Source organism: Brachionichthys hirsutus, chromosome 18 (genome assembly GCF_040956055.1).
Source record: "Brachionichthys hirsutus isolate HB-005 chromosome 18, CSIRO-AGI_Bhir_v1, whole genome shotgun sequence".
Classification (NCBI taxonomy): Eukaryota; Metazoa; Chordata; class Actinopteri; order Lophiiformes; family Brachionichthyidae; genus Brachionichthys; species Brachionichthys hirsutus.
The window spans coordinates 37,501-151,520 of record NC_090914.1 but is presented as its reverse complement, the minus strand read 5'-3'; the positions used below and the strand labels follow the sequence as shown (position 1 = coordinate 151,520).

Sequence of the window (114,020 nt, the reverse complement as noted above, 5' to 3'; positions counted from 1 at the left end):
GAATGTTAGAGGTTTGCGTCCCGCTTTCAGTCTCACCTCCACCTGCTTTTCTGTATTCAGCAAATTATTCCTGCTTCTGGAAAGAAAAGGGTTGAGTGCAAAAACAATTCAAAAGGGGAAGCATTGATTTATCAGTCTTCCGATCGACTCCCACACCAACGCGGGAGAGCTCTGCCGTTCCAACGTTACATGATGCCTGTTCTACTTTCACACAAGATGTACAACTCGTCTCCTCATACTTGATGAGGAACTTTGAGGACGGCTGGTGTCGTCGTCATGGTAACCTACTCTACTGAGGCTGTATTCGGCGTGTGTGTGTGCAAACCCCAACACACACCTACTCCCGCAGTGAGCACCAGATCAGCCACGTCGTCACCTGACCAGTCTGGACTATCTTTGTAAGTCACTAAAAGGCAGAACCCGGCTAGAGACGGGTTTGCCTTCCGATAAACGACTGATCTAAACTCGCTTCCTCCCAGGCCTGCCACACGGCAGCCAGCATTGTTTCTAATAAATGACCCTGTTCAGTCTCCTGCTCAGAACAGGAATGGACACAAATAGTTTATTATGTAAAAATCAAATGACAGTAAGGTGAGTTTGAATATGAATGTAAATGTCGCTAACTAGTCTTTGGCTTCTGGATAAATATCAAACACGTTTACATCACACATTCTGGCTTTCAATTTTGTTCGGGGGAATGATGAACATAAAGTTTGGATTTCTTTACTGTGACAATGAATATTTGTATAGCACGCGTAAACTGACAAACACGTTGTGGCGTTTATGAACTAATCTCTATATTTAGCTGCAGCCACCATTTCAAGATTTATCAGCCAGTCCAAGAAGACTGCAGAGTAAAAAGAACTTTACGTACAGCAGAATGATGGATGTACAAATCTAAGAACGGATCATGACATTCCACCGGGCAAAGACGAGTGAAATGAAACGTGACGCTGCAGGTGGGATTACACAGAACCAAACAGCAGCAGGAAAAGCCCAGTCAGTCCAGAGGAGTGAAAGAATGGCAAATAAAGGTTCCTCGTAGATCCTGAGCGTTTGAAAGAAAGCAAGCCTTTAAAAGTTGTTGTGGTAAAATGCGTTGAGCCGTTACCTCGTGAACCCCCCTCCCTCTCGGGGGTTGTGTGATCAGGTAACAACTTTGTGGTCTTTTATTTTTGTCTTAAGCCTTATAGGAACAGAATTAGCTGTTGAATGTGGCTGCCTTTTCCTTCTCCACCTTCTCTTTGGCTTTCTCCTTCTCGATCAGCTTCTCCTCTTTCTGCAGCATCGCCATGATGTCAGCCACCTGGGAGGTGGAGATGTCCACGTCCTCCTTGTCGATGAGCTCCACCACCTGAGGTAGGTAAAGACACAATCAGCTAAAGCCCTTACGATCACAACACGGAAAGAACCGAAGCGTGCGCTCCGCTTGTGGCCACAGATCGGTAGGGTTGTAAGGCTCACGCTAAGAAGCATCCACTGAGATGATCAAATATGGATTAGACAACTAAAGCAAACACAATGTCTAACAATACTCATCCTTATTGGTCTAAAGATCCCACCTTGATGACGTCGTCGATGTCGATCTTCCCATCCCTGTTGTCGTCGAGCGCCTCGGCGATGCTCTGCAGCTTGTGCTCTGGAATGTTCTGGATGTGCCGCATGATGCCGATCAGCTCGTCGATGCTGATCAGGTTCTCCCTGAAGGCGTAGGACAGACTGCATACAGGAAACGGTATAAAACTCAAAGTAGTGGACCGACATGCTGCGTTCAGCCTCTCCTGAGCTCCCCAGATTATTGTCTGCTGACAGCAAGCCGAGATTTGGTCAAACATTAAGTCGCATCGCTCTGACTTTAGGATTAATTGGGTCACATTGCTCTGACTTTAGGATTAATTGGGTCACATTGCTCTGACTTTAGGATTAATTGGGTCACATTGCTCTGTGACTGGATTAATTGGGTCTTAAATGGCAGAGCTTGATGTTTGTCCTTCTCTATGTTGACACTGGAATTTCTCCTGAGATTTTGGTGAGCTGGGATTTGGCGGTTGAATTCTGGGTGCTGTCCAGTGAGTCACCACAGAAAGCAGAGGGGGGGGGTCAGAAAGAACGTTCAGCTCTTACCCAACAGGCGGGCTGGTCCCACTATCCATCTGTCCATCCAGGATGACCTTGTCCTTCTCCAGCTCCACTATGATCTTGTCGATACGACCAATCATACGGTTTACTCTCTTTGACAGACGCTGGCTAGCCTTCGACTCCTCTAATGCCTTCTCCTGGCCCGTCTTTGAAAGCTCCTTCTTAATTTCCTCCAGATCCTGGAAAACACACATGAATACAAAATAAAACAGGATTTGAATGGCAGTAATTGGCTTTGTTCTAAATGTGTGTTCTTCTGCAACGCGTCATCCAACACAGACCTTCCTCATCGTTGCTTTTTGGTTTAGGGAAGGGAATGAACCAAACACCGGTCCAGTCGTTTGGGGTACCGGTCGTCGCCGTGACTACAGAGTTCCACTATTTTCACTGATTTTCACATTTCTTTTGACACGCTAATCAAACGGCAGTAGATTTGTTTGTCTGTTTTACCATGAAAACGAGAAAGGTCATTAAGACGGGCACCTCGTTGTATTCCTGGACGTCATCCTTCAGTTCTTCAAGCTCCTCTTTCTCCAGAGTCAATAGCTTCTTCTGCTCCTTCAGCTTTGTGCACGCATCACTCAGCAGGTCGATCTCCTCCTTGGTAATCTCCTCACCCTGCAACACAAACGTGTGATTAAAAAGATGATTTAGCATCAACGAATAGTAAATGGAGCTCTGGGAGAAGTGCCTGAACAAAGGAAAGGATGGATGCTGTGAATAACCCAAAGACAGGTGACCAGGTGAGGAAGAGAGCCGTGTGGAACTACGAAGGCTGTTAGTTATGTTGGGAAAGATTCCGACTGGTCAGCCTGAAAGGATTCACGCAGAAAAGGGAAGGATGTGGGTCAAACCAAAAGTGCATATTATACGTAGCATTTCTATCATTCAGAGCAGGACTTTTCCTCTCAAGTGAGGAAATGGTTTGTCCAATACATTTCTTTAATTCTACAAAAATAGATGACAACATTTCACATGTGGTGAAACATCCTCCGCTAAATATGTCAACATTCATCTCAAGCCTTATATCTGAAGGTTATTTCTGTTCATTCATATTATCATGCTCTCTGAAGTCATTGTACAAATGCCAAAATGATATGCAAGTGCTGTTTAACCCTCATGCGAGTCCGCTAAGAGGAGGATGCTGTGTGTGCAGAGGTCAAAGGTTATGGCTGTAGGGGTCATTTGGGAGGAGACATCATTAAACCTAACCTGGAAGCGTAGGAATTTCTGCCACTGTCCAAACTGCGCGGCACAGAAGCGGTCAAATTACAAGTAGGCCAAAGGTGAACGATGAACAAGAACACACAAGAATGTTGTCTGTTAGCACTCCGTGTTATTTCAGATGTTAAATTGTGAACCACACCAGGGAAGCCTGGTCTCGTGGGGTATTCTGACAGGCTTTAGTTACCTTGACTCCGTCTACGACAGGCGCAGCATCCCTCAGAGTCTCCGGATAAGAAGCCGCTTCAGCTTTAGCTAGCGCCGCCTTACACTCCAGCTCTTCCTCCTGCAGCGGAGCAAAGCGCACGAACAGACGGAGTTCTGTTCAAGGAACTGAAAGATACTCTGGACCGATAAAAAATGCTAACAGCTGTTACCCTTGCAGCTTTCTCCGCAGCGTCCGCCAACCTCTCCATCTCTCGTTCCTTGTTGTCCTGGCATATGGCTGCCTCCTCCTGCAGCGTGGTCTCCACCTTGGTCTTATTATCCACTTTGGAGAGCTCCATCTCGGCCACCATCATCTGAGCCTCTTTTGTCTGGAGAGAAGGGAGCGAGAACAGATGGCTCCGCAGCTTTTCTCATTTGAAATGTCCAACGTCGTCACATACCACCATCTCAGGCAGCGTCTGCAGGGTGGTCTTCAGCTGGTCGGCGGGGGACAGCGTGTCGGGGAGGTACATGGCTCTGGACAGCAGCAGCAGGGACGTGGGGATCTGCTGGTTGAGATGCAGCTCCAACCACTACAACGGCAGAAGACCAATATGAGACCAAACAATAGAAGAACACTCCTCAGGGCGAAGCGTTGAAGTTTAGGCGTCACTCTATAGGTGCTGACATGAAAACGGTTTGCAGATGAGCATGAAATGATCTGGTGTCGGATAGAGGTTCTTCACGTTGCCCCCGTTTAGCGCTATTCTTGCTGAATGCACAAAATATTTTGGTTCTCCAGTACGGCTACATATCATTTGAATCATGTTCCTAAAGCCTTCATCTGAGAGAAATGCCTCTCGCTGAGAGTCTAAGTTCAACGTGTAACCATGGAAGCAGGAAAAACACCCATTAATAGCAAAAGGCACCATTTCAGTACTTGGTTACCGAGAGAAAACAACTGAACCGGATCTGAGTTATACAAATGTGAGGGACAGGTGATCGGGGTAAATCTGAAAAATGTTGGAAGCCTTCAGGACAACGCTGAGCCGGAGATCGACCTTGAACGTGTGCTCCTCTCCTCCTGCTGCTGTTACCTGACTGAGTTGCTCCCTCAGTCTTTCTTCTGTGACTCCCATAGATCTCATCCCTCTGACTCGACAGGCTGCCTGCACCTCGTTCACGCTGAGACTCGCCACTCCTTCCTCAGCGATCAGCTGAGGTTCATTTACACGCAGGGTTAGAGAGCAATGAGGGAAATGTCATTTCATAACTTCATATTTTACGGCAACCATAAAACAAATCTTGACTGTTCTGTTTCGATCAGCGCCTTTGTAGATACAAGTTCAAGAGAGCATCGACTAGAGGTTCAGACCTTGTCATCTGCTCGGATGGCCCTCAGCTTCATGATGAGCTGGAAGCGGAGGAAGTTGTTTGTTCCAATGGACTGGAGCTCCAGGAGACGGCAGAGAGCCACCAGCTGAGGCCGGGTCAGGTTGTCCAGAGTCAGCTCATCCTCAAAAAGTTTAGAAAACTTCAAGATCTGCTCGTTGCTGGGACGTTCCCCAGAGTCTCGGATCTGTGGAGATCAGAAATTTAAGACCTATGAGATCCTTCTGGATGAAGCAGGTATGCTAAAATCTGGAACACAAGAGGCCTTGTTAACATTTTAATCTTTTGTTTCACAGAGTTATGCCCATGTTTCCTCAAGGACATAATAATAATAGATTTGATTTATATGGCACTTTATACTTGGCAGCCAAGTCCCACATGAAATATTGACTCTATTTTGTTTACTCTTGTATGTGTTTTCCACCACCAGGGGGCAGTAACGGGAAGGTTTCCGGTCATTTCATGACACCAACCTTCTGGAAGAAAGTGGAAAACTCTTCTGTCACGTTGCCCTGCGCTGCTTTGTTGCGCAGAGCGATTTCCTCAATGGTGTCCTGTAAGAACTTTGCCATCTCCAGTTTGACTCTCAACTCCGTTTTTAACCGTTCCTCCTAAAATGGAATTACAAACAACTATTAAACATGTGACGCAGAAGGGCTATTTGTCTATAATATCAATTGGTAAAGATTTACAGCACATCATGTAAGCATATTATTAAAAGCAATGTGTATCATGTGCATTTCACACGTTGAGGATATTTGTACAGAGATTCACTAATACATTCTGTGTTTTACAATGATCAAATTGGTGCTCTTATTCCAAAGAAAATTGAAAAACAAACAAAATGCTTTTTTTTTTAATGCAAGAACATTTATATTGCATAATTAGAAGCTCTGACAAAAGTGCAGAACAATGTGTGGATCTTATTATGCTGTGCATCAGACTGTAATTAGGATTAACCCCAGCGCGGGTGAGATAACAGCCAGTAACTTCACCGGGATGCTGGGTCAAAGTTCAAGCCACAGGAGGATTCACATTTCATTCTGATCCTCAGATCAGTTTGGGAGTAATTCTAATTTTGCAAAAACACACTAGAACCTTTAACATGCACTGAGTGATATCTGATTAGCTTCAGCTTGATCAATCGAAGAAGTCACAGCCGTAGCCTTCAGTGCATCTAAAACCATATCATGCAGTCTGTAATCTCAACGCCTGCAATCACCTTCTTTGATTGTGTCTCAAAGGTCGACGGCAGCATGTTGGGGAACAGCTTCAGAGCTACGGGAAGCAGGAACTCCATGAAAGGGACAATGATGAACACCAGGAAGGGAAGAAGTCTGAAGACGTCGGCACACGTTCTCAGGAACTACGGAAACAGTTTGGAAAAAGATGGAATCAGGACTGTCGACTGCGGAATCTGGAAAATACACAATGGCGAAGAACAACAAAGACTCTTTTAAAAGCGGCAAACGGAATTTGGAAAAACTGTGATCTATGTTCACGTTTATATGGGAGCCTGCTTGTGAAGTTCCATTCATACCCAACGGGCTGCAGTTCCCGTGGGCCACCAGCAGGGAGCAGCCCGATGTTCAAATACAGCTGGTATAAATAAAAACTTGTTTCGTTGTTAAACCAAACGCCATTGATTGAACTTGGCCACCATTTTGCGCTGGCGACGACGCCGGTTGATATCCCGTCTCTCGCCCTTAGAAACGCTGGGGTGACCTTGAAAATGAATTGTTTTTATATATAGACACGTATATTGCGTACGTAATAAACGCATGCTTCTGCATTCAGAAAGCCCGTCGTGACTACGAGTCGTCGTTAAATGAGAACGTTGTTGTGAACTGAGCCGGAGACTTTACGGATCCACAGCGACTTTGTCTTTGTTAGAAACGACGAGCGTCGTGTCACATTTATGATTTGGGTCAGAACAAAATGAGCTCCCCCTCCGTGAACGAGCAGCCGGAACTGGAGCACTCAAAACCAGAACAAACACGGGAGAGGGCGGGACTTCCCCTTCTACGTTGTCCAATCGACAGGCACGCAACGCTGCTCCGAAAGTTCGTTTCGTGAAGAAATCAGTGTGAACGCAGACCTTTCAACTAATTATAAATGCAGGAATTTGCTCCCAAAGGAACCGAGTCCTCTTGGTGCAGTGGGAAAGCACCCTTAATGAAGCGTCTGTTGAGAAAACACTCAGAGTGCAGCCAGTTTCCATAATTAATCCTATTAACATTGGGAAGCCGTGGACATTAAGGCACAAGCCGTTTGGGCCGTTGCTCTGAAATCCATTTCAGTCACCTCTGACCTCGAGATTCAAGCAGGCTACCTGCTCCACAAACAACGGGAAGATTTGTGGAGGGATTTTGAACCCGTCTTTAGAAAACTTGTATTTGGAATTCTGTGTTAATTTGAGCTGAAATCTTTAGACCTCACCTGTCTCCTCTCACGGCGGGATAGGGTGTGTCCGTTCAGCACCCCCCACAGCATTCGACCTGCAATGGTGGTGTCGATCCACAGCAGCCGGAAGCCGTGGTAGTAGTGCTTGATTTCATCTAGAACCCACTGCCTGAGGGTCCTCCTCACGGGCTCTGCATCCAGAGTCGGGCTGTACACCGGCCCTCCTTCCTCCAGCTTCTTCTTCTTGTCCTTTAATGAACGCAGCGACTTCTCCACCTTGGAGTCATCCCATCTTCTCCTCGAGGTGTGTATCCACCGAACACCAGGGATACCACGTCGTTCTGCTATTGCCCATTTGGCACCTGTTGTGATTGCAGGGTAGGGTGAAGGCGAGGACCCCCACATTAAAGCACAAGAGGGCCGCTGAGATTCCAGAGCCTGGCAGGGGCCCAAATAGCCATCGGACAAGGGGAGGGAGGGCGAGGACGGGGACCACCTGCGGAGCCCATCGTGTCTAAGGAGACAACAGGATGGAGAGTTTCAGACACCTCGTCCTCAGAAACTGGCTTCATTTTAAATGCTTGGTTGAAAATTCTTTAACATCTTCTCACAATGTTTCAGGACTTGTGACAATGATTCAACATTCTACTGCCTTACTTAAAATGTTTATACTATCCAACTCATTTTTAGAACATTTTGTTGGGTTACTTTGGACTGGAGAGCCTGAGCGCCGTGCACGTGAAACAAAGACCGTCTTGTATTTTCCCTGAAAAGAAGAATAAGAAAAGAATGAGCAGCTGTGTTAAGATAATAAGACAATAGATGGGGAGGGACACAAACAGTCTGTGACGATTAACTGAATAGAAAACTCAACATGTTCTGTTTGCAGCACCTAAAATGTCAGAATGGGTTGCCATCTTTGTCCTTCATATTACCATTAAGTGAGTCTTCTAGTTTTGGACCCTTGGTTGGACAAAAGCAACTTTCCCTTTGGGCTTCGGCTAACTGAGATTGGTTGACATTAGAGACACTCAATGATAAATAAACTACTTTGTCTCTATATGAGGTTTTTAAAGTTGGCTTTTAGTTTTTTGATCAATCGATCATTGTTGTGTTTTGATGTAATACCAGTAGATTAATCTATAATAAAGGTGTTCCAGGTAAGTTCCCCGGGGGAAGACCTAGGACACGCTGGAGACACTAGGTGGAGGAAGTTTACCCTAACCCTAACCAATCATCTCAGGGCACAGGACCTAACCACACCCTCCCACTCGCTCTCACATGGCCTGCTGCTGTGAATCCAACCAGGCCTGAACACGGCAGCCTGTGGCGGACAGCCAGGAGGTTGTGGAGTTCACTCGCTTCACTGGAATAATGTCACCTTTGTTGCTCAACAGCAAGTAACTGTTGAACAGCAGGAAGAACCTAGAAACACTAGTTCACCTGGCCTGACAAAACTCACCTGGGCTGTGTAAGCCACTCCACTCTGCCGAAGCATTTCCTCCGGGCTTTTGTCTCCTCAAACAATAAACTAGATTAAACTGCCAAACAACTTGGATAATCATTTATACTCAAGTAATAATGTTGTATTCACAAAGTACCCTAGAAGATTTAATTAAAGCATTAAAGCATTTCAAATCTAGCGATCCATGTAGGTAACGGTGAGACAGACTGCAGCACATTGGCATGCACATTTTTAGTAGTAGTCCTAATAACAATGTTAGTAACATCGTTATTCCTGCGGTTCAGCATTCCCAAATGCAGGTTCTGAACAGTAGACATAATTATACTGTAAAACAGTGTATTTCCCTCAGGGCGCCGAAATCATCATCCCCAAGACAAATATGTTGCCTTGTATTTTATTTAAATAAGGAAATGTTCTAGTTGCTAGATAAAAAAAACAAAAAAACATTCCCATCTGTACATTGACATTCTAACGGGCATCTTCTCAGACTACCATAGAGGGTGGAGCCAAACAGGACCACTTGCCTTTGTAAAGACTCTTCTAGATGTTGCTAGCTTCATCTCATCGCCATTAATAAACAGATATATTACGTTACACAACCGCATCACACCATACCTTTTCTCAAGTCGCTCCTCAGCGACCTGGACGTTTTCATCAGAGGTGCCCGAGACCTCGTAAACAGGACGAACGCCATGCGGAACGCTACCCTCCGTTCGGAATACGTAAGCTACTAGCAAGCTAGCGGGCTGGCTAGCCACCATATATTACAGAACTCGAGACGAAAGGAACAGAAACGCCGTTTACGTATAAAATAAATCCTTGTATCCTTGTATCAAGTTAGAACGCACGTATTACTGCACGTCATGAGACGCAGCTCCCCACACATGTCCTTCCATTTCCTCCCCTTCCCTTCGAGGATGACAGCGACTCTGGGCAAGCTCCCGACTGACGTCACGACGCATTGCGTGTCCGCGACGATCTTCCGTTCTATTCATAGAATAAAAGCATCTATTTCCGAGTTGGTATCCTCTGAGCCTTGTATTCAAAGCAACACGCTCATGGTCTTACTTAAAAGTCTGGAGAATATATATATATTTATAAATACTCATTGATTCATTTTTTTTAATTCAGAAATCCGGGATCGACTGTAGTTTATCCCAGCAGTCTACGGGTGAGAGACAATCCGCCAGTTCATCGCAGGGCATAGACAGACAATCATTCACTCACACTCACAATTTATTTCGTGTAACCAATTCACCTGAATTGCATGTTTTTGGTGGTGGGAGGAAGCCGGAGAACCAGGAAGGAACCCACGCAGACAGGGGAACCATGCAAACTATAGACCAGGGGTCCCCAAACTTCTTCCTGTGAGGGCCACATCACTTTTTCCTTCTCTGATGGAGGGCCGGGGCCAGTTTGGAGGAAAAGTGTGATGATGGCTGGGGGGGGGGGGGGCTAAACATTTAGGGGCCGAATGCGGAGGCAGGCTGTAGTTTAGGCTTCATCTCACCATCACAACTACACACAGTGACATGAACGGAGTGTCACACACACAACGCCTCTCACACCCAAACTCAGTCTCTCTCCAGCAGAGGGGAAGAACGACCGGATCAATCAGCTGATCCAATAAGAACGACCGGATCAATCAGCTGATCCAATAAGAACGCTGGATCAATCAGCTGATCCAATAAGAACGCTGGATCAATCAGCTGATCCAATAAGAACGCCGGATCAATCAGCTGATCCAATAAGAACGCTGTATCAATCAGCTGATCCAATAAGAACGCTGGATCAATCAGCTGATCCAATAAGAACGCCAGATCAATCAGCTGATCCAATAAGAACGACTGGATCAATCAGCTGATCCAATAAGAACGACCGGATCAATCAGCTGATCCAATAAGAACGACCGGATCAATCAGCTGATCCAATAAGAACGACCGGATCAATCAGCTGATCCAATAAGAACGACCGGATCAATCAGCTGATCCAATAAGAACGACCGGATCAATCAGCTGATCCAATGCAGCTGCAGAGGAGCAAACAACAAAGCTCAGATTCTGGTGAAGAACCTGAACGCTGCACGCCTCGGTTTGAACCCAGGACCTCCTAGCAGGGAGTCAAGTGCACTACCCACTGCACCACCTAGAGGTTACCCCGTCAGACGTTAGGATCAATAGACAGTAGCATTGATTACTTTAGACCAGAGGCACTGGTTTAGAATCCAGTACGACGTCACCTGGTCTGAGACACGCCCACTCCACGTAACACAAAAGGAAAAAGCACAACACAACAACACAACAACATAGCAACACAACAACACAGCAACACAGAACAACAGAACAACACAACAACACAACAACACACAACAACACAGCAACACAGCAACACAGAACAACACAACACAGAACAACACAACAACACAACAACACAACAACACAGAACAACACAACAACACAGCAACACAGCAACACAACAACACAGAACAACACAACAACACAACAACACAACACAACAACACAACAACACAACAACACAGAACAACACAACAACACACAACAACACAGCAACACAGAACAACACAACAACACAACAACACAGAACAACAACACAACAACACAACAACACAACAACACAACAACACAGAACAACACAACAACACAACACAACAACACAACACAACAACACAACAACACAGAACAACACAACAACATAACAACACAGCAACACAACAACACAGAACAACACAACAACACAACAACACAACAACACAGAACAACACAACAACACAGAACAACACAACACAACAACACAACAACATAGCAACACAGCAACACAGCAACACAGAACAACACAACAACACAACACAACACAGCAACACAGCAACACAGAACAACACAACACAGAACAACACAACAACACAACAACACAGAACAACACAACACAGAACAACACAACAACACAACAACACAACAACACAGAACAACACAACAACACAACAACACAGCAACACAACAACACAGAACAACACAACAACACAACACAACAACACAACAACACAGAACAACACAACAACACACAACAACACAGCAACACAGAACAACACAACAACACAACAACACAGAACAACAACACAACAACACAACAACACAGAACAACACAACAACACAACACAACAACACAACAACACAACAACACAGCAACACAACAACACAGAACAACAACACAACAACACAACAACACAACAACACAGAACAACACAACAACACAACACAACAACACAACAACACAACAACACAGCAACACAACAACACAGAACAACACAACAACACAACAACACAGAACAACACAACAACACAACAACACAACAACACAGCAACACAACAACACAGAACAACACAACAACACAACAACACAACACAACAACACAACAACATAACAACACAGAACAACACAGCAACACAGAACAACACAGAACAACACAACAACACAACAACACAACAACACAGCACAACACAACAACACAGCAACACAACAACACAACAACACAGCAACACAACAACACAGCAACACAACAACACAACACAACAACACAGAACAACACAACAACACAGCAACACAGCAACACAGAACAACACAACAACACAGAACAACACAACAACACAGAACAACACAACAACACAACAACACAGCAACACAGCAACACAACAACACAGAACAACACAACACAGAACAACACAACAACACAGAACAACAACACAACAACACAACAACACAGAACAACACAACAACACAACAACACAGCAACACAGCAACACAGCAACACAACAACACAACAACACAACAACACAACAACACAACACAACAACACAACAACACAACAACACAGAACAACACAACAACACACAACAACACAGCAACACAGAACAACACAACAACACAACAACACAGAACAACAACACAACAACACAACAACACAACAACACAACAACACAGAACAACACAACAACACAACAACACAACAACACAGCAACACAACAACACAGAACAACACAACAACACAACAACACAGAACAACACAACAACACAACAACACAGCAACACAGCAACACAGAACAACACAACAACACAACAACACAACAACACAACAACACAGAACAACACAACAACACAACAACACAACAACACAACAACACAGCACAACACAACAACACAGCAACACAACAACACAACAACACAGCAACACAACAACACAGCAACACAACAACACAACACAACAACACAACAACACAGAACAACACAACAACACAGCAACACAGCAACACAGAACAACACAACAACACAGAACAACACAACAACACAGAACAACACAACAACACAGAACAACACAACAACACAGAACAACACAACAACACAACAACACAACAACACAGAACAACACAACAACACAGAACAACACAACAACACAGAACAACACAACAACACAACAACACAGAACAACACAACAACACAACAACACAGCACAACACAACAACACAGCAACACAACAACACAACAACACAGCAACACAACAACACAACACAACAACACAACAACACAGAACAACACAACAACACAGAACAACACAACAACACAGCAACACAGCAACACAGAACACAGCAACACAGAACAACACAACAACACAGAACAACACAACAACACAGAACAACACAACAACACAGAACAACACGACAACACAACAACACAACACAACAACACAACAACACAGAACAACACAACAACACAGAACAACACAACAACACAACAACACAACAACACAACACAACACAGAACAACACAACAACACAGAACAACACAACAACACAACAACACAACAACACAGCAACACAACAACACAACAACACAACACAACAACACAACAACACAGAACAACACAACAACACAACACAACACAGAACAACACAACAACACAGAACAACACAACAACACAACAACACAGCAACACAGCAACACAACAACACAACAACACAACACAACAACACAACAACACAGAACAACACAACAACACAGAACAACACAACAACACAACAACACAGCAACACAGCAACACAACAACACAACAACACGCTGTGGTCTGAGATATCAACTTATTATTTGGCAGGTACGACTTTAGTAATACCTCGAGTCTCCTCACCTGTACGGTGGCGTGGTCGGTAGGGTTACCGACTCACAGCCGGAGGGACTGGGTTCGCATCCAGCTGTGGGGGTGGGGGTGGCGCGGGGGCGGCGGGGTAGGCCTAGGGCCTTACCTGGGCGAATGGAGTGGTCCACTGGTCCACTCCATTGCGCCCAGGTGTGCCCCGGGCCCGCCCTGTTGCCCCTGCTCCACCTCATTCCACCAGGGCCATTTTGCCCCCCTGCCAACTACGGCAGGAAACTTGCCCTTTTATCATATTTCAGTCGATCTCAACGCCGAATATCGACCTCCATTCAATACGAGGTAATAAATACTGCATACTGTCTTAAATTGACTCGTCATACGTTACTTTATGAACAGTAAAAAGGATACACAAGTGTCAGAAACCGACAATATATTGCATCATCTCAAGAACAGATAAATATATGTAATCAATACAAACGATGAAAACTAGAACCAGATTATTATTAGGTTGTACTACGCAACCTAATAATAAATAATAAATAATAAAGGCGTTCTATTCTGTTCTGAAAGCGTTGCGGAAAGATGCCGAACAGACTCAGCTACTTCCGACGCTTGTTTTTTTGAAAGGACTGCTTGGAGCGTCGCGCTGCTCCCGACCAATCAGAAGTGAGTATTTTTCGCGCTGGTCTGCATGAGAGTTTGAGTTCCTCCAAGCTTTTGGTTGGACTCGAATGAAATGCTTCGTTTTACGGGATGAATGAGGACATTATTTCCGTTTAATCTCAGGGAGGACAACCCACCGGTAACTATAATGAAATTATCAACCATGGGGATGTTAGCCGGCGCTACACTTCCACTTCGGGTCGGCCATTCATTTTAGCAAGGAAGAACCTGCTAGTTAGCAAGGTAGTTAGCTAGCTAGCGTCGATTGTGCTATTCGACCTGCTATGAACGGCTAATTAGCTTTAGCTCTAGCGAGGGGTAGCTTTAGAGTTGTAATGACGGCTATAAATTAGGTGTATCAATCGTGAAACGGTAATTCGTTTAAATGAGCTACGACGGTCCCCTAAAGTATTTGTTACTTTGAGTGCGTTTGGAAGGTATGCTAACATACGTTCATCGCATTTAGCTTTTCTGGCGGCGGCTTGGTCTACGTGCTGGAATGAGCTCGAATGGCTGACTGGAGGGATTACGGCGATGCAGCCGCACCGCACGTCATTGGGTCGGATCCACAGGGTTCCCACAGCGGGGCTTGTTTCAGGTTGTAGTCGGTGCCCGTCTCGTGTAAGACATGGCAGTCACTGCCGGCCGGGGTTGGTGAATTCAGCTGCGTTAGCGTGCTGCGCCGCAGGCGGCCCGTCCGTCCATCCATGACTGCTGTTAGCTTTTAGCCCAAACGGCGGTGTGACCCGTCACCGTGACAGTTTGCATTCATTCCCACTTGGCGACTGCTTTTATCTCCGCGCTTTTTCTCTCCGGTGATTACGCGGCACTGTTCGTGCATGCGGCGGCGCGTTCGGCCAGCCTCCTGCTTTTCCACACAGTGCTGCTAGCTGCTAGCCGCGGCTAACCTGTCTTTTGGCTGGAATCCAGAATGGGGTTGACTTGGCCTCGTTCACGTCACTTGTGATCGACTGATTAGTAATTAATTGAGGCATTACTTTTCACATAAACGTGTAAAACATCCCGTGGCGGGTGCAGTTCTCTCTGTCGCCTCCGGGCTCTGTTCATGCCTCGCTGCAGCTAGTGAGTGCCATTTTGTGAAATGTGTGACGTTCTGGTCAGTGTTCCCGTCTCTGAATGGCATTTTGTGAATTGTCAGGATTCAGACCTCGATATAAATGCTCTGCTGGAACCTGTGGATGACATTCTGTGTTCCCTGCCCCGTAGCTCTGTGATCCTGGAGGGGGCCACATGGAATGGACAGCCTTCAATGCCTGAGCCAGCCAACCCGATCAGCATGAAGCAGCCGCCAGACTCACACGGCCGACGTAAAGGTGGAGGCGGCGTGAGCGAAGCTGCTGTCGAGCTGACTGCCGCACTACAAGATGGTGTCCTGCAGAAGATGGCGGGCCACAGCCACGAGAGGCTGAAAGACCTCACGTCCCGAGTGCTGAATGGGGACCAGGACGCGCTGCCGAAGCTTTGTGCTCCGGAGCCTCCGACTCTTAAGGGTGCTCCTCGTACTGAACCCGAGCTGAACGCCACGATACCCCAGGGGGTGTTTGAGCCGTGCTGCGCCAATGGGGGCAGTTCGGCAGCTGCTACTGAAGATGCCTCATCTGTGTCTGAGAAGCTGCAGGATGTGAAGAAGAGGAGAGGAAGATCTCCCAAAGCGAAACCTCGACCCAATCTCTGCTCCCCCGAGGCTGGAGCTGGAGCAGCTAACGAGGTTGTGCTTTTATTACCTACTTTAGTATCAAAGGGCTTAATGCTTTTTAACATCAAAATGACACACAATTCTAAAAGCTTGTCATTAAAGCAAACATTTAAAATGGACATTTTATGTTTGGAGTTAAGCATAAAATGGAGACTCGGTGAGACAGACAGCATCTCAAGCATTCTGGGTTCCTCGTGTCCATTAAAGGTCCCGTATTCTGAATGTTTCTACGCTACGATGGAGGCTTTGGGTCGGCACCAGCCCCAAACGGCTAAATGTACCCTCCAGTCATCACCTGCAGCATCCGTTTGCTGTTTTGTCCCAGATATTTCCACGTTAACTTGTGGAAACGGGCAGAATATTTGTCTTTAGCGGTTTCCTCTCTCCTCCAGTCGGACCTCATCGAGATGGCAGAAGAAGCTCCTGGCAAGTCTCCTCTGCCGATCACCTTTTCTGTTGGGGAGTTGGTTTGGACCAAGGTGTCGGGGTTCCCCTGGTGGCCTTGCATGGTGACCACGGACCCAGAATGCAACAGTCACTTCAAACAGAAACCGAAGGGTGAGATCCAGTCACTGCAAGGACAAACGTGCTTTGAGAGATGTCGTGTCAGGAAGAGTGACTTTAAGAGTTATAACCTATGTATAGCTATGTAATGTATGTACACCTCTGATTTCTTTATAGCATCCAACAGCAAACCAGGCCTCCTTTACCATGTGCAGTATTTTGGAGAGAACCCAGAGAGAGGCTACACCTCTGAGAAGAACATGGTGTCCTTCACCACGGAGCATCAGTACCATGAGCTCAGCCAGCGAAACAAGCGGCCTGCCTTCCGCATCGTCCACACAAAAGTAAATCAGCCTCTCCTCCGTGATGGGCCGGCAGAGGATGTGGAACAAATGTCGCTTCTTTAAAGCTTTAACGTATAAATTGTCATTGTGTAGGTAACGTTTAGTCAATCGTCAAGCCAAAGCATTGCTTTAATGGCAGCGCCGTGTTCTCCAGACTCCTGTAACGTGTCCTATAATAATGCCGTTTTCTGCAGACTGCTCCCTCTGTGCCCCGTAAACTCCAGGCTCAGTGGAGCGCGGGCGTCCTTCAGGCCAACGAAGCCCTCGGCATGTCTCCGGGCGAGCGCGTGGCAAACTTTGCATTTCTGTATGATGGAGGAGGACCTCATCTGAACCCGCACATCATGGAGAAGTTGAAACCGCAAGAGAACAATGAGGTAACCGATGACGACACCGAGTCGAGGCTTCGTCCGGATCGCCCTCTGCTGCTGGCGGCTGCAAACAACACGGAACTTCTTCAGTCCAAAGACAGAACTTCGAAAGGGGAGACGGCAAAAGTAGCCAGACCAAAACTAAAAAAGAATGACTGGCAGAAAAGAGGGAACGGCCATCTAAACCATTCCCTCTCAACAGATGAGCTGAACAGCACAGATGGGATTCATCCACAGCCGGCGCCTCAGGTCAGGACAGCGATGATTACCCAGCATCCCGTACTGTGAGGAACGGCTTCTTCAATCCCATGCATCAATGCTCGCTTCTCTCTAGTATCCCAGCATTCCTGCAACGGACAAACCAGCGGAGTCGGTCGTACCCCCGAAGAAGAGGAGGAGGCCCGAACGGCCTCAGTCTCCCACAACAAATGTGAGGAGAAGGAACAAATCTGCCTCGGATTGCAGAGCGCCTGAGCCTGTGGAGAAACGGGAATGGCAGCGAGTTCCTGCTCTAGAGGATGCTTCAGAAGCAGCTCCAGGTTGGTTGAAAGTGGGCGACGTCTCGGCCTGGGGGGGCTCGGCTGAAGTCCACTCAACGTGACCGGTGGACGTTGAAGAATGTGCCCCCACATTGTGTTGAGTTTTACAACCGTCTAAAAACACCCCATCACGAGTGGCGTTTGGTTGCCTCGTTAGTAATCCGAGTACATTCCATTGATCTGGAAGCCCAGAAGTGGATTCTCGCGTAGATGGATCAGCAAAACGAGGCGTTGATGCAAACGCAAGCTTTGTTCATTGACGTTTCTCCTCCTCCTAGTCAAGAAAGCGAAAAGGCCAAAGCAGAAGAATCCTGGTACGCCGGCAGGCGATTCCTCTGGTGAGTCGGTTGCTATTCTGAGTGCTTCAGCAAACGGAGAGGAAACTGATCTGAGACCAACCAATCCGCTTCCGCGTTTGAACTTGTCTTTAGTGAAGGTAGAGCAGAAGACGACTTCCAAGAGGCGTAAGATCAGCCCGGCTGCCCCCCCACCGGTGAGTCTCACTGAGGACGCATTACAATGTAATAGCACCGTTATTACACCTGCTTATGACCACAAACCTGTCAGGCCCACGCTTCAGGAGAACCGAAGCCAAAGCAGAACCGAAGGAAAAACCCAAATCAAGATGTGACAGAGTCCAGGAAGCGGCGTGAACATCCAGCAACCGGTAAACGGTCCTGCCTTTCACTCGCCTCCCGCCTCGCTGCATTCACCCTGACCCACCGGCCTCGCTGCATTCACACTGACCCACCGGCCTCGCTGCATTCACACTGACCCACCGGCCTCGCTGCATTCACACTGACCCACCGGCCTCGCTGCATTCACACTGACCCACCGGCCTCGCTGCATTCACACTGACCCACCGGCCTCGCTGCATTCACACTGACCCACCGGCCTCGCTGCATTCACACTGACCCACCGGCCTTGCTGCATTCACACTGACCCACCGGCCTCGCTGCATTCACACTGACCCACCGGCCTCGCTGCATTCACACTGACCCACCGGCCTCGCTGCATTCACACTGACCCACCGGCCTCGCTGCATTCACCCTGACCCACCGGCCTCGCTGCATTCACACTGACCCACCGGCCTCGCTGCACTCACACTGACCCACCGGCCTCGCTGCACTCACACTGACCCACCGGCCTCGCTGCATTCACACTGACCCACTCGCCTCACTGCATTCACACTGACCCACTCGCCTTGCTGCACTCACACTGACCCACCGGCCTCACTGCATTCACACTGACCCACTCGCCTCGCTGCATTCACACTGACCCACCGGCCTCGCTGCATTCACACTGACCCACTCGCCTCGCTGCATTCACACTGACCCACCGGCCTCGCTGCATTCACACTGACCCACCGGCCTCGCTGCATTCACACTGACCCACTCGCCTCGCTGCATTCACACTGACCCACTCGCCTCGCTGCATTCACACTGACCCACTCGCCTCGCTGCATTCACACTGACCCACTCGCCTCGCTGCATTCACACTGACCCACCGGCCTCGCTGCATTCACACTGACCCACCGGCCTCACTGCATTCACACTGACCCACTCGCCTCGCTGCATTCACACTGACCCACTCGCCTCGCTGCATTCACACTGACCCACTCGCCTCGCTGCATTCACACTGACCCGGCTTTCTGTTGAATGAAGACCAAGAGCCGGAGAAACCGAAGCCACAGAAGAAAAGGAAACGGGATGGAGAGAACCGGGTGGTGCAGAAGAGGCCTTCCTCCCCGTGTCCTGACCCCGAGGTGAGTAGCAACCTCATCTTCATCATGATGATGAAGATATTTATTAGATAGAATGTTAGCGTACAAGTACAGTCACACAGTAGCATGTGTTACAGTACAAGTACAGTCACACAGTAGCATGTATTACAGTACAAGTACAGTCACACAGTAGCATGTATTAAAGTACAAGTACAGTCACACAGTAGCATGTATTACAGTACAAGTACAGTCAAACAGTAGCATGCATCACAGTACAAGTACAGTCAAACGGTAGCATGTATTACAGTACAAGTACAGTCACACGGTAGCATGTATTACAGTACAAGTACAGTCACACGGTAGCATGTATTACAGTACAAGTACAGTCACACGGTAGCATGTATTACAGTACAAGTACAGTCACACGGTAGCATGTATTACAGTACAAGTACAGTCACACGGTAGCATGTATTACAGTACAAGTACAGTCACACGGTAGCATGTATTACAGTACAAGTACAGTCACACGGTAGCATGTATTACAGTACAAGTACAGTCACACAGTAGCATGTATTACAGTACAAGTACAGTCACACAGTAGCATGTATTACAGTACAAGTACAGTCACACAGTAGCATGTACTACAGTACAAGTACAGTCACACAGTAGCATGTATTACAGTACAAGTACAGTCAAACAGTAGCATGTACTACAGTACAAGTACAGTCACACAGGAGCATGTATTACAGTACAAGTACAGTCACACAGTAGCATGTACTACAGTACAAGTACAGTCACACATCCTGTCTCAGAGGAGCATTTCTTGTTTCCGATGAAAGTCCTTCGTACATAAATCATCGACTTTTAACAATACCAATAAAATAAAATAAATTACTCCACAGATGCAAAATGACGATAAATTACATAAATTACAAAATCATCATTGGCAGAATCCACAAGGCCTCGTTTGTTAAAACTTCACTGATGTTTGCTCAAGGGTTCGGGAAGTGAAGGTTGTCCCAATTCTCCGGGCGACAGCTTGGATGGGATAAAGAAGGGTGAACGGAAGAAGGAGTTTGTGTGTCAGGTGAGTCCCCCCCTGAAGCTTGGCGTCCCTCCCCCTGAAGCTCGGCGTCCCCCCCCTGAAGCTCGGCGTCCCCCCCCTGAAGCTTGGCCCCCCCCTGAAGCTCGGCGTCCCCCCCCTGAAGCTCGGCGTCCCCCCCCTGAAGCTCGGCGTCCCCCCCCCCTGAAGCTCGGCGTCCCCCCCCCTGAAGCTCGGCGTCCCCCCCCTGAAGCTCGGCGTCCCCCCCCCCCTGAAGCTCGGCGTCCCCCCCCTGAAGCTCGGCGTCCCCCCCCTGAAGCTCGGCGTCCCCCCCCCCCTGAAGCTCGGCGTCCCCCCCCCCCTGAAGCTCGGCGTCCCCCCCCTGAAGCTCGGCGTCCCCCCCCTGAAGCTCGGCGTCCCCCCCCTGAAGCTCGGCGTCCCCCCCTGAAGCTCGGCGTCCCCCCCCCCCTGAAGCTCGGCGTCCCCCCCCCTGAAGCTCGGCGTCCCCCCCCTGAAGCTTGGCGCCCCCCCCCTGAAGCTCGGCGTCCCCCCCCTGAAGCTCGGCGTCCCCCCCCCCTGAAGCTCGGCGTCCCCCCCCTGAAGCTCGGCGTCCCCCCCCTGAAGCTCGGCGTCCCCCCCCTGAAGCTCGGCGTCCCCCCCCCTGAAGCTCGGCGTCCCCCCCCTGAAGCTCGGCGCCCCCCCCGTGGCGTGTTCAAACGTCTCTGTCCACGCTCTGCAGGTGTGTGAGCAGGCTGGCGAGGACCTGGCGCCCTGTGAAGGTCAGTGCTGTGGGATGTTTCACCTCCACTGCCTGGGTCTGTCCTTCAGGCCCGGTGACAAGCTGCTGTGTCGGGCGTGTAGCACAGGTGAGAAGCATCAAGCCCCGCCCCTCGCTTACAGCAGACTGCTGGCTCGTGACGCTCTGTCGCTCCGCGTGTTTCTTCTCAGGAATTCACTCCTGCTTCAAATGCAAGCGGTCCGAGGGGGCGTTGCGTCGCTGCCACGTCCCGCACTGCGGCAAATTCTACCACGAGGCGTGTCTCGGCGTCTGTCCCCTCGCCGTGTTTGACAACAAGGGCTTCCGCTGCCCGCTGCACACCTGCCTGGGCTGCTACTACGGGGGCCGCACCAAGAACAAGTCCACCAAAGGTGAGGCGCTGCAGCACGACGCCCAGAGCGGCCCCTGACCCCCCCCCCCTGACCCCGCCCCCTCTCCCAGGCCGGCTCATGCGCTGCCTGCGCTGCCCCGTCGCGTACCACACAGGTGACCTGTGCGTGGCTGCGGGCAGCGAGGTGATCAGCAGCACCTCCATCATCTGCACCAACCACTTCAGCGCCAAGAAGGCCTGCAGCCGGCACCGGCACGTCAACGTGAGCTGGTGCTTCGTCTGCTCCAGAGGTGGGCCCCCCCTCCCCCCCCCCCGCTGGAGACCCAGCGTGAGCATCGGCTCTCTGTTGCAGGGGGGCGGCTCCTGTGCTGCGAGTCCTGCCCGGCGTCCTTTCACCCCGACTGCCTGAACATCGCTATGCCTGATGGGAGCTGGTTCTGCAACGACTGCCGAGCCGGGAAGAAGCTCAAGTACCGGGACATCATCTGGGTCAAACTGGGGACGTACAGGTCGGAGGGGAATGGTTCTGATCCTTGTGATACGGATGGGTCGGACCTTAAGGAACCGACGTTCTCTTTTCTTCTTCAGGTGGTGGCCTGCAGAGATCCACCACCCCAGGAACATCCCCACCAACATCCAGCACCTTCGCCACCAGATCGGAGAGTTCCCCGTCTTCTTCTTCGGCTCCAGGGACTACTTCTGGACTCACCAGGGCCGGGTGTTCCCGTACATGGAGGGAGACCGGGGCAGCAATCACCAGAGGACCGGCATCGGCAAAGTCTTCAAGAACGGTGACCGTCCAGGAACCGTATTCGGTCCACCCTGACTAAGTGGACCGACTCTTTACCCGCTTTGCTCCGCAGCCCTGCTGGAAGCTGAAGCTCGATTCAAGGAGATCAAAGTGAAGCGGGAGGCCCGGGAAGCGCAGCAGAACAGCCGGAAGCCCCCCCCCTACAAGTTCATCAAGGTTTGGGCCGGCCTCGTGTGACTGCTCGTCTTCTGCTCCTCCTCTTCCTCCACTCTCGTTCTCCGTCCAGGTGAACAAACCGGTCGGTAAAGTTCAGGTGAACGCCGACACCTCGGAGATCCCCAAGTGCAACTGCAGAGCGGCGGACGAGAGGCCGTGCGGCTTCGAGTCGGAGTGCCTCAACCGCATGCTGCAGTACGAGTGCCACCCTCAGGTGTGTCCCAGCGGGGGGCGCTGCTGCAACCAGGACTTCACCCAGCGGCTCTACCCGGAGACCAAGGTCATCAAGACGCCCGGCAAGGGTTGGGGACTGGTCTCTCTGCGGGACATCAAGAAGGTCAGCTCACGTCTTCATGTCGAGCAGCGCGGACGCCTCTGATCCTCCTGATCCTCCTGATCCTCCTGATCCTCCTGATCCTCCTGATCCTTCTGATCCTCCTGATCCTTCTGATCCTCCTGATCCTCCTGATCCTCCTGATCCTCCTGATCCTTCTGATCCTTCTGATCCTCCTGATATTCCTGATCCTTCTGATCCTTCTGATCCTTCTGATCCTCCTGATCCTTCTGATCCTCCTGATATTCCTGATCCTTCTGATATTCCTGATCCTTCTGATCCTTCTGATCCTTCTGATCCTCCTGATCCTTCTGATCCTCCTGATCCTTCTGATCCTCCTGATATTCCTGATCCTTCTGATATTCCTGATCCTTCTGATCCTTCTGATCCTTCTGATCCTCCTGATCCTTCTGATCCTCCTGATATTTCTGATCCTTCTGATCCTCCTGATCCTCCTGATCCTTCTGATCCTCCTGATCCTTCTGATCCTCCTGATCCTTCTGATCCTCCTGATATTTCTGATCCTCCTGATCCTTCTGATATTCCTGATCCTTCTGATCCTTCTGATCCTTCTGATCCTTCTGATCCTCCTGATCCTTCTGATCCTCCTGATCCTCCTGATCCTTCTGATCCTTCTGATCCTCCTGATCCGTCTGATCCGTCTGATCCTTCTGATCCTCCTGAGCCTTCTGATATTCCTGATCCTTCTGATCCTCCTGATCCTCCTGATCCTCCTGATCCTTCTGATCCTCCTGATCCGTCTGATCCTTCTGATCCTCCTGAGCCTTCTGATATTTCTGATCCTTCTGATCCTCCTGAGCCTTCTGATATTTCTGATCCTCCTGATCCTCCTGATATTTCTGATCCGTCTGATCCTCCTGATCCGTCTGATATTTCTGATCCGTCTGATCCTTCTGATATTTCTGATCCTTCTGATCCTTCTGATATTTCTGATCCGTCTGATCCTTCTGATATTTCTGATCCTCCTGATCCTCCTGATATTTCTGATCCTTCTGATATTTCTGATCCTCCTGATCCTTCTGATATTTCTGATCCTCCTGATCCTTCTGATCCTCCTGATCCTTCTGATATTTCTGATCCGTCTGATCCTTCTGATATTTCTGATCCTCCTGATCCTCCTGATATTTCTGATCCTTCTGATATTTCTGATCCTCCTGATCCTCCTGATATTTCTGATCCTTCTGATATTTCTGATCCGTCTGATCCTTCTGATCCTTCTGATATTTCTGATCCTTCTGAACGGTCCCGCTTCATCAAACAGGGCGAGTTCGTTAACGAGTACGTTGGAGAGCTGATCGACGAGGAGGAGTGCAGGGCGAGGATCAAGTACGCCCAGGACAACAACATCAGCGACTTCTACATGCTCACCATCGATAAGGTGAGTGGCCCCCGCCTGGACGGGCTCTTCGCTCCGCAGCGTTTCTGGCTGATGCGTTTCCTGCAGCAGCACCGGCGCCGCTGGGAGCAACATCAACACGCTGGTATTGCATTGGGAATGTTGCATTTCAGACAGCTGTGACATTGCAGTAGGCAGTACTACAAGTACTACAAGTACTACGAATACTCCGGTTTGGCCTCCTGAGTCCGCCAGATTCCACGGCGGAAGCGTTTTAATGAAGCTGCCTCCTCAGGACCGGATCATTGACGCGGGTCCGAAGGGAAACTACTCTCGCTTCATGAACCACAGCTGTCAGCCCAATTGTGAGACACAGAAGTGGACGGTGAACGGGGACACGCGCGTCGGCCTGTTCGCCGTCTGCGACGTGCCGCTAGGTGAGTCGCGTCACACGAGAGAGGCGGAGCCGCCTTCGTCTGCGGTGGATCAATGCTTTTTATCGTGCTGAAGGGACCGAGCTGACCTTCAATTACAACCTGGATTGTCTCGGGAATGAGAAGACCGTCTGCCGCTGCGGCGCTCCCAACTGCAGCGGGTTTCTAGGCGACCGGCCCAAGGTGAGTCTGGGAGAGGGTGAGGAGTGTTTCTCCACCCGGGACATAAATGTCTCATCGTGGGGATCGACCTGATCTGGCTTCTCTGTTGCAGAACGGCCACACAGCTGAGCCGAAGGGCAAAAGGCTGAAGAGGAAGTACAGAAAGAGGAAAGCTGCAGGGAGGAAGAGGTCTGAGGATGAGTGTTTCCGCTGCAGAGACGGCGGGCAGCTGGTGCTCTGTAACAAGAAGGCGTGCACCAAAGCGTATCACCTGTCCTGCCTTAACCTCACCAAGAGGCCTTTCGGTGAGGATGAGCAGCTCGTTAGCATGCTGCTAATCGCTCAGCAGTAGAATACTCTCTTCCAGTTCAGACGTTTCTGTCTGGATTCTTATTGGCTGCATTCTAAACCTGATCCTGCGTCCTTCCAGGCCGTTGGGACTGCCCCTGGCACCACTGCGACATCTGCGGGAAAAACTCGGCCGCCTTCTGCCAGCTCTGCCCCAACTCCTTCTGCAAGGCTCACCAGGAGGGGGCGCTGCGCCCCTGGCCTGCCACAGGACAGCTGTGCTGTCAGGAGCACGAGGAGTTGGACGTAACGACCAGCCAGGATCAGGATATCGACTCCAACACCAACGGCTGCCGTCTGAAAGGCTCCAGGAAGGCAGAAGCAGCAGAGTCCGACACAAAAGGCTCCAAGAGGAAACCAGCGGAGGTCTGAAGTGAACTCTGACTCCCTTAGAGGCCCAGAAGACGCCTGCGTCCCCCATTCATGAACGAACACAGAGGCCTGGCACAGCACGAAGCGACAGCAAGTGCAGGTCAGCAGACCTTTCTAGAAGTCCTGCTTAACTTTGTTTACCTTTTAAGAATCTCCAAATAATCCAGTTGATTTAAAAACAGCCACTCGTAAAAATAAAAAACGTTTTATAGCTTTTCAATATGTAAATCAAAGACCAAAATTCTGATTACTGGAATAGTTTGAGGCATCAGTCAGCTCGCTGTTTTCTTATATATATATAATATAGTGTATATATGCCAGATTTAAATATGGAACACTATGGATCACCGGCAGATGGCTCCTGTTGTCTCGGTTACGTTTAATCTACGTCTCTTTTCTAGCCTGCTGGATGATGGCGGAGCTCAGGCAGGTAAAACACTACTGGGGGGGCGTGTGGGTCTAAACGAGATGAAGGGTTTAAAGCGTACAGCACCGTTTCATGTTTCTACTGTACTTGAAGCACGGATGTGGAGAAAGCTGTAGTACGGTGGCCTTTCTAGGACATATTAGCTGTGATGCTACATGTAGCCTGTAGGTTTTGGCTTAATCAACATCATAATGGTAAGCTATTCAGCACAAATACCTTTAAAGTGACGCGAAGCCCGTAACACTGCCGTCACATTTAGCTGTGAAATGTCCTAACATGGCCGCCGTTCTAAACGCAAGACGGGCATTGGATTTGTTTCCCACGTTGGAGATGTCGGGTGTGACTGTTATTGTCTGATGTCTGCCTGGCTGCATTCACACGAGACGCTTCACAGTCCGAGTCTCTGAGTTCTGAGCCTTTTAGTTTCACGAGAGCAGTTTGGAACCTTAATCTCGTCAGGTGGCTTGTTCTGAAGTTAAAGCCGCGTTTTCTTTCTCCTCCTTTGGTTTCTAGCACCCTAAACCAGGAGGCTGTGACTGCACCTTTCTGTTGTTTTTTTATTTGTCATGTTTCCCAGGGCGTGTGACGGGGACATGTGCAGCGGGTTGTGTATCCTAACCTCGTTGAGTAATGTAGTGCAGCCCGTTATTTTTCTAAGCACTGTAACACCCTGTAGGACTGATGTTTCATTCTCTAACTACTGTCATAGTAAGCCAGAGACTAATATGTACATAATGTATAAGTGGTAATAGTGATGCATCTATTGTAAATATCAGACAACTGTTCTATTTTTTGTTTTCGTTGATGCAGTTCAGAAACACTTTGTGCAAGATCTCACATCTGTTGAATCGTGCAATTAAAGGTGGCCAAACATTCGTCTTTCTCAGCGGTCACAATCTTTCTATATTTATCTCGTGACATTTGTTGGGTTTTATCTTTCCCTACTAGTGTAAAATGCCTCTAACGTTCTACTATAGAAGAGCTGGAGTGTCTGGAAATCCCTGCTGAGGCTGTTTCCTCCTCGACCCGGCGATGGAAGACGGATAAATGGATTTGAATTCAACTCATCCAAAAAGGTTCAGCCTTAAAATCGGTTTTAACCGTTTAAGCAAACTGACTAGAGTTCACGAAATTTAAAGTGGCAAAAGGAATTATCTTAGCCAGTATCTGACATTTTATTGATTATTTTCTTGATGAATAGGCCTATTAGATTAGTCAAATGAGATTTTTACAGATTTATCAAATGAAAAAAAAAATCCAATCTGATAAAACAAGTTTGTTGTTGAAACAAATACTGATCAGGTCACGGAGTTCAGTCTTGCAGATATTTTATTCCTCTAAAAGACAAAACAAGTTTCATTTTGCATAACAGTAGTACAGCAATGGCTGAGGGTACAAAACGGTTTCATGTTTCCGTGTAAAAATAACTCTACATTACACCTGTCCCGTCCTTGTAGTGCAAATGCTTCAAATAAAAGTCAGGCACAAGATGGATACGAGCGCAGCCCGCTTACACTGAGCTACATAAGATGTTGCTTTGATTGTTTGTGGTGACTTCCTATATCTCAATGTTCACAGATGATAGTCTGACTTCCTGTTTGGAACTGTCCAAAGACGGGATGAACTTTACGACTAAGTGCAACAGCGTTGAATACTACGTCAAGAACAAATTACCGGTCCCGACAAACTCCCCCCTGCTCGATGCTTTAACTTGTAAATATCTGATAAAGCATTTTAAATGGCAACTTGACATCTTTCTACTTTTAAGGAAAAAAATAAAAACTAGCACAAAATAAATTCAAATATTTCCCAGATTTACATATGTTACAAGTAAAAAATAAATATCAGCTCTATATTTAATCTAGGCATTTTACTATTCATCCTCAAAAATAGAAAGGTACAAACAGCGGCCGCGTTCCTCCATCAGGAGGCCAGAACGCCTCGGCGAATGATGTCGGAGCCGTAGCGCCGGCCCAGAGACGAGTCTCCCCTCAGCTGGTGGGAGTGGCATCGCTTCAAGCAGGGCTCCATCTCGCTGTCGGCCGGCTTGGGGTCTGAGGAGTAGTCGCCGGTGTCCATCCCCATGCGGAGTCTGGTCCTGGGGCAGGACCGCTGTGGCGTGTTGGTTAGCGGCCTCAGCAGCAGCGTGCGGCGCTCTTCCTCCTCCTCCTCCTCCATCGTCGCAGACAGAGGCTTCTCGCTCCTCTTGGGGATCCTAAACTTCCCCCAGCCTCTCAGGCTGGAGGCTGCAGATCTTCTGGGTGTGCGGGAGCCACTGGCGCCGTTTTTCTTCAGCCAGCTGTTTGCTTTGGTGGCGTCCAGGAGCACGCTAGTTTTGTTGAGTCTCATGTTCACGTCCAGAGAGACGGAGCCGCTTCTGTTCATTCCTTCTGTGAAGTAGTCGTCTGTGTCAGAATTCCTGATGTCCACCAGCCTGATGGAAACGGTTTTGTCCAGATGCTTCGATCCAAACCGGTTCTTCACCTGGCTGGCGAATCTTTCCGTCCCCTCACTCCTCTTCTTCCTTGCGCTCTCCTCTGGTTCGAGGGCCTCCCTTCTGGTGCCTTTCCTGCCCTCGGCTTTGTGCAGCCTGACTGCTGCTTGAAGGACTTGAAGCCGTTGGGGGCCCTTGCTGTCCCTCGTCTCCGGCGCTTTGCTCAGATCGCCCTCCTGAGAGTGTGGCGACTCCCTCCTGTCACTGCTTTTCATCCCATCGTGACTCCAGGAGGAGCCTTGAGAGGACAACCATCCATTCACTGCAGAATCACCTGAGACGGAAAGAAGAAGTGGAAACATACACATTGCTGCTTAGTTTGGCATTTCATCAAACAGGAATTGATCTTTGATCCATGATTGACTGATAACATGCCCAGGGTCTAATCACTCTCCTCCTTTAGTGGAATCTTTCTGCAGAATAACCTTCGTCTTACTGACCTGAGAGCAGCTCTTGGTCCAGTAGCTGGACCTGATGGTGGAAGATCTGCTCCTGGACTCTCCACAGGGAGCGCTTCATCTTCTCCCGTCGGGTCACCATGTAGGTGAGGTTACGGACCTGAGGAGCGGCAGCACGTTGATATTAATCTCCTTCTTTAAGGACGGTAACTCATCTAAACGACTCAACCAATGATTTAAACAGTTGAATTGATTAGCTGCTTAGTGCTGCAGCTCTCATACAGCAGATTAGCATGAACCTCGCTAGAGGAGAGGAGGAAACGCGCACCCGCTCCAGGTCTTGTCGGAGGTGAGTGAAGAGCTGGAGGCGTCGGAGCAGCACCTCCTGCTCGCGGCGAGCCAAGCTGTCTTCCTCATCCTTCTTGGGCGTGAGCAGCGGCTGGTTGAAGTTAGCTCTGCGTTTCAGCTTCCAGTACTGGTAGACGAAGTCCACCACCTCTGGCGGCAGCTTCAGGTGTCTGGTCACCTGCTCCACCTCCACAAACTGGTAGAAGTCCTCCTCCATGGCCTCCAGCTTCAGCTTGCGATGGTTGACTCTCTTCTCCAGGTCTCTGGGCTTTCTGCTGATGAACTGCGGCGTCCCATAAGACGACGAAGAGGAGGCAGCGGCGTCCTCCGCCCGTCTCAGCCTGCCCCTCCTTTTGCCCACTTTGCCTCTGGTGGCCTCCGAAGGCGAGGAGCCTTCTTGGTACTTGCTACCCCCCAGTCTGCAGTGTTGGGGGCAGTAGGACTTGAACTTGACTTCGTCATCGTCGGTGAGGATGGTGTTCATTACGAGTCCGGCGTGGAGTCCACATGTCACATGGAAGGCCGTCCGGCAGCTTTTCGCCGAGCACTACAGCAGCAGACGGGACACGGTTAGACATCTGTCCCATCAAGAGACATGCCGAGAGTCTAAAGGACGCGTCTCTGAGGACGGGGGGGGCGCTCAATCAGCAGCAGACGGGACACGGTTAGACATTTGTCCCATCAAGAGACGTGCCGAGAGTCTAAAGGACGCGTCTCTGAGGACGGGGGGGCGCTCAATCAGCAGCAGACGGGACACGGTTAGACATCTGTCCCATCAAGAGACATGCCGAGAGTCTAAAGGACGCGTCTCTGAGGACGGGGGGGCGCTCAATCAGCAGCAGACGGGACACGGTTAGACATCTGTCCCATCAAGAGACATGCCGAGAGTCTAAAGGACACGTCTCTGAGGACGGGGGGGGCGCTCAATCAGCAGCAGACGGGACACGGTTAGACATTTGTCCCATCAAGAGACATGCCGAGAGTCTAAAGGACGCGTCTCTGAGGACGGGGGGGGCGCTCAATCAGCAGCAGACGGGACACGGTTAGACATCTGTCCCATCAAGAGACGTGCCGAGAGTCTAAAGGACGCGTCTCTGAGGACGGGGGGGGCGCTCAATCAGCAGCAGACGGGACACGGTTAGACATCTGTCCCATCAAGAGACATGCCGAGAGTCTAAAGGACACGTCTCTGAGGACGGGGGGGCGCTCAATCAGCAGCAGACGGGACACGGTTAGACATCTGTCCCATCAAGAGACATGCCGAGAGTCTAAAGGACGCGTCTGAGGACGGGGGGGCGCTCAATCAGCAGCGGAGCTGCCCGGCTAACCCAAAAACCAGTCACCATGCCGATAACCGTACTTTGGGTTTCCGTTGGCAACAACACCGTGGTCATGGCGACAAGAACAGGGAGTTCCTTCATTTCGTAGGATCGGCCGATTCCTACGTATGAAAGGTCCGTAAAGGTCAAAGTCAGCCGCCGTCTCCTCCTGCTCTGCCGTCAGATCACCGACAGCCCCGCCTACTTGCCGAGCCGATGGCTCCGCCCCCTGTCTGGTGAAAGGGCAGACACGCTTTCGACCTGAGCCGTGTTCATTCTTGCTATTACCTGCTGTGAACACCTTATTGGTGCTTTAGGCAGGTCAGGCTTTTCAAAGGTCGGCGACCCCCCCTAGATAAGAACGTTGAGCAAAGCAGCCCCGTGTGGCTCTACTTCAAAGAGCCTGATAAGAACACATTATGCCCAGGACAGGGTTCAGCCTGTTATAACACGTTTACAATAGTTATAACACACCCTTGTTGGAGTAATACGTGTTGTCGATCGTTACGTTCACCTAGTACTAGCAGGAGTTTACTCCCCGTAGCACAACTAGTGATACGGAGTGCTTTTACCTAGTACTAGCAGGAGTTTACTCCCCGTAGCACAACTAGTGATACGGAGTGCTTTTACCTAGTACTAGCAGGAGTTTACTCCCCGTAGCACAACTAGTGATACGGAGTGCTTTTACCCAGTACTAGCAGGAGTTTACTCCCCGTAGCACAACTAGTGATACGGAGTGCTTTTACCTAGTACTAGCAGCAGTTTACTCCCCGTAGCACAACTAGTGATACGGAGTGCTTTTACCTGGTACTAGCAGCAGTTTACTCCCCGTAGCACAACTAGTGATACGGAGTGCTTTTACCTAGTACTAGCAGGAGTTTACTCCCCGTAGCACAACTAGTGATACGGAGTGCTTTTCATTTGTTCTAGTGAGAGGCGCGTGACTCTCTCTGCCTCATGATGGCGCTGAGGAGGAACTCCAGGTGTGACTCTACCTGGATGCACGCTCCAGCCTTCTCTTTGCACAGACAGCAGACCAGGGCCCATCTGTTGCTGGGAATTTGGGACACGTTGGTGATCGGCTCCATCTTCTCGGGATTCCCGATGCTCACCTGAACACGTTTCACATAAACGTAGCATTTATATATATATATATATTATATAAATATTACTGCAAAGCTAAATAAGCTCCTGTGTATTATATAAATATACTGCAAAGCTAGATAAGCTCCTGTGTATTATATAAATATTACTGCAAAGCTAAATAAGCTCCTGTGTATTATATAAATATTACTGCAAAGCTAAATAAGCTCCTGTGTATTATATAAATATACTGCAAAGCTAAATAAGCTCCTGTGTATTATATAAATATTACTGCAAAGCTAAATAAGCTCCTGTGTATTATATAAATATACTGCAAAGCTAGATAAGCTCCTGTGTATTATATAAATATTACTGCAAAGCTAAATAAGCTCCTGTGTATTATATAAATATTACTGCAAAGCTAAATAAGCTCCTGTGTATTATATACATATTACTGCAAAGCTAAATAAGCTCCTGTGTACTATATACATATTACTGCAAAGCTAAATAAGCTCCTGTGTATTATATACATATTACTGCAAAGCTAAATAAGCTCCTGTGTATTATATACATATTACTGCAAAGCTAAATAAGCTCCTGTGTATTATATACATATTACTGCAAAGCTAAATAAGCTCCTGTGTATTATATACATATTACTGCAAAGCTAAATAAGCTCCTGTGTATTATATAAATATTACTGCAAAGCTAAATAAGCTCCTGTGTATTATATACATATTACTGCAAAGCTAAATAAGCTCCTGTGTATTATATACATATTACTGCAAAGCTAAATAAGCTCCTGTGTATTATATAAATATTACTGCAAAGCTAAATAAGCTCCTGTGTATTATATACATATTACTGCAAAGCTAAATAAGCTCCTGTGTATTATATACATATTACTGCAAAGCTAAATAAGCTCCTGTGTATTATATAAATATTACTGCAAAGCTAAATAAGCTCCTGTGTATTATATAAATATACTGCAAAGCTAAATAAGCTCCTGTGTATTATATACATATTACTGCAAAGCTAAATAAGCTCCTGTGTATTATATAAATATACTGCTCAAAAGTAAAGGGAACACTGAAACCAATATTCCAGCTGAAAATCGTCATTAATCCACAATCATTATGTCAAATAATAATGGAAGGAATAGAAAATCATTAGGAACCCTCGGATCACAGGCTCTCTAGCGCCACCTTAATGCCGCTCCGTAGCGTGTGCGTTCCTCTGCGACCCCCCCGCGACGGACCGTCTCTGGGGGGGTCGGGGCATCAGACGGCTCCTGCACAGTCTGTGGACGCTTTACCAATCATGGTCTGTTCTACCTTCTACCTGAGCAACGTACTGCAGAAACGTTAAGCTAGCTGAGGACCAATCAGAAAAGGGCTGCTGGACAGACGCCAGTCTGACTCAGACGGTTACGCGTTCCCGTAGCTGAGGACCAATCAGAAAAGGGCTGCTGGACAGACGCCAGTCTGACTCAGACGGTTACGCGTTCCCGTAGCTGAGGACCAATCAGAAAAGGGCTGCTGGACAGACGCCAGTCTGACTCAGACGGTTACGCGTTCCCGTAGCTGAGGACCAATCAGAAAAGGGCTGCTGGACAGACGCCAGTCTGACTCAGACGGTTACGCGTTCCCGTAGCTGAGGACCAATCAGAAAAGGGCTGCTGGACAGACGCCAGTCTGACTCAGACGGTTACGCGTTCCCGTAGCTGAGGACCAATCAGAAAAGGGCTGCTGGACAGACGCCAGTCTGACTCAGACGGTTACGCGTTCCCGTAGCTGAGGACCAATCAGAAAAGGGCTGCTGGACAGACGCCAGTTTGACTCAGACGGTTACGCGTTCCCGTAGCTGAGGACCAATCAGAAAAGGGCTGCTGGACAGACGCCAGTTTGACTCAGACGGTTACGCGTTCCCGTAGCTGAGGACCAATCAGAAAAGGGCTGCTGGACAGACGCCAGTTTGACTCAGACGGTTACGCGTTCCCGTAGCTGAGGACCAATCAGAAAAGGGCTGCTGGACAGACGCCAGTCTGACTCAGACGGTTACGCGTTCCCGTAGCTGAGGACCAATCAGAAAAGGGCTGCTGGACAGACGCCAGTTTGACTCAGACGGTTACGCGTTCCCGTAGCTGAGGACCAATCAGAAAAGGGCTGCTGGACAGACGCCAGTTTGACTCAGACGGTTACGCGTTCCCGTAGCTGAGGACCAATCAGAAAAGGGCTGCTGGACAGACGCCAGTTTGACTCAGACGGTTACGCGTTCCCGTAGCTGAGGACCAATCAGAAAAGGGCTGCTGGACAGACGCCAGTCTGACTCAGACGGTTACGCGTTCCCGTACTCATGTTTTTGAGCAGTATACGTATATATACATGCAGGCGGTACAAACGGGCTCACCTCTGGGACCCACAAGGCACAGCTGACGTGGACCCACTTGGTTCCGCTTCGGGTGGGCTTCATGGCGCCGCCCTTCTTCGGACACAGCTGGCACTTGGGTAGGATGCCGAGGGCGCAGGTTCGGCACAGCCAGCTGCCCTTTGGGACCTTCTGGATGCCGTAACATGCCTGAGGAGAAATCAATCGCAATGTTTCCTGCTGCCCTTTGACCTGCTGTTGTCATGGTAAACGCGTGCTGCCCTTTGACCTGCTGTTTTCGTGTTAAACGCGTGCTGACCTTTGACCTGCTGTTCTCTGACCTGGTGAACACAGACGTTGCACTTGTCACAGAAGACCATCTCGTTGTTGTCTTCCCCGTCGGGCGACTGACAAACGTCACACACCACGTCCTCGTCGTACTCTATGCCCAGCCCCTCCTCCGTCTCCATGGCGTGCGTCATGTTGTCATGGCAGCAGCGCTCAAACTCCTCCATCACCCGCTCCGCCGTCGTCTCGTCCAACAGAGGCAGAGCTGGAAAGAGAACCTTCCCTTTACCCGTCATCGTTTAACATTTCAATGAGTTCAAGGAGTCAAAATAAAATGAGGGTTCAAGTCCCAAGTGACACGTTTTAAAATAGTGCTAAACACAACGTACGGGGGCAAACTCAAACGATCCTAATATTCCTACCCAAGAGCAAGGGGCACTCAAACGATCCTAATATTCCTACCCAAGAGGAAGGGGCACTCAAACGATCCTAATATTCCTACCCAAGAGGAAGGGGCACTCAAACGATCCTAATATTCCTACCCAAGAGGAAGAGGCACTCAAACAATCCTAATATTCCTACCCAAGAGCAAGGGGCACTCAAACGATCCTAATATTCCTACCCAAGAGGAAGGGGCACTCAAACGATCCTAATATTCCTACCCAAGAGGAAGAGGCACTCAAACAATCCTAATATTCCTACCCAAGAGGAAGAGGCACTCAAACGATCCTAATATTCCTACCCAAGAGGAAGGGGCACTCAAACAATCCTAATATTCCTACCTAAGAGGAAGGGGCACTCAAACGATTCTAATATTCCTATCCAAGAGGAAGGGGCACTCAAACAATCCTAATATTCCTACCCAAGAGGAAGGGGCACTCAAACGATCCTAATATTCCTACCCAAGAGGAAGGGGCACTCAAACGATTCTAATATTCCTATCCAAGAGGAAGGGGCACTCAAACGATCCTAATATTCCTACCCAAGAGGAAGAGGCACTCAAACGATTGTAATATTCCTACCCAAGAGGAAGGGGCACTCAAACGATCCTAATATTCCTACCCAAGAGGAAGGGGCACTCAAACGATTGTAATATTCCTACCCAAGAGGAAGAGGCACTCAAACGATCCTAATATTCCTACCCAAGAGGAAGGGGCACTCAAACGATCCTAATATTCCTACCCAAGAGGAAGAGGCACTCAAACGATTGTAATATTCCTACCCAAGAGGAAGGGGCACTCAAACAATCCTAATATTCCTACCCAAGAGGAAGAGGCACTCAAACGATCCTAATATTCCTACCCAAGAGGAAGGGGCACTCAAACGATCCTAATATTCCTACCCAAGAGGAAGGGGCACTCAAACGATCCTAATATTCCTACCCAAGAGGAAGGGGCACTCAAACGATCCTAATATTCCTACCCAAGAGGAAGAGGCACTCAAACGATCCTAATATTCCTACCCAAGAGGAAGGGGCACTCAAACGATCCTAATATTCCTACCCAAGAGGAAGAGGCCATCCTTTCAGCTCCCATCCGCTCCGGTGTACCCACCCATCTCTGAAAGCTCCTCGTTGACCACCTGCAGCCAGGCCACATCGACTTCGTTCAGGTCATACCGGCACACCCCCTCCGCCAGCGTCCGGATATCCACGTAGCCCAGGGCCTCGGCGCCCGATGTCCGGATCCATTTCTTTGGTCTGATGAACATGACCTCCTTCCCTTTGTCTGCCAGCACCCTGACCGACACAGAACACATTTGGGCGTGCTGAGAGGACGGTCCAGTTTGAGTTTGTTCTACCTGCTGACGGGACGCAGCGTGGACTGAGGGCTGACGGGGACCTGGACGCCCTTCTCCCACTCCTGCCTCCACGAGTCGGCGAGTACGTAGTAGTCCTCTGTGTTCAGCTGATTCGAGTCGTGCACCTTCATGGCTGTGATCAGGTCCGTCCTGAACACCTGCAGAAAAATGACAGTTCATTTATGCAAGTTCCCCAACTCTACTGCACAAATGATCACACAGCCAATGATTAGAGCTTGATCAGAATAATAGTAGTAATACTAGAACAAACAAGAACCAGACATTGGTGCTTCAGCGGCGGCCACAATCATTGCTTGGTTTGGATTTGATTGGCTTTTGGTGAGAGGCTGGAAAGCATCCATTCCTCAGGCTGTACAACAGGTACCCGCTGGATGCTTCCATTCCTCAGGCTGTACAACAGGTACCCGCTGGATGCTTCCATCCCTCAGGCTGCACAACAGGTACCCGCTGGATGCTTCCATCCCTCAGGCTGCACAACAGGTACCCGCTGGATGCTTCCATTCCTCAGGCTGCACAACAGGTACCCGCTGGATGCTTCCATTCCTCAGGCTGCACAACAGGTACCCGCTGGATGCTTCCATCCCTCAGGCTGTACAACAGGTACCCGCTGGATGCTTCCATTCCTCAGGCTGCACAACAGGTACCCGCTGGATGCTTCCATTCCTCAGGCTGCACAACAGGTACCTGCTGGATGCTTCCATTCCTCAGGCTGCACAACAGGTACCTGCTGGATGCTTCCATTCCTCAGGCTGCACAACAGGTACCTGCTGGATGCTTCCATCCCTCAGGCTGCACAACAGGTACCCGCTGGATGCTTCCATTCCTCAGGCTGCACAACAGGTACCCGCTGGATGCTTCCATTCCTCAGGCTGCACAACAGGTACCCGCTGGATGCTTCCATTCCTCAGGCTGCACAACAGGTACCCGCTGGATGCTTCCATTCCTCAGGCTGCACAACAGGTACCCGCTGGATGCTTCCATTCCGAGGGCGAGTGAAACAATTCACTCGAGTACTAAAAAGAACGGCTTGAAGTGTTTTTTGCTCGTGCTGATTTCAAACCTCCATTTGCTTGATTGATTCGTTCTTATTATCTATTAAAACTGATCGTGACAGATGTGGAAAAAATAAAACAATGAAGAAGCAAGCAATCTAGAAGAATAAAAGCAGAAGGCAGCTACCTACCCACACGTTGAGTAAATGGTAAGTAATGGGTCGAGGCCGACATACCTCGGAGGGTTTCTGGCCAGCCCCCCTCCTTCGCTGTGATGAATGTTGGGACCAGCAAGTAGAACCACCTGGAGAGACATCACAGCGTTAGATGCATCAGCACGCCGTCTCCGTTTGCACTGGAACTGGAGAAACACACGTGCACACCTTTAATAGTCAAATGTGCTGCAACTGAAATGTTCCGTTTTCCGTTTTATTTCTTTACAAATCACTGACTGGGCATTTAGAACCATTCCTGTCAGCCCGAGATCATTTTGTAAATGCATCTAAAGTTTCTCCTGCTAAAACAAAAACCTTGAATGAGTCCTCAGCTTAAAAAAATAACTTATAGTGCGAGTCCTCAGCTCCTATAGCCCTGCTTCACACTTTCACACACACGACGGCATAAGGGAGTCTGCTTACTTCCATCGTCTGAGTCCTCACCGCTACTCTGGTGGCGGCTTCTCTTCATCCTTATCGGTCTGTGGAGCTCCGAGGACGGGACTCTTCACAAACTAGACTGAACCAGGAAAAGATTGGAGACTAAATAAATACCGTACAACTGTTTCTGAATAATGTGTTCATATTTAGGGATAAGATAAGAAGTCTTAAAGTAAGTGACACGATATAGCACAAGAGTAGGATAGTAAGAAAACTATGACATTTGACGATCAATGTCGTGACCGATTGAACCAACACCAGAAAAGCACTCGGAGAGCACAAACCTCCGCCGAGCACCTTATTCCCCTCGGGATGCAAAAAAAGAGGACGCAATTAGTAGCGAATATAAAACTATTTAATGTTGCCAGAAGTCAACATTAATGCAAAAAAGGTCTGATGTGGAGAAAAGCTTTACCAAAGATATTGCAGGGGGACAATTAAATACATAAACAAATAACCCAGTCATATATTTTAAAATTCATCATCAAAAGGTTCTAAATTGTTCTTGGTATCTTTATACAGCAACCATGAAAAGTAAAGGGAATCAGATGTAAAGCAAAACACATTCCTTACGGCTAGGTGTGCATGTCGTGACATATTTAGCCCACAAGTAGATATCCGGGGAAAACAGGATATGACGTGTGATTCCGTGCCAATCATACGCAGAGTACGACATTGTCAGCACATGAAGAAGATGAAACAGCGGCCTGTAGCCGCCGCGTCTTTGAAGTATCTGCAGGTCTGCTGTGAGCAGGGAACCTGCTAACCCTAACCCATACAGCAGTAACGGTTTACCGACAGGCTAACTTCAGCTAGCATGGTGAAACGGTTTGTTTGGTATTAGCTCAACAGCACGGAATGTTATATTTAAGCGATATGACCAGATTTTGATATTGTTCATCCGGTTTTGTCGGCCACAGATTGTAGCTAATGTTAGCCTTAGCTCTCTCACCATCGTGCAACACGCGGGCCCACCCACACCCGGCACTTCAAGCGGAATTGTTTATTATGACTTTTTTTCCCATGAACGTATATTCCATTTATTTAAATAAAACCATTACAAATTTGGCTGCCCAAAAGCGCGTCGCAACTATTTTTTCACCCCAAATATATATGCCCTCCCAAGTCTTGGTAATAACGCCAGCCTGGGTGTAACATTTAGCTGACGTTAGTGGTTAGCAACGTAGCTAGCTCGTTAGCTCGAAGCTACATCTATACAAGTGGTGGGCTTTAGCTAATACTACTAGCAGACTAGCTTTGCAGTGCTATTAATGAAAACTTGTAGCCACAACCAGCGATTCGTCAAAGGTTAGAGGTCAATGATTACTTCAAACAAACCCCTAAATTGTCATTATTGCACTCATGAAAACAGTTATTTAATACAGGAACGTTGTGCTTTGCTAGCGGTCTAGCGACGGAGATTAATCTTTGGCGCCATTTTAAATGACGACGTCGCGCTTTCCTAGCGGACCGCTAGTGCGACCATACTGGAAATATAAACTCGTTTATAACATTCACGTTGTTCAAATGAGTACAGAGAGGAAATACATCGGTCAGTACATACAGAGCACGGCCGGTGGGAACGATGCGAGGCGTCGTTTTATCCGAGCTCCGCTTGACCCGCATTCCACATACGTAAACAGAGCGGCGTTGGGCGGGGAAGAGGTCGCCCAGCCCGGACTGGCGCGTCACGCGTAGGGCAGCAAAAACCCGTCAGTCGGTCACGACAAAAAAAGAAAAGAAAAACATCCTTACAGAGAACGACTACCGGAGTGAGAAGTGTAGCATTTTGTTTTCACGTACACGCCAAGACGTCATTCGGGTGCCTTGTCAACAAGCGCCACACGGGGTCGTCACAGCCCCGCCTTCTTTAGCTATTAAAGGGACAGACCACCATTAACGCTTCAGTCTGAAATGACGCGCCTCCGCCGCGTCTCCCAATCTGTGAGAAGTGCTTTCAAAATGCAGAATACTTCTTTTTAAATGCACTGAAGAAATATAAACTCAACATAGAACGACTTGGGTGGAACACTTAAACTAGCTCCTTGGTTGATCACATTAATCAATACTCGGTCTTAGTGTTCAGAAGTGAACCCCAACCCTAGCTTTGCTTCAACTCTTCCTCACATCTGCTCACCTTCTCATAATCCTGTGTAAATAAAAAATCACCCAGATGGTTGCCATGACGCAGTCAGCATGTTTGCATTTTCAGAAAATAGCATCAACATTCTAACACCAACAGCGCCCGATATTTAAATCATCAAACAAATGCCGGCTCGCTTTCACTTCACACCCAAATATTCAAATGAGACAAAATGAAAGAATAAAGCTCAGTAATTGTGCATTTGCATTTTCATTACACACACAAAAACACAATTTAATGAACGATGACAGTTCTACCTCCTTCAAAAATGAACAAAGTCCTGTTATTAAACAAATTGATTTATTATGCACGAACAAATCCCTCCCTGCTTGTCACACAGACGCACTTTCACGCACACACTTTCACACACACATTCCCGACATCTAAATACAAGACATGGTGGGTATTCTGCAGCGCTCGCTTTGTTGTTGCACATGCTTTAATCAAAGGATAGACGTATTTACAGGGTAAGCAACATCACAGCTCCCGGTCCAACCCTGCGGCTCTCAGCAACTTCTCGTGTGTGTTTGTGTTTTGTTTTTGGAAATTCACCCACGTTTAAAAAGTTAAGAAAACAAACAGGGGTTTGGGCCAATATGACAGCATTACAGCTTTTTGGAGTTCAACTACATACATATGGCAGTAACACTGAGTAACGCTAAAGGTCTATTTACAAAGCTCGTGAGGAGGGGGGCGTTACGGTCTGTGCGTGGACGACTGGCAGAACGCTTGCCTTCATAATCGTCTGGGCCGAGTCGAGGAAAAAGCGACACCTCCATCCCTCCCATCGCCTCGTCTGTTGGAGCGGTCCGTACCGACACGACAAACGAAATAAGGCACAATTAACACTTGGACCGCTTTCAGGGAAACCGATGGACTTGCAGCGCGTAAACACCGGAGTGCACGGATTGGGACCGCTTCCCTTTGTGTTCTGGCCAATCTGGTGAGATTCAGAACAAGAGCCACACGGCTAGCCCCTAAACTCAGCCCAACCCTTCTCTCTCAACACACACAAAACTAGTAGTGCACACACTAGCAACACAACAGCAAAACGCAACGCCCCAGAAGTTTCCCTTTTTACACCACAGCGCTGCCTTCTCAAAAACCGGGGGACCTGATTGGAACAGAACTGACTGATTGATTGATTGCTGAGCCGTCCAAACCTGAAACACTTTCATTTGCAGCCCGACTAAACTCGATAAATGAGGAAATTATTTTCCCCATTCTGATCCACAGACTCTTTGACCGATGAGTCCTCTAACCAACTTCCACCCCCCCACCCGGGTCCGCTCTATATTCAGACACCCCTGTATGGTATCGTGAATTTCTATAAACCTTTGCGTTCTCTGCAAAGTGTCTGTGAAACGAGTGCCAAGGGACCGTCTGCAAATTGCACCAGCGGAGAGAGACGCAGCACAGATATTCAATAACTTCACTTTTAGACCCCCACGTTGTTTCTGCAGTTTGAAAGGCAGCTACTTTTGATAAACTGAGCTTGCAGCACATCGTCTTCCTACAACGATGGGAAAGAGGCATCACTTTTACTTTGACGACGTATCCCCAACGAGTCATTGATGCCGGAAGTCCAAATCTGGGACTATCTTTCCGACTTTACCGAACTCTAGCTGCAGACACCATTTGCAGAGAAGGCGAATTGATAGTGTTGCACGGCGACCAGCCAAATTGTCTGAGCAATGTCGTTACCCCCCTCCCCCTCTCCCCACACGGTTCTTTTCCTGTCATTAAAAAGGCCCTGATTGCTGAAGACGGAAGGAGGTCTGAGCATTGGCCCTCGCAGAACAGCCACGCCCCGCACAGAATCTGAAGGTAAACGTTTAGGGAGCGGGGGGGCAGGAGAAAGGGGCTCGGAATCAGTGGGGCAGGAAGAGGAGGAGGCGGTGGTCCTGGGGGGGGCAGTCTGCCGTAGCTGCTTGGGGCTCCAGGCTTTAGTGGAACTGTTCAGTCGTGCTTCAGGTGGTCCTTGACGTCCTCCTCATCCGTGTACTCCGACGGCTCGTCGCCGGGCTTCAGCAACCTCCCGACGTAGTCGTATTTTTCTGAAAGATTGAAATAGAACTTTAAACAACCTTTAAAGGAAGGCTCATGTTAATCATGACAATTATGATAATCATCATGAGTCATTTCAGAGGCTGGGAAAATATAGTGATCAGCTGTTAATCACTTCAGCTCGCTTCATATGAGAGTACGCTGTACATATTGTGTGTCTTTTTAATTTATTGTTATTTTGCATCTGTGGAGTAATTTATTTTATTTTATTTGTATTGTTAAATGTCGATGATTTATGTACGAAGGACTTTCAGCGGAAACAAGAAATGCTCCTCTGAGACAGGATGTTTGACTGTACTTGTACTGTAATACATGCTACTGTGTGACTGTACTTGTACTGTAATACATGCTACTGTGTGACTGTACTTGTACTGTAGTACATGCTACTGTGTGACTGTACTTGTACTGTAATACATGCTACTGTTTGACTGTACTTGTACTGTAATACATGCTACTGTGTGACTGTACTTGTACTGTAATACATGCTACTGTTTGACTGTACTTGTACTGTAATACATGCTACTGTGTGACTGTACTTGTACTGTAATACATGCTACTGTGTGACTGTACTTGTACTGTAATACATGCTACTGTGTGACTGTACTTGTACTGTAATACATGCTACTGTTTGACTGTACTTGTACTGTAATACATGCTACTGTGTGACTGTACTTGTACTGTAATACACGCTACTGTGTGACTGTACTTGTACTGTAATACATGCTACTGTTTGACTGTACTTGTACTGTAATACATGCTACTGTTTGGCTGTACTTGTACTGTAATACATGCTACTGTTTGACTGTACTTGTACTGTAATACATGCTACTGTGTGACTGTACCTGTACTGTAATACATGCTACTGTGTGACTGTACTTGTACTGTAATACATGCTACTGTGTGACTGTACTTGTACTGTAATACATGCTACTGTGTGACTGTACTTGTACTGTAATACATGCTACTGTGTGACTGTACTTGTACTGTAATACATGCTACTGTGAGACTGTACTTGTACTGTAATACATGCTACTGTGTGACTGTACTTGTACTGTAATACATGCTACTGTGTGACTGTACTTGTACTGTAATACATGCTACTGTGTGACTGTACTTGTACTGTAATACATGCTACTGTGAGACTGTACTTGTACTGTAATACACGCTACTGTGTGACTGTACTTGTACTGTAATACATGCTACTGTGTGACTGTACTTGTACTGTAATACATGCTACTGTGTGACTGTACTTGTACTGTAATACATGCTACTGTGTGACTGTACTTGTACTATAATACATGCTACTGTGTGACTGTACTTGTACTGTAATACATGCTACTGTGTGACTGTACTTGTACTGTAATACATGCTACTGTGTGACTGTACTTGTACTGTAATACATGCTACTGTGAGACTGTACTTGTACTGTAATACACGCTACTGTGTGACTGTACTTGTACTGTAATACATGCTACTGTGTGACTGTACTTGTACTGTAATACATGCTACTGTGTGACTGTACTTGTACTGTAATACATGCTACTGTGAGTGGGATAACTCAGCCTAAGATGAGCGCCACACCACAAAGGACAGGGTGAAGTGGAGAAGGTTGGTTTGCTGCGTGGACCCCTGACGGACACGGTCCTAGTAGTATTAAGTAGTAGTAGTAGTACCAGCCTACCCAAGAACTGCATCTCCCACTCCCTCACGCTCTCCATCTGCACGGCGCTGAGGTCCGACAGGTCGTCGTACTCGTCCCTCAGGGCGTCTCTCTCCAGGCAGAAGGTAGCCAATCCTCTGGAAGCATCCCGGCCTGCAAAGACGCCGTACGGACCCGCTGCGGGGAAACACAAACGGCGTGATGAGCCAGAGCCCCGGCCCCGCTGCGGGGAAACACAAACGGCGTGATGAGCCAGAGCCCCGGACCCGCTGCGGGGAAACACAAACGGCGTGATGAGCCAGAGCCCCGGCCCCGCTGCGGGAAAACCACAAACGGCGTGATGAGCCAGAGCCCCGGCCCCGCTGCGGGGAAACACAAACGGCGTGATGAACCAGAGCCCCGGACCCGCTGCGGGGAAACACAAACGGCGTGATGAGCCAGAGCCCCGGCCCCGCTGCGGGGAAAACACAAACGGCGTGATGAGCCAGAGCCCCGGCCCCGCTGCGGGGAAACACAAACGGCGTGATGAGCCAGAGCCCCGGACCCGCTGCGGGGAAACACAAACGGCGTGATGAGCCAGAGCCCCGGCCCCGCTGCGGGGAAAACACAAACGGCGTGATGAGCCAGAGCCCCGGCCCCGCTGCGGGGAAACCACAAACGGCGTGATGAGCCAGAGCCCCGGCCCCGCTGCGGGGAAAACACAAACGGCGTGATGAACCAGAGCCCCGGCTGAACGGAGGTGCTGCAGAAAAGCACCACCTGAGACGCACCTTTGTCTCTTCCTGTTCTCTTTCTAAACGCTTTCACAGATTGCAGGAGCGTAAACTGGAGCTGCTGCGTTCAGTCCGTTAGTCGATCAGGAAATCAAATGAGCAACGCTTTGATAGTCGATGAATTGATCCACTCAGCTAAACGGCAGGTTTCAGAAGGAAGCCGGAGGAAGTACAAACTCCGCCCTCTTTCATATATTTGTACAAAAATGATGTTTCTTCCATTAACTAACGTCACGTGTTAAAAACACGTCCTGCATCAATCCTTATCGATACGCGTGACGTACTTTAGGGTTACCAGCTCGTTGTAAATGAACTGATCTAACATTACTGTCTACAAGCTAACGGGCTAAACGACACATTAGCTGCGTATCTACGACGCCGATAGACGCGTAATGGATCACATCGCTAACCAATAACTCTTTGGCTGCTTTAAATGGCATTTATAGAAGGGTTACGCGCCACGCACTGCCGCAGACGCAGTGCTAGCCTGTAGCCTGTAGCCCGTAGCCTGTAGCCCGTAGCCCGTAGCCCGTAGCTAGTCCTCGCCATTCAGAAACACGAAGCCGAATGCTAAGCTAACCTGGAGATGGCTACCTAGCCGCCGGCCGCTCACCTTTCCCATAAAACCTTCTGCCGCTCGTCACGTCGAACACCTTCATGTTGACAGCCATCAGGATGCGGGGGTTCTGGAGCCCATCGTACACCCGCAGCTGCTGCAGAGTGAAGTCCCGTCTCCTCATCTTCGGAAGCGCCGAGGCCTCGTCGCCCTGGGCCGCGTCAGAAACGAGCCGCCTGCTCCATCGCCGGTACACCGCGAAGCAGACCGCCGCCACCAGAAGCAAAAAGCACAAATTCAGCAACATCCCGACGAGGCCGACCCCGTCCGGATCACCCGCTGGCCCCTGCGAGCCGCCTGCGACAACTGGTCCGCTCGAACTGAGTCCATCGCCCGCCATACTGCTAGCTAGCGCCTACCCGCCCCTGGCCAGATGATGAGTTCAATTCCCGTCAGGAAAAACCGACTTCTTCCCAAGTGTCCGTCTTGTGGGAATCGATTACTTTCATTATCGGTCATTCCACTGATTTTTTTTTCCATTAATAAATCAGGACAGAGACTGTCAGCAAAAACTGAAAAACGCCACAAGGTTCAAAGTTCAAAATGTAAAGGGCTGCTTCACCCCTCCCGCATAGGGGGACCGGCCTCCTGGGGGTCAGGAGCTGAATGCAGAGGGCAAGCTACGGTCCGTCCGGGCCAGTTCTACCCTCAGAGCACTGCCCTTGAGCAAGGGTTAGGGCACTGCCCCCCCCCCCCCAATGGCTTCACCTTCACCCTATGCCCTCTCCGCATATATATGCGTAAATGGAACTCTGCTGTGTAAAAACATGACAATAAAAGTTAACCTTAAAAAATATAAAGGTGAATGTTTGTTTACCACTCTGCAGGAAGCTGGGAAAATAAACACCATAAAATAAAATAATCCAACTGGCTGTCAAACGAAGCAGCGTTCTCTCTCACTAATAAAGCTGACTGTCCGACAGCTTCGGCTTCCTGACGATCGCTCCAGCTTCACGCTGACCCTGACCCTGACCCTAACCCTAACCCTAACCCTAACACCTTTATCCACCCGAGTTCTCGTTTACACAATCACAACACAGACAGGGAAAAATCTGCAGGTTCTTCTGGGAACAAGAACCGGCCCTGAACGACAGAGAATTGTTAACAGGTAGGAGAAAGGTGTGCAGAGTACACCAGAAAAAACAGATCACACAGATACACTCCTACAATCAAATGTTATTTTATATTTTTACGCATTTTACAATTCAATACTCAAGGCATTAACATGCATCATCACTTTATCCTAAAACACTCAAAACCACACAACAGATAAAACAAATCACTTCCTAAAATCAGACGCATAATTGAATAAATGATTTTTTATAGTATTTACATTTTTTTTTTCTTTCATTTAAACTTTAAAACCTCTCTTAAGTTTATTGATAAAGTAAATGTAACGATTTAATTGCTTTATAGCACTAAGCCTCAAGCATAATATGAAGTAAACTTCAAGCTAAAGTATACTGTAGTTTTATGACGCTAGCTCACACCCACAATTCCAGCAGAAACATCTTCTTTACTATCTTCAATAACAAGAGCCATTAAAACTGTGATTTCTTAAGCCTACTCCATCAAATCAAGTACATGGAAATAAAACAAAACAATAAATTATAAACCTATGGATGTAAAAGTGGACTTGAAGCTTTCCCGATAGATTTGTCACAATTTCTAAAGGTTTCAATCAAACCAAAACCGATAGTTCGGTCTGACTGACGAAGGCGAGGCGGTGCCTCGTCTTCAGGCCTTCACACATTTATGCTCAAGCCGCTAAATTGATTGTCGCGATAAAGAAACTGAAGATTCTTGTGAGAATAACAGATCATTTAAAAGCGGTGTCAGTTTCTCAACAGGTTAAAGGCCGAAATAATCAATGAACAATCAACTCGTGTCTCTCTTCACCCTCCTGTTTGGACGGCGAATGAGATTAAGGCACACAAGACTTTCATCTTGGCAAATTACTATTCAACAGTCAGAAATGTGTTTACAGGTCGTGGAGATCAATAAACTTGTTGAAGAGTTTGGCATGTGAGAAAATATTTAGTTCTTAATTCTGTTCTTGTAAACGTTATGAGCCATCAGGCACATGGATTCAAGCTCAACAGCTGTTTGCTTGCTTTAGAATAAACGCACAGATAATAGCAACCAAACCAGTCGCATCACGCCAAGCCTGCACTCAGAGCCGCTAAAGGGCGACGACTCATTTACTCGGTGCCACGCTCTCCTTCCTCTTCCTCTCGGGATCCGTCTTCCTCCCCCCCCCTGCTACTGCCATCTTCTGGGCGTTTTGCGTGGAGGCACTGGAGGATTTACTGGCCTGTGAGGGCTTTGAGGTAGAGTTGGAAGGATGTCGTCGACGCCTCCCTTCATCCCCGGCCGAGGATGAGGATGAGGGATGTCTCCTCCTGCCCCCCTCGTCTCCCATCGGGGGCTGTGGACAGCGGGCAGAAAGACGCCATGAAAGTCTGCAGAGCCCCGAACCTTTCTCACATTAGTCAGCCAATTTAAAGATGACTGCTTCCATACGCTTTGACAGCTGCTTTCCCTTCATTGGGCCAATCAGAGTGTTGGAGGCGGGATTAAAACTGGAATGATATATTTCCACGCAGCTAGCAGGATAACTAGCTGCACTAATAAATTGAAGCTTAATGTAACAAAGTCCAAGAAGTCAAGAACTGTACCGTAAGTACAGAAATACTCATGTACATCACTGTACTTGAGTACTTCTATTTCTTGTTGTGGTGTCTTTCATTCTTTAATAAAAATCTTTTAATCCTTGAATTGGTGATGAACTGCATGAATCTCACCACAACCCTGAAGTCCTCCAGGTTCTTGAACTTGGACAGGTGTTCCTGCAGCTTTGGGTCAATGGGCTGGTTCCTCAGCCTTGAATACTGCAGGAAGGCCCAGAACTTCTCCAGTCCGTACAGTTGACCTGAAAACAACACACGTAATGCTCATTATTCCTTTACGACAGTTATAATCTTTGTACGATGCAGCAAAAGCGGCACAGACCGTCCGAACCGCGCTGATGTTGCTCACCCTTCTCAAAGTCTCTAAGCGTTTCTTCTTGAAAGTCCTTGAACAGATCGAACCTAAATCTCTTCTCCAAACCGTAGCTGTAGTATCTGAAGAGACACTCCAATCCATACCTGCGGATTTTCCACCGACAGCGTAGAAGATTTCTGTCAGTTTGATCGGAGTCCTTTGGGTTTAAGCAAATTAACTGGAAAAACAACTTTGATGGTTTTAAGGGGAAAGAAAAGTGGAAAGGGTAAATATTAAGCCCTTCATTAATATAAACGACAACCTGGGGAGTAGCTAGTAGTAAAAGATTCCCAAACATTGCCTTCATCATCCTCACCTGTCGTTTTCTTTGGCATCTTCCAGCGCAAACTGTTTGAACTCCTCGTACATCTTCCTGTTGAAGTTGTCTCTGAGGAAGAAGGACCAGAACCTGAACAGAGTGTTCATCTCCTGCGACTGGCCGATCCCCAACCGTTTCCTCTCTGAAACACCAGCAAAGGGAAATACAGTATTTAGCCTGCACAAATATCTAGTGACAAAGTGGGATTGGACCCAACGATGCATTGCTTCTCTTCAACTCGTACCGTTAAGACACCGTCGGCGGTACTTGTGGTAGCCCTGCTGGGTGAAGCCGTTGTCCCGCAGCATCTCGTGGGATGGATGCCAGAATTTGGGCAGAGAATGGGGGGTACAGCCATAACTTCCTGTCAGTGGGGCTCCCTCCGATGGAGAAGCGTTGGAGCTGCTGCAGCAGGATGGATAAGAGTTCCACGTTTTACTTGAGATTACATGTGTAGAGGAGCCTCGTCTCAACCTGGTCACGGGCTAGTTCTTCCACAAAAGAACCCAATTAAAAGACATTACTACATTATACTCATAAAAATACAATCTGTTGAACTGTTTCTGGCTTTGCTAAAACACTTTCCAGGTTATGAGAGCAACATGGCGGCACCCGGAGGATCAGTCCAACCTGATGGAGGCAGAGCGCGGCCGGTGTTCACGGGAATCCATCACCCAGCCGATGTGGGCTTCATGAGGAGGGTTCAAACCGTGGCTGGTTTTCTTCTTCCTCGCCATCTGGAAGGCAAAATAACAGACACAGTGCAACGAACCATGAAAGGGCTCATTTCAACCTGTGAAATGTCGATTACATATTATAGACCGATCATTTTAGCATATCTTAACACAATCTTTTATGAGGACCGCTCAGTAATGAAATGAAAACAATGTTGTCCTCGGCAACGACTGTCGAGCAGCGTCCGAGTGTCAAATCAGATTAAATCAGTTCAACAACAAAATGAATCTGAGGTCCATCAACGGATGAACGGAACCAGAACATTTGAATCAGACTTCAGTAAAGGAACAAAGGCTATTATATCCTGTCTGAGGGAGGACATGGAAGAGCTGCTGTGATCCCTCGCCTCACCTGTCCATCAATAGCTCTGCTCTCCTTCATGACAGGATAGAATCGTGGCGTCTTGTTGGGATCCTGGCGTCCGGGGGTGCGGGGCGTTCTGGGTGTTCTGGGTGTTCGGGGCGACTCTGGACCTGTTGTAGGCAGAGAGCGAGCCGTTTCTTCATTAAAGCATGAGCAACAAGATTATTTACCTGCGGTTGTGATGACAACATGCACCAGACCCACCTGGCATGGGAAGAGGCGGGACTTCCTGGTTCGGGTCTACAGGTACTTTCGGGGTGAGGATATCAAACTCATCCTTGCTGATGACATTTAGCTTCTTGAAGTTCTCCACTTCCTGCTGCAGAACAACGAACGCATCAAAAGCAGCCGGACTAAAGCTCAGCAGCAAGGAGTCTGACCCTCAACGCAAAAACGGAATCATGATTTGATCTCTTAAGAATTGATTAGAAGAACCCTCTTCAGCAGATCATCGTCATCTCAGTGTAAAAGAACCCGGGTAAGATCTTTAATATCTTAAGATTAAAATATGCATTTAATCACAGCTACCAGGGAGCGCTACTGCTGGTGAAATAAGGGCTACCGTAAACGCCACTTCACTTTATCTCACGGCATGTGTTCAGCCTCTTTCTGCACCTAAACTCAGAAAGCGGCGTCAGAGTGCAGCAATCAGGCGCGCCCTCCTCCTGGATAGCAGGACATTGAGCCTGATAACAGAGCGGCTGCACTTTGAACTTTACACGTCAGCGACCTTGAGCCGCTCGCGTGTTCAGGCCCGACATGTCCCACATTGAGAGAAGCCCGTTAACGGAGAACGAGCCGAACACTCTGCAACGCCTCAGAGTTCCTTCGCCCCCGTCAGCACGCTTCCTGAGGACGCGCAGCGAGCGACGTTCGGGTGCGAGGTCGATTTAAGAACAAAGGAGTAATACGACCTGCGCCTTTAACTCGAGTTGAAGTGTTCCATCCCCCTGGCGCTCCAGGCCCCCCTCACCTTGCTGCACTCGACCTGTTCTCCGCCCTTCCACAGGTCCTGCTCGTAGTAGTGCAGCCCGTCGTTGATGGCCTCGGCCAGGTCTGACGTGATCTTGGCTCTGGATTCGTGGTTGCCTGTGCGGTCGCCGGCGGGGTGTTTCCGGAGATACGGGGGGGTCTGAGTGACGATGAGGAGCTTGTTGACGTCTTGGTCATCCAGCTCATAATCCGATTCGTCCTCGTCCGACCAGTCGGTAAACTTGTTTTTCCGGGGTGCCATCTGCTCCATCTCTTCATCGAACAGGAAGTCCAGTTCCTCCTGGTCGGGCTCGGCCTGCGGAGGCGCCTCACTGCGCTCCTGGATGAGATGAGATGCTGAGGAAGTACTCAACCGCAGAAGGGAAACGACCAGGTCGGAGCGATAAGGGAGGGGGGGAGCTAAAGATCAATACATCGACGAGATACAGGACAGGAACAGCAGATGAGGTGACATGAGAAAGATGACGTGCAATGAGGAGAAAAGGAAGGGAGGATACCTTTGTCTTTCCAGAGGTCTGTCGGTGGCGTTTCTCCACCTGGATCCAGGCGTCAGGGTCAGGCTGCAGGGCGGGGGCCTTTCTCAGGCTCTCTGGGGCTGTGAGGGATTCTCGGACGCAGGAACTGGTCTCGACGGACTCAGGAGGAGTCTTCATCACAGGCGATGAAGCTGAAAGGCCAAAAAAAACAAACACGCCACTGAGGCGTTGAGAGCCCGGCTCCCGACGCCGCTGCGCGTACAGAGCCAGAACACTGACCGGAGGGGGTGGAGCCGAGCGTCTGACGCGGTACGAACTCGGGACAGTTGATGAGCTGGGAGAAGTCGGTCCGAGGAGAACCCACCGCGGTCGGGGTGGGGATTGGCCAGCGCTCCGGGTCCGCTTTACAGCGAACCGCGTCATCCACCAGCTCCACCTCCTTGCTGCTCTTCAGAGCCTGATGAGAAAGAAATATTAAAAACACAAACACACGCGTTTCCCACTTTCAAAAACTAGGAAGGAAAAACACATTTGAATAGCAGATTGAGGGTGAGACTTCACCTCCATGATGAGGTTGACGTCCATGCTGAGGGCCTGCACTCTGTGGAAGCTGGCGATGAGAGAGACTGGGAGGAAGCCCTGGGGGTCCATCTTCCTCCTCAGGAAGAAGTCCCGCTCCAGGTTGTGGAGGCTGAAGTAGTACTCACTGGAGGAAGACATCACAAGGTCACCAAAACAAAGCCCTGATCCAGAAGACGGCTAGAGGAGGTACGTTCAGGGGAGATCGCTCTTTGTTAAACGCACCTCGTTCTCTTCTTCCTGTATACGTGAGTGTGTATATATAGAATATTTTAGAACATTTTTAAACAATATCTGGGCTGCCTGAGACTGACCGATAAAAACGATCTTTTTAATCATCCTATAGGAAAACAGAAGGACACGCCTGACAATGTTTTCAATTCAACATCTAAAACTGAGTGATCTGGTTAGAGAGCAGTAACCCCCCCCCCCCCCCCACACACACTTCCACGTCTGACGTGGGCGTCCCTCCCCCCGGGTTCTTTTTTACATTACATTCATGCGTTAGCTTCCTCACTCAGGCATGGCCGTCTCCTCGGAGGCCCTCTGGCTATATTTAGGCGTCCACCTCAGCCGCCGTTATTCTGAGTCTGCAACCGGGCCACAGCTGTCAGAACACGCCGTGCGGCGCCGCTCTGGGTCGTCAACGTTTCCTTACGAAGCTCGGTCCGTCAAAGAGATTGTGTGTTTATTATTTTGTAATTCATCTATTCTAGCACTACTAACAATTTATCTGCTGTCTTTTCCCCAATTATTCAACCAAATATATTTGACTAAAAGAAAAACAAGCGACTTTTCTACATCACATTCCTGAATACGAAGGCTGCAGGAAACTGGCCAGCACTCACATTTGGCGCTTGATGTATTCTTTCAGAAGCTTCTCGTCCACTGCGTACATCTGGACCTTGTTGCCATCATCATAGTAGTAAACCATGTTGGTGCCGAACTCTGGGGGGACCCGCACAGAACCATCAGACGAGTCCCGGAAGTTCTGGGAGAATTCATAACGGCCTGGAAGAGCAGGAAAATGTTGAAACTGCAAGGAGAGCTGTCAAAAGAAGTCGACTCCAAATTCGCCTGCTAGGAACCCAAAACAAAGACGTGAGACACGATCCAACAACAACAGTGAGATCCATCAGCAGGAACAGAAAAGAACACAATGGTAAAATCTGTGTGTTATTCAGTGCCGAAACTAGATCAACGTACCTCGTCCACGACCTCTTCCACGTCCGCGGCCTTTCCCCCGGCCTCGTAGCGCTCCACGGACGCCGGGAGCATCGTCTCCAAAGTCCCGCAAATCTCTTCTCCAACCTGCCAAGAAGGAAAATAGAAAAGAAAAGTCAGCTTGGTGGATTACCTGCAGGTCCAGGTGATCGACCACACAGGCTGGGGAACTAGTGCTCAACTAGTGCTCAACTAGTGCTCAACCAAACCATGAAACATCTGGACCGCACAAGAAGAGCAGCTTAAAGGCCCGTCAGGAAGCCAGAAGTAAAAACATTTTCAGAGTCGAAATATAACATTTGTGCTTGAAACTGGTCAAAAGGAGTCATCCAACATCAAAATACTTCTGGATGGGTTAATCATTTATATTACTATTGGAATATAATCTCTCCTCCCTCCTTACATGGATAAAAGGCATGACTATGCTGGGACTATGACCCAGGTTGCATGATCAAACGCCCGATTGGTTGCTCAGTGAGTCATGTGACCTATCAGAAATGAAAGCTGGGACTCTGGAGGCGTTAGCACAAAGTGAGCGGCCGTCAACTTACTCCTGCTATCATGCGCCCTGTTACTACGGAGCGTGTAATCGGGCGACGCGGGGCCGGGGGGGAGGCCGGACGTCTCTGGGTCCGAGCGTGCCGGACCCCTGTCTCCATCGTCCCGGGACGCGTCCTCCAGGGGCAGAGAAACCCACTTACGTTTGTTGTTACCTAGCAACGATTGCACACCGAAAACAGAGCTTCAAGAGTTTTGTTCCGATCCGGAGCGATCCGGTTTGGGAAACAATTGTCAGGTGAGCTTCACCGTTGTGAGTTTTTGGAGAGGCGTGTCTCCTCAGAGCCACGGACAATCCAAAGAGACCCCCGCCCCCCGTCCCCCGTCGTATTATAGACACATTACACCTGTCATTAATGCTCCGCCCCATTCCACCTGTGCCGACCCAGCCCTCCTGAGTGGGATGATGTACGCACTCGTGTGTTGGTGATGCATTGTGTACTCTGTTTTGTGTGCAAATGACAGACCGTGAAGACAAATTTCATTATGGGACAATAAATATGATCTATTCATCGCTATAGAATGTTGTATTTGGTGTAGAGATGTTGTATAAATGTCAAAAAGTGAAAGCGTTAGTACAGAACATGATGATAATAACAGATATAAATGTCACTATAACAGGAGTGAAAGCGTTAGTACAGAACATGATGATAATAACAGATATAAATGTCACTATAACAGGAGTGAAAGCGTTAGTACAGAACATGATGATAATAACAGATATAAATGTCACTATAACAGGAGTGAAAGCGTTAGTACAGAACATGATGATAATAACAGATATAAATGTCTCTATAACAGGAGTGAAAGCGTTAGTACAGAACATGATGATAATAACAGATATAAATGTCACTATAACAGGAGTGAAAGCGTTAGTACAGAACATGATGATAATAACAGATATAAATGTCTCTATAACAGGAGTGAAAGCGTTAGTACAGAACATGATGATAATAACAGATATAAATGTCTCTATAACAGGAGTGAAAGCGTTAGTACAGAACATGATGATAATAACAGATATAAATGTCACTATAACAGGAGTGAAAGCGTTAGTACAGAACATGATGATAATAACAGATATAAATGTCTCTATAACAGGAGTGAAAGCGTTAGTACAGAACATGATGATAATAACAGATATAAATGTCTCTATAACAGGAGTGAAAGCGTTAGTACAGAACATGATAATAATAACAGATATAAATGTCACTATAACAGGAGTGAAAGCGTTAGTACAGAACATGATGATAATAACAGATATAAATGTCACTATAACAGGAGTGAAAGCGTTAGTACAGAACATGATGATAATAACAGATATAAATGTCACTATAACAGGAGTGAAAGCGTTAGTACAGAACATGATGATAATAACAGATATAAATGTCACTATAACAGGAGTGAAAGCGTTAGTACAGAACATGATGATAATAACAGATATAAATGTCACTATAACAGGAGTGAAAGCGTTAGTACAGAACATGATGATAATAACAGATATAAATGTCTCTATAACAGGAGTGAAAGCGTTAGTACAGAACATGCGATCACCAGATGCTCTCACTGCGTAGCGATCAATCGTTCTTAAATCAAAGGAGCGCTGCTCACCTTCACCTCCTCGCTTCTTCAGGAAGCCACTCTTGGCGTCGGGTCCCGCTTTGCCGTCTCCATCCTTGGGCAGCTCTCCCAGTGGGTCGGGCCGGGCCTCCTGGTTCTCCTTGCTCTCTCCACCGTCGAGGCTGCTCTCCTCCTCCTCTCTTCTCTCGGGTCTGTCGCTCCTCTTCTCCTTCTCCCTGCGTGAGGAAGGAGGCTTCTTTCCATTGAGGACATTCTGCTGCTGCTGGATGCAGGAAAAAACGGTTTCACTCGATGCAAAAAACGTGGGAATCTTTTCAAATTAATGCATTTTTTATTTTACAAATGTTCTTTTTACCTTTAAATAAATGCACGTTTATATGTTTATTCATTAACTGTCCCAAAGGGAACATTTAGGCGTGATAAGAGTCTCTCCTACACAAACGTCCACACGTTGAGGCTAACTGCTCCGTGCTTTTAGCGCTGCATCGGGCGAGAACAAAGAAATACTCTCTCTGATCAAAGCGCTGCTCGAGCAGCACTTCACGAGGGTCTCATTCAACCACCAGTTTGTAAAGCCAACCACACACACACACACACACACACACACACACACACACACACACAGTACCTCTTTGGCAAGTTCACCAGGTGTGGGCCAGTTTGTGATGTCACTGAAGTCACTTGACTGAAATTGGGAAACAATGAAAAGTGATGAAAACGAGCGATGCGATCGACACGGCGTGGGTCTGATTCTGGTAAAACCAGCTGGGGGGGTCAGTGGTCCTTCTGCGGGGACTCTACAAACAATGATGATAAACAGCTCGAGTCACTTTCCCACTGAGGGCGGCTGATAGGAGATCAAGGTCAGACTCAGACCCCAGGATTCATTCCTGCTTTATTTAGTCAAAAAGCAAACAAATAGATGTTAAAGTTGCTTCTCATCGCTAACGATCAATGATTAAACCTCAAGATGAATCTATGGCAAGAGCTGCAGATCTGGTGCAACAATACTGCTGTAAACACGACGTACTGGCAAATCATTTGTTAAATACATTAAGTTTAGGGTCGCTTCATGTCACAAACTATTCAATACAAACAAATGGTTCATAGCACAATTTAGAGCATCTAGCGTTTTATCTTGTACAATAAACTCGGACTAAATGAGGTCCAGTTCTACAAACAAGGAATTCATGAGTGTCGTTTGTATTTTGGAGTATCCCACAACGTCACACTGAAAAGCGTCCGGTTATTAACGTCGCCTTAAAGACACTCAAAGTCACGCAGAATGCGGTTCTAAAATCTATTACTGTTTGTGTAACTTAAACAACTTAAACAACTTAAACACGGTGAAGAACAGGCTGGACAAAGCAAACAAAACCATCAGATAGCAGGAAAAACACACACGAATATTTGATTAGTAGCAGATGCTAGTTTCCCATCCAGCGTTACCTGGAGTCACGTTGAATGTGTTCCTCGGCTTTCAGGAGGAAAACTCAAACAGATGACTGGTGATAGTGACTGGTGACTAGTAACTAGTAACTAGTGACTAGCGACTGGTGATAGTGACTAGTGATAGTGACTAGTGATAGTGACTGGTGACTGGTGATAGTGACTGGTGATAGTGACCAGTGACTGGTGATAGTGACTAGTGACTGGTGTTAGTGACTGGTGTTAGTGACTAGTGACTGGTGTTAGTGACTGGTGTTAGTGACTGGTGTTAGTGACTAGTGACTGGTGACTAGTGACTGGTGTTAGTGACTGGTGTTAGTGACTGGTGTTAGTGACTAGCGACTGGTGATAGTGACTGGTGACTAGTAACTAGTAACTAGTGACTAGCGACTGGTGATAGTGACTAGTGATAGTGACTGGTGACTGGTGATAGTGACTGGTGATAGTGACCAGTGACTGGTGATAGTGACTAGTGACTGGTGTTAGTGACTGGTGTTAGTGACTAGTGACTGGTGTTAGTGACTGGTGTTAGTGACTGGTGTTAGTGACTAGTGACTGGTGACTAGTGACTGGTGATAGTGACCAGTGACTGGTGATAGTGACTAGTGACTGGTGTTAGTGACTGGTGTTAGTGACTAGTGACTGGTGTTAGTGACTGGTGTTAGTGACTGGTGTTAGTGACTGGTGTTAGTGACTGGTGTTAGTGACTGGTGTGAGTGACTGGTGTGAGTGACTGGTGTCTAGTGACTGGTGACTAGTGACTGGTGTTAGTGACTGGTGTTAGTGACTGGTGTTAGTGACTGGTGTTAGTGACTGGTGTTAGTGACTGGTGTTAGTGACTGGTGTTAGTGACTGGTGTTAGTGACTAGTGACTGGTGTTAGTGACTGGTGTTAGTGACTGGTGTTAGTGACTGGTGTTAGTGACTAGTGACTGGTGTTAGTGACTGGTGTTAGTGACTAGTGACTGGTGACTAGTGACTGGTGTTAGTGACTGGTGTTAGTGACTGGTGTTAGTGACTGGTGTGAGTGACTGGTGTGAGTGACTGGTGTTAGTGACTGGTGACTAGTGACTGGTGTTAGTGACTGGTGTTAGTGACTGGTGTTAGTGACTGGTGTTAGTGACTGGTGTTAGTGACTGGTGTTAGTGACTGGTGATAGTGACTGGTGTTAGTGACTGGTGTTAGTGACTGGTGTTAGTGACTGGTGTTAGTGACTGGTGTGAGTGACTGGTGTTAGTGACTGGTGACTAGTGACTGGTGTTAGTGACTGGTGTTAGTGACTGGTGTTAGTGACTGGTGTTAGTGACTGGTGTTAGTGACTGGTGTTAGTGACTGGTGTGAGTGACTGGTGTTAGTGACTGGTGACTAGTGACTGGTGTTAGTGACTGGTGTTAGTGACTGGTGTTAGTGACTGGTGTTAGTGACTGGTGTTAGTGACTGGTGTTAGTGACTAGTGACTGGTGTTAGTGACTGGTGTTAGTGACTAGTGACTGGTGACTAGTGACTGGTGTTAGTGACTGGTGTTAGTGACTGGTGTTAGTGACTGGTGTGAGTGACTGGTGTGAGTGACTGGTGTTAGTGACTGGTGACTAGTGACTGGTGTTAGTGACTGGTGTTAGTGACTGGTGTTAGTGACTGGTGTTAGTGACTGGTGTTAGTGACTGGTGTTAGTGACTGGTGATAGTGACTGGTGTTAGTGACTGGTGTTAGTGACTGGTGTTAGTGACTGGTGTTAGTGACTGGTGTGAGTGACTGGTGTTAGTGACTGGTGACTAGTGACTGGTGTTAGTGACTGGTGTTAGTGACTGGTGACTAGTGACTGGTGTTAGTGACTGGTGTTAGTGACTGGTGACTAGTGACTGGTGTTAGTGACTGGTGTTAGTGACTGGTGACTAGTGACTGGTGTTAGTGACTGGTGACTAGTGACTGGTGACTAGTGACTGGTGTTAGTGACTGGTGTTAGTGACTGGTGTTAGTGACTGGTGACTAGTGACTGGTGTTAGTGACTGGTGTTAGTGACTGGTGACTAGTGACTGGTGTTAGTGACTGGTGTTAGTGACTGGTGACTAGTGACTGGTGTTAGTGACTGGTGTTAGTGACTGGTGTTAGTGACTAGTGACTGGTGACTACTGCTCACTAAAATCTGGACCATCACTCTCCCAGTTGAAATTCTGGGTGTTAAAAAGGGGGAAACTGTTACCTTGCTGGACTTTCTTGATCCGGGCTTGCTGGCACGGATGACTTTCAGAGAATTCTGTAGATCTGCGGGTACAGAATCAATAAGTGAACGGGTACAGAACCAATAAGTGAACGGGTACAGAACCAATAAGTGAACGGGTACAGAACCAATAAGTGAACGGGTACAGAACCAATAAGTGAACGGGTACAGAACCAATAAGTGAACGGGTACAGAACCAATAAGTGAACGGGTACAGAACCAATAAGTGAACGGGTACAGAATCAATAAGTGAACGGGTACAGAACCAATAAGTGAACGGGTACAGAACCAATAAGTGAACGGGTACAGAACCAATAAGTGAACGGGTACAGAACCAATAAGTGAACGGGTACAGAACCAATAAGTGAACGGGTACAGAACCGATAAGTGAACGGGTACAGAACCAATAAGTGAACGGGTACAGAATCAATAAGTGAACGGGTACAGAACCAATAAGTGAACGGGTACAGAACCAATAAGTGAACGGGTACAGAACCAATAAGTGAACGGGTACAGAACCAATAAGTGAACGGGTACAGAATCAATAAGTGAACGGGTACAGAACCAATAAGTGAACGGGTACAGAACCAATAAGTGAACGGGTACAGAACCAATAAGTGAACGGGTACAGAACCAATAAGTGAACGGGTACAGAACCAATAAGTGAACGGGTACAGAACCAATAAGTGAACGGGTACAGAACCAATAAGTGAACGGGTACAGAACCAATAAGTGAACGGGTACAGAATCAATAAGTGAACGGGTACAGAATCAATTATCAGATTTGAGAGAACAGGGCCGGATTGGATTGTTTTAGTCTCTTTTACAGCAAACTAAAATGTTGCTGGGCAGCATTCAGACAGAATGAATGAATGAATGAATGAATGAATGAATGGTCCCCCCCCCCCCCCCCCCCCCCCCCCCGTACTCTGCAGGCTGGGAGGGGCCCGCTGTCCCCTGACGGTGGGATTGATGAGGGCCGTACGCCTGGGGAGGCAGAGCCGCCTGGTCAGACGGGCTGCCCCCGGTCCTAATTAACCAATCAATCAATCAAACAATTACCTTATCGATCAGAGAGCTGATCAAATGGAATGTTAGCAAATCCAATATCGATAGCGTCAGTTGAGTATCATTCAAAACTGCAGAAAACAAATACCCTGAAAATAATATTGATTGGGACAGAAAACTTGACTTGATTCTTTGCCGTACAGGTTGTTAGGGGGGGGGGGCAGCCGGGGTGAACAGCCTGGGGGGGTGGGGGGGGGGGCTGCATGCAGCCGGAGTGAACAGCCTGGTGGGGGGGGCTGCAGGCAGCCGGAGTGAACAGCCTGGTGGGGGGGCCTGCAGGCAGCCAGCCGGAGTGAACAGCCTGGTGGGGGGGCCTGCAGGAAGGCAGCCGGGGTGAACAGCCTGGTGGGGGGGGCTGCAGGCAGCCGGAGTGAACAGCCTGGGGGGGGGCCTGCAGGAAGGCAGCCGGAGTGAACAGCCTGGTGGGGGGGCCTGCAGGAAGGCAGCCGGAGTGAACAGCCTGGTGGGGGGGCAGCTAGCCTGCTCTGCGTGTTTTAGCAGAGCAGGCTAGCTGGGGGGGGGGCATTTGGAGCGAAAGCTAGCAGCAGCTAAATAACACGCAGAAGTCAACACGTGGTGCTCCGGAGCAACTCGAGCAGGGGGGGGGGGGGGGCAGGCACTCTGCCACCACATACCCCCCCAGCCCTGCTCCATACAGGCCTCGTGACAGGCCTCGTGTTCAGTGGCGCTCATCCCCCCACGCTAGCCGGGTTCCTACCTCTCTCCTGGGCGCTGGAGCTCACGCCGCCGCTGCTCGGCACTCTGCCCGAGGGCCTCTTCGTCCACGGGTTGACTTTAGGCGGAGGAGCCTCAACGAGCTTCCTCTTCACCGCCTCACCAGCCGAGTCGGCGTCGCTGCTTCGGTCGTTCTCTTTGTCGTTCTCCGTGCATTTCTTGTGCGTGTCCGTCTGGGTCTGGGTCCCAGCGGGGTTCGGGTGCGTGCCCGTCTGGGTCTGGGTCCCAGCGGGGTTCGGGTGCGTGCCCGTCTGGGTCCCCGAGCACGCCCGTGCCTGGTCTTCTCGTTCTTCCTGCAGGAGAGTCCCCTCGGACGCGTTTTGGCACCGACCCCCCGCTCCGCTGGAGCTGGCCGCTGTCAAACCCGAGTCAACCGGACTACTCGCAACCTCCGTAGACATCCTGCTCGCTTCCTAACAACGCGCGGTGTTCAGGCCAGGGTGAGTTCTGGTCCTTAATCTCTAATCCCAGAGAGAATTCGGGACTACATCTACAACTCGAGGTAAACAAGATGGGCTGGACCTCGCTAGCCTGCTAGCAAAGTAGCTCCTGCAGCTAACCGTTAGCTAGCTAGCGACCATGCAGAAGTTAGCGAGCCCGAGCTAAATGTTATTTAAACTAACTGACATAAACGGCCGTTTCATGTCAGTAAGTAGTTACCACCGCGTCGATAGTCGGTCACCGCGTAACCCGCACACACTGAAGCGATTCACGTACAAGTTTGTGAAACTTTTTACGAAGCTCCGACAGCGACCTCCCCTCCCTCGGACTGGGTTCAACTCCGCGCTAACAGCGCAGAGCTCCGTCTGTAAACAGTGCCTCTGCTGCCCCCCCACGGCCAAATGGTGGTACTGCAAGCAGGAGCTGCCCAGAGATGGAGACGTCATGACGCTGCAATGTGGGATATTAACATATATACTGTATTTCAGTATATATGTTAATATCTATACATGCATGTACAGATACCATAGAAGAGTAACAGCGATGTAATATTGCTACTAATCTATTATAACAATACAAGTAATTCTGAATGGAAAAAGCTCGTGTTTTTATTTAAATAACATTTATTTCATTTTATGTATAAGTTTGATTTTAGATTCAATTAAAATAAATCACTCAATATAAAACCATGAAACAAAATGTCATATGAATCCAGAATAAGACTTGTCATTAAAAGCAATGCATTTTAATTTAGTGTATTGTTTACAATCAAGATAAGATTTTACAACAACAGAAATGCTGTATTTCGACCTTGACAATTATCTGTAATTAATGATTAATAGTTAGATAGTTTATACTACTGTGTGATAAACAGTGACATGTCCAGAGGAGAGACGGGGACTATATCGGTAGAAGGATGCTGAGGATGGAACTGCCAGGGAACAGGACTAGAGGACGACCCAGGAGAAGAGACATGGACGTAGTGAGGGAGGACATGAGAGTGGCTGGTGTTGAGGAGGACGATGCAAAGGACAGGGCTAGAGGACGACCCAGGAGAAGAGACATGGACGTAGTGAGGGAGGACATGAGAGTGGCTGGTGTTGAGGAGGACGATGCAAAGGACAGGACTAGTGGACGACCCAGGAGAAGAGACATGGACGTAGTGAGGGAGAACGATGCAAAGGACAGGACTAGAGGACGACCCAGGAGAAGAGACATGGACGTAGTGAGGGAGGACATGAGAGGGGCTGGTGTTGAGGAGGACGATGCAAAGGACAGGGCTAGAGGACGACTCAGGAGAAGAGACATGGACGTAGTGAGGGAGGACATGAGAGGGGCTGGTGTTGAGGAGGACGATGCAAAGGACAGGGTGAAGGGGAGAAGGTTGGGTTGCTGTTGCGACCGTTCAGGGGACAAGAAGACAGCAGAAGTCCATTTCAGTTGATCCAACTCAGACAACAGAAAAATTAAATCACAGGTTTGTGCTGTTTGTTAAAACACAACTTTTTCAATCCATAAGTAGAGAACCCTCAGAAAACAACACACAAACACAAAACGTGGCTCTGAGTTTGGCAGAGCAGGTTTGTTGATGAACGCCAGTCCTGGAGGTGCGTCTTCCTGTTGAACTACAGATAAATAAACTCAGAGAGCAGCAACGTGATGACGGAGACACGGTCCAACGTCGGTGCAGAAGATCTGTCCGTGGGTCTGGTGTAGATGTGAGGATGCTCCTGGAGACGTGGGGGACGAGTTCTTATTATTCACACGCGGTGAAATATGAACATCTCAACATGTCAGTCACGGCTCACCTTCGGTGGGCAGATGAGTTCTTCTGGGTCTGAAAACGTGTTCGTCATCTCTTTACCCCCCTCAGGCTGAAACTGAGGAAACATCTGAAGGTCAGTCAAGTCTGCTGACTCCCACTGCCCCCACCCCCCCTTCACTTCTGGGTATATGTCCGTGTCTCTCACCCATCCGTAAAATATGACCTTAGTACTTAATATGTGTAGTATGTTCATATCACCTGTTATCAACCTGTATAATAAGTACATTATGTCAATATCACTCCCATAGCATGTCCACCAGTACCGGTATATGTTGGTGCACTTTGAAGTATTCTATGTATATTCTAATTTCACCTCTATATTTTGTTTATATCCTTCCATAGAAACCAATATATTTTGTCTAGCTTCATAGAATGTTCATAGCGTGCATAACAACTGTGAAGCATTTTAACCCGTCTAATTCTGTCCGGTTAAATGCTAAACTGCATTTTGTTATCTTGTACCGGGACTTGAACATGTGTATTGACAATAAAGGTGAACCTAACCTAAACCAAACCTTTAGCTCATTTATAACATGTGTTATAACAGAATCATGAAAATGCACCATGTTGTTCCACAGTCCCTTTGCCAGAGATTCATGTCCTTTAACTGTGAAGTGGAAACAGTCAGCTGTGAAGAAGCTCAGGTCAATGCTCCCATCCTGAAGTTAGAGAGGCAAACACCATTAGGCCAAAGATAAACACTGATTGATCATCATCATCATCATCGTCATGTAAGAGGACTTACAGGAAGTCTTGTCGGTTCTGCAGTCTCTAAATAAGGTTGCAGAACAGCAGCAAAATCTTTCTTGATGAAACGATCACTGTGCAGAAGCACTTCTAATCGTCTCTGTGAAGTGTTAAAGCAGCATCATTAATAAAGTTTTGTTTATTATGAACAGTGAAAAACATTCAGTGTTCTGGGTTTTCAGAAACTTTCCTTCCAGCATTTTTTAACAGCTTTGACCTTTCGAAGCAGGAAAACGAAAGTTGTCTGTCCAAAAATGACTGAATTTATTCAGAGATCAAGCTGTTTGTTGAGCACACTCACCTGGAACTCATAATTAATCTCAACCAGCTCCTGCAGGTCAGTGGAGTTTTCGTCAGGTTGAACGAGGCAAGAGCAGAAACTCCTGTGAGCAGAGCATCAGGTCATACTTTTATCATGCAGATGAACAAACAGCATGAACTTCCTGAAGTAGAACTCAGTAGAGCGCCTGCAAATAATGTGTCCTAAAAGCCTGAAAGAGCTTCTGATTAATGGCTGATCAGCTAACCTTTGAAGCTGACAGCCAAGAGTTGGTCTCTGAACCTCTCTGAGAGGCTTCATGCGAAGAATCTGCACCACGTTGACGATGGTCCTTGGGATCTGGAATCAGACGATACCATTCATGAGTAACGTTCAAAGCGACGTCTTTTGTTACTGAAACCGACTTTCCTAGTCGTGCAGGAAGAGTGAAACTCTGCGTTTACAATTTATTTATTCCAACGAACCTTGACCTCTGCTGTCTTACAAAATAGCACCTGAGGGTCTGAAGGAGATCTCACGGGGGGGGGTCACAAGTATGTTTTACTGTATTTAGTGTGTGACTACGTTGGTCCTGGGGCTCAAACACTTTCTACAGTTTTTGGTCCGATCATGGATCTTTAGAATGAATAAATTGCTGCTCTGACGCTACCTAACATTCTAACATTCATATTACACTCAGCTTATGCTGGCACTGAGCTAAGCCTGCGTGCTATCCAGCTTTGTAGGATTTGTTTGTCATCTATCAATCACTTTGTTTCCTGATGACGGGGGTTCATAAATTCTTACCTCGTTCATCATCAGCTCCAGAGCCTCTGTCATGTGGTGAATGAAGCGATCAGGGGAGAACATGGTCTGCATAGATGAAAGGATTGCATTGATCTTTCTACACCATCAGTTCATCGTAACACAAATTGCCATGTTTACTATATAACGAGAATAGCTCATATTGTCTCGTGACGATCATATAAATAACCAGAGGTGAGAGACTGACTGTGTTCATATCAAAAGTAAAGTGCACACCTCCTGACCTCCTGACCCCATCTCATATCGTTGCTGGGCGTGGCTGGACGGCCGCACAGGTGTGTTCATTTCAACTGACGCCATGTTGCGTAGGTCTACGCTCGACTAACTGACAAACGGCCTCACTATCTTTTTCTCTTGAAAATTATTCGAGAGAGAAAAACCCACAATAAATCAAAGCATCACATTCCACAGCATCGAATCCTTTCATGTGAAGAAAGACGGCATTTGTCTGGATAGTCTCTCGTCAATTCATCATTTCACCTACTCTTTTACTTTTTCATGTTTTCTTATAATTTAAATAACTTGTATAGATGTCAAACATTTGCACTTGTGTAAATAGTACAATATTCATCATCTTCTTCTGGTTTGTCCGTCAAGGGTCGCCCTAGCAACCCAACCTTCTCCACTTCACCCTGTCCTTTGTATCATCCTCCCCAACAGCAGCCCCTCTCATGCCGTCCCTCACTGCGTCCATGTCTCTCCTCTGGACATGTCCAACCCAAAGGCTGGTCTCTGACCTCGTCTTGAAGTGTCACAGATAAACATGCTCCACCTACTTTGTTTTTACAGTAATCACAGATGTCGTTCATGCCGATCAGCATCGTTACCACCTTCCAGTCCCCGTGGAAGTCCAGACCCTAAAAAAGAAGCTCGGCTCAGTTTGGTGAACATCCCCATCCAATAAGCAGAAAGCTGAACGATGGAACTCACCGGGTAGGACTTGAACGTGCTTATCATGTGTTTAATCTGATCTGTGACATTTCTGGAGAGGACACAACCTTTACTCATCACTCATAGACATAACGAGCAACTGGAATGAACGGCAGTCTTCATCGTCAAAGCTGCAGCCGCCAGCTACAAGCTAAGCTCCACTTTTTAATTGATTACTTCCAAAATGCACAAATGAATACTAATAATAAGGACGTTGTCCAGCCTGAGAGTCTTACAGTGTGTTGTGGCCGGTGACAGCAAAGTTGAAGCCGGTCTCGTTGACTGTTGTCAGGCTGCCATGGAGAGTCATCATGGGGGACGGACCCAGCAGGTTGGGATTAAACAGTTTGAAAATGTCTAATCAAACAAGACGTGGCAGGTGTAATATTAACAAAGACCAATTATTTTATAAATGCAGACAAAGATCAAGGAAAGACATCCTGGAGTAAATAGTCGTGATTTATCTAACATTATCTAACAGCTCAACTATACAGCACAGCTGTGGCTTTTTTTTTAAGTCTGCGACTGAAAGTTTTGGTTATGAATTGGCTCACTTTTCACACAAAAAATCAATAATCATGGGCCAATACAGAGACATCAACAGCTCCTGATGTTCCAACAATACACGTGACCGGATGCCAGCTGAGACGCGGCGGCTCTGAACCTACTTGCCAGGGTGATGATATTCCGGTACGTTCCGTATCCTCCGATGCTGAACACGCAGCGTTTGGGATGGGTGGAGTCACAGCAGCGATAAACATCATCAATCATTTCTGGACTTATTCTAATATGAGTTCAATGCAGTTTAACAAATCAATTAGCATCTTTTTGGATTCTTTCAAATCACAATTTCAGAAATATGGAAAATTGATAATGATGTCACTTTTACAAGCTGTGAAGGAAACAAGCGTGTTCTCTGACGAGTGGAGAATGTAACGTGTTTAATACGTTTACGTTGCGCTACGGTGTGGCTGTTTCACAAGGGAGGAAGGGGTTATCTTCCACTTATTGATCCCTTGCCCCGGCAGCACAGATGCTGAAGTGTCCTCCAGCGAGATATCGAACCTTCCAATTGCGCTGAATGGCTGATTGATGAGCATTGAATGATTGCTGTTGATATTGCTCCAGATTAGTTAATGTGTCTTGTGCCAGTCAGAATGGATGGACTGGAAAGGTGCTATTTAAGTACTATTTACTGTATATTCAAAAAAACTATTTTCAAATCTGAGTATAGGATTGATTCACCTCCAAGACATGTGGCGAAATTCAAAAGGTATGGAGAGAATAGTCGAACCATTTGCACCAATAGCTGTCTGCAAAATACAAAACATGAGAAACCTTTTTATTATCAATGTTTTATCACCATTACTTAACTGATTTACAAGCTTTAATGGCTTCTCATAGATCTGTTAAGGCCTCACTCACAGTTAAAGAGTCTCCAAGTGCTGCAATGACTTTGATGTCTGCGGCTTTGACATATTCAACTGGAAAACAGGACCAAAAAAGCAGTCAGAACAAACAGAGGAAGCACAGCTCCAGGTTATTTCTGTACTTGGAAACCTTTTGTTTGAGCTTTCCTAAAAACCTTGTCCTCCCTTTGTATGTGCAAACAGTTGATCTTTGGGTTACTGTGATGGCCCCAGACTGTGTTTGCTCTGCCTGCAGCTGAGACCTGGCTCCCATTCCCAGGTACAAGGTGTCTGCAAGCAGCAAATCGCTGGCAGTTGTTCCAGACACGGATGCTGCAGCCGTCCCGTCGGCCCGCTCCCTAAGCCTTGCTGTCCTTTCGTTCCTGCCTGTTGCTTCGCACTGACTACACTGCTGCGTATAGTCTGGATCCACCGAGTGGAGACTAAAGATCTTAGTTAAATACAGCAGAAACAAGTGCCCTAATGTTACTTCTGTACACCGTATATATATTCTTTATGAAAATGAAAACTGAAAATCTTTGAAAAGCTTCAAAGTAGTTCTCACTCAATGTGACTCACCTGAGGACGGTGGGGTGGGAGATGGACTCATGTCAGGGCAGCTGAATGGAGGATGAAGACGGCGGTGGGGAAAACCCATTCCGTCCTGAGGGAAAGGCACACGGACACATTCATGGAAGGTTGTTCCGATCCGACCCACCACCGGTCCACGGTGGATTTATTGAAGCCATACACGACGGCTGTATCTACAGGCGGACCGCTCAGCAAAACTGCCAAAGCATGGCGGCGCAGTGGTTGATCGAAAGGTTGCCGGTTTGACTCCCGGCGCACGCGGTGACCAGCAGCAGGCTACGGTTAGAAAGCGTAACTGCTGTAAACCAAATTGCCCTCCGAGGGACAAATCAATAAAAAGTATTTAGTATTCTTTGCATCAGATCTGTGGGACTCTGGGGGGTTAGGGCCCGTGGGCAGTCCACACCTGCCCCCCTTTTGAAAACTTGTGGTGCATTACGCAACAACACATAAAGCAGAACCTCAAACAAGCAATAACAGACAAAAAATACTTTGAATTATTGTCTTCCTCTCAAATATTGTATCTGAAAGTGTAATTTCCAAACAAAGAGCGAGTTAATCATTCAACTCTGCAACAAAATAAATGGTTAATTTATGGGAATAACCTAACAAACGTCACACCGAGACGATACCTGGCTGAAGTCTTCCTCCCTGATTGTGGAGCCTGCAAGACAATAAATAATAGATTAATGAAAAAAACTGGTTTGGGTACAACAGGGAGGTGAAATGACAGTACAAGAGATATTCTTACTAACAGATCAAACACAGGGCAGGAAAAATGAGAAGCATATTTGAACGCTTACCGCCTACTTGCCGTGAGACGAACGTGCAGACAGCAAACAGCAACCAGGCCGACATGTCGTCTGGTAGACGCAGGAATAAAAGCCGAGCTTTGTGCTGCACGTTTATTACTGGTGTGTAACCTCCTTAAAGAAGACTGACTAACCCTATCTTTGACCTTTGCAGCCATTAGATCATTATATAGATAGATTATTCCTGGAGGAGGAATGCACCGTACTAAAGACGACAACAAGCCCGTTTAAAATGTGAACGTGGACTTGAATTCAGCTGCACTTTGCTTTCCTGATTCTACTGAACGAAACGACCGCATCCCTGCCGCCATCCTTCCCTCATTTGAGAACAAGACCCCAAGATGCTTAAACTCCTCCCCTTGAGGACAGACCACCGCTTCCTGATTTAGAGGCGCTGACCCTCATGGCATTCGCTTCCCACTCAGCTGCAACGCTGGGGGACCGGGGTCGACTGCACCCGGCGGCCCCCTGGGGCGGGTAGCGACTCCACATTCTGTTTGTATTTCTACATTATTTACAACAGGATTACAAAGACACGGGCATGCAGATTGGTTTATTCTAACCGACCGGTCTTCTTACAGTGTGAAGGAATGAAATGATGAATAAATAAATGCACTTTGTTCCAACAGCTTCAGTGGAAACAAACTTTTTGAAGTGAGACAGCAAAATGTCCCCTTTGAGCAGCTTCCTGTACGAGACACAGAAACTGAAACATCGGAGTCGTTGATGGTCCAGGTAAGAGTTCCGATCCAGTCTTCAGTCCTCCATCGAGCGCTTTGAGATTCAACATGCATCTCCACACGAGTTACACTTAAAGAATAAATCTGTTTTGCTTAGCGACATTTTAAGTTGCAGTAACTGTAGAAGCGGAGAACAACTTGCGCTATTGGGTCAAACGTTTATTGAAATTCAAATAATTTCCCAAACGCAGCCTCTGAACAGCTGACCAACATCTGGAGAAAGCTAGATTTAATTACGCTCCCGAATGAAAACATGAACGCGTACACGGCAGGTCTGTCCTTTGTCTCTCATTGACTCATGCTGGGAGTTTACAATGGGACGTCCCGGACAGGTTTAAAAACTGAAACCGGTACTACAGTCCAGTCTTCAGAAGAGTCGGGCTCCGTATCCAAAAGTCTGTTTAATAGCCGCAAAGTAGTATCTCTTCCAGCCGTCCTGCGTCCGTTCCTCCTCGCTGTCCGGGACGCCGCGACACTCCACCTTCAGCTCCGTCTCGCTGCTCCGGTCCAAGAAGGTCATTGTGACGGTGGCGTAGTGCTCTGTGCCGCAGACAGACGACCGTAAGTTACCACTGGAGGGCAGGTTATCCCGAAAGCTAACGCTAACCAAACGGGACCGTACCGGGACCCACACCCGAGCTGCAGCGTCTTTACTACAGGCCATTCTTTCATTCTTTGGAAATACTCGACGTACGTACCGCAGGGCCAGTTGTTGTACCTCCACTTCATGACTAGTTTCTGGTCCGGCAGCTGGAGGAGAGGACCAGCGGTCAGTTTATCCAAAGTCTCACAAACTGAATCTGTAAACGACGACCGTCTCACCAGCTCTGTGAATTCACCGATGATGTTTCCGTCGAGGAGACGAAACTTTCCGCCTTTCTCTGCTTCTACAGTCGCTGGAGCGTTTGTGAACGCCTGGATCATCTGCAGACGGGCAGGAGACACGATAAAAACATCCTCCTACATTCCCCGATCAACTCAACGTCTCCCCGTGACGGTTCAGGCGCTTCTGAGCACGACGAACTCAAAGATAAAGTCATTCTTCTGAGCGACCTGAACACGAGTCGTGTGAGTTGGAGAACATTTGTCCAGTAGCGCTAGCACGCCAGCACCATTTCTCCAGTGGTATTCTCTCGTCAGCGAGGATTAAGTGGACCCGGTTGAAACCGGAGACGGGTCAGATTCGGCAGAGGACGCTCACCTCCTGCCTGAGAAAGACTCTGTAGAGCTCCGTGGGCGACGCCTGGAAGGTCTCTCTCATGCTGAATTTGCAGGTAGGGATCCTGATACCCGTTCTGACGGGAGCAGCCGTGCCGCTCGGGGACGAAATCTGCTCCACAAGAAACAACAAAGTCTGGTGAAGATCGGCTGCACGGAAAACACGGAGCGTGCTGAATAATCTACCTGAGTTTTATTGGGCTCCGCCTTGGACTGGAGCGAGGAACAAGGCGGAGCCTCACCGTTGGTGGTCGGAAGGATCATTCCCTGCGTGAACTCTGCAAAAAGAAAAAAGAGGTCGCTTAAAACCTTCTTCTTCATCCTCACTGAATTTAAGGTGTTCTTCATGCTCTCCCCCTTCCGGGGGGACGACCCAGGCCAGCCGAGGGACAGTCTCTCCAGCGTGTCCTGGGTCTTCCCCGTGGTCTCCTCCCGGTGGGACGTGCCCCGAACACCTCACCAGGGAGGAGCAGCGGCTCTACTCCGAGCTCCTCCCCCTATCTCTAAGGGAGAGCCCCGCCCCCCTACGGAGGAAGCTCACTTCAGCCGCTTGTACCCGGGATCTCGTTCTTTCGGTCACTGCCCAAAGCTCGCGACCTGCAGGTGAGGGTAGGAACAGAGACCGACCTGCAGGTGAGGGTAGGAACGGAGATCGACCTGCAGGTGAGGGTAGGAACAAAGATCGACCTGCAGGTGAGGGTAGGAACGGAGATCGACCTGCAGGTGAGGGTAGGAACAGAGACCGACCTGCAGGTGAGGGTAGGAACGGAGATCGACCTGCAGGTGAGGGTAGGAACGGAGATCGACCTGCAGGTGAGGGTAGGAACGGAGATCGACCTGCAGGTGAGGGTAGGAACGGAGATCGACCTGCAGGTGAGGGTAGGAACGGAGATCGACCTGCAGGTGAGGGTAGGAACGGAGATCGACCTGCAGGTGAGGGTAGGAACGGAGATCGACCTGCAGGTGAGGGTAGGAACGGAGATCTACCGGCAGGTGAGGGTAGGAACGGAGATCGACCTGCAGGTGAGGGTAGGAACGGAGACCGACCGGCAGGTGAGGGTAGGAACGGAGACCGACCTGCAGGTGAGGGTAGGAACGGAGACCGACCTGCAGGTGAGGGTAGGAACGGAGATCGACCTGCAGGTGAGGGTAGGAACGGAGATCGACCTGCAGGTGAGGGTAGGAACGGAGATCGACCTGCAGGTGAGGGTAGGAACAAAGATCGACCTGCAGGTGAGGGTAGGAACGGAGATCGACCTGCAGGTGAGGGTAGGAACGGAGATCGACCTGCAGGTGAGGGTAGGAACGGAGATCGACCTGCAGGTGAGGGTAGGAACGGAGATCGACCTGCAGGTGAGGGTAGGAACGGAGACCGACCTGCAGGTGAGGGCAGGAACGGAGATCGACCTGCAGGTGAGGGTAGGAACGGAGACCGACCTGCAGGTGAGGGTAGGAACGGAGACCGACCTGCAGGTGAGGGTAGGAACGGAGATCGACCTGCAGGTGAGGGTAGGAACGGAGACCGACCTGCAGGTGAGGGTAGGAACGGAGATCGACCGGTAAATCGAGAGCTTCGCCTTTGGGCTCAGCTCTCTCTCTCTCCACCTTTGGGCTCAGCTCTCTCTCTCTCTCCACCTTTGGGCTCAGCTCTCTCTCTCTCCACCTTTGGGCTCAGCTCTCTCTCTCTCTCCACCTTTAGGCTCAGCTCTCTCTCTCTCTCCACCTTTGGGCTCAGCTCTCTCTCTCTCCACCTTTGGGCTCAGCTCTCTCTCTCTCCACCTTTAGGCTCAGCTCTCTCTCTCTCTCCACCTTTGGGCTCAGCTCTCTCTCTCTCTCCACCTTTGGGCTCAGCTCTCTCTCTCCACCTTTGGGCTCAGCTCTCTCTCTCTCTCCACCTTTGGGCTCAGCTCTCTCTCTCTCTCCACCTTTGGGCTCAGCTCTCTCTCTCTCTCTCCACCTTTAGGCTCAGCTCTCTCTCTCTCTCCACCTTTAGGCTCAGCTCTCTCTCTCTCTCCACCTTTGGGCTCAGCTCTCTCTCTCTCTCCACCTTTGGGCTCAGCTCTCTCTCTCCACCTTTAGGCTCAGCTCTCTCTCTCTCTCCACCTTTGGGCTCAGCTCTCTCTCTCTCTCCACCTTTGGGCTCAGCTCTCTCTCTCCACCTTTGGGCTCAGCTCTCTCTCTCTCTCCACCTTTGGGCTCAGCTCTCTCTCTCCACCTTTGGGCTCAGCTCTCTCTCTCTCTCTCTCCACCTTTGGGCTCAGCTCTCTCTCTCCACCTTTGGGCTCAGCTCTCTCTCTCCACCTTTAGGCTCAGCTCTCTCTCTCTCTCTCCACCTTTGGGCTCAGCTCTCTCTCCACCTTTAGGCTCAGCTCTCTCTCTCTCTCTTCACCATGACGGATCGGTGCAGAGTCCGCATCACTGCAGACGCTGCACCGATCCGTCTGTCGATCTCTCGCTCCATCCTTCCCTCACTCGTGAACAAGACCCCGAGGTACCTGAACTCCTCCACTAGGGGCAGGATCTCCTCCCCGGCCTGGGGGGTGCACTCCACCCTTTTCCGGCTGAGAACCACGGCCTCGGATTCAGAGGTGCTGATTCTCATCCCGGCTGCAAACCTCTTCAAAGCTCCACAGAAAGAATTGTTTTCCACATTTCAGAAAGGCTTCATGACAAACTTCTGCTGTTTGACAATTTTAAGAATATTCTCATTTGCTTTACCATTTCTGACGAATAGAAATTTTGAACTCACATTTCATAAAACGTCCAACATTTTTATCTAGTTTCATTACCCGGGATGGACACGCCCACCAGACTAGGGGATTTGCTGCTTTGACTTTTAGAGTTGAAATCAATCTGATTGTCTGAGGTGTCTCTCACCTGTCTTCAAGGACTCAACGTAGCTGTCCAGAGCTTTACGGATCCGCTCTGCTCCTTTCGTCCTCATCAGGTTCTTCAGGGGCGTTTCAGGTTCATCTTTATGCAGCGATACGGAGATCTGGACCAGGATCAGGAGACGCGTCACCACACCGGCCTCAGACCCACCAAGCCCATCAGAATCACACTTACATCCAGATCCTCCATGTCGTTCTCATCCGATAGGTTCGGAACATCAAAAGTCCCTTTATATTCCATTCCTGTCTTTGATGTTCCTGGAAAAACAGATCTGGTGTTAAATATACAGATAATACAATAACTGCTGCACTTTAAGAAGTACTTCTGGTAGAAACAAGCATCGTTGTACATATTATGTGTCTTTTTAATTTATTGTTATTTTGCATCCGTGGAGTAATTTATTTGTATTTGTATTGGATTTATGTACCAAGGACTTTCAACGGAAACAAGACCGTACTTGTACTGTAATACACGCTACTGTTTGACCGTACTTGTACTGTAATACATGCTACTGTTAGACCGTACTCGTACTGTAATACATGCTACTGTGTGACTGTACTTGTACTGTAATACATGCTACTGTGTGACTGTACTTGTACTGTAATACATGCTACTGTTTGACTGTACTTGTACTGTAATACATGCTACCGTGTGACTGTACTTGTACTGTAATACATGCTACTGTGTGACTGTACTTGTACTGTAATACATGCTACTGTGTGATTGTACTTGTACTGTAATACATGCTACTGTGTGACTGTACTTGTACTGTAATACATGCTACTGTGTGACTGTACTTGTACTGTAATACACGCTACCGTTTGACTGTACTTGTACTGTAATACATGCTACTGTGTGACTGTACTTGTACTGTAATACATGCTACCGTGTGACTGTACTTGTACTGTAATACATGCTACTGTGTGACTGTACTTGTACTGTAATACATGCTACTGTGTGACTGTACTTGTACTGTAATACATGCTACTGTGTGACTGTACTTGTACTGTAATACATGCTACCGTGTGACTGTACTTGTACTGTAATACATGCTACTGTGTGACTGTACTTGTACTGTAATACATGCTACTGTGTGACTGTACTTGTACTGTAATACATGCTACTGTTAGACTGTACTTGTACTGTAATACATGCTACTGTTAGACTGTACTTGTACTGTAATACATGCTACTGTTTGACTGTACTTGTACTGTAATACACGCTACTGTTAGACTGAACTTGTACTGTAATACACGCTACTGTTAGACTGTACTTGTACTGTAATACATGCTACTGTGTGACTGTACTTGTACTCTAACATTCTATCTAATAAATATATTCATCATCATCATCACAGTAGAAAGGTGTTCAAGATACTGTCCTGATAGGCTCTTCTGCAGTCCCCCCCCCCCTTAGACTCACCTGTCCAAGCAGCTTTCAGGTTCCATTCATAGAAGAAAATAAGTTTCCCTTTCCGGTTATTAATCGAGGCCTCTCCTTCCAACTTGCTGACCTCTGTGACCTCGCAGCTCCCCTCGTCACTCGCCACGGTCAGGCCGAGAAGCAGGGACCTCAATTTATCTGATGACCAGTTTGTTGCATCTCGTTCAGTCCTGGAAAGTCCAGCAGAAGCCGATCAGACAGATTCCACACGAGTCTGCTTCCTCCTGAAGCGAAGCAGGGAAGTGCTCCAATGTTTCAGCCGTCATATGACATACCGTCAACCCTAACCCTAACCCTAACCCTAACCCTAACCCAACCAACCATTATCAGATGACATATCGTCAAACCAACCATTACCAGATGACATACCGTCAAACCAACCATTACCAGATGACATATCGTCAAACCAACCATTACCAGATGACATATCGTCAAACCAACCATTATCACATTTTATCTTCACGTCTCAGCAAAACTGGGTTTTCTGGGTGCCAGGAAATGCAGGTAATAAACAGGATTGTTTGATACACTAAAAGTAAACATGCCATATGGACAAAACTTGGTGACAATTTATGGTATGTCAGAAGAGGCAAAATGTAAATGATTAACAGTATAATTCCTGTGGCCTACAGAGACTATAATGGACAAACTTGCAGCCTTTATTTGTGCATGTATTAAGTCTGTAAGGAATGACCTCTTTTAAATGCTCAATAAAGATGGTCACATATTTCACGACACTAATTTCTCATGTATTGACTTCCTTTCCATAGATCAATAAACTGCGGTAACATTTAATCATTTTTTAAATGCATTCCTTCACGTGTTTCAGCAGTAATTCAGAAACGGAACACTTCCTTATAAAATATTACAGTAGACATAATAATATATATGTTGTAAATGCGGAACACGTGCGTTGCGTCACTGACAGTGTCGTTAACGACAAAGAACGTTCCACAAACTCAATCTATGAATTAGGATCGACCATAACCGCAGCTAGCTCCGAGTGAAGCTAAGTGGACAGCGACTCTAGAGTTAAATTAACTCGGCTCCTTCGGCGATTCTTAATTTAAATAATAATCTCGGATCCGTTTAGGACGATAACTATTTTCATTCAGGATAAACCCTGGAGAAGACGCCCGTAGCTTGACGCAGCGCTGCAATGGAGATAAATGTGTTGATAGCATTAGCGGGACAGCTAGCTAGCTAGCTAGCTGTCCCGCTAATGCTAGCTAGCTAGCTAGCTGGCCTTCCATCAGACCTCACCAGTGCCAGTTGTTGACATTAGTCGCATCGGCTCTCTCTTCTACGATCCAGCGAGGGTCTCCTTCCCCCCACTTTGCCATTTAGCCGGATAAACCGCGTTCTTAATAATGCTGTAAAGGTACGGCCTTCTGCCGGCGACCGTCCGGGGCACGTTGTTTCCGGGACCCTCCAGCGGCGCTGCTGCATTTACCGTCTGTGCTTGGAAATAGCTGGAAACGGAACTTTGTCAGTCGCGTGGAACCCGGAAGTTCTTTTCTGACGAACACTTCCGTAAAACCAATGGTCCCTCTAAAGCAATTACATAGACAAAACATCGATTAGTGCGTGCGGAGCCCCGCGCCTTATGGGGAAAAACTCCAGAGAAACTTACTCGGAATCCTGACCTATTTTAATTCTAACTTTATAACTCGGGATCGCGTGAAAGTTTAGCTTTGTTAGCAATGCTGCTGCGTTAACCATTTGTTTACTTCCGGGTCAAAATGGAGGATCAGAATCAGAACTAGTTTATTATTGCCATTGTCAATGAGGGTTCACAAACTATGAATGTTTCTCCGTGAAGTCGTGCAACATGTAACAGTAATGACTAAGAACATCATGGGAAAGGTTTATAGCGTTTATTTTGAGATTATTTTAACAGAAGGACGCACGCACGGCTGTTCCTATGCGCATTGCGCACGCACACATCAGTGCGTGCGCACGCACGGTTGATAAATGAGGCCCCTGGATCTTTTCTGTGTCATCACCAAAGTTCCCTCTAATCTTTCATGCGTCTGAACAAACACTGAGCAGTCCCTTGAGCAACATTATAATACATTTTATTTGAAACACACTTTACATTTGAAAGTAAATCTCAAAGTACACAATAAAAACAAATAACATAAAAACAAGCGATAAAATCAACAAATAAAGGATGTTACTGCATGTGGTCCCGCGAAAGTCCTGCTGCGATGACAATGGCGTCTATTAGACGCGCAACAACACGTGAATGTCATCATTAGCCGGAGCAGCCGGTCACCGGCGACTCACCGACTCACCGGCTCACCGGCTCACCGGCTCACCGGCTCACCGGGAACGTTGCTCATCACCAACATGGAATCATCTGTTTCTGGTGACACTGAAAATGTCACTCAGATCCTTTTCCAGTTATCTATTGCTAACAGACGGACAAACGCCGGCGATGACGTTACCTCCGTGCCAGGTGCACGCGCCTGCAGCAGAGGGGACCTCCGTGCCAGGTGCACGCGCCTGCAGCAGAGGGGACCTCCGCGCCAGGTGCACGCGCCTGCAGCAGAGGGGACCTCTGCGCCAGGTGCACGCGCCTGCAGCCGAGGGGACCTCTGCGCCAGGTGCACGCGCCTGCAGCCGAGGGGACCTCCGCGCCAGGTGCACGCGCCTGCAGCAGAGGGGACCTCCGTGCCAGGTGCACGCGCCTGCAGCCGAGGGGACCTCCGTGCCAGGTGCACGCGCCTGCAGCCGAGGGGACCTCTGTGCCAGGTGCACGCGCCTGCAGCCGAGGGGACCTCTGCGCCAGGTGCACGCGCCTGCAGCAGAGGGGACCTCCGTGCCAGGTGCACGCGCCTGCAGCAGAGGGGACCTCCGTGCCAGGTGCACGCGCCTGCAGCAGAGGGGACATTTCTGCGGCTTTAGGGGGGGGGGCTGAGCATCAGAGGGGCCTCTGCCATTTACAGTCACCAGCTCCCCTCCTCCGTGAACTTTATTTTTAACCCGCGGGCTGGGCCGCTCGCTGACTTTCGGGAATGCGCGTGTAACGCGCGGCGCCTTCAGTCTCTCGTCGTCCCCGCGCCGCCGCGCCGCTCCACCGGTGGGATTATAACCGGTTCACTGGCAGGAAGACGACAAACAGGCTCGAACCGGACGACACGTGAGTATAAATGAAGTTCACTTATTGATCTGAGGCCGAACTTGTGTCACCACCCAGAGTTTCTCCAGAACCACCTGTTGGACCACGTGGTTTTAACGGGTAACCTTAAATCCACATCGCCGCTGATTCATGAAAGATTTCAATTCTAAATTACATTTTCATTTGCCTTTTAAAAGTGCGCACAGTGACGTCACCGCACGTGGATAAGTGCGCAGATCTAAAAGTTCCTGCACGAAGGAAGTTTTCAGATAACTTATGTTTTTTTAACGTAAATGTTTTAAATGTCACGTTAAAATGCTCAATCTAGTCTCGCGGGGCGTCGAACCTGTGCCGTGCTGCAGGTGGTTTAATGATCAACGCCTCCAATCTGAGAGGAGAGATGGTTTCGGCCACCCCTGGTCTGTAATAGACCCCGTTGAGAGCAGGGAGCGGTGACGTCATAAAAGCCAGAATGCTGGGATTAAAATGGGTTCTGATCCAGTGATTGAATCCTTGGCGTTCCTCCTTCCACGATGACATCATGTCCATGGAGGTACCTTAGAGGTAAACAGTCTCTAAGCTAGCTGGACCTCAGGTAGACCCAATCATGCTGTTTAATAGCAGCTCCTGCAGGTGAGATGGACATGAACTCTGATTGGCTGACGGCATTGTTTCTGAGTTGACGGGTTTGTTTATTTGAAAAGACTGAAACGGGAGACGAGGTGCAGGTTCCTCCTGAGCCTGGTTGTAGGAGGTTCAGGTCCGGGCTGAGTGTGAGGCGATAAGGAGAACCCCGGCGTCGGGCGGAGCGTCGGGTGGAGCGTCGGGTGGAGCGTCGGGCGGAGCGTCGGGCGGAGCGTCCTGCTGCACGCGCCTGATAGCGGAGACATGCAGGGCGTCATCGTTTGAACCCGGGACGCTGACCCCGGAGCGGAGGAGGTCTATTCCTCCTCAAATTGTGTTCTCACTCCTATATTTACTTTTTTCCTTAAAGTATTACGAATTACTTCCAATATTATTGAATTTCATGTCTTCATTTCTCAGTTAGGGCAACCCTTAATTCTACAACTTAGCATCATGCTAACAGGAAGTGTTCTCGAAAACAGAACATTTGCTTTCAATGTCGGCCCCGCATGAGGTCACGCCCGTTTTTCTACTCTGTGGAGATGAGTTTCCCTCGTCGCACGCACGCACGCACGCACGCACGCACGCACGCACGCTCGCTGAAGCTACGTGAGCTGCGTCGCTACGAGAACGCGCCCCCCCTTGTGAGTTCTGATAACGCAGCCGTGGCGCTGCCCGATAGGACTATCTGAGCGGCTCAACCGCCATCCCGCACAGAAAACCACCGCCAAAGACACAAAATGGAGGTCAGGAGGTGCAGATGTGTGAAACGATACCTGAGACTCACCTGACAGGTGTATCTGTCATGTCAGCGATTGACGAATTGTCAGACAACGTATCGTATTATTGACTCGTCTCCTGCCTGCTTAGGTCCACCTGCAGCGCCCTTCACCCATTTCAAAGCACCTGAGGATTGGCGGCCCCTCCCCCGCCCGCCATGACATCCACCACGGACTTCGACAACGCGGAGATCACGCAGCAGTACAGCCACATCAACGCCCGCTTCGACCTCTGTGGCGAGGGGCTGGACAACGACAACAGCTCCGCCCGGCTCTTTGAGCGCTCCCGCATCAAGGCCCTCGCAGGTGAGTGGATGTGCTGCCCCCCCCCCACCAAGGAGCTGAGGGTCTCCTCGCCCCCTGGCGTCCTGACACATCAGAGCGGTCTGGACAGTTTCCCGGCTGTCCATAGTCCGCATCTCTGGCATTCCTGGTGGGGCCCCCCCCCCACCTGTGGAGGGGGGGGGGGTTATAAATAGTCTGTTTAAATAGCTTCTGAAGGGGAGCCGGGGGGGGGGGGGGTTATAAATAGTCTGTTTAAATAGCTTCTGAAGGGGAGGGCCAGAACGAGTAAAAAGCTCGGTGGAGGAGGAGCTTAATGTATTCATTTATTCACTATAAAAGTATTTAATGGATCTGATCGGTTCGGTTTTTAAACGGGATCCGGTAATCCAGATGGTGACGATAGCTCCTCCCCCTGCAGGCAGCTCGTGTTACTTTAGGCGATTGAGGCTTCTGTGTGGGTGATGTTGTGTTGTTGTTGTGTTAGCATGTTGCGTTGATGCTTCTGTGTGGGTGATGTTGTGTTGTTGTTGTGTTAGCATGTTGCGTTGATGCTTCTGTGTGGGTGATGTTGTGTTGTTGTTGTGTTAGCATGTTGCGTTGATGCTTCTGTGTGGGTGATGTTGTGTTGTTGTTGTGTTAGCATGTTGCGTTGATGCTTCTGTGTGGGTGATGTTGTGTTGTTGTTGTGTTAGCATGTTGCGTTGATGCTTCTGTGTGGGTGATGTTGTGTTGTTGTTGTGTTAGCATGTTGCGTTGATGCTTCTGTGTGGGTGATGTTGTGTTGTTGTTGTGTTAGCATGTTGCGTTGAGGCTTCTGTGTGGGTGATGTTGTGTTGTTGTTGTGTTAGCATGTTGCGTTGATGCTTCTGTGTGGGTGATGTTGTGTTGTTGTTGTGTTAGCATGTTGCGTTGATGCTTCTGTGTGGGTGATGTTGTGTTGTTGTTGTGTTAGCATGTTGCGTTGATGCTTCTGTGTGGGTGATGTTGTGTTGTTGTTGTGTTAGCATGTTGCGTTGAGGCTTCTGTGTGGGTGATGTTGTGTTGTTGTTGTGTTAGCATGTTGCGTTGATGCTTCTGTGTGGGTGATGTTGTGTTGTTGTTGTGTTAGCATGTTGCGTTGATGCTTCTGTGTGGGTGATGTTGTGTTGTTGTTGTGTTAGCATGTTGCGTTGATGCTTCTGTGTGGGTGATGTTGTGTTGTTGTTGTGTTAGCATGTTGCGTTGAGGCTTCTGTGTGGGTGATGTTGTGTTGTTGTTGTGTTAGCATGTTGCGTTGATGCTTCTGTGTGGGTGATGTTGTGTTGTTGTTGTGTTAGCATGTTGCGTTGATGCTTCTGTGTGGGTGATGTTGTGTTGTTGTTGTGTTAGCATGTTGCGTTGAGGCTTCTGTGTGGGTGATGTTGTGTTGTTGTTGTGTTAGCATGTTGCGTTGATGCTTCTGTGTGGGTGATGTTGTGTTGTTGTTGTGTTAGCATGTTGCGTTGATGCTTCTGTGTGGGTGATGTTGTGTTGTTGTTGTGTTAGCATGTTGCGTTGATGCTTCTGTGTGGGTGATGTTGTGTTGTTGTTGTGTTAGCATGTTGCGTTGATGCTTCTGTGTGGGTGATGTTGTGTTGTTGTTGTGTTAGCATGTTGCGTTGAGGCTTCTGTGTGGGTGATGTTGTGTTGTTGTTGTCTTAGCATGTTGCGTTGATGCTTCTGTGTGGGTGATGTTGTGTTGTTGTTGTGTTAGCATGTTGCGTTGATGCTTCTGTGTGGGTGATGTTGTGTTGTTGTTGTGTTAGCATGTTGCGTTGATGCTTCTGTGTGGGTGATGTTGTGTTGTTGTTGTGTTAGCATGTTGCGTTGATGCTTCTGTGTGGGTGATGTTGTGTTGTTGTGTTAGCATGTTGCGTTGATGCTTCTGTCATGCAATCAGCGTTTCCTGCCAGAGGGAGGCGCACAAAGTGAAGGTGGAGGTCGCTCCTCATATAACCCCCCAGACCATGGGTCATCAGTGGAGGGTGTGGGCGGGACGGAGTGAGGAAGAAGGGAGGAGGAGGAGGACAGAGAGCCAGAGCTCCAGGCTGTTTGTGTTTGGGGGGGTCAACATGAGCAGCCCGTGCCTCTTTCGCGCCGCCCCCATCAGCCAGCCCCAGCCCGGAGTGGCGGCACCAAGGAGGCTGCCCGCCTCCCGTTGGTCCCGCCGGAGAGGGACGCCCCTCTTTCTCGGGTGGGCAGGAGCACCCCGTCGGTCCACCGGGTCCAAAGCAGGAAGCGGGAGGAGCCCGAACACCACCTGGAGAGGAATGGCGCCCTCCGGCACATCCCGCTGGACCCCGTGGGACTCCCACCCTTATCCTCATCATCCTCAGTGTCCTCCTCCTGCAGCCCCAAACATCGAGGAGGACCTCACACTCCTCGAGGCTGACCCTCATCATGTGACTCCTGGACCTGCCCCTAGAATCCGGATCATTATTAGTCTGATAGTTTAACTCGATTTCACTGCTGAAAGGTTTTTCCAAGATCCAGATCAGGAACTTTAGAAGATCAGTCTGATTCTTGGATCAGTTTCAGCCCCGATCTGATCTCGGGTCAGATCAGCAAACAGATGCTGCAGGACGGCGTCCCTCATGTCTGTCTCAAACAGATGCTGCAGGACAGCGTCCCTCATGTCTGTCTCACACAGATGCTGCAGGACAGCGTCCCTCATGTCTGTCTCACACAGATGCTGCAGGACAGCGTCCCTCATGTCTGTCTCACACAGATGCTGCAGGACAGCGTCCCTCATGTCTGTCTCACACAGATGCTGCAGGACAGCGTCCCTCGTCTGTCTCAAACAGATGCTGCAGGACAGCGTCCCTCATGTCTGTCTCACACAGATGCTGCAGGACAGCGTCCCTCACGATGTGAAGCTCTGCATAAGACCTACGCATTATTATCTGATCAGTATTCCTGTCTGCCTGAACTCCCGAATGGCCGGAGTGCATTAGGGAGAGGAAGATGAGGAAGAAGAGGGAGGATACGCTGCAGAAAGACAAACGGGTCTCGCTGGTATGCTGGATTATCGACCGACATCGTTGACCTGATGGTTCATCCGGTCAGAAAGGAGAGAAGCTTCGACCACCTTTCCCTCTGATTTTCCAAGTAGAATAAATTAAAGATCATTAAGATATTTTTGCGACTTCAGTGAAATGCTTTTATGTCTCATCACGCACCGCAAACCGCTTTGCAGCTTTGATGATCAGAAGGAAGGCTTTGCTGGAGATTATTATCCAGATTATTTGGGGGTTCTATGTGCATCGTTCATTATTATGATGACTTCCAGCGCTGAGCCCGGCGCCGTTGGCTGCATTTGACTCCTAATTATCCGCGGTTGTACCCACCGTGGGGAAAACGGCCCAGCCAGTTGGGATGTTTCAACTTCAAACACGTTCAGGTACTGAAGAACTTCATTCAATGACAAATAAAGATGACAATAAAGGAAGTAAATAAAGCAGAACACCCTAAAACAAGATCCCACAGACTGAACAGGAAGCTTACCGTGATGTCTGAAGAGCCTCACGAAGACGGCTTCCTCTTCATTCGGCTTGTGTTGCCCGTCCGTTTGCACCAGCCTCTGTGACGGGACGTCCTGAGAATTAATTCAGAACATTGGGTTTTTGAAAAAGGCATAGCTTTCAATAAGTTGACTGTGTCCACCTGGTGTGACAAAATCATTTCACCTTGTGATCGCTGTCTGTCCGAGGTGCCCTTGAGCACAGCGGTTGTGTGATCGCTGTCTGTCCGAGGTGCCCTTGAGCACGGCGGTTGTGTGATCGCTGTCTGTCCGAGGTGCCCTTGAGCACAGCGGTTGTGTGATCGCTGTCTGTCCGAGGTGCCCTTGAGCACGGCGGTTGTGTGATCGCTGTCTGTCCGAGGTGCCCTTGAGCACGGCGGTTGTGTGATTGCTGTCTGCCTGAGGTGCCCTTGAGCACGGCGGTTGTGTGATCGTTGTCTGTCCGAGGTGCCCTTGAGCACGGCGGTTGTGTGATCGCTGTCTGTCCGAGGTGCCCTTGAGCACGGCGGTTGTGTGATCGCTGTCTGTCCGAGGTGCCCTTGAGCACAGCGGTTGTGTGATTGCTGTCTGTCCGAGGTGCCCTTGAGCACGGCGGTTGTGTGATCGCTGTCTGTCCGAGGTGCCCTTGAGCACAGCGGTTGTGTGATTGCTGTCTGCCTGAGGTGCCCTTGAGCACAGCGGTTGTGTGATTGCTGTCTGCCTGAGGTGCCCTTGAGCACAGCGGTTGTGTGATCGCTGTCTGTCCGAGGTGCCCTTGAGCACAGCGGTTGTGTGATTGCTGTCTGTCCGAGGTGCCCTTGAGCACGGCGGTTGTGTGATCGCTGTCTGTCCGAGGTGCCCTTGAGCACAGCGGTTGTGTGATTGCTGTCTGTCCGAGGTGCCCTTGAGCACGGCGGTTGTGTGATCGCTGTCTGTCCGAGGTGCCCTTGAGCACAGCGGTTGTGTGATTGCTGTCTGTCCGAGGTGCCCTTGAGCACGGCGGTTGTGTGATCGCTGTCTGTCCGAGGTGCCCTTGAGCACAGCGGTTGTGTGATCGCTGTCTGTCCGAGGTGCCCTTGAGCACGGCGGTTGTGTGATCGCTGTCTGTCCGAGGTGCCCTTGAGCACGGCGGTTGTGTGATCGCTGTCTGTCCGAGGTGCCCTTGAGCACAGCGGTTGTGTGATCGCTGTCTGTCCGAGGTGCCCTTGAGCACGGCGGTTGTTCTCTTCTGAATGTTGAACTAGTCGTGAGTCGTCTTCTGTCTCACCTCCGTCAGACGAGCGTGAAGCGGTCCAGAAGAAGACCTTCACTAAATGGGTCAACTCCATGCTGTCCCGGGTCGGCTGCCGCACCCCCGACCTCTACCTGGACCTGCGGGACGGACGGATGCTCATCAAACTGCTGGAGGTTCTCTCTGGTGAACGGCTGGTGAGGAGTCAATCCTGACCCGTTTGCTTTTCTCCTCGTTTGTTTTTCATCCCTCTCTCTTTATATTCCTGCCTCCAGCCTAAACCCACTAAAGGCCGGATGCGCATCCACTGTTTGGAGAACGTCGACAAGGCTCTGCAGTTCCTCAGAGAACAGAGGGTCCATCTGGAGAACATGGGTTCCCACGATATCGTCGATGGGAACCATCGCCTCATCCTCGGCCTCATCTGGACCATCATCCTCCGCTTCCAGGTAGAGATGGTTGACGTGAACTCTCCTCATCATCAGAAGCTGAAGATGTTTTGGTTCTTATTAGCTATTTAAGGTTTACTATTTGTTTCAGCTCAAGTGAAAAGATAATTCATGACGAATGAATACACAATAGTTAACTAATCAATGAATGTAGTGCGGCTTCAGTCTTCAGAGATGACATCACGACGAGGCCGACAGATCCTGAAATCAGAGCTTCGTTAATTTGTGCATAATAACATAATAACAATTTAAAATAACTGCCTTTAGTCTACGTGTCCATGGAAACAAGCTGGTCCTGTTTTCATCCTGAATGCGATGCCTTCGAGTCCCTGCTGTTGGATGCACAGCATCTCATCTGTTTGACTCTTATCATTCTGGATGGCATATATTTATTTTTAATTTGACAGCAGCACTGTTATTTTTAGATGTTAGTTCAAACAGTGTGGCCTCCTCCATTATTCAAGGGAATTAGAGAAATGGGTTCTGTCAGGATCTTATCTGTTGGCGTAAACTAGGACCAAAGACGGCTCAATTTCGTCCCCTTCCCTCGTGTCCCACCATTGCTCTGATTACTGGCCCAATGTGGGAAGATTTCTGATAACTACCCCCACTTTATGAGCAGAAGCTAACGTCTGGATTAGCGGGAATCCAGTTTGCAAAGACTGTTCACCATAAACATGAGATTAGTTTAAATGAAAACCTCCTAATCTGTCTGTAAAATGGAATAAAAGAGGTGTTGTATAGATAAGTTAATTTCCACGTCTGCTTTCTGAAAGATTCTGGTTTGATTTCCCTTAGTCGTTAGCCGGGTTTCAGCTGTGCTTCCTGTTTATCAGATCCAGGACATTGTTGTGGAGACGGGTCGGGCGGACCAGAAGGAGACGCGCTCAGCCAAGGATGCTCTTCTCCTCTGGTGCCAAATGAAAACTGCAGGGTGAGTGGGAAGCGTGACTTTTATCGCCGAGCTGTCCTTTAAGAATTCTTGTTCCACTTCTGAAATCAGATGTAAATTCTTTTGCAGGTTAAAAATACTGTCTGTTTTATATGGCCAGACATTTATAAACTGCAAAGCAAATGCAAGATCAGTGACAAACACAGTTGAAGTATTAAGTAAAAATATTTCATGATGCCCGTAATCAAGTCTCCATGTTTTAATCTAACCTGGAGAAATCATTAGATTTTTTTTTCATTTTTGTATAATTATAATCTGAAATTCTGGAATACATTTGAACCTAAAACTGTAAAGGATGATTTTCTCCAAGGAATAGCTGAAGTACAGTATGACAACAAAAATATGTTCGATGAGTGATCATCGGGCCTCTGCAATCTCTCGCGCTGGCAACTACTCTCTTCTTCAAGAAGTTACAGAAAGCGACAGGAGTATAGAGAAATGTGTCTGTCCATAAGTGTTTCACTTAATAAATATGCACATATTAACATTAAATAAAACAATTAGGGGTTTATTCCACAAGTGGCCACAAGAGGGCAGCAGTGAACGCTTCTGTGAGCAGCAGAAGCGTTTCACTGAATAAATATGCACATATTAAAATTAAATAATAATTAGGGGTTTATTCCACAAGTGGCCACAAGAGGGCAGCATGTGAACGCTTCTGTGAGCAGCAGAAGCGTTTCACTGAATAAATATGCACATATTAAAATTAAATAATAATTAGGGGTTTATTCCACAAGTGGCCACAAGAGGGCAGCATGTGAACGCTTCTGTGAGCAGCAGAAGCGTTTCACTGAATAAATATGCACATATTAAAATTAAATAATAATTAGGGGTTTATTCCACAATTTGCCACAGGAGGGCAGCATGTGAACGCTTCTGTGAGCAGCAGAAGCGTTTCACTGAATAAATGTGCACATATAAGCATTAAATAAAATAATTAGGGTTTTATTCCACAAGTGGCCACAAGAGGGCATTTCCTGAAATGTTCATCAAGGTCCGTCCAGAAACTTTTGAGTTATCTTTCTCCAGACGGACAGACTAACGCCGGCAATCACATGACCCCCGCCTTTGTTCAGGTGCGAGTCGGACAATCTCGTTCTTTTGGCTAGCTGTTGTCCCCTTTTTCTCGCCTTCAGGCTAACCTAAGCTAACGGGCTGCTGCTTACTGTAGCTTCTTCTTTCCACTTTACTCAAGAAGGTGTTACTTGTTTACTCCTCTCAGTCTTGTTGGAATGTTGAACACTTTTTGGGGAAGACACTGCTGCTCCGGGAACTCTTCATCGTCCCCGGCGCAGCAGAGCTGGTCCCTGCCACTGATTTAAAGCCGAATATGCTCCGATGTTTGCTTCATGTTCATGCTGGGCTTTTTCCAGGTATTCCAATGTGAACATCACAAACTTCACCTCCTGCTGGAAGGACGGGATGGCCTTCAACGCTCTCATACACAAACACCGGTAAGAACGGATGGAAACGCACTCACAGCGTCAGCTAATTCTCTCATCCGTCTCCTTATTCTGTCCATCTCTCCCTCTCAGACCGGACCTGGTTGACTATAACACTCTGAAGAGGTCCAACCCGACCCACAACCTCCAGAATGCCTTTAACGTGGCAGAACAGAAGCTGGGCGTGACCAAGCTGTTGGACCCAGAAGGTGAGTCATCGGTGAGGTCCCGCCCCCACCGTGCACAACTGAATGTTTGTGACCTCAAAGATGTCGCCGTCTGCGTAAACAACCTGTGTGGCATTTTGATTTTTAGATGTGTTCACGGAGAACCCGGATGAGAAGTCCATCATCACATACGTTGTGGCGTTTTACCACTACTTCTCCAAGATGAAGCAGCTCGCCGTCGAGGGCAAGAGAGTCGGGAAGGTGATAAAAAAGATGCCGCCCTGTTGAAATCAGGTTCCCTCATGCCTCCTGTTTGACCTCCTACCTCAGGTTCTGGACCACGCCATCGAGATAGGGATGATGATCGCTAAGTACGAGACGCTGGCGTTGGATCTGCTGACGTGGATTGAACAGACCATCGTTGTGCTGAACAACCGCAAACTGACAAACTCTCTGAGCGGCGTCCAGCAGCAGCTTCAGGCCTTCAACACCTACCGCACTGTGGAGAAGCCGCCCAAGTGAGTTTGAGCCAAGAACCAGATCGGATCAGCACACCAGGATCAACATCAGGGCGTGTTGCACCCGACACACACTCATAGATCATAACACTATTCTCAGACAAATTGGAGAAATATTATCTCATGATGGAAAAGAAAAGTTAAGTTATCAATAATAGAAAAATGAATCTTTTGTATCTCAGATTACTCAGTGATTGATCGGAGTGGTTTGATGTTCAGTAAATGTACATCCTGTGTTCATGTGACATTCAGGTTCCAGGAGAAAGGAAACCTCGAGGTGCTGCTGTTCACCATACAGAGCCGAATGAGGTCCAACAACCAGAGGGTCTACACACCGAAGGAGGGGGCCCTGGTCGCAGATATCAACCGGGTCAGAGAGGCAGTCCTGTTATACCTTTCATCTCACGAGTGTGTAACCGGCGTCACGAGCGTGTAACCGGCGTCACTAGCGTGTAACCGGCGTCACTAGCGTGTAACCGGCGTCACTAATCTGTAACCGGCGTCACTAATCTGTAACCGGCGTCACTAGCGTGTAACCGGCGTCACTAATCTGTAACCGGCGTCACGAGTGTGTAACCGGCGTCACGAGTGTGTAACCAGCGTCAATAGTGTGTAACCGGCGTCACTAGCGTGTAACCGGCGTCACTAGCGTGTAACCGGCATCAATAGCGTGTAACCGGCATCACTAATCTGTAACTGGCGTCACGAGTGTGTAACCGGCGTCACGAGCGTGTAACCGGCGTCACGAGCGTGTAACCGGCGTCACTAGCGTGTAACCGGCGTCACTAGCGTGTAACCGGCGTCACTAGCGTGTAACCGGCGTCACTAATCTGTAACCGGTGTCACGAGTGTGTAACCGGCGTCACGAGTGTGTAACCAGCGTCAATAGTGTGTAACCGGCGTCACTAGCGTGTAACCAGCGTCAATAGTGTGTAACCGGCGTCACTAGCGTGTAACCGGCGTCACTAGCGTGTAACCGGCGTCACTAGCGTGTAACCGGCGTCACTAGCGTGTAACCGGCGTCAATAGCGTGTAACCGGCGTCACGAGCGTGTAACCGGCGTCACGAGCGTGTAACCGGCGTCACGAGCGTGTAACCGGCGTCACTAGCGTGTAACCGGCGTCAATAGCGTGTAACCGGCGTCACTAGCGTGTAACCGGCGTCAATAGCGTGTAACCGGCGTCACTAGCGTGTAACCGGCGTCACTAATCTGTAACCGGCGTCACTAGCGTGTAACCGGCGTCAATAGCGTGTAACCGGCGTCACTAGCGTGTAACTGGCGTCACTAGCGTGTAACCGGCGTCAATAGCGTGTGACCGGCGTCACTAGCGTGTAACCGGCGTCAATAGCGTGTAACCGGCGTCAATAGCGTGTAACCGGCGTCACTAGCGTGTGACCGGCGTCACTAGCGTGTGACCGGCGTCAATAGCGTGTAACCGGCGTCACTAGCGTGTAACCGGCGTCACTAGCGTGTAACCGGCGTCACTAGCGTGTAACCGGCGTCAATAGCCAGTGACCGGCGTCACTAGCGTGTGACCGGCGTCACTAGCGTGTGACCGGCGTCACTAGCGTGTAACCGGCGTCGCCAGCGTGTAACCGGCGTCGCCAGCGTGTAACCGGCGTCGCTAGCGTGTAACCGGCGTCGCTAGCGTGTAACCGGCGTCGCTAGCGTGTAACCGGCGTCGCTAGCGTGTAACCGGCGTCGCTAGCGTGTAACCGGCGTCAATAGCGTGTAACCGGCGTCACTAGCGTGTAACCGGCGTCACTAGCGTGTAACCGGCGTCACTAGCGTGTAACCGGCGTCAATAGCGTGTAACCGGCGTCACTAGCGTGTAACCGGCGTCACTAGCGTGTAACCGGCGTCACTAGCGTGTGTAACCGGCGTCACTAGCGTGTAACCGGCGTCACTAGCGTGTAACCGGCGTCACTAGCGTGTAACCGGCGTCACTAGTGTGTGTAACCGGCGTCCACCTGAGGTCTTCACATCTGATGGTGCATTTGCAGGCATGGGAGCACCTGGAGGGGGCGGAGCACGAGCGGGAGCGTGTCCTGAGAGACGAGTTGATCAGGCAGGAGAAGCTGGAGCAGACAGCGAGGAGGTTCGACAGAAAGGTGGCCATGAGGGAGGCGTGGCTGCTGGAGAACCAGAGGCTGGTGTCTCAGGTGAGGCGTCCTATTTACTGGTACCTGGTGGCCAATCTCAGGTGCGTCTGTAAAAGAGGGAATAGGGTGAAGGCACATCTGGAGCAGTTGAGGGGACAGTGCCTTGCTCAAGGGTACCTCGACGGTGCTCTGGAGGCAGACTGGCCCCTCTACCGCCACCAGCCCACACTCCACATTTAGTCTGAGCCGGGACTCGAGCCGGCGACCTGGTGGACTTCTCCGCTTCCCGGCCCAAGGTCCAAACCGTGGAGCCACTGCTGAGCCAAGAGCAAGGACGAGGAAGTGAATTTAAAATCACCGATCACTCCTCTGTCCGATTGATCGTTGAAGATTCAGCATTCGAGGTAAAATGGAGGCGTGGCCTCTGTTCTCTCCTCAGGATAACTTCGGCTACGACCTGCCAGCAGTGGAGGCGGCGAAGAAGAAACACGACGCCATCGAGACGGACATCGCTGCGTACGAGCAGCGCGTCCAGGCCTTGGTGGAGAGCTCAGAGGAGCTGGAGTCTGAGCGATACCACGACTCCAAACGCATCGATGTGAAGAGAGACAACGTCCTGCGCCTGTGGGACTACCTGCAGGAGCTGCTGAAGGCCCGGAGGATTCGCCTGGAGAAGAACCTGACCTTGCAGAGGATCTTCCAGGAGATGCTACACATCATCAGCTGGATGGAAGACATGAAGGTGCAGAAGATATCAGCTGATGGCGTTTGGTTCTGGAGACTGAACTGTCGTCCCCTCGCTTTAGGCTCGACTTCTGTCCCCTGACTTTGGGAAACACTTGCTGGAAGTGGAAGACCTGTTGCAGAAACACGCTCTGCTAGAGAACGACATCGCTCTGCAGGCGGACGGGGTCCAGAGCACCGGCGCCGCCGCTCTCAAGTTCGCCGATGGAGATAGTACGGAATTAAACCTTTGCTCTTAGGAGCAGGTCTGGCAGTTAAAAACATGCAGGAACCAGTAGAAATAAGAAATGTACAAGTAATTGTTTTCTTTTGCAGCCTACAAGCCATGTGACCCCCAGGTGATCCGTGATAGGGTGCAGCACCTGGAGCTGTGTTACCAGGAGTTGTGTGCGCTGGTGGCCCAGCGGAAAGCTCGCCTGCAGCAATCCCGTTGCTTCTGGAACTTCCTGTGGGAGCTGACGGAGCTGGAGAGCTGGATCAGAGAAAAGGAGCACATCTTTTCCTCTCTAGATTACGGCAAGGACCTGACGAGCGTGCTGCTGCTCCAGAGCAAACGCGACGCCTTCGAGGACGAGCTCACAGCTCGCCGCGCCGGCCTCGGGAACATCCTGGCTGAAGGAGAAAAGATGATCCAGGCCAAACACTTTGGCTCACCAAAGGTCCAGGAACGTATGGATGACATCGGGGGGCAGTGGCAGCAGCTGGAGGAGCTGGCTGACTTCCGGAAACAAAACCTCCACGACACGCAAAGCTTTTTCCAGTTTCAGGGAGATGCTGATGAGCTCAAGACATGGCTCCTGGACGCCAAGAGGAAGATGAGCAGCGATGACGTAGGTCACGACGAGTACACCACCCAACGGCTGCTGAAGAAGCACAACGACCTCAGGAACGAAGCCGTCCAGAACGGCACCAACGTGGACACGCTGTCCAAACAAGCCGACGCCCTACCCGAGGAGCTGCAGAACACCCCCGATATCCAGAAACGGCTGAAAGACGTCAAGGACCTGTACACGGACCTCGTGTCTCTGGCTGACCTGAGGCAGGATAAGCTTGACGATGCCACGGCGCTTTACACCACCTTCAGCGAGACGGATGCCTGTGAGCTCTGGATGGGCCAGAAGGAGACGTGGTTGGTGCGGTTAGAGGTGCCGGACAACCTGGAGGACCTGGAGGTGGTACAAAACAGGTACCCAGAGCAGAACATTAAAATGACTTGAATCGCTGAGACCTAAACAAGCCCTCATCTCGTTTCAGGCTCCGCATTCTGGCTCAGGACATGGTCCACGTCCAGGCCCGAAAGAACGACGTCAACCAAGCCGTGACACGGCTGGAGGAGAGCCGCCACCCCCGCACCAAAGAGGCCAACGACTGCCGGACACGCCTCGATACGAAGTGGGTTATCTGTTTAACACGCGTGTCACGAGTCCGTTAGTACACCTGAAGAATACAACAAACAAAGTCAGCCATCTTTATTTTCAGAATCGCTTTATTCACCATCGCCAGTGAACGGATTCACAAAGTAGGAATTCTTCCGGTGCAATCGTGAAACATAAAGTAGAAAGTGGAGCACTAGGCCCCCCCCCATCGGGCACGCGGTAAAAATAGACGAGTCAATCGCAATAACCGGATCCACAAACAGAACAGTGCGAGTTACCGCCTCTATGGGAAGGGCAGGAAGCCGTTCCCCCAGCCCATCTCCACCCCCGTGTCAAATGCTACCGGAGGAAGCAGCTATCAGGATCCGTGGGCTGGGCCCGGTACGTCAGCCAATCAGGGGGCGGGCGGGTTTAAGTGACATCAAACGTTACAGCCTAACGCAGCTCGCTGCTTCAGAGAGTTCTGGGCCGTCGTAATTGTGACTATATTCCAGGTGGGAGGCCTTCAAGGCTTCGGTGGAAGAGAAAAACCACAAAGTCGGCTCTGCCATCGGCCTCAACAACTACGTGCTGGAGTGTGACGAGACAGACTCGTGGATCCGAGACAAGACCCGCGTCATCGGATCCACGCAGGGGCTGGGCAGCGACCTGGCAGCCGTCATGACCATCCAGAGGAAACTGTTCGGCATGGAGCGAGACCTGGCTGCCATCGAAACCAAGCTGAACTTCCTGAGGAAAGAGGCTGACCAGCTGGCTGAAGACCAGCCAGAGAACGCCAAAGACATCCTCGCTCGCAGACGAGCGCTAGACACCGTCTGGGACACGCTGAGAAAGACACTGAAAGACAGAGAGGACTCTTTGGGCGAGGTGAGCAAGTTGCAGACCTTCCTCCAAGACATGGACGACTTCCAGTCCTGGCTTTTTAGAAGCCAGAAGGCCGTGGCTTCAGAGGAAACCCCCGCCACGCTGCCAGAGGTGGAGGAACAGCTCCGCCTACATGACGAGCTGCATGACGACATCAACGACCACGAGGAGGACTATCGCTGTGTGAGGGACACCGGTGCCCGGGTCACCCAGGGCCAGGAGGACGACCCCCAGTACCAGCAGCTGGAGCAGAGGTTGAAGGGGATGGACCGCGGTTGGTATGAGCTGCAGAAGATGTGGGACAGTCAGAAGGCATTCCTGGACCAGGGTTTGGGCTTCCAGCGATTCATGAGGGACGGCAAGGCCGTGGAGGCCGCCCTCAACAACCAGGTACCGTTTCAGCTTTACAACGGCAGGTTGGAGATGCTGCAGGTATTTAAAAGGAACGTAGTGTCCATGCTGGAATGCAGGGGGGTCAGGTAGCACTCCACATGTTTCACATCCTCTCCGAAGGTCTGACTACCTTCACCCTGTCGTTCTGTCAGGAGTACACCTTGGCCCACGTAGCCAAAGCCGACACCTTGGCTGGAGCAGAGCAAGCTTTGAAGAAGCACGAGGACTTCGTGACCACCACGGAGGCCAATGAGGACAAGATCAATGGCGCTCTGCAGGCCGGACAGCAGCTGGTGGAGAGCAACAACCTGCACTCCGTGAAGGTCCAGGACACGATGGACTCGATTCGAGACAGGTCAGTCACGTCGACTTCACCATTCGTTCCATGAAGGCGATACTCAAACAGGAAGTGATTTCAGCCGGGTTAGGTGATAATAAACAGAATTATTATGTTTTCTTCTTCTTTGAGTCAGCTGCTACTTCATAGAACCTGCTGTTGTGTATCGCACATACAACAGTGCCAAAATGTCACATCTCCATCCTGTGCAATCGTCTCACCTGGGAAGTCGATCGGCTGAAGGAGCAGCGGCCTCCTCAAGTTACTAAGGAAACCATTGAAACATTAGCCAGGACGTTTTTAGACTAAGCTCGTCCGCCTGAAAACGTTGGTCTCGGTTCGTTTCGTACGCAGTGTGAAAGCTCACAGGACCAAATGTACGTAGTGACGCCATACGCAGCGCATCTCCGGCAGAGGACGTGCACGACTTCCTCCTCGTGCATCCCCGCAGCACCACGGCCCTTTAGGGGGGAAGTGTAGGTGGGCTGGGCTTTGTCCCGCCCACCGGATGATCTGTCTGAGGCAGGATCCCTTTTTGATTGACAGTGAAAGAAGCGAATCGGCGATCTTGAAGCTTTTCATCCTGTTGTTCTGAACTGATCCGGAGACTTTACCGATCCAGCGATGAACCTTCTCTGTTCTGACCTTCAGGAACGTTCAGAACAAAAGAAGAGCCCAGGAGGTGTCAGAGAAGCTCCGAGAGAACCGAGCCCTGCAGTACTTCCTGCAGATCACCAACGACGTTAGTGCACCCTGTCGGTCATGTGATCGGCGATGACATCAATCGACGTGTTTCTGGGTCCTCTTTGGACGAAAGCTCTGTTTGATCTTCCTCCTCCGGCTGCAGCTCGCTCTGTGGATCAACGAGAAGATGCTGACGGCTCAGGATACGTCGTACGACGAGGCCAGAAACCTCCACAGCAAGTGGCTGAAGCTCCAGGCCTTCATGGCCGAGCTGGGCGCCAACGAGGACTGGCTGGGCAAAGTCGAGCAGGTCGGTGGCGGGACGATAGCCACGGCAGGCTAACCCTCAACGCAGCTCCGGATGGATGGAAACATCTCCAAGATGAAAGAGATTACTCTAAAATGTCATAATAAATCATAAAGGACTTCGAGTTGTGATCAAACACATTAGCATAAAGCTGTGCTAACGTCATTTTTGGAGTCGTCCTTCCTTTTTAAAATCACAGCTGATATTTTCTTACATTCTTTCAGGACGGTCAGGAGCTCAAGGAAGCCAAACCGGAGTTCTCTCCGATTGTGGATGAGCGTGTGGCCGAACTCCACGAGCTGTGGGACAAGCTGGAGTCCAGCACCCAGGAGAAGGCCCGGCTGCTGCTCCACGCCAACCGCACGGAGCTCCTCGACCAGAGCCTGGCGGACATGAAGAAGTGGCTCGGCGAGCTGCAGCGTCAGCTCCAGAACGGAGACGAGGAGGTCAAAGACCTGACCAACGCCAACATCCTGCTCAAGAAGCATCAGGTCTGTGACCTCTGGTGACCGAGTCCTAGTTCATCTGGAGCGGCGTGGCGACTCCACGCCGGCCTGCAGCTGCAGAGCTGATGTTTTACTGCAGTTAGCCTTTGTAGCGCAGCATCACGGTCATGCAATCTGACTCTTTTACAAGATGATGGAGAATCAGGTGCGTGACCGTGGGCGGGAGCTGGAGGAGCTTCAGGAGGGCATCAGGAAGCACGGCAGCGCCAGGGAGGACCAGCCGGAGATGGAGGCGGAGCACCAGGCCCTGCAGAGGGACTTCCAGCAGCTCCTCACGCCGCTGGCACAGCGTAAGGGAAAACTGGAGGCCGCCAAGGCCGTCCAGCAGCTCCACAGAGACCTGGCCGACGAGCTGGTGAGCACGGACCGGATCCGAACACAGAAACTCAAGAGTGCTTTAAAAGAAGAAAGGCAGCCGAGTTCTCTTCTCCTATAGCTGTGGATCGGGGAGAGGTTGCCCCTGGCGACGTCAAAAGAACACGGAGCCAACCTGCAAACGGTGCAAATGTTGCTGAAGAAGAACCAGGTGAGAAGCGATTCTCCATTTTAGCTGTAAAAGTCGATCATCATCATCATCATCATCATCCCCATCATCCCCATCACCCCCCCCCCGCCAGACGCTGCAGCGGGAGATGGAGGGCCACCAGCCTCGCGTCGATGAGGTGCTGCAGCGAGGGAGGAGGATGGCGGCGGCCGCCGGCGCAGAGGGCGGGCCGGGGGCGGGGCAGATCGAGGAGCAGCTGAAGGATCTGGAGGAGGCGTGGGCCCGGCTGCAGGAGGAGATGGCCAAACGCAGGGAGCGGCTGAGCGGCGCCGACCTGGCCCAGCGCTACTACAACGACGCCGGCGAGGCCGAAGCCTGGATCGGCGAGCAGGAGCTCTACATAATTACCGACGAGAAGGTCAAGGTGAGGGCAGCAAATCAAACGTCCTGGTCTCTCCAGTGACACGCCCCCTCCCCCCAGGACGAGCAGGGCGCCGTGCTGATGCTGAAGCGTCACTCGGTCCTCGAGCAGGCCGTGGACGATTACGCCGAGTCCGTTCGGAAGCTGGCCGACCGCGCCCAAAGAATGTTCTCTGAGGGTCATCCTCGAGGGTTTGTGCCTTTAAAAACGCCGCCGTCACACGTCCCATCCGGAGCCTTAATCCATCCTCTGTTCGCCCCCCCGCAGCGAGGAGATCATCAGGCGGCAGGGCCAGGTGGAGAAGCAGTACGCAGGGCTGAAGGAGCTGGCGGAGGAGCGCAGGAAGAAGCTGGACCACGCCTTCCATCACTTCCTGCTGAGCCGAGAGGTGGACGACCTGGAGCACTGGATCACAGAGAGAGACCTGGTGGCCTCGTCTCAGGAGACGGGCCAGGACCTGGACCACGTCACGGTGAGCCGTCATCACACATCCGGTTCAGGAGGGGGTTAGGGTTATTATTATAATATAATATAATAATAACTGAAGGAAGCTCTACATAACCAGCATATAATAATAACTGAAGGAAGCTCTACATAACCAGCATATAATAATAACTGAAGGAAGCTCTACATAACCAGCATATAATAATAACTGAAGGAAACTCTACATAACCAGCATATAATAATAACTGAAGGAAACTCTACATAACCAGCATATAATAATAACTGAAGGAAACTCTACATAACCAGCATATAATAATAACTGAAGCTCTACATAACCAGCATATAATAATAACTGAAGGAAACTCTACATAACCAGCATATAATAATAACTGAAGGAAGCTCTACATAACCAGCATATAATAATAACTGAAGGAAACTCTACATAACCAGCATATAATAATAACTGAAGGAAGCTCTACATAACCAGCATATAATAATAACTGAAGGAAACTCTACATAACCAGCATATAATAATAACTGAAGGAAACTCTACATAACCAGCATATAATAATAACTGAAGGAAACTCTACATAACCAGCATATAATAATAACTGAAGGAAGCTCTACATAACCAGCATATAATAATAACTGAAGGAAACTACATAACCAGCATATAATAATAACTGAAGCTCTACATAACCAGCATATAATAATAACTGAAGGAAGCTCTACATAACCAGCATATAATAATAACTGAAGAAAACTACATAACCAGCATATAATAATAACTGAAGGAAGCTCTACATAACCAGCATATAATAATAACTGAAGGAAACTCTACATAACCAGCATATAATAATAACTGAAGGAAACTCTACATAACCAGCATATAATAATAACTGAAGGAAACTCTACATAACCAGCATATAATAATAACTGAAGGAAGCTCTACATAACCAGCATATAATAATAACTGAAGGAAACTCTACATAACCAGCATATAATAATAACTGAAGAAAACTACATAACCAGCATATAATAATAACTGAAGGAAGCTCTACATAACCAGCATATAATAATAACTGAAGGAAACTCTACATAACCAGCATATAATAATAACTGAAGGAAACTCTACATAACCAGCATATAATAATAACTGAAGGAAACTCTACATAACCAGCATATAATAATAACTGAAGGAAACTCTACATAACCAGCATATAATAATAACTGAAGGAAACTACATAACCAGCATATAATAATAACTGAAGGAAACTCTACATAACCAGCATATAATAATAACTGAAGGAAGCTCTACATAACCAGCATATAATAATAACTGAAGGAAGCTCTACATAACCAGCATATAATAATAACTGAAAGAAACTACATAACCAGCATATAATAATAACTGAAGGAAACTCTACATAACCAGCATATAATAATAACTGAAGGAAGCTCTACATAACCAGCATATAATAATAACTGAAGGAAGCTCTACATAACCAGCATATAATAATAACTGAAGGAAACTCTACATAACCAGCATATAATAATAACTGAAGGAAACTCTACATAACCAGCATATAATAATAACTGAAGCTCTACATAACCAGCATATAATAATAACTGAAGGAAACTCTACATAACCAGCATATAATAATAACTGAAGGAAACTACATAACCAGCATATAATAATAACTGAAGAAAACTCTACATAACCAGCATATAATAATAACTGAAGGAAACTCTACATAACCAGCATATAATAATAACTGAAGGAAACTCTACATAACCAGCATATAATAATAACTGAAGGAAACTCTACATAACCAGCATATAATAATAACTGAAGGAAGCTCTACATAACCAGCATATAATAATAACTGAAGGAAGCTCTACATAACCAGCATATAATAATAACTGAAGGAAGCTCTACATAACCAGCATATAATAATAACTGAAGGAAACTCTACATAACCAGCATATAATAATAACTGAAGGAAGCTCTACATAACCAGCATATAATAATAACTGAAGGAAACTCTACATAACCAGCATATAATAATAACTGAAGGAAACTCTACATAACCAGCATATAATAATAACTGAAGGAAGCTCTACATAACCAGCATATAATAATAACTGAAGGAAACTCTACATAACCAGCATATAATAATAACTGAAGGAAGCTCTACATAACCAGCATATAATAATAACTGAAGGAAACTCTACATAACCAGCATATAATAATAACTGAAGGAAGCTCTACATAACCAGCATATAATAATAACTGAAGGAAGCTCTACATAACCAGCATATAATAATAACTGAAGGAAACTCTACATAACCAGCATATAATAATAACTGAAGGAAACTCTACATAACCAGCATATAATAATAACTGAAGGAAACTCTACATAACCAGCATATAATAATAACTGAAGGAAACTCTACATAACCAGCATATAATAATAACTGAAGGAAACTCTACATAACCAGCATATAATAATAACTGAAGGAAGCTCTACATAACCAGCATATAATAATAACTGAAGGAAACTCTACATAACCAGCATATAATAATAACTGAAGGAAGCTCTACATAACCAGCATATAATAATAACTGAAGGAAGCTCAACGCTCCTTTAAGAACATCCTTTCTGTTCAGCTTCTGAGGGACAAGTTCCGGGACTTTGCCCGGGAGACGGGGACGGCTGGTCAGGAGCGAGTGGACCTGGTGAACCGGACGGTAGACGAGCTGATCGGAGCCGGACACGGCGAGGCGGCCGCCATGGCGGAGTGGAAGGACGGCCTCAACGAGAGCTGGGCCGATCTGCTGGAGCTCATCGACACTCGCCGTCAGCTCCTCACCACGTCCTACGAGCTGCTCCAGTAAGTGTGCCATGCAGGGAGGATCCACTAGGGGGCGCACTGCAAAGGTTTTAAGATGGATGCTAATCCATGGATCGGTTAGTGGAGATGGTATCTGATTGAGATGAGACATCAGATTATTGGTGGAAGGGTGATGATGATGATGATGATGAACCAGAGGCGGATCCTGTCCTTCAGGTACTTTGACGACGGGGAGGAGCTCGTGGCTCAGATCCACTACAAGCTGGGGGGTCTTCCCGACGATGTTGGGGAGGACTTCAGCAAAGCCGAGTCCTTTCACAGGACGCACGCCGCCTTCGAGAGAGACGTCGCCGCTCTTCGAAAACAGGTACAACTTCAAACAAAACAACTCCGATGCACGTTTTTATAACCTGGTTTGATGTTATTCCTTCGTCCAGGTCCAGCAGTTCCAGGAGACGGCGGCTCGTCTTCACGCCCGGTACGCCGGAGGCCGAGCCGACAGCATCCAGGCCACGGAGCTGCGGGTGCTGGAGGCCTGGAAGGGCCTGCTGGACGCCTGCGACGGACGCAGGGGGCGGCTGGTGGACACGGTGGACAAGTTCCGCTTCTTCAGCATGGTGAGAGACCTGATGGCCTGGATGGAGAACATCAACCAGCAGATAGAGACGCAGGAGAAACCCAGGTGAGCTCACCTGTGTCTGTTGACTGCATCGGAAACGTTTCCTGCTTTTGTGTTATTTACTGTTGTTGTTTTCCATTCCAGAGAAGGTCTAAGCATAATAATAGATATAGTCAGACCCATTATTTTTGTAAGCTCTGTTAATGTTGGTGGTGCAGTTCCAACTCCTACCTGCAGAGGGAGGTAAACTTCTTACCTCATCAGGGACGTCTCCTCCATGGAGCTGCTGCAGAAATGCCACCGGGGCATTCGCTCAGAGATGGACGCCCGGGCGGCCGAGTTCTGCGCCTGCATGCAGCTCGGCGAGGCCCTGCTGACGCGCAAGCACCGAGACGCTCCCGAGGTAACGGCGACGCCTCCTCACCCTCAGATTAGCACCTTCGTTACGTTTAATGAGGTCTCTGGGAGGCGTGGCGTGCAGCTCGGCGACGCCCTGCTGACGCGCAAGCACCGAGACGCTCCCGAGGTAACGGCGACGCCTCCTCACCCTCAGATTAGCACCTTCGTTACGTTTAATGAGGTCTCTGGGAGGCGTGGCGTGCAGCTCGGCGAGGCCCTGCTGACGCGCAAGCACCGAGACGCTCCCGAGGTAACGGCGACGCCTCCTCACCCTCAGATTAGCACCTTCATTACGTTTAATGAGGTCTCTGGGAGGCGTGGCGTGAATATCACCTGCAGTTAATTACCTCACACCGCTAACAGATCAAGGAGAAGGTGGTGCAACTAACGGAGAAGAGGAAGGAGATGATGCTGAAGTGGGACGACCGGTGGGACTGGCTCCGCCTCCGTGAGTAGAAGATCCTGTGCTGACCGTTTGCACGGTTCCTTGAGGTTTTCACCTGCCCTCCACCTTTACCCCGTCAGTGATGGAGGTGTGCCAGTTCACCCGGGACGCCTCGGTGGCTGAGGCCTGGCTGGCCGCTCAGGAACCCTACGTCACCAGCAGAGACCTGGGCTACACCGTGGACGAGGTGGAGAAACTCCTGAAGAGACACGAGGCCTTCGAGAAGTCCACCGCCGCCTGGGAGGAGCGCTTCTCCGCCCTGGAGCGCTTCACGACGGTGAGGAGGAGGAGGGACGCCGATGGCGGCGAGGACTCGTCTGATCGCAGACTGAGCCCAGATCTGCTCTGTTTCAGCTGGAGCTACTGGAGCTGAGGAGGCAGCAGGAGGAGGAGCTCATTAAAGACAGCAGGTACACCTGCACGCCACGGTCAGTCAGAAAGGAGGAAGGAGGAAGACTCTGATAAAGCTTCATCCCTAATGCTGCAGGAGAGAGGAGTCCTCCCGGCTGTGCACCATCGAGGAGCAGACCCCGGTCAGTCGTCCACCGGTCACGTGATCCTTCAAGAGACAAGTCCCAACTTGATCCGCTTCTCTGTTGCAGTCTGGATCAGGTCTGCTGGACGCCACGGTCCCCGAAGCGAGCGGCTCTCTGGAGTTGGAGCCATCCGTCTCGGTGCCACCGGAACCGGAACAGGCCGCCACCGTGCCCCAGGAGCCCCCGAGAGTCCAGCCGGTGCTGCAGGAGGGAATGCTGGGCCGCAAACACGATGTGGACGGCTACGGAAAGAAGGCGTCCAGCAGGTAGCCCCTCCTCCCCCGTCAGGACTTCTGAGCGTGACGGATCGTCAATGACTCCTCCTCTTCCTCGCAGGTCGTGGAACAACTTGTATTGCGTGCTGAAGCCGGGTCAGCTCGCCGCCTATAAGGACGCCAAGAGTTCCGACCACGGCGTGAGGTATCACGGCGAGGAGCCGTTGCTCCTCGCAAACGCGAGCTGGGAGATTCTCAGCAACTACAAGAAGAGGAAGCACGTCTCCAAGCTACGGTGAGACCCCGGTCCGCTACGCTACGCTGCGCTACGCTGCGCTACGCTGCGCTACGCTGCGCTACGCTGCGCTACGCTGCGCTACGCTACGCCACGCTACGCCACGCTAAGCTACGCTACGCCACGCTAAGCTACGCCACGCTAAGCTACGCTGCGCCACGCTAAGCTACGCTGCGCTACGCTAAGCTACGCTACGCCACGCTAAGCTACGCTACGCCACGCTACGCCACGCTAAGCTACGCTACGCTACGCCACGCTAAGCTACGCTACGCCACGCTAAGCTACGCTACGCCACGCTAAGCTACGCTACGCCACGCTAAGCTACGCTACGCCACGCTACCTGAATGTTTGCTGACATTCTTTATTTTCCCGTGACCCTGAGGTCATTCGTTTGTCCCTTTCCTCCCTCAGCCTCGGAGACGGCAGCGAGTTCCTGTTCCAGTGTCAAGACGAGGTGAGAAAACGCAGAATCACGGACGCACATCCTTCGTACGAGTACTCTGTTGAGCTTATTTACTGCTGGTTTCATAAAGTAACGTTAACGACTTCGTCTCAGGAGGAGCTCCAGCGCTGGAGCGAAGCCATGGAGGGGGCGGCGGCGGGGCCCTCAGGGGCCAAAACCCACAGCCTCCCCAAACCCGGCCTTGTGAAGAAAGACAAGGAGAAGAGGTTCAGTCGTTTTGCCAAGAAGAAGTGAACGCAAGAAGAAGTGAACGCAAGAAGAAGTGAACGAGAGAAGAAGTGAACGAGAGAAGAAGTGAACGAGAGAAGAAGTGAACGTGCTCGGCCGGGTTTTTGTATCGTTTGATTGTAGTTTAGGTTACAGACGTTTGCTCGCTTGTATTTAAGGTCACACGCAAACCGCCCTCCCTTCAGTCCGGCTCGCGTCCCACCCCGCCCCCCCTTCAGCCCGGCTCGCGTCCCGCCTTCGTCCCACCCCATCCCGCCTTCGTCCCGCCCCATCCCGCCTTCGTCCCGCCCCATCCCGCCTTCGTCCCACCCCATCCCGCCTTCGTCCCGCCCCATCCCGCCTTCGTCCCGCCCCATCCCGCCTTCGTCCCACCCCATCCCACCATCGAGCTGAAGGCCGACATTAATGTGCAGTAAATCCACGTATTGATGAACACACGCACCGTTTCTATGGCTACCACTGCATGTTTACCTTCGATACGGTGCTACATGATTTGCTGAGCCTCGTCTGCAGCTTGGAAGAATCCATATTGATGCTGATACCAGAGTTCGGTGCAGAGCGATGATGGAAGCGTTAGCTTCATGCTAACTAGCAGCTGCTTGCTTTTCTGACGTAGCACATTTCTTACTGGACATGTGAAACACTCAGATATGGACATGAGGCGGCCCACCCCCACCTTCTACGTGAGAAACTGCATAAATGACATGAGAAAAAAGCACCAATAAAAAAGCCTTTATTCACGAGTCATTTCTGCTGGTTAAATAAGTATATCATCGATGGCACAATAAAGTTACGTTAATTACACACCGAACCAATCATAGGAGGACGCGGATGGTCGAACGACATGTAGCCGAGAGACTAACTGTTCCGTACGTCAGGAAAAGACAGATTCCAGCCGTCGTCACGTTCTCTTTGGTGCAGCTTCAGAAAGTTCATCCTACTCACGTCTCGGTACAGGGACGGCACGATGCTAGCAAAGAGCGTGTTGCTGCAGTAGCGCAGCGCGTGTGGACGGGCTGACGGACGGAACTACTGGATCAGCTTGTTGGCCCTCACGTTGGCTTCTTCAATGCGAACTTTATTCATGTCCGCCTGAAAGACAGAGGATGAAATAGAAACGTTCAAAGCGTCTGCAGCGGCTCCAGCTAACGCCCAAACGACATCAAACAGATACTGATGAAGCAGTTTGTTCATTTGACTAATTTCGGCTCAGTTCGGTTCATTTTCGGGACAGAAAAGGCAGAAAATTACTTTGCATTTTGTTTAAATAAAAGCATTTTAACAAAGTTGTATAAATAAATCAAAGAGACCCATTTGGGTGATATTTCAAATAAATTAGACTGAGATTTTAAAACTATTGCATTGTAACAATTTAAAAATCTAAATAAAAGTATAAATAAACATGTAGAAACGGTAACTTTAACAGGGAAGCCAAGGCGTTCCCGAACAGGAGAGCGTAGCGAGATGGGAGGGGCTTCCAGCTCAGGCCCTTAGTCACGCCCCCTCCCTCTCAGTCAACGGTGTCCGTGCGGAAACTCGCCCAGGACTAAGATCGAGCTAGTAATACCTTTAACGAGAAAATATAACCAAAACGGTACCGGACCGGACCAAACATCCACAGGAACCGTCACGCCCCGACTGGGAACCAGTCTCACCAGCACCAGCGCTGGTTCGGTACTGGGAACCAGTCTCACCAGTAAGGTGAGCACCAGCACCGTGCAGAGCCGAAACGGTTCGGTACCGGGAACCAGTCTCACCAGCACCGGCGCTGGTTCGGTACTGGGAACCAGTCTCACCAGCACCGGCGCTGGTTGGGTACTGGGAACCAGTCTCACCAGCACCGGCGCTGGTTCGGTACTGGGAACCAGTCTCACCAGCACCAGCGCCGGTTCGGTACTGGGAACCAGTCTCACCAGCACCAGCGCCGGTTCGGTACTGGGAACCAGTCTCACCAGCACCGGCGCTGGTTCGGTACTGGGAACCAGTCTCACCAGCACCGGCGCTGGTTCGGTACTGGGAACCAGTCTCACCAGCACCAGCGCTGGTTCGGTACTGGGAACCAGTCTCACCAGTAAGGTGAGCACCAGCACCGTGCAGAGCCGAAACGGTTCGGTACTGGGAACCAGTCTCACCAGTAAGGTGAGCACCAGCACCGTGCAGAGCCGAAACGGTTCGGTACCGGGAACCAGTCTCACCAGCACCGGCGCTGGTTGGGTACTGGGAACCAGTCTCACCAGCACCGGCGCTGGTTCGGTACTGGGAACCAGTCTCACCAGCACCGGCGCTGGTTCGGTACTGGGAACCAGTCTCACCAGCACCGGCGCTGGTTCGGTACTGGGAACCAGTCTCACCAGCACCAGCGCTGGTTCGGTACTGGGAACCAGTCTCACCTTGCCGGTGATGTTGTCGATCTGCCTGTTCTGCTTGTCGATCTCAGAGCCCATGTCCGCCGCCATCGTCTTCAGGTTCCCGATGATGCCGCCCACCGCTTCCAGGTTCTCCTCCATCTCATCCTCACGGGCATCATGGGCCACCCTGGAGGGAGGCGGGGTTCAGATGAGACGAACGCATCGATCGCAGCCAAAGATCAAAGAGGCCTCACCGCTTGATGTAGGGGCCGGAGGCAGCGGCGTTCACCTGGGCGGCTTGCCCATTATGAACGGTTGACGGTTGCCTGGAGACCACTTTAGAGCCGGTGGAATCCGTTTCTCCGTCTCCTCTGATGCCCCAGGTGCGCTTGTATCGGGAATCATGCTCGATTGACGACACTCTGGAGGAGAAACAGGAAGTGAGCAGGAGGACGGACACACCTGATTCCACTGTAACCAGAGCCCCGCCTCCAGGAAGCAGCGGGAGACATTAACAGACATGATTTACCTTTAACCCTCTCACCAGATCACATGACTCACAGCAACCAATAGCAGTCATGACAGAGAAACGACCAGAACATCTGGTCCTCATGAACGGCAGATGTTCCAGGACGATCAGTCTCCGTCCAGCGTCTGCTCTCGCCCCCCCATTTCACACTTTAGTCACAAATTCCAGTCGCCCAACCGGTCAAAGGCGCAAAACGACGAAAGATTGGGAGCTTTGGCACCCCCAAAGTACCCACGAGCATCGGCTGCCGTTGCCATGGCGAAGGACCAAAAAGCGCCTTTTGTGTAACATTTAATACTTACTGAATACTTTGTAACGAAACAACCAGATAGTTTATAACGTCGGTCCCAGACGCAGAGAAGAGGCTCACCTGCACCCGGGCCCACCTGCCACAGGGGCAGAAGAGGCTCACCTGCACCCGGGCCCACCTGCCACAGGGGCAGAAGAGGCTCACCTGCACCCGGGCCCACCTGCCACAGGGGCAGAAGAGGCTCACCTGCACCCGGGCCCACCTGCCACAGGGGCAGAAGAGGCTCACCTGCACCCGGGCCCACCTGCCACAGGGGCAGAAGAGGCTCACCTGCACCCGGGCCTACCTGCCACAGGGGCAGAAGAGGCTCACCTGCACCCGGGCCTACCTGCCACAGGGGCAGAAGAGGCTCACCTGCACCCGGGCCTACCTGCCACAGGGGCAGAAGAGGCTCACCTGCACCCGGGCCTACCTGCCACAGGGGCAGAAGAGGCTCACCTGCACCCGGGCCTACCTGGCACAGGGGCAGAAGAGGCTCACCTGCACCCGGGCCTACCTGCCACAGGGGCAGAAGAGGCTCACCTGCACCCGGGCCTACCTGCCACAGGGGCAGAAGAGGCTCACCTGCACCCGGGCCTACCTGCCACAGGGGCAGAAGAGGCTCACCTGCACCCGGGCCTACCTGCCACAGGGGCAGAAGAGGCTCACCTGCACCCGGGCCTACCTGTCACAGGGGCAGAAGAGGCTCACCTGCACCCGGGCCTACCTGCCACAGGGGCAGAAGAGGCTCACCTGCACCCGGGCCTACCTGCCACAGGGGCAGAAGAGGCTCACCTGCACCCGGGCCTACCTGTCACAGGGGCAGAAGAGGCTCACCTGCACCCGGGCCTACCTGCCACAGGGGCAGAAGAGGCTCACCTGCACCCGGGCCTACCTGTCACAGGGGCAGACACAGAGGCCGCAGCACTTGGACAGGTCCGTCAGGTTCTTCTCGGCCGTCCTCATGTCCTGGTTGATCTGGTCCATGCCCTCCTCCACACGCTTCAGCTGCTCTGAAACACCGACAGGAACACGTCACCGCGCCCGGGTTCATCGCTAACCGCGAACGGCGAAGGCTAGCGTAGCGCTCAAGCTAGCAGTTTATTTATTGCTGTTTTAGGCGGCGCCAAGGAAAAGCCCCGTTCGGTGAATCCTCCCACCGATCAGACGGACAATAAAAGCCACATCACATGAGCAGTAGCAGGATCAATCGTTTCCTCACCCTCTGACCTCAAAGCGGATCTGCAGATGAGAACATGAGACCGTGTGCGTTCGAGTCGTTACCTCCCTGCTGGTCCAGCATCACCATGGTGTTACCGCCCGTCTGTCTGCTCTGTGACCGAGGACAAGTTTGGTGGTGATCAATAACCAATCGGCTGACGGTGTTCCCCACCACCACTGAGATGAGATTCCTCTCATCCTCACCACGATCACTGATTAGGTCTTACCTCCTCCGCCAGCTGCAGCATCCGCCGTGTGCTCTCCAGCGACTGAGGGGGAAGCGGAAGCAGGATCAATGCAGGTCGGATCAAGCCCCCCTAAACGTTACTGTCCTTCTGGACCTGGATCTGGATCCAGAGTCCTACAGGCCACTATTGATTCAGCAGAAACAGGATCAAACCCCCCTAAACGTTACTGTCCTTCTGGATCTGGATCCAGAAGGATCCAGAGTCCTACTGGCCACTATTGATTCAGCAGAAACAGGATCAAACCCCCCTAAACGTTACTGTCCTTCTGGATCTGGATCTGGATCCAGAGTCCTACAGGCCACTATTGATTCAGCCCTTGTGGAGGTGAGCACAGGTGAGCAGGAGAACGGGGACTCCTCCACTGACGCAGCCGACCCGGTTAGGCAGAGGTTCTCCGCTTCAGGGATTCGGGCCGAGCACAAAGACGCATGAAGAACGCCGTCGGCTCAGGTGCGCTCCACCTTTGTGTCTACGAATAGATGCACGGCAGACATCTATTGGCTGAGCCGGATCATCGATCCTTCATCGTCTGTGTGAAGGCCTGACAGGCAGGTGAGGTAGAGGAGGCGCTAATAGGAGAACCTCCTGATGCGGTTTTATTTAGTCTTACTAACACAAGAACTCTTCTCGAGTATTCCCTTATCATATTCAGATGACACCGAGCTAACCACTCACACCTGAAGGAGACGCCCCAAAAAGACAGGTGCAGAAGGTGAGCAGACTAAATCATTAAACTATCGTCTCCCAGGTAACAAGGCACACTTCCTGTTAAAGCCTCCATAATTACCCTCCTCCGCTGCGGCTGAAGCAGGACTAACGTTTGACTAACACAAGGAACCAAACACAAAGCCCTGATGAGTTCCTGAGCAAGCCTGGCTCAGCTTCCGTTTGGAATAACACCTGGTGGTGGAGTCGAGCCATTACACTTTGGTGGAGCCAGTTCCATTCATTAGTCTGCTCAGGGGAGCTAACGGCTAACTGTGGTTTAGAATCAAAGGCCGACCGTCCTGATTGATGATGTAAGGCGTGTGGGGGGGGGGGGGGGGGGTACAGGTGATACCTGGAGTTACAATAAATCCTGGATGTCAGACATTTAAAAATAATAATTCCGAGAGGCTGTCCTTGAATTGTTAGCTCCGCCTCTCTAGGTGAAACAGCCGAACTCAGCACTTCCCATCACGGCTGGTTTTTGCACGCCTCACCTCATCCGTGACCTGATTGGCTCTCACGGTGACCCCTCACCTCATCCGTGACCTGATTGGCTCTCACGGTGATCCCTCACCTCATCCGTGACCTGATTGGCTCTCACGGTGATCTGCTCCGCTGTCATGTCTTCCATGTTGACGCTTTCCGGTTTGGAGGCTCCCCCCGTGGCTTTGAGCTCGACCTTCTGCGGCCTGAATGGCGAGCAGAACGTAACGTCACTGGATGACATCACAGAACGACCAACGGGTCCCTGACATGATGCCTGATGTTAATGAAACAATGATAATCATAACAATGTAAAAGACAATTAAACTGCAACAGGAGAAAACACAGGGTCACAAAGGTGACCTTTGATGTGAGATACTGAAATAGCATCCAGAGGTGGGGGCAGAGCAACGGAAGGTGGACAGACAGGTATGCAGGCGGATCTCGTAATCAATACGTGATTTGATGATGATGATGATGATGATGATGCGTACTGTTGAACTCCAAGAACAGAAACTACACAGGTGACAAACGGTTTCCATCACTGCTGCCGTTATTAATATTAACGAAGTCCTGATCAATGGTCCTCCTGTCAGGTGACCATCCGTACCGAGCAACACGTAACCGTGTGGGGTAACCGTGCGGGGTAACTACGATCTATTTAGATCTATTAACCGTGCGGGGTAACTACGATCTATTTAGATCTATTAACCGTGCGGGGTAACTACGATCTATTTAGATCTATTAACCGTGTGGGGTAACTACGATCTATTTAGATCTATTAACCGTGCGGGGTAACTACGATCTATTTAGATCTATTAACCGTGCGGGGTAACTACGATCTATTTAGATCTATTAACCGTGCGGGGTAACTACGATCTATTTAGATCTATTAACCGTGCGGGGTAACTACGATCTATTTAGATCTATTAACCGTGCGGGGTAACTACGATCTATTTAGATCTATTAACCGCGCGGGGTAACTACGATCTATTTAGATCTATTAACCGTGCGGGGTAACTACGATCTATTTAGATCTATTAACAGTGCGGGGTAACTACGATCTATTTAGATCTATTAACCGTGCGGGGTAACTACGATCTATTTAGATCTATTAACCGTGCGGGGTAACTACGATCTATTTAGATCTATTAACCGTGCGGGGTAACTACGATCTATTTAGATCTATTAACCGTGCGGGGTAACTACGATCTATTTAGATCTATTAACCGTGCGGGGTAACTACGATCTATTTAGATCTATTAACCGTGCGGGGTAACTACGATCTATTTAGATCTATTAACCGTGCGGGGTAACTACGATCTATTTAGATCTATTAACCGCGTGGGGTAACTACGATCTATTTAGATCTATTAACCGCGCGGGGTAACTACGATCTATTTAGATCTATTAACCGCGCGGGGTAACTACGATCTATTTAGATCTATTAACCGTGCGGGGTAACTACGATCTATTTAGATCTATTAACCGTGTGGGGTAACTACGATCTATTTAGATCTATTAACCGCGCGGGGTAACTACGATCTATTTAGATCTATTAACCGTGCGGGGTAACTACGATCTATTTAGATCTATTAACCGCGCGGGGTAACTACGATCTATTTAGATCTATTAACCGTGCGGGGTAACTACGATCTATTTAGATCTATTAACCGCGCGGGGTAACTACGATCTATTTAGATCTATTAACCGCGCGGGGTAACTACGATCTATTTAGATCTATTAACCGTGCGGGGTAACTACGATCTATTTAGATCTATTAACCGTGCGGGGTAACTACGATCTATTTAGATCTATTAACCGTGTGGGGTAACTACGATCTATTTAGATCTATTAACCGTGCGGGGTAACTACGATCTATTTAGATCTATTAACCGTGTGGGGTAACTACGATCTATTTAGATCTATTAACCGTGCGGGGTAACTACGATCTATTTAGATCTATTAACCGTGCGGGGTAACTACGATCTATTTAGATCTATTAACCGTGTGGGGTAACTACGATCTATTTAGATCTATTAACCGTGTGGGGTAACTACGATCTATTTAGATCTATTAACCGTGCGGGGTAACTACGATCTATTTAGATCTATTAACCGTGCGGGGTAACTACGATCTATTTAGATCTATTAACCGTGTGGGGTAACTACGATCTATTTAGATCTATTAACCGTGCGGGGTAACTACGATCTATTTAGATCTATTAACCGTGCGGGGTAACTACGATCTATTTAGATCTATTAACCGTGCGGGGTAACTACGATCTATTTAGATCTATTAACCGTGCGGGGTAACTACGATCTATTTAGATCTATTAACCGTGCGGGGTAACTACGATCTATTTAGATCTATTAACCGTGTGGGGTAACTACGATCTATTTAGATCTATTAACCGTGTGGGGTAACTACAATCTATTTAGATCTATTAACCGTGCGGGGTAACTACGATCTATTTAGATCTATTAACCGTGCGGGGTAACTACGATCTATTTAGATCTATTAACCGTGCGGGGTAACTACGATCTATTTAGATCTATTAACCGTGCGGGGTAACTACGATCTATTTAGATCTATTAACCGTGCGGGGTAACTACGATCTATTTAGATCTATTAACCGTGCGGGGTAACTACGATCTATTTAGATCTATTAACCGCGCGGGGTAACTACGATCTATTTAGATCTATTAACCGTGCGGGGTAACTACGATCTATTTAGATCTATTAACCGTGTGGGGTAACTACGATCTATTTAGATCTATTAACCGTGCGGGGTAACTACGATCTATTTAGATCTATTAACCGTGCGGGGTAACTACGATCTATTTAGATCTATTAACCGCGCGGGGTAACTACGATCTATTTAGATCTATTAACCGTGCGGGGTAACTACGATCTATTTAGATCTATTAACCGTGCGGGGTAACTACGATCTATTTAGATCTATTAACCGTGCGGGGTAACTACGATCTATTTAGATCTATTAACCGTGCGGGGTAACTACGATCTATTTAGATCTATTAACCGTGTGGGGTAACTACGATCTATTTAGATCTATTAACCGTGCGGGGTAACTACGATCTATTTAGATCTATTAACCGTGCGGGGTAACTACAATCTAAATAGATCTATTAACCGTGCGGGGTAACTACGATCTATTTAGATCTCCGCTCACCCGTTCACTTCCTGTTTGCATCTGCTGCTGAAGCTAAAGCATCATTAGCAGGATGGATTGTGAATGGGTTAGGGTCAGGGTCAGGGTCAGGGGTCATGTCACATCTTCAGACTTTGAATTGCATTGACTCAAAGTTTAACTTAAATTAATGGATTTAAATTTAATTTAAAGACGAGTGAACCGACGTCGCCCCCTTGCTGCTTCAGTGAGAACACACGCTGCTGCAGGAAGCACACCTGCGTCAGGATGAGGGTTCCACCTATGTGAGGGGACGTGGAGGCGTTTAGTCACCTGGTGTAGGTAGAAAAACACAAAAACAACCCCTTTGTGAAATAATCACGTGGCCAGTTTAGACTCCGCCCACTGAAAGACAGGATCAGAATCATTGATCATCAATCATCCAAACGATCCCACAGCCTCACAATAAATGACGACTCGTCCTTTCTGGGATCAGAAACTAACCGGCTTCCATTTTCACCTGCAGCAGGTAGAACAGCAGGAAGCGTCACGTTACCCGATGACATCATCAGTGGACAGAGAGCCAGCTTCAGTTTAATGGCTCAGGTAGTCATGTGACTTCACTCAGGTGAGGCTCAGATTAAAATCTAGGCTTCGTCATGTCAACATCTGCACAGCATCAGGACGACGCTGAGAGTCGGACCGGTCCGCCCACAGGTGTGCTTTCACAGGTAAGAGCACGACGCCTCAGCAAACCCAAACGAACCCTGAAGGAGCATCGGAAGAGCGATGCATCCAAACGCCTGGGGTCATGGGTCACGTGACTTCAGCCTGTCGCCGTGATACTGGTGACGTCACTGAATTACCTGCAGCCGCAGGTAAAACGGAAACGGTGTCCACCTTTGGTCGATCATTAAATGTCGGTCAGCGAATGAAGCAAACTCTGCGTCAGCCTTCGGCTCAACATCGAGTCCGAATCACTTCCTGCAGCACGAAACGTCCGGAGGATGAAGAGGAAGGTATCCCTCTTCCTCACACAAACAACAAGCTGCTTCCTCCCCAAACCCGTTCCTCCAGATCCGACACGCAGCACGCTAACCGCCATCTGCTAACCGCCATCTTCTACCTGCGGAGGCGGTCCCTCCCCTCAGAGAGATTACGCCCTCCGGCCAGCAGGGGAAGGTCAGCTTAGAACCTCAGGTTTAGTTTCTGGGGGGCATTGATGGCGACGGACAGGTCTTCAGTCATCAAGCATCCGTCTGAAGGCCAGGCCAGGAGGTCAAAGGTCAATGTGGACCCACACAAACAGCCGCGCACACGGGCCATGATCAGAATGTTGGGGTATCGATACCTACTCGATTACGTCATTGGTATTTGGTATTTGGATTAAGGTTTAATGAAATACCAAACGACATCATATACAAATCAATAGGATTCCGTTGAAACATGAACACACCTGAAATAGAGTTTACAGGTGTTGCGGTAACGCAGATCAAAGGTAACTTACATGATCTAAAGAAGAGGAAGCAGCCGGAGGAACTTCTGCTAAAGTTACGCTAGCTAGCCGGTTAGCCTCAACAAGCTCCCAGGTGAACGGCTCCACGGGCAGGGCCAGGTGTTTATCGAAGGTGTCACTACTCACAGGTAACCCTCCTCTGCTGAACAAACACTATCTCCCCCTCCTCCTCCTCCTGCTCGGTTTATCCGGCCTCCGGTAACTTCTGGATTCCTTCACGAACTCCGCCGTGCGGGCCCTGTCGGGCGGTGCCTTTGAGGACTGCGGGAAATGTCGCAACTCACTGATGACAAACAATAGCAGGCCAATAAAACCCGTCAGAAGATAAAACAGGCGCCGCGAACTGCGATTTTATGTTGTTATAACGTTTGTAAAGGTTTAAAACACTTAATTATGTTGCTGTAGCATTTAACTGACTTTTTAAAATCTATAGTTTCGATACAGTATTACAAAGTTTAACTTTTGAGGTCGGAGCTTTATTTGAGTACGTGAATGCAGCACCCGACGGTGCGCACGTCCCGTCACATGACGCCCGAGGACAATATGCGCTGCTTAGTTTCCCCACGTGGGGGCAGCATTTCCCCTCGTCACCCTGCGTGAAAGCATCCGCGGTCCCTGAACGCATCCCTCCGCCCGCGCGTGTTTCTTTGATGGCGTCATTATTCAGCAATAACGCGGGTCCATCTGGACTCCTGTGCGCGGCCCATAGTTAACTTTGCGGGGGGGCCATTTCACGCCACATCCAGGGCGCTTGAAGCGTCTCCTGTGTAATTAAAGCTGCGGTGTGTGTGTGTGTGTGCGTGTGCGCGTGAGAGAGAGAGAATAGAAAGAAGTAATAACGGTTACAGACGGCGCGTTCAGGATCAGGCCCTTTCAT

At 49.2% G+C, this 114,020-nt stretch overlaps 8 protein-coding genes across 11 annotated transcripts; 2 read left to right on the top strand and 6 right to left on the bottom strand.

Moving 5' to 3' along the window:
* Nucleotides 1-6: 6 nt before the first annotated feature.
* On the bottom strand, nt 7-9,669 carry letm1 (leucine zipper-EF-hand containing transmembrane protein 1). 2 transcript variants are annotated; one of them, XM_068751695.1, is made up of 14 exons: nt 9,386-9,669; nt 8,014-8,071; nt 7,342-7,819; nt 6,125-6,268; nt 5,376-5,513; nt 4,886-5,089; nt 4,608-4,727; nt 3,972-4,103; nt 3,741-3,899; nt 3,551-3,649; nt 2,623-2,757; nt 2,125-2,318; nt 1,563-1,719; nt 7-1,354 (listed from the first exon to the last, which is right to left on the bottom strand). In XM_068751695.1, the coding sequence occupies exons 1-14, from the start codon at nt 9,462-9,464 to the stop codon at nt 1,202-1,204; spliced, it is 2,250 nt and encodes a 749-aa protein (XP_068607796.1). In that variant the 5' UTR covers nt 9,465-9,669; the 3' UTR covers nt 7-1,201. The 2 variants fall into 2 exon arrangements, with proteins under 2 accessions (XP_068607796.1, XP_068607797.1); XM_068751696.1 differs by having other exon boundaries at nt 1,563-1,701.
* Nucleotides 9,670-15,103: 5,434 nt separating this feature from the next.
* On the top strand, nt 15,104-25,917 carry nsd2 (nuclear receptor binding SET domain protein 2). The gene is made up of 22 exons (XM_068752003.1): nt 15,104-15,153; nt 15,822-16,323; nt 16,704-16,869; nt 16,993-17,159; nt 17,354-17,809; nt 17,901-18,069; nt 18,348-18,407; nt 18,501-18,562; nt 19,718-19,834; nt 20,790-20,879; nt 21,574-21,700; nt 21,783-21,983; nt 22,054-22,233; nt 22,296-22,452; nt 22,532-22,734; nt 22,807-22,910; nt 22,981-23,247; nt 24,527-24,643; nt 24,897-25,038; nt 25,112-25,218; nt 25,310-25,502; nt 25,628-25,917. Exons 1-22 carry the CDS (start codon nt 15,104-15,106, stop codon nt 25,915-25,917), a joined length of 3,927 nt encoding a protein of 1,308 aa, XP_068608104.1.
* Nucleotides 25,918-27,655: 1,738 nt separating this feature from the next.
* On the bottom strand, nt 27,656-39,948 carry jade1 (jade family PHD finger 1). Of its 2 annotated transcripts, XM_068752467.1 has the most exons (11): nt 39,914-39,948; nt 38,093-38,189; nt 37,691-37,758; nt 36,442-36,599; nt 36,195-36,379; nt 34,695-34,906; nt 34,396-34,563; nt 31,899-32,015; nt 29,565-30,131; nt 29,279-29,396; nt 27,656-29,112 (listed from the first exon to the last, which is right to left on the bottom strand). In XM_068752467.1, exons 2-11 carry the CDS (start codon nt 38,139-38,141, stop codon nt 28,268-28,270), a joined length of 2,487 nt encoding a protein of 828 aa, XP_068608568.1. In that variant the 5' UTR covers nt 38,142-38,189; nt 39,914-39,948; the 3' UTR covers nt 27,656-28,267. The 2 variants fall into 2 exon arrangements, with proteins under 2 accessions (XP_068608568.1, XP_068608569.1); XM_068752468.1 differs by lacking the exon at nt 39,914-39,948 and having other exon boundaries at nt 37,691-37,815; nt 38,093-38,149.
* A 1,597-nt stretch (nt 39,949-41,545) lies between these two features.
* pgrmc2 (progesterone receptor membrane component 2) lies at nt 41,546-46,130 on the bottom strand. Its single transcript, XM_068751830.1, has 3 exons — nt 45,367-46,130; nt 44,002-44,157; nt 41,546-42,310 (listed from the first exon to the last, which is right to left on the bottom strand). The coding sequence occupies exons 1-3, from the start codon at nt 45,707-45,709 to the stop codon at nt 42,213-42,215; spliced, it is 597 nt and encodes a 198-aa protein (XP_068607931.1). The 5' UTR covers nt 45,710-46,130; the 3' UTR covers nt 41,546-42,212.
* Nucleotides 46,131-46,557: 427 nt separating this feature from the next.
* On the bottom strand, nt 46,558-61,112 carry larp1b (La ribonucleoprotein 1B). Its single transcript, XM_068751625.1, has 19 exons — nt 60,695-61,112; nt 58,891-58,952; nt 55,871-55,927; nt 55,273-55,498; nt 53,655-53,816; nt 53,086-53,190; nt 52,728-52,890; nt 51,862-52,006; nt 51,580-51,757; nt 51,322-51,491; nt 50,805-51,143; nt 50,027-50,150; nt 49,820-49,968; nt 49,364-49,470; nt 48,978-49,138; nt 48,731-48,875; nt 48,409-48,518; nt 48,174-48,301; nt 46,558-47,797 (listed from the first exon to the last, which is right to left on the bottom strand). The coding sequence occupies exons 1-19, from the start codon at nt 61,110-61,112 to the stop codon at nt 47,567-47,569; spliced, it is 3,180 nt and encodes a 1,059-aa protein (XP_068607726.1). The 3' UTR covers nt 46,558-47,566.
* Nucleotides 61,113-69,088: 7,976 nt separating this feature from the next.
* On the bottom strand, nt 69,089-76,291 carry ahsa1b (AHA1, activator of heat shock protein ATPase homolog 1b). Its single transcript, XM_068751814.1, has 9 exons — nt 76,107-76,291; nt 74,823-75,013; nt 73,575-73,657; nt 73,386-73,503; nt 70,695-70,786; nt 70,492-70,620; nt 70,113-70,214; nt 69,989-70,040; nt 69,089-69,830 (listed from the first exon to the last, which is right to left on the bottom strand). Exons 1-9 carry the CDS (start codon nt 76,184-76,186, stop codon nt 69,658-69,660), a joined length of 1,020 nt encoding a protein of 339 aa, XP_068607915.1. The 5' UTR covers nt 76,187-76,291; the 3' UTR covers nt 69,089-69,657.
* A 1,647-nt stretch (nt 76,292-77,938) lies between these two features.
* Nucleotides 77,939-103,397, top strand: sptb (spectrin, beta, erythrocytic). Its single transcript, XM_068752275.1, has 37 exons — nt 77,939-77,988; nt 79,462-79,676; nt 84,449-84,600; nt 84,679-84,852; nt 85,689-85,786; nt 87,178-87,258; nt 87,340-87,455; nt 87,562-87,674; nt 87,744-87,931; nt 88,184-88,301; nt 89,936-90,094; nt 90,474-90,776; nt 90,841-90,991; nt 91,094-91,964; nt 92,033-92,170; nt 92,649-93,408; nt 93,564-93,766; nt 94,400-94,490; nt 94,596-94,742; nt 94,964-95,230; nt 95,376-95,600; nt 95,682-95,771; nt 95,863-96,153; nt 96,211-96,341; nt 96,418-96,622; nt 99,266-99,489; nt 99,667-99,817; nt 99,888-100,132; nt 100,334-100,472; nt 100,832-100,916; nt 100,994-101,190; nt 101,268-101,341; nt 101,401-101,446; nt 101,516-101,715; nt 101,786-101,959; nt 102,371-102,413; nt 102,516-103,397. The coding sequence occupies exons 2-37, from the start codon at nt 79,529-79,531 to the stop codon at nt 102,654-102,656; spliced, it is 6,939 nt and encodes a 2,312-aa protein (XP_068608376.1). The 5' UTR covers nt 77,939-77,988; nt 79,462-79,528; the 3' UTR covers nt 102,657-103,397.
* Nucleotides 103,367-113,399, bottom strand: LOC137907915 (synaptosomal-associated protein 23-like). Of its 2 annotated transcripts, none has more exons than XM_068752277.1 (8): nt 113,270-113,399; nt 108,568-108,682; nt 107,265-107,306; nt 107,101-107,149; nt 106,712-106,829; nt 105,253-105,420; nt 105,041-105,185; nt 103,367-103,742 (listed from the first exon to the last, which is right to left on the bottom strand). In XM_068752277.1, the coding sequence occupies exons 2-8, from the start codon at nt 108,622-108,624 to the stop codon at nt 103,680-103,682; spliced, it is 642 nt and encodes a 213-aa protein (XP_068608378.1). In that variant the 5' UTR covers nt 108,625-108,682; nt 113,270-113,399; the 3' UTR covers nt 103,367-103,679. The 2 variants fall into 2 exon arrangements, with proteins under 2 accessions (XP_068608378.1, XP_068608377.1); XM_068752276.1 differs by having other exon boundaries at nt 113,135-113,393.
* Nucleotides 113,400-114,020: the final 621 nt, after the last annotated feature.

What these genes read in the sequence shown, in the direction of transcription:
- larp1b (XM_068751625.1), bottom strand. Translation starts at nt 61,112, where the DNA reads ATGTCTACGGAGGTTGCGAGTAGTCCGGTTGACTCGGGTTTGACAGCG. An exon ending in CTGGTGAACTTGCCAAAGAG is followed by an intron (nt 55,499 to 55,870) that starts GTACTGTGTGTG and finishes ATCCAGCAGCAG; the next exon opens with CAGAATGTCCTCAATGGAAA. An exon ending in CCGCCGACGGTGTCTTAACG is followed by an intron (nt 48,876 to 48,977) that starts GTACGAGTTGAA and finishes CTGGTGTTTCAG; the next exon opens with AGAGGAAACGGTTGGGGATC.
- pgrmc2 (XM_068751830.1), bottom strand. Translation starts at nt 45,709, where the DNA reads ATGGCGGGCGATGGACTCAGTTCGAGCGGACCAGTTGTCGCAGGCGGC. An exon ending in CAGAAGGTTTTATGGGAAAG is followed by an intron (nt 44,158 to 45,366) that starts GTGAGCGGCCGG and finishes GTTTCCCCGCAG; the next exon opens with CGGGTCCGTACGGCGTCTTT. An exon ending in GTGGGAGATGCAGTTCTTGG is followed by an intron (nt 42,311 to 44,001) that starts GTAGGCTGGTAC and finishes TCAATCTTTCAG; the next exon opens with AAAAATACGACTACGTCGGG.
- LOC137907915 (XM_068752276.1), bottom strand. An exon ending in TGTGTCTGCCCCTGTGACAG is followed by an intron (nt 105,421 to 106,711) that starts GTAGGCCCGGGT and finishes TTTCTCCTCCAG; the next exon opens with AGTGTCGTCAATCGAGCATG. An exon ending in TCCGGCCCCTACATCAAGCG is followed by an intron (nt 105,186 to 105,252) that starts GTGAGGCCTCTT and finishes GCCTCCCTCCAG; the next exon opens with GGTGGCCCATGATGCCCGTG.
- sptb (XM_068752275.1), top strand. Translation starts at nt 79,529, where the DNA reads ATGACATCCACCACGGACTTCGACAACGCGGAGATCACGCAGCAGTAC. An exon ending in AGGCCGCCCTCAACAACCAG is followed by an intron (nt 93,409 to 93,563) that starts GTACCGTTTCAG and finishes TCGTTCTGTCAG; the next exon opens with GAGTACACCTTGGCCCACGT. An exon ending in CCATCGAGGAGCAGACCCCG is followed by an intron (nt 101,447 to 101,515) that starts GTCAGTCGTCCA and finishes TCTCTGTTGCAG; the next exon opens with TCTGGATCAGGTCTGCTGGA.
- letm1 (XM_068751695.1), bottom strand. Translation starts at nt 9,464, where the DNA reads ATGGCGTTCGTCCTGTTTACGAGGTCTCGGGCACCTCTGATGAAAACG. An exon ending in TTTCCACTTTCTTCCAGAAG is followed by an intron (nt 5,090 to 5,375) that starts GTTGGTGTCATG and finishes TGATCTCCACAG; the next exon opens with ATCCGAGACTCTGGGGAACG. An exon ending in CCATCCGAGCAGATGACAAG is followed by an intron (nt 4,728 to 4,885) that starts GTCTGAACCTCT and finishes AATGAACCTCAG; the next exon opens with CTGATCGCTGAGGAAGGAGT.
- jade1 (XM_068752467.1), bottom strand. Translation starts at nt 38,141, where the DNA reads ATGAAGAGAAGCCGCCACCAGAGTAGCGGTGAGGACTCAGACGATGGA. An exon ending in TGAGGACTCAGACGATGGAA is followed by an intron (nt 37,759 to 38,092) that starts GTAAGCAGACTC and finishes ATGTCTCTCCAG; the next exon opens with GTGGTTCTACTTGCTGGTCC. An exon ending in GGACCAAGAGCTGCTCTCAG is followed by an intron (nt 29,113 to 29,278) that starts GTCAGTAAGACG and finishes TTTCCGTCTCAG; the next exon opens with GTGATTCTGCAGTGAATGGA.
- ahsa1b (XM_068751814.1), bottom strand. Translation starts at nt 76,186, where the DNA reads ATGGCAAAGTGGGGGGAAGGAGACCCTCGCTGGATCGTAGAAGAGAGA. An exon ending in CCTGAAAGCTGCTTGGACAG is followed by an intron (nt 73,658 to 74,822) that starts GTGAGTCTAAGG and finishes CTGTTTTTCCAG; the next exon opens with GAACATCAAAGACAGGAATG. An exon ending in GAGTCTTTCTCAGGCAGGAG is followed by an intron (nt 70,215 to 70,491) that starts GTGAGCGTCCTC and finishes GCCCGTCTGCAG; the next exon opens with ATGATCCAGGCGTTCACAAA.
- nsd2 (XM_068752003.1), top strand. Translation starts at nt 15,104, where the DNA reads ATGGCTGACTGGAGGGATTACGGCGATGCAGCCGCACCGCACGTCATT. An exon ending in TGCTTCAGAAGCAGCTCCAG is followed by an intron (nt 18,070 to 18,347) that starts GTTGGTTGAAAG and finishes TCCTCCTCCTAG; the next exon opens with TCAAGAAAGCGAAAAGGCCA. An exon ending in GTGCTTCGTCTGCTCCAGAG is followed by an intron (nt 22,234 to 22,295) that starts GTGGGCCCCCCC and finishes TCTCTGTTGCAG; the next exon opens with GGGGGCGGCTCCTGTGCTGC.